The sequence below is a fragment of the Scardinius erythrophthalmus genome (assembly GCF_964197995.2).
Source record: "Scardinius erythrophthalmus genome assembly, chromosome: 3".
Classification (NCBI taxonomy): domain Eukaryota; kingdom Metazoa; phylum Chordata; class Actinopteri; order Cypriniformes; family Leuciscidae; genus Scardinius; species Scardinius erythrophthalmus.
The window spans coordinates 33,066,056-33,172,813 of NC_138223.1; the positions used below are offsets into that span (position 1 = coordinate 33,066,056).

The window sequence follows — 106,758 nt, forward strand, 5'->3', positions numbered from 1 at the left end:
GTTTTCTAAACACGCCTGAACTACAAGTAGTAAGTAGGAGGAGATCAAATGACATCATCAACTACTACATAACTTTATACGGGCTGCTCTGCAAAGTATCTGAACGCCTCCAAAGTTACTCGGAGCTCTATAAGCACGAGAAATAGTCCGTAAATAGACTGAAGTTGTTGTGATTGTCCCGTCGTCGCCGGAGTTTTCGGTTTCGACGAGTGTAGAAAGCACAGACGCCAGAGCGAAAGTTTAGCACTGCACTGGGTTCATTAAGCACCTCTAAAAGAAGAGTCACGCACACACAGTTACTACTCACCGCGATCAGAGTGTTGTTCCTCTGCTCGATGGTCGCGGTTGAATCGGGCTCTTGTTGCTTGCTCTGCTGTTTGCTGTTGCTGGATTTCTTGGCCCGCAGCTCTAAAGTCCGCTGGTGCAGATTCACCGTCTCCCGGCGCTCCAGCTCCAGCTGCTCGGCGTGCGCTTGCTGGTAGCGGCTCTCACAGTTAACGTGGTGCCGCCGGCAGCCCTCGATCCGCTGCCGGAGCCGCTCCACCACCGTGCTGTGCTTCGGTATGCCCACGTTACCGCCGCCGCCGCCGGTGCTGTTGTTGGTTGCATTAATGGCAGAGTTTAAGTTACTGTTATTAATGCAAATGCCGCCGCCGGTCGGTACGGCAGCGGGGCTGGCAAAATCCCCCATCATCTGTGATTCGGGAAGAACTTTGTCAAGCCCCCCTGACTCTCTCTCTCTCCCCTCTCCGAAGCGGAGCAGAAGTCCGCTTCGCCAGGGAGGCAGATACAGTGAAATTGGGAGGAAATAAGCGTTTAAATGAGTGTAAATCCCTCCTCCGGGAGGATCGCCGTGTCAACCATTCAATAGACAACAGTGCGGGACCGTGGAGGAGCGGGTCTGTTACTCTCTCGCCTCTACTGGAGCTCCATCAAACATCCGGATGTTACTCGCAACCATCACGCAGAAGCACCGCTGCTTCGAGCCCGTCGTTTTATTGTGCTGTCCTTTTGAAAAAAGTTTTGCCGTCTGCTGAGAACAGGCTCCAGAGTTGTTTCGTGAACTTGCATTGCATTAGTTTGGTCGGCGAAACCCTCCACGAGCGCGAACAAGGTGTGCAGTTTCTAAAAGTCCCGATGGCTGGAGAGGAAATCCTACAGTCGCCAATGTGTACAGCAGCTGCCACCATCACAATAATCAAGCGCTCCCCTCCTCCATGCTAGCGGAGTGATATCAGGACAACAGCCGAGCGAAGAGCAGCCACCAGCCTGCGAGCAGCACGTCAGCTCCGCGGAAAACACGGCGCGGAGTCTAGTGCGCTGGACGCGGAGTCAGTGTGTTGACTTCAGAGGAGGTGAACGATAGAGCGGTCGGTGTAATGCGTTACCGGCGGGTTGTGGTACTGCATCTGAATCATCTGATACTCAGAGTTCGTGAGAGTACAAAGCACTATACTAGGACTGTGATGTATTACGGGGTAGCCTATTATCATACCATACATATAAAATAAAATATATTACAAAATTAAAAACATATAAATGTAAATTTATTAATAATGATATATTTATAGCCTACATACCTATAGGCTACATGGTGTGTTCTAGAAGAGGAAAGGTCAAAAAAGAATACCTAAAAAATAAGGTTCTTCAGTATAGTTTTTAGGTTCAGCAACTATGTGGTTCTTCAGAGTTTAAAAGTTACATTGTACTTTCTTCTGATCAGTGTATTGGTTTCTGTGTTCTTTAAAGTCAGCATGAAATTGACCATTCTTGTTTTTTTTTATGGAATATTTCAGTATTTATTCTAAAAGATTTATCTGTGCACTTCATTATTATTTTTATTTCTACTGTCATAACATTTGATCAAAATAACTTTCTCTCCATCTTACAGCAACATCTCTTTTTTTCCTCTCTTATTAAATGTTTACTGGTGCAAGGGCTGGAAAACCTGTCACTTATGAGATCACAGCAACTGCAAACCACAACCACCCAGTCAATTCTCAAAATCAAGTGTCGTACATCTTTTTTTGTTCAAAAAGTCGTTTAGCTCGGATATACGTCACAATGGGGAAGAAAAACTATCACAATTTGATATGATGAATCCTTTTTCCTTTCTTAAACAATAAATAAAGTTCATGCTTGCTGATTCAGGAAATGTGTTTGTGAGGATCTTACACATGTGCTTGTTTGCAATAGCTTTATTTTCACGGATTGAGATACACACGGACAGAAATATATTTTATGTACTTCTCAGAAATATACTTAAAAATACGCGTAACTTGACTTATACTGACAAAAAAAAAGTATTTGGCCTATTCTTGTAGGCTACTCAATCTTTTGATCAAGATATACTTAAAAGTATTCTCTTATACTTAAATTGTTTGAAAATATAGATTTTCTGAAGAAAACAGATTATGTTCCTAATTCTCAGTTTGCGTATTTTTGTTTAGTCCACTGGTAGTGTACATAGGAATTTCCCCGCCATTGACGGAATTTTACTGTTATAGTACGGTAGTAGGGGGCGCTATTACACAAATCAAAAAATCTAAACAATTCAAAAATTGAAATATTGCATGTTCAGATAATCATACAACAAAATTCTGGGAGTTTTGTGAAAATTATCAAAACAATTATGCCACTGACTGGCAACTTTAAAAAAAAAAACGCTGGCGGGGAAAGAGTTAGAGTAATTAAAAGTATATTAAAAGTATAAAAAAAAATACCTAAATAGGAACATAACAATATACTTAAAGTGCAAAAATAATATATAACTAATAAACTATGGCATGGTTTCACAGACAGTGCTTAGATTAAGCCAGGTATAGGCCTTAGTTCAATTTTTAAAGGATTTTTTAAAAGAAAACATTAAAAGACAAAACAATGGCACTGACATCAAACATGCATTTTAGTCTGTCTGTGAAACCGGACAAAAGTATGATGTTAAGTTCTATTAAAAGAAAAGTAACAAGTCCTGCAGTATAAAACTATAACTATAGGTTACTGAGAGTATACTTCAAAGTGCACTTTCATAAACTAAAAAATGTACTACAAGTCTTTGACTAGTAAACTATACCTATAAGTTCACTTAGTTGTAAATTAGTTGTGTACTCAATGTTTACTACTGTTACACTTAAGCCTATACTTTTTTATACACTAAAACGTGGGCGAATTTAGTCGCAAATAGTACACTTCCAAGTATACTAGTACATGTCTATATACTTACGACATCAATATACTTGAAAAATATAGTGAGTGTGTTTGTGTGTGTGTGGTGTGTGTGTGGGGAGGGGTGAGTAATTGTGAAAAAGTGCTGCTGCCCAGTCTAGTTTGCTGAGTAGGGCTAAAACAAATTGTAAACACATTCATTCTCTCTCTCCCTCTCTCTGTCTCTGTCTCTCTCTCTCGCAGATATACAGATATAGTCAAGGCCAAAAGTTTGTGAACAACCTATATTTTAGTGGGACTATTCTGGACCTGTTTCTCTGGGCCATCAAGATCAGCCTTTCTCCTGTTTTAATTGTATATAATAAAGTGTGCCAGACAGGCTGTCTTTTTTAATTTTTTGCAATTATCTTTGATCAAATTAGCAGGTATGCTAAGATCTTCATATATTTTAAAAACTCAGTCTCAGACAAGAACAATGATCTGAGGATGTTTACTGAACATGTGAATTGGCTAAATATTGATGCATAATTTACCATGCAAGTTAAAGGGGTGGTATAATGCCCTTTTCACAAGATGTAAATAAGTCTCTGATGTCCCCAGAGTGTCTATGTGAAGTTTTAGCTCAAAATACCCCACAGATATTTTAATATGTTAAAATTGGCACTTTTTGAGGGTGAGCAAAAACGCTCCGTTCGTGTGTGTCCCTTTAAATGCAAATGAGCTGCTGCTCCCGACACAGAGGGAGGAGCTTCAACAGCTTGTGTCCTTTAACCTCACACAGACATGCACTGAATATTTCAAAAACTTTTAGCCTTTTATGTTCAAACCGAAGTCAGACAATGATGGAGAGACTCAAGAAGAAGTGACAACATGTAGAATGCAACAGGACGTTTCTGAATGGTTAGTTGAAGAATTTATGTAGTTTATGTGTAGTTATCTTCTAGTCATTGATTAGCATATTTTGTCATGATAATCTATAAATCACGTTCACGGGTACGGGGTTTATGTAAATTTTAGGGTTAGTGATGTCACTAACCCGGGAGGAATGTCGTGTAGTCCCTACCAGCCGTTTGTTGTAGTCCTTAAAAAGTAATTTCTTTAAAAGCAAACATCTCCCTCTGCTTTGAACTTTGAGCGTTGTAACTTTGCAGATGTTGTTTATGCTCAAACAGCAACATTACACACTAACTAAAGTTAGAAAAGTCAAATCATAATCAACCACCCCTTTAAGTTTTTTAATTGTTAGTCATTCTAAATATGGTATCACAATTAAGTAACAAGGTCTCACTCTTACTTGTTGGACAAACAACACAACACATTCTGAACAGTTTTGCTGTTGTAATGTTAAAGAAAAGCAAAGAGAATTGATACATTGTGCATTGAAAAAAATTCTAGACTAGAGGAACCGTGTTTATGTGTGTGGGTAGTTCTAAGATTTTGTGTACTTCTTGTTGGTGAAGAATAATATATGTGATAGCCCAGGAACCAAATGTTTATTCGCCCTCTTGTGTCGATCAAGGAAACGAGTGAGCGAAATGTTTTCAGTGTAAATCTCAACCTCACAGTGCAATTCTTGGAAAAAAAAAGCAGTAGGGCTATTATACTTCCCAAAGTTCTAGGAATATAAACAATACATCCACCCAGGTTTGGGACTCTCTGTACTTTCTTAATGGCTGATACTGACACTAGTTGTTGGAGTTAAACTGCACTTTAGTGTTTGAGATATTGGTTTGTTTTACGTCTGGTTCTTTCAGTTGGTTTAACAGCTACAGAACTCAATCAGATCTATAAACAAACAGGTGTGTCAAACAGTTCACGTTATCTGAAACGCACCGCGTGGAATGATAGTCAGAGGACCGTTTAACTTCATGCATTTTCCCTAAAGTTTGTAATTAAAGCAGGTTGTTACTTGTAGCACGTACAAACAATTCATTACCAACAATTACTTTTATGTAACATTTACAGAGTAACAAAGAGTTACAGTATGTACTGTAACTATTGAAGTAGAGAACTTTGCTTTGAATATAAACACTGAACGCAACAAAACAAAAGCGCAGTGATGTGATGTTTTTGTTTTAAGGCATATATGTTCAGAACCTCTATAGTGGAACATTTATGAATCACCCTAAAAACTTTCTTCTCCTGCAATAATTTTGTTCATCAGGAACTCCTTTTACTCTTAATCTATTTCTCTATTCTTGAATCTCTGTAGAATCTGAATTTGATTACTTTGACTACACTACCATTCAAAGTTTTGGGTTAATAAGTAAAATGAGTAAGATTTCTTTAAGGCGAGACACTACAGGCAAAAACACTGTTTATTCGTGCATCTATATTTTGAGATTTGGGGCTTTTTGCATGGCTTTTCATAAAAAGAAAACATCCAAAATACACTTTTAAGTGTATCTTTTATAGCACTTTATCTACTTGTGTCTGTATATTTCGATTACAGTACATATCTTTAAAGGTCGTTTTCTCAAAATGAGTCAGAAATCTCTATTTCCTTAGCACTTACACACCAAACTGTTTTATTCCAATCTACAGTACCAGTCGAAAGTTTGGAAACGTTACTATTTTTAATGTTTTTGAAAGAAGTCTCTTATGCTCATCAAGCCTGCAGTAAAAACAAAAAACAAAACAAAAAACTGTTATATTATGAAATATTATTACAATTTAAAATAATGGTTCTCTTTTTTAATATACTTTAAAATGTAATTTATTTTTGTGATGCAAAGCTGAATTTTCATCAGCAAGTACTCCAGTCTTTGGTGTCTTATGATCCTTCAGAAATCATTCTAATATGCTGATTTATGATCAATGTTGGAAACAGTTGTGCTGCTTAATATTTTTTTTATAACCTGAGATACTTTTTTCAGGATTATTTGATGAATAAAAAGTTAAAAAGAACTGTATTTATTTAGAATAGAAATCTTTTGTAACAATATACACTACCGTTCAAAGGTTTGGGAACAATAACTATTTTTTTTTTAAGAAATTAAAATCAAACAAATCAACTTTAATTCAACAAGGATGCGTTAAATTGATAAAAGGTGATGGTAACGATTTATATTGTTAGAAATGTTTTTATTTTGAATAAATGCTGTTTTTATGAATAAATGCTGTTAACGTTTTACTCATCAATGAATCCTGAAAAAAGTATTCCAAAAAAATATATTATCCATCATTGATAATAACTGAGTATCAAATCATCATATTAGAATGATTTCTGAAGGATCATAAGACACCAAAGACTGGAGTACTTGCTGATGAAAATTCAGCTTTGCATCACAAAAATAAGTTACATTTTAAAATATATTAAAAAAGAGAACCATTACTTTAAATTGTAATAATATTTCATAATATTACCGTTTTTTTTTTTTTTTTTTTTTTTTTTTAACTGCATGCAGGCTTGATGAGCATAAGAGACTTCTTTCAAAAACATTAAAAATAGTAATGTTTCCAAACTTTTGACTGGTACTGTGTATTCTGAAGATTTTTACAGAGGGGTTTGTTCATATAATTTGCCTGATTTTACACAACATTTTATTCTTTAAAGAATTGTGAAAATTTATTTATTTTGCTGACTGATGGCAGTATTTTCTAATTAATGTAGTGATAAAAAAAGAGAAATCCAAAATCCACTCTGTAAAAACCTTCAACACTAATATATCAACAAAACGAAACTAGCTTAATCCAATGTTCAGGTTTATGTTCAAGAAATTGTTTCAAATTAGAGCATGTTTAATTAGATCTGCCTGTTTTAACATAACATTTCAGTTGTAATAAATATTTTTTTTTTTTTTTTTTTTTTTTTTGCAATTCTTAATCAACTGGGGAAGTATGGTCATATCTATTATTTTTTACCCTATTAACCTGGGTAAATTAATTTTATTCAGCAGGGATGCATTAAATTACTCAAAAGTGACCGTAAAGACATTATAATGTCACAAAAATAGATTTCTTTCAAACATCTATTCGAAAAAATATAAACTGTTTTCAACATTGATAACAACATTAATATAATAATAATAAAATGTTAGAATGATTTCCGTAGGATCATGTGACACTTAAGTAATGAAATAATGAAAATTCAGCTTTGCCATCACAGGAGTAAATATTATTTTAAAATATATTTAAAACAGTTATTTACAGTAAAAAAAGATTGTTTTCTGGTACATTTCAAAAGACATTTAAATCGGAAGCAAAATGACATAAAATCTATGCTGTAATGAAATTTAATGAGGTATAAAAAACAATTTGCCAAGGGGGTGAAGAAAACATTCCCTTTTGTTGAGTCTGATTGTTTGATTGACCACAATCATTTTCTTATTTCAAGCATAAACCTCGGTAAATTTAATTTAGAAACAATTTTCAGAAAGCATAACGGAAATTATTCATTTTTTGCAGTGCATGTGGGACGAGCATTGAATCAGGAAAAGAAAGGAGTGGTATTGTCCACGTTTTCTGTGATGTTGGGAGACGTTGTAAATATTTAATGTGGTCACCCATCCATTAGAGTGCTGATAAACAGAATCAATGGAGCTGATAGATTGACTATCCATGGAGAGAGAAAACACAAGAGAGGATAAACGGGAGCATTTTAGCAGTTATGCTCTCTCGCTTTTTATAATCTACAGGAATAATAATACTAGATAATGTTATGAGTGAGGGGTTAAATGTTTAATTTCAGAGGGACTCTCTTGAATATGTTTAAGCGTTGGTGAGGAAAAGCCAGGGAGTTTAGAAAAACAGTGTGACACGAGATAGGTAAATCTGAACACATGACTCCACTGGTGTGTGTGTGTGCGTGTGCGTGTGTGTGTGTGTGTGTGTGTGTGTGATTTTTGCAGGCAGCTCTGTGCTGAATACGTGACTTCCTGTGTGTAGTAACTGACATTCGTGTGAGTGTGTCAGTGTGTGTGTTAGGAGTGAGGGGGATCTCTGACTCATTCCCTCGGTATTCAAAAAAAGAATCGGATCTCTCAAGAAGAAGAATTAATGAGAGTTTTTAGGACAAGAGGTTGGAGGACAAAAGGGAAAGGCATGTGCACAAGGGAGAAAAATGAGGAGAGGAATTATGAGAAGAAAGAGAGAAGAGAAGCCGTGGCAGGTGAGCTGGCAGTGTGTGGTGTGTGCCGTGGATCCGTGGAAATGCTCCCAGTCACGCATCGAACATGCAGTCACTTAACATACAGAGGGTGGGAGGTGTGTGGGTGTCCTAGTTTCTGCACAGTCATGACTGCGCGTTGTCTGCTCTGCCTTAAATCATGACACTTTACACAGGTCTTCAAATCCACAAAGATATGAGTGCTGTTTACATTTACAAAGGCTCACTCTGTCATTTTTTCTTTATGTTGCCAATGGCTGATATATCAGTTGTCTTGGACTTGGATACTGACACCTAGTGGTGTACGCATCATGCCATGAAGCATCATGCAAATCTATCTATCTATCTATCCATCCATCCATCCATCCATCCAGACAGCAACATAGTGTCGGCCCAGATCCGGCCCACATATGGTACATATGGAATTCACATGTTCCAGATGTGTCCCAGATCTGTGCAGACACTATGTTGCTGTCTGTCTATCTATCTATCTATCTATCTATCTGTCTATCTTATTTATATATGTCTTGTAAAACCACTATAATTATGATGTTATTGTAATTTAGCATAAAGTGCATATAAACCCATACATAGGCCTACATTGTCACTACCTCTAACCCTTGACTTACATTAATTATTTATAGTCATTTAAATCTTTGAAGGGACATTCAGAACTTTTAATAAATAAATAAATATTTTAAATTTTGAATATATTGTATGGTACACGTTTGAAAATTAGTGCAAAAATGTGCACAAAACCGTATCTTCTTACAGCATGTTAACCATAAAAAAAGAAGCATTGCCAACCAGAGCAGTTGTATCACTGTATATATGTATGTTTTTTTTTCTCATTTATTTCCTGCAGCTGGTGTTCCAGTAAATCTGTTTTACACTGTCGCTTTTTGCCACAGCCAAAGCATGTTTACAGCGAAGTAAAGACAACATGTGTTGCACATACACTCTCTGACCTGTGTGGAAATGCACATCGCTCCAGGATCTTGGCTGAAGAATCAATGGCAGAACAGCAGACTGCAGCAGACAGCAGAGGCGAGCAAACGTTTGGCCTGTGCTTTCAACCACGCTCTTGTTTGCTGCCTTTCTCCTCTTTTTTTAATTTCTATAGAAAAACAGAAAACAAAAAGACAAGTTTATTTCTCCAAAAATTTAAAAAATTATAATAATTCCTCCTGAAATCATGTTTAGACTCCACACCCATTGAAAAGTCACATGGATAGGCCATGGATTAAAAATCTTTTGAAAATATAAGGTCATACTGTTTAAATAGAATTAATCACATAACATTTATACTTACAAAAAGGCTTTCATAAGAAATGTTGCATTTACTCTTCCCAAACCCCCAAAACACAACACAAATACAGTGACTTACAATATTCGTCTGAAGCAGATATGGAGAGGAAACTATTTTTATATTCCTACTATAGCTCTTTAAGTATGGAAGCTTGTTTCCGCCACAAAAAAAAAAAAAAAAAAAGATAATTGCGACTTTTTATCTCACAATTGCGAGTTTACATCTCGCAATTCTGACTTTATTTCTCAGAATTGCGAGATATAAAGTCAAAATTGCGTGAAATAAAGTCGCAATTGCGTGTTTTAAAATCAGAATTGCAAGATATAAAGTCACAATTGCGTGTTATAAAGTCAGAATTCTGAGATATAAAGTCAGAATTGTGAGATATAAAGTCGCAATTGCGTCTTATAAAGTCAGAATTCTGACTTTTTTTCTCGCAATTGCGACTTTATATCACGCAATTCTGACTTTATATCTCAGAATTCTGACTTTATATCTCAGAATTCTGACTTTATATCTCAGAATTCTGACTTTATTTCACGCAATTCTGACTTTATATCTCGCAATTCTGAGAAATAAAGTCAGAATTGCGAGATGTAAACTCGCAATTGTGAGATAAAAAGTCGCAATTATCTTTTAAAATGTTATATTCAGTGGCGGAAACAAGCTTCCATATTTAAGCTCTCGTACAGTTGTCATCTACAGCAGGAAAAAGAGGTACAGCACAAGTGGCAACAACATAAGAACGACAGCTCACATGAGACTGAGCTCTGAGATCTGTCTAGTGTATTTGCCATGGTTTGATTACACTGGAAAGACAACCTTTCCCCGGAACACTCAAACAGAGACATTCCTTTTTCCCAAAAGAACAGATTTATGCATCTTTTGTCATCTTGACAAAAGAACTCAGGCGTGATTGTGCTAATTATTCTAATTAAAGAAAATGAGATGCATGGAACATTTCCCATGATTCAACTGTCCACATGCAAATTTAATTGCTGCAAACTCCTACATGCATTAAATGTCTCTTTAAAATTCTTTGACGGAATAGTCATAACAAGTTTAGATTACCAAAAAAAGCAAGTTCAGATCTGTGCCAAGTATGCTACCTACTGTATGCTCATAAATACCATTCGCACATTTCTTTCTTCCTTTTATGACGATCGTTTTGCATGCTTTTATGATAGTTTTGCATCATTTTTAAAGCTTGAAAGTTTTAGCCCCGCGTGAAAAAGAGTAACAGAGACAGAGACATTCCTTTTTCCCAAAAGAACAGATTTATGCATCTTTTGTCATCTTGACAAAAGAACTCAGGCGTGATTGTGCTAATTATTCTAATTAAAGAAAATGAGATGCATGGAACATTTCCCATGATTCAACTGTCCACATGCAAATTTAATTGCTGCAAACTCCTACATGCATTAAATGTCTCTTTAAAATTCTTTGACGGAATAGTCATAACAAGTTTAGATTACCAAAAAAAGCAAGTTCAGATCTGTGCCAAGTATGCTACCTACTGTATGCTCATAAATACCATTCGCACATTTCTTTCTTCCTTTTATGACGATCGTTTTGCATGCTTTTATGATAGTTTTGCATCATTTTTAAAGCTTGAAAGTTTTAGCCCCGCGTGAAAAAGAGTAACACCATTTTCTTCAATATGTCTACTTTATGTTCCATGGATGACAACATTTTCATTTTTTTTGGTGAACTATTCCTTTAATGGGGGTTACAGAAAACCTATTTTCGAAAACAAAATTTTGTTTTGACAACTTTGTTTTCACATACATACCACAGTCACGGCTGCAGTGATGACTGTCCAAACCACTAATAGCAGTTTGGTTGGTTTGGTGCAATTAGCATTGTTGTGTAGTGACCAGGTGTTCTCAGCACACTATAGGTGCTCACAGAGATAGTGGAACTGCTCTGTCTCTCTGTGTCTGAGTTGATGGCATTAGTTGATGACCTATGTGGCCAACAGTGTAAAATAAGAGCATGACCTCATTTTTTGTTTACCTGCTCAATCCTACAGATTAGTGTTTTCCACATTTGACTAGTCATGCTGAGATATGACTACTTGGACTCCTGGACTGTCTATGGGCTACCCAATGACTCCGCATATTTTAGTGAATACAAGACAAGGCCTGAATTCTTAATAAATGAACAGATGAGCAGTGAATGGAAGTGATTAACCTTCAGAAAATGGTGATGTATAACATAAGGAGGTCAAGCTAAATATTATATGAGATGTTTTAATCTCTATTTATGAAGTTATATGTATACTCCTAGCAAAATATGGGACTTAAATAAAGTTTAAACATGATTTGTGTGATTTTATAATTGATAAATATTAAAGTCAAATATATAAACTCTCATATAATTTTATTATGAAAAATTTACCTGAATTAAGATCAATGGGACTAGCAAATTTGTGACCAAATTGGCTTGCAGTTGATAAATACATTTCTGTTTGATTATTTATTCTTACAATAACATGGGTAACATATCTGAATGGTTGATTTAATTGTCTTCAAGGCATGAAATGGTTTAAATGATGACACATACAGTAGTTGCAGCTTTGAAAAATATACGTTTTTTTTATGGGGTGAAATCATGAAACTAAATGTATCAATTAAAATATAAAATATTAAATACAGCTGAATATAATTTCAAAAGATTATCAAAATTATGACTGGTGTATGGTTTAATTGTTCAGGGATGTCAAAATCACAATTTTAAACGTTGAGGGTTGACATAAAATTAGCAGCTTTTCATGCTAAGTTCCTTTTATGTGAGGTAATAGTTTATTTAAATATCTAATAATTCTCGCAAAAGTGGATTTTGTGCCTAATACGTGTAAAAAAGTCGTGTACTTTATTAATACACTCAGAAAATACAGAGGTCAGTTTATTAGACAAAGACGTTCATGTTGACAATGTAAATTCTATGATGGAGTGACAAAAGGGAAAGAGTGAGAGAAAGGTGACTTTTTGTGAAACTCATAATATAACACTGTAGCGCTTTTACAGTTCTTTCTAAAACATGAAATGGAGTCACAGCAGTTAAGTAGGACTCCCATTTTAACTCCTATACACATCAGATGTGTGTGTGTCTAGCCCAGGAGAGAAGCGTACAGCTTTAATAAACCGTATTCAAACTCAAGCACATCCACAGATCAAAATGTAACTGAACCCACAATAGATACACACATGCACAAACTTAGATTAAATGAGATTAGTAAAATGAATTGCACAGGAAGAATAAGAAAGACACACAAACATTCATGTATTCATGTACTCACACACAAACACACTAAAGTGAGTCTGTGCCAAGACAGACTACTGAATGGTAGGGAAAACCCTGGTGATTAGCTGATCATTTGAGGACATGAGAAGTTGCAGTCAGGACTCCACACATTCGCACACAGCTCAGATTAAAATTTAATCTGAGCTGTGTGCGCATGTGTGTCGGTGTCCCACTTAAAGTAGACTTGTTCACATTTAAAGTCACAATGAAATAATTAGTTAATGGTTTATTGAAGTGTTTAGACTACTAAATGGTTTGTCTGTGCATCTTTTATTTTATTATTCATGTGCCCTCATAATCTTAAAGGGGACATATCATGAAAATCTGATTTTTTTTTTTCCGTGTCTAAGTGCTATAATCGGGTCCCCGGTGCATCTACCAACCCAGAAAATGTGAAAAGTGATAACCCAGTAACTATGTTTTGGTCAGCCTTTCTCTGCAAGCATATAAAAAAATAGCAGATCAGACTTCGCTCCCCTTCTAACGTAGGAAGGGAATGTTATTATAATTTTACGTTACCACCCACGGCGCCGCCATTTTGATTTCGCAAGCAACAACAGTGTAACGTTAACCAGTTGTAATGCAATGGCAAAAGTTCGAGCAAAGCAAGCAAATTTATTTGTCTTTGGCTGCACAGACAAGCACAGAACACTACTTAGAGTCCCAGCCTCAGATGATACAAGAGAGCAGTGGATTCATTTTATTTTCAACGGAAATCCCCCAGAAACAGATTAATCAATGTAACTCCACAACACTAACCATTCAGAAACGTCCAGGTGATGTCTAAAAGTTGCAACCACTTCCTGGGTCTCTCCGTAAGGCTGCACTCCGGATTATTTCTGAGATTTTGGATGAGTGAAATTTCGCTTGTTTTGTTATTGCCGAATGTACCCGAAGCTCGTGTAAAGGATTGGCCCTCTTCTGAAGGAACAGCAGCTCATTTGCATTTAAAGGGACACTACACACACAAAAACAGCGTTTTTGCTCACACCCAAAAAGGGGCCTATTTGACAAGCTATAATAAATTATCTGGGGGATATTTTGTGCTGAAATTTCACAGACACATTCTGGGGACACCATAGATTTATATTACATCTTGTGAAAAGGGGCATAATATGTATTTCACCTTTAAATTAGTAATAACTTCACCTCCCTCTTACATCTCTTCTACAGTGGGACCAACTGTCACAACCATCCAATCAATTCCTGATGGACAAAATTGGACAAGTATGGTCTGTGCATGCATTCTGTATGGTCATTCAGTAAGTCACCTAAAAACCTATTAAATTACTGAACTGATGTATAAGATCAATACCACATTTGCAAACGTGCTGATATTCGGGAAAACAGCACTTTTACTCGTGTGATATTGCTTATATATTAAAAACAAAAACTTACATGGAGAGTTTTTTTGCACCATATCTTGATTTTTCTAAGCATTTTTATTAATTTTGATGGCATTTTTGCCCCACGCCCGGAAATGGGTTAATTTCCCACCCTGGTGTGTGTCCGCTTCTTGATGGTGGGGTGCTCTTTTTCGAGTACAAGCGGACATAGCTGAGGCCGCTACTGTTTGGATAATATAATGTTTTGCTGTCGTGACTGGCAATGATGCTTTTAGCTAACCATGAGTAATGCTAACCAGCCACATAAATGCATTTGCACATTTAAAATAAAGGATGGAATGAGAGACCGGGTCAGCTGGAGAAACTGCAGGGACTTTAAACAGAAATATGGTTGAACTTGAGCGTAAAGGTGAGCAGAATGATTACAGTTGTGTGAGCGAAACATGAAGAAGATTGAGTCGAGCTGAACTGTGGAATGTGAAACTACAGGTTGCAGATTGAGGAAAGGTAAACTTCCAAGAAGGTCATTTAGAGTGTTCACTGAAGCTTCCTTGACTAATTAGAGGGTGGGATGTTAAGAAAGTGGGTTGCTAAACTGCTCTCATATGTTGATCCTCTCTTAAAAATGTGGCGAGAGAACATAGAAGGGAGAATGACAATCAAAATGTTAATAGACCTGTTTCTGGTCATTTGAGCAGGGGTTCGTTCAAACTTCCCCTGTTCTACTAAACTCTGCTCAAAGAAGCATCCTGATTATTTTATTCTTTTTATTTGTAATTCTGTCAGAGTGTTTCTGTTGTATTTTTCTCCCCATTCTCTTCCATGCACTGTATGTGGAGGGTGTGAGCGAGGTTTCTCTGAAGCTATTTATATAGACTTATGGGATTATCAACTTTATCATTGGGTATTCTTTTTACTTTGTTTTTGTCATCTGGACACTCCTAAAACACTTCAACTGTAATTAATAAAGATTGATTAATTGTATTGTTACTTGTTATTAAAATAAATAAATTTTGAAATGTATGTTGTATTTGTAAGCCAGTTATGTTGTCCATGTAGGGTAAAAGATAGCCTGCAGGACCTTCACAGACCACTAGGGGTCCACAGGAGCAATCGGACAAAAAGTCAGACTTTAGAGCAGTGGTTCTTAAAGGGATAGTTCACCCAAAAATTTACTCATCGTACTCATAGTACATACCATCAACTCTTTGGTTACCAAAATCCTTTAAAATATTTTCTTTTGTGTTCAGCAGCAGAAATAAACTTATACAGGGTTGAAACAACTTGAGGGTGAGTAAATGATGACAGAATAAAAAATTTTGGGTGAACTATCCCTTTAAGCTTTTTGGTCCTCTATTGTCCACAACAATATTCAAAGGCCCTATCATTTTTCTAGTAATGTTTCCTATAGTGTTTCTTCATAATTTACTGGATGAGGATTAAAAAAAATGTTTTACTTGCAATTTTAGAGCCAGTAAACAGTATATTCATTATTAAAATGACTTGTGATATTTTAAGATTTTATAGGCTACATTTACACTACTTTTCCAGGTCTAAAAATCACACTTTTAATAACCTTCTTATATAAGTGTTCAAGACAGTGGGAACCCTGGTTCTTTAAACAAAAATATAAATAAACAGTTAAATCAAAATAAGAAATACCTTGATTTTTAGTTTTTTAAATGTTTGTTTTGTCTTATTTTAAATCATTTTAAAGTCCCCCTGTGGTGAAAATCAAGCTTTTAATGTTGTTAAATGTATTTGTGGTGTATTTAATATGATTTAAGACAAACCATGTGCAAATTCAAAGTCAACACCATTGCTGAGTATTTTCTCTTTAAAACTGCAGTCTCAAAGACGAATTCGAAATCGCTGGTGTTTCTGACGTCACAAACTACCTTGTAACCAGTCACGTCAACGTGGGGGCGAGCTTTAGCATATCATTAACTATATGACCGCTCTGAAGCAGTGAAGTGTCAAGAGAAGCCAGGTTATCCCGGTATATTTTTCTGTTGATGTGAAAAATCGTGTAGATTTAGCAATATATATGATGTATTATGATGTTATGATGAACTATATGCCTTTCTCCACTGCGTTCTGGGTTGTTCAATAAGGATACTGATTGTTAGAAGGCAGCGGTCTGACTCTGAGGTGGCGAACGGCAACATGGTCCATGTAACATTAGCAACACACTATTAGTTGTTTGATAACATAGTCAAACAAAAGGCTACTCATATTAATTATCGTTATGTGTCCGACATTGTAAAGAGCGATACCATTGTGTAGTGTTTACCTCAGTAAAGTTGAGCGAGTGGATCTCTGAGCTGGTGTGAATACGGTGGCCCAGTAGTGCACAACACAACGAAATTAAACATAAGTTCACAACACAACAAAATTAATCCACAACACAACGGAAATGAGCCACAATAGAACTTAATTTCGTTGTGTTGTGAACATATGTTTGCTTTTTAAATTTCATTGTGTTGTGCACAACTGGGCCACTGCATGTGAACGAGTGGAGACAGTGCTAATTAGTATATTCATAGATCCGCATCCGCGTATACTGAACGAAGCAAGGGTGTAGAGTTACATTCAAACTATTTTTAAGGCATGAATAATTTTTTGTCACAGGAAAAAAACGTTTAAATATGTAATTTTGGTGATCAAAGAATTATTGACTACAGGGGGACTATAAGTTATCTTGAGGCCCCTTGGAAGTTTGCTAATGCCCCCTAGTTGGTTCTGGCCCCCTGGTTGAGGACCACCTCGTTCTTGTCCAATTGCAGTGAGCCATATTGACCATAACAGAATAACCAAACCAACATGGGCCACACATGTTGGGTTTTCCATATGAGCAAAAGCTGCATTGCATTTAATAGTCTGTGATAGCCGATGTTTCAGAATGAGAATTTGAAAGTGCAAACTGTGGATAATAACATTGACCACGAGTCCACTGGATCTAAAAAAAAAAAAGAGTGTGTTATTTACTTGCATGTGAATTTATGGGTGGAGGTTCTGTCAGGAGAGGAAGATGACGGCATAATGTCATAGAGACCATCATTCTGCAGAGATGGCCCTGGCACTCCACCACGATAACAGCTTCTTCCTGTTGTGCCGCCGCAACAACGCCTCGTACTCCCCTTCCTGAAGCCTCTCCAGGACCAATCCTCCCAAACTCTCCATATCATATTCTCAGCATGAGCACGTAAACATGTTCAGACAACATCAGTACATTACTGGAAATTAGGTGATGCTTTCAGTGTCACGTGATACAGAAATGCTGATTTGGAGCTTAATTAAACCCTGAGCCATTTTTGGAGTTTTTTTGTCTGAGTGACACACAAAAAAGTAAAGACTCATAACTTCAAAACTATAACAAGGAGAGTCAAAAGGTAGGTATCGTTTGATAGAACTCTTTTCAAATTTTTTGAAAATATAAATTACATTACATTTGGATATTCTCCTGCCGAGAAACTGCTGATAAATACAAAAAAAAAAAACATAATTGTTTTATGATTTTGCATATCTCTCTTGTTTGACATGCAATAACTCGGGGAGGAAATATGGTAGCACAAATTTTCTTTTTTGGGGAAGTACCCCTAAATGTGAGCTGCATCTGAATCAAATTTTGTGGTGATCGCATAAAGTACTCAAAAGTTACAGCATTTGGAACAAAGGTAGCCTTTTTGTTTAGTCCTCACACATTTGGAAAGCAATAAAAAAAAGAGTTTTCTGAGTGACATACACAAAACTAAAGACTCATAACTTCAAAACTATAGCAAGGAGAGTCAAAAGGTAGGTATCGTTTAAAAGAACACTTTTCACATTTTTTGAAAATATAAATTAAATTACATTTGGACATTCTTCTGCCGAGAAACTGCTGATAAAAGACAAAAAATAAATATAATTTTTATAATGATAATGCATATCTTTCTTATTTGACATGGAATAACTCAGGAAGGAAATAAGGTAGGAGGAAAATTCTTTTTTGGAGAAGTCCCTCTAAATATGAGCTGCATCTGGATAAAATTTTGTGGTGATTTGATAAAGTAATCAAACGTTACAGCCTTTGGAACAAAGATAGCATTTTTGTTGAGACCTTGACGCCCCCTCATGGGCATTTTTTATAGTGTTTCACCATGAAGAATATCTTGTCATAAAAGCAATAGATAAAGTTAATTTTGGGCTCATTTTAATTGTATGAATATGCTGTAAAAAATGAAGTGCCATTTTCAACGATTTTTGAATGTTTCGTGAGATGTATGATGTTTTTGACACATTGCAGTACATAGTACAAAAAAGTATTTTATAGATTATGAATTTTTTTTTATATCTTTATCAGCAAATAACTCAGCAATACTTTGGAGTTTTTCAAATAGGCTACATTCACTGTAAAGTTCAGACTCTAAGGTTTCAAATGACACCAATTTTGTTTGAATCAAGGCAATATTTTTGAAAAATATGATAATGAATATTTTCGCAGCTAGGGGGCGCCATGGGTGGCGCACACGGGCGGTACACTCCGGTATAGAGAGACTAGTCAGCACTCGTTCAGAGTTGATCGAAGTGGTTAGATTCTTTAAAAAGCTGAGATTCTAAGCTTTAAAATGATACATATTTTGTGTTATTCCACGTTTGAAAACGAGCGCGGACGGTTCCGGGAAAATTGGAAAACACTTTGCTCCCCAGAAGGATGAGAGACTTGTTTTTTAGCCAAGTATGCATTACTTCGTGAGGAATATCTCGTGATCAAAGCAATGGATTCTGTTGTGTGTGGGCTCTTTGCAATCGTGAGAATCTGTTGTCAATAAAGATGTTCGATTTTTCACAATCTATGCAAGTTTCATTGAGTTATGAGCTGAAACGTCACATCAAAACAACATAGCATCACTGCTATTGCTACTTCATAGGTGCGCCTCTGGTATTTTTTTGTGTCAGAACGCTATAAGGAATATCTTTAGACCTGAGTGATGGATTATGGTTTGTTTGGGCTCTTTTTAATCGTAACATTCTGCTGTAAATAATGATGTGCCATTTTCCACAATTGATGCAGGCTTCATTGAGTTATGAGTTAGAACGCGACATAAGTGCTACATCTATAATAAAGATCTATGTGCGCATTTGTGTTACAACTCCACGAGGCATAACTTTAGATATGAGTGATGGATTATGCTGAGTTTGGGCTCTTTTTAATCGTGAGAGTCTGCTGAAAATAATGATGTGCATTTTTCTACGATATGTGCATGCTTCGTGAAGTTATAAGTAAAGACCAAACGCGAGTGCTTCATGAGTATATATTTGGCTAGGTACGTCTTTTGTATTTTCTGTGTTAGAGCGCCATGAAGAATATCTTTAGATCTGACTGATGAGTTTGGGCTCGTCTTAATCATGAGCTCCTGCTGTAAATAACGATGTGTCATTTTTCATGATCGATGTATGTTTCATGAAGATACGAGTAAAAAGGCCAAGTCTAAGCTACCTCGCTTGGCTACATGCGTTTGTGTATTTTTTGTGAATTAGAACTCCATGAGGAATATCTTTAGTTCTGAGTGATGGATTACGTTGAGTTTGGACTCATTTTAATTGTAAGCATCTGCTGTAAATAATGATGTGTCATTTTCCACAATCGGAGCATGTTTCATGAAGTTACAAGCGGAAATGTGTCTAAAATTCAGCATCCATATATGGTTTACCCATGGGTCTCTTGAGGGGCTTATTTTACAAAAACCTTGCTCAAGTTTAGTAAAAGCCTGAAACAATTATGCTTGTTGTATTCTACTCATTGAGACCTTTCAAATGACATATGACACATGACTATCTGAGCAGTATGATGTTTTTGACACATTGCAGTACATAATAATTTCCTCTTCCTCATAAATTATGTATTAAAAAAAATCATTTTATCAGCAAATAACTCAGCACTACTTTGGAGATAATCATAATGGCTACATTCATTGTAAAGTTTAGACTCTAAGCTTTCAAATGATGCCTATTTTGTGTTGATCAATGCAGTAGTTTTGAAAAATATGACAATTATTTTTTTCCATAGCTAGGGGGCGCCCTCCGGCGGTATAATCCGTTCTAAAGGAATAACTCAGCACCTTTTAGGAGTTGAATAAAATGTATAGGTGCATTGAAAAGCTGAGATTCTAAGCTTTAAAATGATACCTATTTTGTATCATATCATTCAGTGGTTGCTTAGTAATTTGATTATGAATTTTTTTCATGGGGTGCCGTCCCGCCGGGTTTAAGGGTTTAAGAAACATTTCTTAATTGTATCATGGTTGACATGTTCAAATCACATGTCCAGTCAAATATTATTAAATATCTCAGAATACCGCTATTATCATACACTTCTGCTCATGGAATTGCTGCTGACTGCTGCATTTCTACAGTGGAACTGGTAACTAAAAATAAGTCTTGCAATATTATTGTTTTTTCTGTACTTTTAATAAATCAAATTCAGCCTTGGTGAGCATTTCTTCCAATCTTTTGACTTTAGTAGTGCTTTTATAGGTTTGTTTTGTTTCATGTCTGTGTCATTGCATAAAAAGCAAGACCATTTTTGTCTTTCTTTAGGTCTTGTTAGGTATCTTGAGGGATTGTGTGCTCTACACAGAAGGGAATTGATTTGAAACATGCCTTCTGGGTCTGGGGTTCAGTTTTACTGCATTATTTTGCAGTGCAGGCAGATTGAACCTCGGCTGGATGTCACGCCTCAAAGCACTGGAGCCAGGTTCTGTGTCGCCTCCTCTTCCCCTGGCTTGGCTGACCAAAACGTGGGCACAGGGGCACCTTCACTCCCTGGTGTGTCCTATAAGGTCTGGACACATTATGTTAGCAAATCATCATTTGAATGGTGGACAGGAATGTGATTTTCATTGAGAGGACAGTTCTGCATGCCTAGTGAAAAAAGAGGAAGACAGAATTGGTTTGAAAAACAGAAAACTGTTACACCACATGCAGGTGTGTACTGGCTGTAGTGCATAATTTTAAAATAGCAAATAGGCCTAATACATTATACAGCTGTTATTTTTTAGTGTGGTTGGAGATAGTTTTAGTGACTTTTTTGCATGTGTACATTGTTCTGCCAGTAGGTGGCGACAAGTGACTGTTTTGAATTACACTCAATTTTTTTTGAAACACTGACTTCAGGTTTCAACTCAGCTTGAATCTCAACTCAACTCAACTCAACTCACTCAACTGACTGGATACATCTGATATTGCATGTTATCTGAGCAGGTGCTTCTTTTGAACAAGCTCTTACTTTGCCACAATTAAAAAAAGTATGTTTTATATTCATTTGTGTAATCTGGACGTACTACATTCGTCAAGTTGTCATTGTCATGTGATCTACCAGCCTCATTGCCATTCCCAAATCCTCTCCCGTGGCTTCATGGGAGAGTAAAGGGTCAATTTGATGTGCACTTTTGAGTTTTGCCGAAAGTAGTAGGTCATCTGGGTGTACTTTTTGTGAATTCAGACATACTACTCTTTTCACAAACTATTTTTAGCAAAGAATATAGGTAATTAGCCTACACATATTTGAATGCAGCTAAGTAACTGTCTGTATTAGTGAGTCATTGAATCATTCAAGCAACCGATTTGTTCAATACAGTGATTCAGGAATGAAAAACGACTTAAACGTACGGAATGTCGCCCAGCCTAACAAAGTAAAAGTACAGGGTTTTTTTTCCGAGTGAAAGTAAAAGTAACCACATTTTAATCTGCTCTTAAAAGTACAAATTCTCCAAAAAATACTAAAGTAAATGTAACAAATGTAATTCAGTACTACCCATCTATGCTTACCATCTTCTTGGAGACATTCTGCTATGGCTTCATTTGGAACTATTTTCAATAGCGGAGTTTGTAATATACAAACTAACGGGCAATTTTGTGTCAACATTGTAAGTTAGTCAATATTACCTTCTTGTTTACTGAACTGCTGTAAAAGCAATTTCACACTGTTGCTGTGTTCTAAATTGCATGGCTGTGATTACCTGATTTATTCTGAAATGTAACTTACTCGATATTAACTTCTTTTTTCATAGCATTACATTATTTCTGTCTGTGCAGGGAGAGATCCCGTCATAGCATGTGCTAGTAAGAAACATGGTTAATAACTGTTCTTGCACCAGTCAAAAGATAACATTAATTCTCATTGCTCTGCTTGTGTTCCTAAACCCAAAGCTGATTTGGGGTCTGTACAGGGTTGACTGTTGCTGGTGCTCATGCACAGTGCAGATGGGTTGAGCTTCCTTTACAAGCATCAAGAGAGCCACTGCCAGCCATGGGCATCTGTTAACTCTGCAGTCTGAGAGGAATGAGAGATAGAATGAGAGATTGCCTATACATCTCCATTAGTGTTTATTCTTCAGTCTGCCTCTGTGTCACATACTGTGCCATTGTCTATCTGTCAAACTCTTTATCTCCTGTCAATGTATCATTTTGTTCCTGCATCTCTCTGATTTTCCTATCTTCATCTCATCCTTCCCATCTCAACCTTCATCATCCATTCATTCCTTCCTTTTCATTCATTCATGTTCTACTTTTCGTCTGAAGAGACATTTATGCTATATGTTAACAGGTATCTCAAATTAAATTTGTTGACTTTGGTATGAATTGTTTTAGTTTTAAAAGTTCACCCAAAAAATGAAAATTACTCACCCTCATGTCATTCCAAACCCAAAAGACATTTGTTAATATTCTAAACAAATGAAGATATTTTTGATAAAATCTGAGAGCTTTCCATCCCCCGCTCATTTTCAGCCTATAGTAACTACTATAGTAACACTTTCAAGTTCCACTCTGTTTTTTTTTTTGTTTCTTTTTTCTCAAACAAAGGCTGCGTCCGAAATCGGTTACTCTCTTGTATTTATTTTAAATAGGTAATTAAAAAGGTCTGTTCTATATGAGTGTGTGTAGTATGAATCTAATAGTATGAATCCAGTCCATACATATTCCATTCACCATGTTGTCGATATTGTACTTCAGTACTACACAAATACATGTATATATATTTACCATATACGATATAATATATATATATATATATATATATATATATATATATATATATGCCATATTTATATTATATATATATATATATATATATATTTTTTATATATATATACCATATATACCATACATATACCATATTTACTTTTACCATCATTGCATATTTCTCTATTGAACATTTTTTATTTTGTTCAAGTAAAAGCATTATTTATTTTATAAAGGTATTTTTAAAAGTAAAAAATGCACTGGAAAAATCGATTTAAGGGGGCAAATATTGTCCCTTACTGAAAAAGGTGTGATTGCAGAGAAGGGGGTGCGTAGAAGGATGTTAAAAGCAATACACATACCAAGGGCAGAAAGTAATATACAGAGGTCACTTGCAAAGTTAGGTTAAAGATACAAACAAAGAGGGATTCAAGCAAATGGCATCAAAAACAAGGTTTAATTTACAGACTGTGAGCAGAAGAGTAAAATTCAAAGAAAAAATACATTTTTAAGAGGTTTTTGAAGGAGAGAAGGGTGGATGCTTGACGGATGTCTTGAGGAAGAGACAACGCTAAAAGACCTGATGGCTCCCATGGTTACCAAACTGTTGAAACTGACTGAATATGGCACAGCCCTATATTTTTCACCAGCCGCCACTGAACATTTTTGTTCCTTTAAATAAAATAAATGAACTGAAAAAAAAAACAGCAAAAAAAACGTATTTTATTTCAGCAAGTTGCCAGGGCAACATTTCTTATTTTTATTTAGTTTAACTTGGTGTTCTTAAATTACTCAAACTAAAATTGAAATATAACTTAATAATAAAAAAAAACTATATAACAAAAATGTATAAAAATGTCACAAAAAACACAACACAATTACTAAAACTTTAACTAAAATGAAATGGTAAAATATAATAATAAAAAAATCTAAATATTATTTAAGTTTAATATAACTATTATATAACTATAATATACACTCACCTAAAGGATTACTAGGAACACCTGTTCAATTTCTCATTAATGCAATTATCTAATCAAACAATCACATGGCAGTTGCTTCAATGCATTTAGGGGTGTGGTCCTGGTCAAGACGATCTCCTGAACTCCAAACTGAATGTCAGAATGGGAAAGAAAGGTGATTTAAGCAATTTTGAGCGTGGCATGGTTGTTGGTGCCAGACGGGCCGGTCTGAGTATTTCACAATCTGCTCAGTTACTGGGATTTTCACGCACAACCATTTCTAGGGTTTACAAAGAATGGTGTGAAAAGGGAAAAAAATCCCGTATGCGGCAGTCCTGTGGGCGAAAATGCCTTGTTGTTGCTAGAGGTCAGAGGAGAATGGGCCGACTGATTCAAGCTGATAGAAGAGCAACTTTGACTGAAATAACCACTCGTTACAACCGAGGTATGCAGCAAAGCATTTGTGAAGCCACAACACGCACAACCTTGAAGGCGGATGGGCTACAACAGCAGAAGACCCCACCGGGTACCACTCATCTCCACTACAAATAGGAAAAAGAGGCTACAATTTGCACGAGCTCACCAAAATTGGACAGTTGAAGACTGCAAAAATGTTGCCTGGTCTGATGAGTCTCGATTTCTGTTGAGACATTCAGATGGTAGAGCCAGAATTTGGCGTAAACAGAATGAGAACATGGATCCATCATGCCTTGTTACCACTGTGCAGGCTGGTGGTGGTGGTGTAATGGTGTGGGGGATGTTTTCTTGGCACACTTTAGGCCCCTTAGTGCCAATTGGGCATCGTTTAAATGCCACGGCCTACCTGAGCATTGTTTCTGACCATGTCCATCCCTTTATGACCACCATGTACCCATCCTCTGATGGCTACTTCCAGCAGGATAATGCACCATGTCACAAAGCTTGAATCATTTCAAATTGTTTTTTTTGAACATGACAATGAGTTCACTGTACTAAAATGGCCCCCACAGTCACCAGATCTCAACCCAATAGAGCATCTTTGGGATGTGGTGGAACGGGAGCTTCGTGCCCTGGATGTGCATCCCACAAATCTCCATCAACTGCAAGATGCTATCCTATCAATATGGGCCAACATTGGGGGTCAAACACTAGCCTGGGAAAACCCAGACAACTTCCGGCAAATTTAGATTTGCTCTGCAAGTAAGTCTGGCAAAGAGCTCATTCAAGTCCATTTCCCCATGACGAGAAATCAAGGCACCAATCAGAAACGTTGAGGCGGGCTTTACACATGACGATCGCTCTGATTGGTTTTAGGTATAGCCTATCCAGAGGCATTTGAGCGACGTCCACTCCGACGTCCGTTGGTGAAGCACATCAACTTTTAAATGCATTATTATATTCAAATTGCAAACACATGAGGACAGTCTCCATGAAAGACCCACTGGCAGATGAACGTGCTACCACATTTCTCTCCGAAACGGTAGGAAATTAAATAAGATTTAATAGAGGATTTTAACTGTGACAAGATGATTGACAGGGCAGTACATGACGGGATGCACGCGACAGATCCGTCCGATAAAGATGACTAAGTAGTATGTCCCAAAGTTGCCTACTTTTTTGCTACACATTCAAAAGTAAATACATTTTCTTCACAAAAAGAGTACATATGGCATAGTGTAACTAGAGCAGGGTTCACCAATCTCGGTCCTGGAGGGCCGCTGTCCTACAGAGTTTAGCTCCAACCCCAATTAAAACACACCTGAACCAGCTAATCAAGGTCTCATTAGGCATACTAGAAACTTTCAAACAGGTGTGTTGGAGCTGGTTGGAGCTAAACTCTGCAGGACAGCGGCCCTCCAGGACTGAGATTGGTGAACCCTGAACTAGAGTGTAACATAGGCGAATTGGGACGCAGCATATGGCTTTACACATGACGATCTCTGATTGGTTTTAGGAGTTTTAGGTCTATCCAATTGTGAGGCATTTGAGCGACGTCCGTTGGTGACGCCCCTTTGGAAATGAGTTATTAAAGGAGCTTTGCCAGACCATATCTCAGTTACTACTGAGAATGGTCTGGTTTTAACCAGGCTAGTCAAACACAGTATTAGTATGGTGTTCCTAATAATCCTTTAGGTGAGTGTAAGAATGATACTAAAATAACACTGCACATAGTCCAGTCATTATGACACAAATGTTTTTATTATGTTTAAAGCAATTCAATTTAAATAATTGAGTGAAAACGCTATACTTTAATTACAAACAGGTAAAGTGTACTTGCTAGTTTACTTAAATAGTACGGTTTGTAAGTAGACTAACATTAAGTTTTCAAAGTTATTGGGCAAAACGTTTTGGGAGTGTACTAAACTTTCAAAGAGAAAGACATGAAATTCCTACTTTACTCAAATACGATCACTTCTGTTCTGTTTAGTTTTATATGTTTAGCTATTTTAACTTGGTCTGTGCGTGTGTTTTGATTAGGCTCATTAATCTTGCATTAACTGTGTTTCTCTGCCATGTAATCACTATCTTGTGAATGCTTAGGCTTCCACGGAAGTGTGAACATCCCAAACCCCCAACCCCGAAAATACACTGCTTTATAGATCTTGCAATAAAAAAAGATTATTATATGAAATAGCACCATTTTAGGCTCGAATAAGTTAGGGGCATTTGCAGGAATGTCGTATTGTTCAATTACCGTGAATATAATCAAAGGCACAATCCAACTGAACCACAGTTAGTTTTGTATTCATAAAAATGATGCTGCAATCACTATAAAGGTCAGTCTATGGGAGTGATATTGTGTATTAATTGGTGTTGATGATTGTTTCAGCAATTACATGCTAGTATTTTTTTGTGAAGCTGCAAATTGTACTTCCAAGCTGATGATTTATTATAAAGTTGATGCAAATTATATTTATCTATTTATTAATATTACTACATTTAATAGCCAAAATTAATACATATTAAAAATAAAATATGACTATTATTTAATAGACATGATACAAACATTTCACCTAATTAATAGGTGATCGTCTAGCTGTGATGCATTAGTATGTTTGTTTATTTATTTATTGACAAGCATTACATCTGTGTTTCATGAGTACAGATGATGAAGAAACACAGTCAGTTCCTCCTTTATTTTAGGACAGGCTTTAACCACTAGGAGGCACTTCACACATACTTGTCATACTTGTTTTTTGGGGGACAAAAGACAGACTTTACCAACCCAGAAAAGGTGATTCTGCACAGATGATCCTTACCAAGAAATATTAATATTATAACATTCCACACTACACTTTCATCCATGTTTCTGCCCTATACTCTCAAATATATTTAGGCTAATAATTTATTAAACATTTATAAAGTTACCATCAAAAGAAAATATAGGTAAGCTAATTGAAGAGTGTTGTAGTATAGCATCAAAAATAAAATGAGCACACTTTGGACAATACAAAATTTTCTACTGACGTATATGGACGTGAGTTTTGGTTTATAAGTCTTTAATCTCATTATTTGGCACATTTACAGACAGGTGCACTGGGTGTGTGATTCATCTTATTTGCCCAGTCTGTAAGCACTTAAACTCATTTACATTCTCACTAAAGCTTATCCTCTTCAACATCTTTCAATGTCTTTTAGCTTTGTTTTATGCAGATATATAGTAAGGTATGTATCTTTGAATTTGTATACAAGTAAAAACTGTTTGGTCATGCTATTATAGAAATGCAGACTGTACATATGAAGTATTTTCTGCACTGAGAATCAGAAACTAGACTAACAATATTGATGATTCAATTTTTATGAATCATCATTTGAACAATCAGTGCATGATGGCACACCTTTTCAGTATAGCTTGAAGTAATACTCTGGGCTTTTTACAACACCGATCAAAGTGCAAAACAACAAGGCACTGCCATGTGGTTTTGTTTGTGTGAGGCCGGCCATCAGAAACTCACTTTGGTTAATGTGTCACACTATACTGTAGCACAGATAAAATAGGACAGAGGCATGAGAAAGTTAAAGGTGTGCGCCGTTGGGTGAGAAGGTTTGAGGGGCGTCTCACTGTAATCTGAGAAAGTGAACGAGTAAACTTTGGATCTTTCAGGCGTTGCCCTAAGTCTGCTTTAGTATAGTCACCTGAGTTGTCACACAGGTCTGGTTAGTAACCGTGGTGATGGTGAATAATTGAGAGGTACGACCAGACACACACATAGCGTTTCAGGAAGAGAGAGAGCTAGAGAGAGAGAATATACCTTTCCAGAGACATTGAACTAAATTGCTTAACATATTAAATTGTTGTTGGTCATTTCAGACACATTTGCGCACACATTAGGTCATGGAGGATGACGTAGATGAAGCGAATTGGACTTTTACTAACATTTCACTAGATGATGAATCAGGTAAGACTTTATGTCTTGTCTAAAAGCTGATCTGAAACCTTCTTTCCCTTTTCTTTGTTTCCCCCTTTTCTTTGAGGAACCAAATCAGTGATGGAAGTGGGAAATGTGCATGAAAAAAAGCACACAGGTGCACATTCAACTTGTTGTTCATTCTGCATCATGCATTGTCTGTGGAATGTTTATAGCCTACAAGTCAACCCATGGCAAAAACATACACTGTCAGAAATAGGGGTACAGTAGGAGTCCATTTCTGTCCCCCAAGGTACAATCTACACTAATGTACCCCATAGGGCTTGTTATTGGACCTCAGGGTACATATATGAGGGTCAAAAAGCATTAAAAGGTATTGTACCGTTTCTTTGAGGGTACAGCCCCATGCAGTGACAAGCCATTGTACCCCTAAAAGTACAATTATGTACTTTATTTTCTGAGAGTGTATGTAATTCCATCTGTAATTAATTTATGTAGTGACATCTATAATTACACTATTTATTCTACCCCTTAACCCACACTTAAACAAATGCATACCACCAAACCTGTCAGTTACCTTACCTGTATTCTATATCAGTAGCAGCAAAAGTGTTTTGCAATACAACATGAACACAATAAGTATATTGTACCTTACAATTTATATTTCTGATGTAAGTATACAGGCCTACATAGTGGTTAAAGACACTTATTATAAAGTGTGACCAGAATGATTTAACTTGTGGTTTTTAAGTAATACTTTATAAAGTATATTCTTGCAGCAGTAGGCTATAAGTTAGTATAATAACTCGGCGTCTAAATGCTTTTGTGCTGTGCAGCATGTAGTTTTCTTGTCCAAATACAGGAATGAATGGCTAGGCATTGAGTCAACACATGTCAGAAACCTCACTTGCTATAATGGGCAGTGTAAAGTGTGTACTGTGCACGTGAATAGAGACTGTGTAGAGATGGGCTAACACATACAGTGAGCATGTGTGAATGAAGCTACTGTCAGAGCAGTAAGTAGAACAAAGGCTGCATATTTCAGATGACTCATAATCTACCCTGAATGCTAATATGATGGTTCACCCCCCAAAATAAAATTCTGTCATTTAGGCCTTCTCACTCTCATGTTGTTCCAAACCTGTATGACTTCATTATTATTTTTCTGTAACACAAGGAGACATTTCCACTTGCCATTTTGTGACAACATGCCCCCAATAGCACATGATGTCAAACTGTATGGGGGTAAGTTGTCACAGTGGAATCTGACATTAAACAGACTATTATAGAGAGCAGTGGTTTTATTGTGTTCACTATAACTATTCTATTATTTAAAAAATAGAGGGCAATATGCAGTAAGTAGCATGCTAGCGTTGCACACTTAACAGAGAGCTTTTGTCTCCCTCTGTCGGTATTTATCTATGGTGAGTGAATGTAAAAGAGAGAAGTGATGAGGTAACGGACGGTCTGTACCATTACATTGACATCTGCCTTGGAGGCCTGCTTATTTTTGACCATCTTTAATAACGCTGAGAGGTTTAGTGTTATATCAGGTAGGACTGTGTGATTGTATATTTACTTAGGGGCTTCACTATTTCATGCGATCATGCTCATTTCGATTCAGCTTATATTATTTCCTAAAGGCCCTTTTACCTATTTTATTTGTGGCTAATCATTTCAAATTACTTGTTATCGGGGCCTTTTAAGCCGTCTTTCCTCTCGAGTCTAGGGTGCAGCGGACTGTAATGCATGAGAACGAGGGGAGACTTAGTTTTGGACGTGGCATGAGTTAAAACTTTATAAAACCAGAGTAGTAATGTTATGTCTCGAGTAACGTTACTAATAGCTATATAATTATACTTTAAGTGTGCTATGTTAATTACAGTGATCTTAGCTTTCTGTGAACTATATTTATTTATGGCAGGCGATGGATTGTTTTGTTAGCCAATAGCTAACTTAGCCAACTGTTTTGATGCGCTGGGACTTTGAAACGGCTAAGTTTGCATTATTCGCGAGGTAATTCAACGAATACCGTGAAATTACTATAGAACATGTCAAAAAATATCAGCACATGGTTTTATTTGTATTAGTATATTTTATTTCACATTGACAATTATCTCTTACAGCTGACGGAGAACCGACAGTGCAGCGCTTCAGACTGGAGGAACAGTACAGCATCATGAACTGCGAGATTGATGGTAAATATCACTCGCAATTTATTATAATTATTTTATATTGTGTTGTTAAAATGCATGTTTTCCGTTACAGTTTAAGTAGTTTCAGATGTTGGTGTATCTTTTCAGGAGATATGGAGAATCAGGTTGAGCAGGAGGAGAAGTCGAGACTCATAAACCAAGTGCTGGAGCTTCAACACACACTTGAAGGTATACATTTTTTTTTTTAAATGCATCTAGTCCCAGTAGTTTCTTGTCACTGTTTTGTTTTGTTACTCAACATACACCCTTCATGTTGCTGGTTTTCCAAGAACCAGACTCAACTGAGTCCGAGTCTGCACTCTTAATGGCTGCCAGTTAAGGCTAAGTGATGCACTCTAATGCTTTCTGTCTGTCTTCATTAGATCTCTCTGCGCGTGTGGATGCAGTAAAAGAGGAGAACCTTAAGCTCAAATCAGAGAACCAGGTTCTCGGGCAGTACATAGAGAACCTGATGTCAGCCTCCAGCGTGTTTCAGACCACCGACACCAAAAGCAAACGAAAATAAGTGACCGTGTGGATCACGTCAGCTTAATCCATCTCCTCTCTTCCCAACAGTCAAACAACTAGCCCGTACATAAGCCGTTGTTTGTTTTGTATTTATTTTGTTGTAAAATTATACTGATGCATCTTTCAGCATGGATTTGGTAATACTTGAATGGACTGAGCTGCTGCCTCTCCCTGTCAGCTAACTGTGTTACAAGACCTAAAAGGATGCATGATGCATTTTGTGATCAGATAAGTACAGACTGAGCTGGTGTAATAGCACCTCTTCTGTATAATTCACTTAGTACATAACCTATCTCAGACCCTCTCATTGACTTCACCTTTTCAAGTACTAGAAAGCCAAAGTCTGCTATTGAGTTCTTTTGAAAAGATTTTTTGAGCCATTTTAGCCTTTCACTACTAACATTTACATTTAATATGCATTATGTAAATTCAAAGCAAGCACAGACTGTACACAAATATGTTCCCTTGAAAGTGCATGACATCCCATAACTCAAAACTAAATTGCATGATTTAAAAGGCTAAGAATGGATATCCAAAACTAGTCCTCCCTCATTAAGTATGTCTTTTTGTTGAACCAAGGTCTACATTCCCCATACAATTTCCATGACAGTTGCTCAGTTGGCACAGAAAATATGCAATTGAATTCTGCCATACTTAAAATGTGGTCCCTGATCCATATTTAAGTACTTATACAAATATAAGGACTTCCCTTATTGGCCTCTTAATTTTAAGAGACCTTGAGTCACTGAATTGCATGGATTTATCTGAAAAGATCTGACTAGTGCACAAACCCGACCATCTTTTGAGTAGGATCAATATACCAGAGTGTAAACGGCAGCATTGTGTTGTAGAGTTCGCTCTTCATGGTCACACGTCCTTTGGATCAACTTAAAATGGATGAAATAGATGGATTTTAGCTTTTACTGCTTTCAAAGACTGAAGTGAGGTTGCTGAGTGATATTGATCTGATTGCCCCAAAGCGTCTGCTTGAGCGACATTTATGAATCTGGATGCTCTGCTCTTTTCTCAGAGTTTGCTTATGTGAAATTTTACTTTGTTTGAATTATTGAAATGACACTGAAGGATCTGCCACAACACTACATACTCTGTTCAGTATTTCTTTTGTGAAAATTTTCATTTATGTAATTTATACCTGCCTTTTCTGAAAGTACATTTTATTTTGTAACTATTATGCCTTTAATAAAATAATTTGCCTTTGCACAGACGAGTAAACTGTTCCTGGTTGAAGTCATGGCAACAGTGCACAGATGTTTATAGTAAATATTTATTTCCAAGAGCAATGAACAGTTTGCAAACATGTAAACAAAAGGCTGTCCTCGTAAGGCTGAACACATGACCTATAAAAAGCAGAGAAAAAAAAAAAAAAAACTGTTCATCACTTGAAAAACAACCTGTTTGTTTCCAAAGCTCTATGGTTTCAAAGATGGTGGTCAGTCTGATGTCAGTGGGAGTGTTTTCAGTGTGCTTATGACTGACTCTGCGGTTAGAGAGTGTCAGTGATGGAAAAACTGTGCGTAACGACTTTCTTCGATGGCGAAAAAGCAATACTGATCTGCGTTCCTAGCACTCCGCTGACCTAGATGTTTGGTGGAGACGGCCGCTGGTCTCACGGAGCTCTTCTCCGCAGCCAACTGTGGCAATAACGCAGTAGAATGCGAGATTAAAAAGTTCTATGCCTAAATTGCATCAATTTTCAAACAAGACACAAACAATAAATACGATCAAAGCTCATAACTTAAAAACTCACAAAAGAACTGACCTCTTTTTAATAACTTAACAAACTGAAACGTTGAGGTGATCATAAACTAGTTAATCTCTCGAAAATATCCATTGAATTCCCTTCACAGTATTCAGACTTTCATCACTAGTAGGAAAAGACTGGCCCAGTAAAACTTCTTGAACTCTAATCTAAAAAGAGAAAAAAGGAAAAAACGTGGAGATAAAACTCAGCAGGTCTGACTTTTGTATCTAAATCCAAATCCCAACTGTAACTGATAAGAACTAAGCGGAAGACTGAAAGAGTCGAGGCGAGGTTTAGTCGGATGAAGGATGACCTCTTCGGGAGAGCGGCTAGGTTTGCCGTTTTCTGCATGATGAAGGGCATAAGCCGAAAGCATGCAGCAAAAAGAGGCAAAGGACTGAGAGCAGGGAGGAGGAAACGAGGAAAATGTGCTTCTTCAGTCCTTCCGTACTCTTCTCTTTCTCACAGCTTTAGGTTCTTCTCCTGAGCCCTGAATTTCCTCAATGGCGTCCTTCATCTGCAAAGACCAAAAATGGTCAGTCTAACAACAATCAGTGGATCTAGATTATCAGTACAAACCAACTTAAATCAAAACAAAATGATTACTGATGTTAAAGCTGCAGTCTGTAACTTTTGCCGCTCATGCGGTTAATAAACATAACTTCTCTTTGTTTATGTCTATGACGAGTCGCACAGTTACTGGACTACTCTGCAGTGGTACGACCCGAACCAGTCTAAAATAGTCAGAATATAAACACTTATTATAGGTGGACCGTAGTGATTCAGGATAGGACAAAAACACGGTTTGGAAAATGGATTCATGATGTACTCGCTCACCAAAGTTTGAACACAATAAGTTACGGACTGCAACTTTAAGTTAGGACAGTGTTTCCATTTGTGACCATTTTCCAGCAGGTTCTTTCTAACTGGTCAAACTATTACCGATTTCTGATTTGCATGCTTCTTAATGTCACATAAAACATTATTATTATTATTTTACATTATCAGTCAAACAGTCTCTTCTCGTCCCACTATGATATTCGCGATGCAGAAAACGCAGACGAATCGCGGAATCCAGCCATATAAATGGAATTTCCAGTATAAAGCAGAATGTCACGAATTTAGCAAATTTTGGATGAATAAAGGCTGTACACTAAATCAAATTGTGATATGGATTAGCCAGTGTCTGAATATTAAAGCGTAAAAAGACAGCTATTTAAAATTTTTGTTAAAACTAATTAAAATGACACTAATAAAAATTAAAATGATACCCAACCCTAACAGTCATTACTGTTAAATTACCGGTAAAGCAGGTGGATGAAGAAAACGGCTCAGCGTTTAAAGGCCATTTCCAATGATTGACATCACAGAGTTTACTGGTATTTTGATACTGATATGTGAATAGTATCTTACCAGTAAAGATGTAAGATGGAAGAGCTGTTGCTTGTATGAACAGCACATTTTCATAGGACCCTACTCTTTTTGTCTAAATGGGCGGAGTAATCGACTTCATGTTGATCAAAAGTCTGGCTACAGAAGACTAAAAGCCAATGCAAACTTGCTTACTTCATCCTCTGAGGCTGAGCCATTTGGCTTACCGGCCTCTTCCTCCTCTTCATCTGTATCTCCTCCAATGTCCTTCTCCATCCCGTCCTCATTCTTATCCACTGGTGAGGGAATAACAAAAGAAGAAAATTATGATTAACAGCTACACTGGAAAATAACTTAAAATGGGAAAAAAGGATTCATTTTACAAACCATTAGCTTCATCTGCTTTAGCTTCATCGTCATCTTTCCCTTTCTCCTCCTCTTTTTCCTCCTCCTCCTCTTCCTCCTCCTCCTCCTCCTCGTCTTCTTCTACCTCCTCTGGTTCTGCTTTGGGCTGATCAATTTTCTTGTATACATAGTCATCATCTGACTTCTGCAATACACATATAAACGTGCAAGTTAAGAATATTCAAGAAGCAGTTGTCCAAGTCCACTTCACCATGAAAGGCACTATCACTGTGGTCACACTGAAGAAGGAGGAAGACGTGCACCATCCTGTCTGTCGTCACAGATATCGGTTCATATCTGGAGACAAACCTGAACGCTTCAGGGCAGGTCACTGATACTCTGTTGCTATGCTACCAATGATAAATACTCATTAAGAAGATTTTGTGCTTGCAAGCTAATCCTAAACACTGTCTATAATCTTTAGCAACATATCAATTGAGTTAACATAGTAAACCAGATTAATCAGCTGTATTGTTTATATTTCAAGCGTACCGTTCATGTGGATCTCGTCACATAGCAAACACACAACAAATACTGGATTTGAGCCAAGTTTCTCAGAATGACCTATACTTGAAGTACCTTTTTTCTAAAGCCTTGTTATATATATAAGCAAGGCTTTGGCTTGAGTCACGTGTCCTTCACAAAGGCTCAATCCCAATTCTATTTTATACCCCTTCGCCTACCTCTTACCCTTGCCCCTTGAAACAAGGCGTAGGGGTGAAAATATTCCCCTAAGAAATGGGACACCACTACTACACCGTTACATGTCATTATACATCGTCGCTAGCGCCTACGTCACAGGAGATGCGCCAATGTTTATCACAAACTTCCAAGATGCCGTCGTCAGCTGTAGTCTTGCGTGAGTTACAGCTATTTTTTTGCATTTTTCTTCTGAAGTTTGCAGAAAATAACGGAGATGATGATATCTTCGACGCCTCTGCGTTCACACCAAACACGAATAGAGCGTCTGGCGCGAGTGATTTCAATGTTAAGACGCGTTTACGCGCGTCTGGAGGTCTTGCGGCGCGAATGAGGCGTTTAGCGCGGCGCGGTGGACGCGAATTCGCCTCATTCGCGCGTCCACTTCGCTTCAAACTTTTTACACGCGTCATATTGTTAACGAACTTTAACGATTTTTTTGCAACCGTTTCTTTGAAGAACATGACCGTAAACACTAGATTGAATGTGACATAAAGAAAATGATTATTGGCAGTCATGTTGCCTCTGTAGCCGGTGTATGCAGGTATCTTTATCATACCCCTTCGTTTGAAGTGTGGTCCCGAAAAATCTTCATTTCAAGGGCTCCTCCAACCAAAAGAGAATCGAGACAGCCCTACCCCTTCACGGGAACGCGCAAAACGGAGGGGTAGGGCCAAGGGGTGAATTGGGATTGAGCCAAAGACAGATTTGCCTGATTCTGATCTTCTCTGATGAGTCCAGTTTTCAGCTGGTCCTCTAATGGTTAACAATTCTAGGCCTGGAGAGGCCTACAACCTATAGCTATATCAAATGTTTCCTTTTGCATTCAATGGGATCTCCTCTATGGGGTCAGGCCTTACCTTTGGCCAACAGAAGAGCACAGCCAGTCCAATAGGCAAACCAACGGTAAGGATGTAAACCACCCACAGCCAGGGCCTCTCTTCTGCAGCCAGAGCCAACTGACTCAACACTCCAGGCTACGACAGAAAAAGACAGTCAACACAGTGAGTACGTCAACCGGACTAAAGCCCAATGAGCAATAATTACCAGAGCAAAGCTTATGTAAGGCAGAGGCATACCTCATTGGCACTAGCCACCAGTTTTTTGAGTCCCCAGCTGTCTGCAGCCCAGCGGTCCGCCACTTCCTTCTCGGCGGTAACGATGAAATTGTCAAAGTAAATGTCAGAGGTCATAGACCACAGCTCCAGACCTACAGCTCTGAATGGTTCCATCCTAAACGGGTGAAGATCCTCAAAGTAATCAGGGTTTGCAACCTTCCGTGGACTCCACACACCCTGTTAACAAATACACAAACACGATAAATGAACATTTTCAGTGGTCACCGAGCGCAAAAGTGAACACCCACTTTTTCAGTGTATACTTTAGTGTACAGCTTAAGTGAGGGGAAATAACTAATAACATATATATTTTAGTAATTAGTAAGCAGTAATATGCAATAGTTTTAACCTAATTTTCAAGAACAGGCTTTGTGTCACATTTGTTTGTACTGAATAAAATCTGGGAGCTTCGGCAACATTTCCAGACTCCAGATGTCAGTACCTGGTAGTTAGGGTTGTCTATGAGAGGAGCTTTCCATTTGCCCTTATACTGAGGATTATTGACCATGGGTGGCTTCCATACACCACATCCAGGAGCAGCTGTACATGCTGGATTTGGCACCTGAGGAGCCTCCCATTCTCCATCCATTTCCTCATCCCTGAGAGAGAGAGAGAGAGAGAGAGAGAGAGAGAGAGAGAGAGAGAGAGGGAGGGGTTGCTGACAAGGTTCTATAAAAGGTAGAAATACAGCTAAAATGACTGCATTGCGTATTGCATAGTGTAATATTACTACAGATGATCGTCTGCCAATTCTATTAGACAAAGGGAGCATTTTTTGTGATTGTATAATAAAATGTGTGAAATAATTGCCTAATAATAATGTACTTGGGTGACACACAACACCAATACAGCAAGATAGTCGAAGACCGCTTGTCAATGACAATATGTGACATAAGAGTCTGAGATAAAGCGCATGTAGCTACGTGTCATATTTGACAAGTGTTACAATAGAAATGTTAAATGACCAACAGCAACATCCAGGGATGCAAACTTCTCAACATTGTCAAAATTGTCTATTTTGATTTGATTAATGTAATGTAATTTCTAACTGAATGTGACAAGAACCATTAACAGAGCCATTTTCAACATATTTGGCACAAGATTAAGAATGAATGTGTGCACATTGAAAATTTTCATATTGTTAATTGACCCTTCGCTAAGCCCCGCCTTCCTTAGTTACTGTTGCTACGCCTGTCAAGCTTTTGCGCCTGGCACGTCTATTACAGTATGTATGCACTGGTTTCAGACATTCCTAAGGAGATAATTAGTAATTTTTGGCGAACAGGTGAAAATCTGAGAGAGCAAGACTGCAGTATGCATTCGAGGGCTATATCCACGACATAATATGCAAACGATTAGAGAATAATTTCATCAAAATTGAAGCTAAAGCCTATAACGTTAGGTCCCAGAGCAAGCAGCAGCCGCCTCGTACGCTGATCATTCAAATGGGAAACACAAATTTGAGGAAAAGCTATGTGCATGCACAGCAGGGTAAGTGAAATTTGAAAATATTCTAATATTTATAAAACAAACAGCTTATCCATAAGTATTGTGGAATAAACACAAGACATTAGCCTGACCGATTTGCAATGATAACATTCTCCCGCTTATATTTTTAGCGCGCCAGGCTAACTTACTGCTCACACGTCGTGGGTCACATAAGTGACTAACTTACTGTTATGAACTTATTAAGTTTGCATACCAAACTTTTCCTTGGAGATCTCCGGCAAGCCCCCTGATGTTCCCTCCTTTTACTAACTACCTTTTACTTTTACTAGAACTAACATCGGGAGAGTCGAGATCGGATTCGTTACTGGTTTGGCCTTCGATTAAAAAAAATGCTGAAATATATTTTTAAGCAAGTTAACGTTAAGTTATGTCAGTGAGCCTCCGTCTCACTAAAAGGCATTTAATCACACTGCTTGATCCACGAGCTGGACAATAACTTATTCTAGAGCTGCTATAAAGCCAAAACACTTTACTTTTAATTTCCTATTATCATTGTAAAGCTGCTTTGGAACAATCTACATTGTTAAAAGCGCTATATAAATGAAGATGACGCCCGGCATTTCTCCCCTTGGGTTTTAGGTTTCGGGAAGGGAAGGGAACAAAATCCACCATCCCATCCAAACTTTTAGAATATCGGGTATCAGATTTGCATAATCCATACGCTCAACGCTTCGGCATGTCTCTCTCGCTCGAAAGCTTGCCAGACCTCCCGCGCGTAGTTACGGTTGCTAAGCCACGATTGGCCTGTGGCGGTTTTCGGGCGTGGCTTAGCGAAGGGTCAATTTTGTAAATAATTCACTTGTCAAAAAAAAAAGAAAAGAAAATCATAAAACTCAAAGTGGGAGAGTTACCGTCCTCAGACTTACGCTAGAACATGGAAAAATTTGTGGCTTTGACTCAAGTGTGTTTATAAGTTGTGGTTAGGACAGTCATTTAGCCTATTAAAATAAATATATTACTTGCAAATAGTTCAAAATCATTACTTTACAGAAAATTATAGTTCTTTTGCTATTTTTCTTCATCTATTTCTTTATTCATTTAATTTTCTCCTTTTGACAAGAAACTTTACTTTATAGAGGCAGAACATGAATTTCAGCACAACATTTCAAGTTTTAATAGTAAAAGAGTGAGGTAAAATGTAAGTATATAGCTAAACATGTAATAAATGACATTCAGCATTTTAAATAAAAAATATGATACATGTAATGTAATTTCAAAATGAATCTGACAAGACAAACATTAGCAAAGCATATTACACAAAAGATTAAGAATGTGTGCACATTGTAAATGTTCATTTTGTGAAAATTCTCTTGTCTAATAAAAACATGCATAAAAGTGTTGGGAGTTGGGAGAGTTAACGTTCTCAAACCTGCATTAGAATATGGTCAAATGTGTGCCATTGACTTAAACGTGTTAATAGGATGTGGTTTAGCCTATTAAAGTGCCCCTATCATGCTATTTTAAAGGTTCTTAATCTTAATTTAGTTTTGGAGTCTCCTACAATAGATTGACATGCATTAAAGGTAACACTTTAATTTACTCATGATGTACATTGCATATCACCTCATTTCTCAAAGATTCTGAAAATGGTTCAGTCTCTCTAAACCGCGTAAAAAGCGTAATAGGGGCACTTTAAATGTAAAATATTTTTGGAAAAGAGTTTAAATACATTACAATAAATTCTAGTTCTTTAAATATTTCTCTTTATTCCTTTAAGTTTCCCTTTTTGACAAGAAACCCCAAAGTTTGTATTTGTCCATGTAGATATCCCATGTCTGGTCTGTGCTCAAAACGTTAAAGGGATATTTTACATAAAAATGAAAATTCTGTTATCATTCACTCACCCTTATGCCATTCCATACCCAAATACTAATTTCCAAAAGACCGACATGGTTTTAAAGCTTTTGTTATCCAATTTTGCAAATGTGACACTAACTCTATACAACAGTTCAATAAACAAGAAGCTAATATTGTGAGCACAATTATAAACACAACATTGGCACTTATTTCACCCACAAAAAAGCCACAACAGAACTGTTGAGTGTCTCAGAGTAACACACAGTGGTGTTTCGTTACTGAATGAATCAGCCGATTGAACGAATTGGTTGAATGATTGATGACCCAATGGCTACGTTTACATGCACAACTTTTGTATCAATCGGACTGAATTCATTCCGATTGATGAATCCGAACGTAGTGTTTACATGAACGCTAAACGTGATCGGGTTGATGTGCGCATTTATATGTCACAAGATTCAAATCGAAATAGATTTTTTGATGTGCACACTGCACGAACATACAGTGTTTCCTGCTGTTTGCGCATAATAACTATTCTCTTACAAAAGTTCTTTATTTGTTTTAAACATCAGACTTAATATTTATCCATTTCTGGTCATAATTTGGAGACAATGAGCATATGAACCGTTGTGACGTGCTGCTCATATCATGCAGTACAAATGCCCAAAACCAGTCGTCTGTCGATGAAAATCCAAAACAAGCACTGGTTGGACGTCGTCCTGCTCCACTTCACAGACGCTGAGTGAAAGGAGAATTTTAGAATGACGGGACACTCATTTATACGACACTTTATTCAACAGGAAAAACAGCTCGTTCCGCACGCCATACGTCTTTACGCTATTTCAACATCATTCATTGCACATGCGCAGTCCTTTTCTGTTTCGGTTTTCAATCCGATCAAGCGTTTACATGTTCTCTCGATCGGATTAGAAAAGGAATAAACCACCCCTTTCAATCTGATCGAAATTTCGTTCGGATCGAGCTCAGTCGGATCGATTAAGGTGTTTACATGAAGGCTTTTCTACGGTGGCCGAGAAGTGCAAAGCAAACCACAATTCCAAAAACAATAAACGCTTTATAAACGCAATGGAAAGACTAAAAACAAATGAACAAGTTAGAAGTAAGGGTTAATGTAGAGTGAGGCGGTTGTTATAGCGAATACAACCCCGACAGGCTGATCAGGACCCCTTTCCGAAGCGGTAGACGCCTCGCTCTACATTATCCCGCTTATTACAAGGCTACCTACCAAATAAATCAATAATTTGACACAAAATATTGATTTAAAAAGGAGTTTATTGATTTAAAAACGACTGTATTGCTTCCGCTAAAGAAAATAGTCTGTTCCGTCTCTACGGTTAGAATCCTGCATCCAGGGCCGGATTAACCATTAGGGTAACTGGGCACTTGCCCAGGGGCCCATGACATCTAGGGGGCCCTGACAGGTAGGAAATACACAGAAATTTAATAAAGTTATCAAACTCTTTAAGATCTTCTTCACTGCATAAAGTGCATCTACGCAGGTTCACGCGACTTTCCTGCCTCCCCGCTGAACGCCAGAGATTACTAATTCGTGAAATGCACTCCCGCTGGTTGAGCGCGGTGAAGTTCGTTTCAGTTTCGATATTAGCCGGACATTTGTTCTATAGGGTCGGTAGTCTAACAAAGATATCAATAGCAAGATTAGTTTTAACATTATGTGACCATTGTATATCGACATGATGAAATATTCGTTCAAAATCATTCGTGCATTAATGCTGCATAATTATACCTGAGAATGCTTTGACGCGTTTCCACAGCGCACGATGCTTAAGGGAACGTCTGCCAATTCCACCAACTGCGTTAAACGTAGTCTATAATTTGTATTATTTAAAATTACTTTTAACATTTAAAAACAGACGTTTTCAAATCCCAAAGCTTGCAGAAGGTTCCTAATGTCAATACTGACTTTACAGCTATACAGCTTTCCTTGTAGCCTTGACTAAATTAACATGTCTAAGAAAATGATTCATAAAACGTATAAATATCAGATGAGCCTATGTTTATTTTCGTTACTGACACAGACGAAAATGAAAAGACTATCAGTCAAAGTTCAGCTTTAGGAGAGGTAGAAATAGGCCAGTATAAGAATACTGAGAGAATAAGAAATATGAAGATGAGGAGAGAGCAGACAAATAATCTAATGGCAAGGTTTTAAAGCTAGCCTATTTCTTATAATTTTTTGGCCTTCAAAAGTCCTAAATTGCACATATGTAGGTCAGAGAAATCCAAATTTTCTCGGGGGAGCATGCCCCCGAACCCCCCTAACTACGGGGGGCCTTGAGTCTTGTTGCCCAGGGCACAGGAAATTGTTAATCCGGCCCTGCCTGCATCCATAGCAACGCTCTGTTTTTCATGGCAACGGTGTGTTATCCTTAGCAGCGTAATCAAGAAATAACAGACCGCATTCTACATTAGAATTCAACCAAGCCATGTAATAAAACACATTATTAAAGCCACACTAGGTAGGAATTCCGTTTTGGACAAACAACGACCCCTAGAGTGACTGTGGACTACTTGTATTTAACGTTACTGTCGTAAATACCACTCACACAGAGCAGTCTCTTCACTCACGGCCTGATCCCCTCCCCCCTGTATACCGGTCCCTGTTCAGTCGGATAGAAGCTGTAACGAGTGGAAATAAGGTGTGGCCCCTTTAAGAGCTGCGCGCGCCCTGTTTAACTGTCGCAGTCTGTATTGTATGTGCGCCTCGAACACCCCGTAAGCGGGTTGTTTCTGTTTGATGCTCATTCTTGTCCTATTTTTGTCTATCAAGTAATGCTGTGGACGGTAAAACGTGTGACAGACAGTTACACGAGTTCGATTGGGGAATAAACACAACGCGTTTCAAATCGTCGGACATCGAACATCGAGCTAGCCTCCGAAGATCTAAGTTACTAATCCATCAACAAGAACGCCAGGTGCTTTTTAGCTCACACCAACGAGTGAAAGCTTGTCCGAGTGATATACAATATAAGCAATATACTTACAAGTCCATCAGCATGTGAGGACGTGTTGGGGGAAGTGAGGTAGCCTATGCCGTAAAGCAGTCGAATTTTGTAGTTCTTTTGGTGCGCGGGTGTTACTACCCGAACCCCGAAGTTTAAAAGTACGATTAAAAACGATACAGACCCCGTCAGGCTATGGCAGACATGTCATTCAACCTATTGTAAGACGATGTACCATCACAAGAGTCTTGGAAATATATTATGAAGGTTGAAAAGTTACCTAGTGCTGCTTTAATAAAACATATTATTAATAAAACACATTATTACATGGCTTGGTTGAATTCTAATGTAGAACCTCAGTGCAACCTCAAACAAAATTTAGTCGCACCAGCAGGAAAAAAGGTTGCAAAATGTCTGGAGCCCTGCTTACTGTGAAGCTCCTCATTGATATTGAGCACTGACATATCCACTAGATTAAACAAAATACTTCTGTTCTCACCAGTCCTCAGGCTTTTCTGCAGTGGGGTCAGACACAAACTCTGGCTCATCATCCAGCCAACCATCAGGCTTCACTGCATCAGGATCAGGCACCTTAGCAAGGGCATCCTCATCCCTAGATAGAGAGATGGATGGATACAAATAAAAGAAATAGTGTCTTGACATACCACTTCTGCTATTCTCTTGATGCAACACCATCATATGAGTACCATGTTTGTCACTATGACTTTTAAAATTTAAATAAAAAATGTGAAAGTAGTCACAACAATGTACTGTTAAGTTAACATTAAGTACGTAAGTGGCTTTGGCAAAAAAAAAACCCCACAAGCTTTAAAAAACACGCCAAAGACATTCTTTGCTTCATATTCATAGATCTCACCAGTCATCAGGTTTGACTGCTTCTGGGTCCGGGATTTTGGCTTTCTCATCCCAGTCCTCTGGCTTGGAGTCTTTGGGATCGTCAATCTCTTTTGGAGGGTTCACAGGTGGGACGACATCTGTCAACATGTTTCCCCTGCTAACACTGGACTGGTCAATAAAGACCTCATAACTATTGTCTGGATTTAAAACTGAGAAGAGGAAAAGAAGAGAGCAAAAATAATTACTAATGAATAATTTACCACTGATTAATGTAATATAAATCACTCAATGCATGCAAAATTACTTTAAATTGAAATTACAGAAAAATGTCACATTTCATTTGTAATATGGTGAAATACTTGTCAGATTTAATCTCCAATTACAATTGATTAATTCAATAATTTATTATAGCATTTATTATATCCATTAATGGTAATAATAATAATAATAATAAATATTTTTAAAAGGTTGTCAGAGCTTTCACAATCTTATCATTACAAGAACACAAGTGTGTGTACGCACCAAGTGTGTAGAGGTGAGTTTTTTTATCAGTGTAGATCTTTTTCAGATCGACGTCGGGCCGTTTGGCATGTTTTTCTTCTACATCTCCATTAAGGGGGTTTTTATGTCTGAAGATGAAGTGGAGTTTGTAGTCCTCTCCACATTTGTCCGGCCCAAACATGATGCTGTACGGTGTCCGGTCATGAAACTGTTCCTGTGAGACAAAAGACCCATACATCACTCTTAAAATATATATTATATATATATATTTTTTTTACATTGTAATTTTCCTTCAATTTTATATCATATTCGAATCCAGTGTCTTTTTAAAGTGTATATTTAATGACAATACAAAGGCATGTTTTTTTTAGGGTCACACTTGTAGTTTGGTTCACTTCACACTTGGTCTGGACCAAAAAAAAAGAAAAAAGAAATGACACATTTAGTCCTGGTTCGCTTAGTGTTCAGGTTCACACTGTCATCTTTAAGATCCAACATCTTTTTTACATGTGATGGTATTTTGACCAGCTGAGAACTCATGAATAGCTCATAAAATGTGTAAAGAAGTCAAAACAGCGGCAGGAATCCCTCCCTCCGTCACACACAAACAATCTGTTGCAAGGAGACTGCGTTTCCGATGCCTGCACCAAACTGCGATGGGCAACATCGTGACTATGTATGTTTGAGGTATGGTTTGAATTCTGTCCGTGATGTGGCATCACGTCCTGTTTTTGGTTAGTTTAGAAGTCTTTGGTCCGTGTTGCGTTCATATTTTATCCGACTTGCACCATCTTTTCAGGGGTCTCTGTCCGCTTGTTTGGTGCGCACCAGGGTTCAGATGATCAAACCAAACATGCCAAGTGTGAACACACCCTTAATTTATTCCAAACATATGAATCCGTTAATGAACATACCAGGTCTAAGTCTTCTGAGTCTGACAATAGCTTGATGTAAGCGCCGCCACAGTCAATCCCATCCTGAAAATTGACCTCATACCTGCATACATCAGATTTTGTTAGAACGCACATGCTTTATTTTACAAGGATCATAGAAATCCAGTATTCTGTGAGATGTCAGGTTGCAAGTAAGAACAGCACTCACTGGACAATGAGCGGCTTGTCCTCAAACACGAAGGGTTTGTTAAGCAGAGCCGCGATAGCATGATGCTTGGCACGAGATTTCAGCACCAAGCCCAAATCACCAGGCACCTTGTTTTCCTTAAGGGGCTCAACCTCCCATTTACCTACAGGCATAAGAGACATAATCATTTGGCAGGTGTTGTTTTTGGGCTAATGATAACATATATTATCAGTATTATTCATTAATACAAAATAATAAAGAGCGGCACTCAAAATCACAAATCCTCTCAGCTGGGAAACTAACCGTCATATTTCGCAATATCTTCATCAGCATCCTCCTTCATTGTTTTAGACACCTGCCAACTGCAGAAAATAATAACACATGAAAAAGCTAACACATAATTAAGCAATAAGTAACAAGAGGCCACGCTATTTGCATAGAGTTCTATTAAAACTTGATTTATTTTGTGAAATATTTTGATCATTATATCGTCATCGTTTTGACAATCTGTGGAGTGCAGAATTAGTTATCAATATTCTTAGTCAGTTCGCCCACAGAAAACATTTCAGTCAACATTTATGAGTATAGTTGAATAAAGATGATCTCAAAGCAAACATACATGGATTACAAGCCACAAAACTGTCATTTTGATTTCATTCTTTGTGCAATATCAAATTGATAAGCTTCACAAACCTGCCGAAAGATCCTTCATCAAATGTCTCAGTAAAGAACACATCTCCTGTTGGAACTGGGGTCTTGTAAGTTACCTGTGCAATTCATATAAGGGGTATTTACAAATAACTTGAAGAAGATTAGAGCCCAAGCAAAAAGTGTGAATCAGTGTTAACTGTTCTTATACACATTTTCTTAGATGAGCATTGTCCATTATGACGTGCATATGTTTTGATTTAGTAGTCGTATGATATCTTACCTGAAAAGACACATTGGCGTCTACTTCAATGCTTTCACCACTGTCTGTCTCCACGTCCACATCTCCATCTTCCACTTGAGCCTCCTCTTCATCCTCCAGGTCTTCTTCCTGGGCCCATGTTACCATGGAGATGGAGAGCAACAAGAGACACGTCCAGCCCCACCGCAACTTCATCTACAAAAACATGCAAAATAGAGCATGACCAAAGGAAAACAAAAAAACAATAATGATAAAAACCGCCTTGTTTTTTTTTTTTCCTTTGGGCGGAGCGTCTGATTCCATGACACTCTGACCCCTATATTAATCGACACATATGCCATCAGAAGAGATTTTTTTTTCCAATATTTGATGGAAGACTTCACTTTTTATAACAGAATAGAATAAAAAACGAATAAGATGAACAGGTAATCTTTAAAATACTTCAATGACATCTTTTACATACATAATAAATTTTTTCCCGCACTTTGGTGTTATGGATTTCTCAGAATAGTACAATAATACATTTGTTATTAATATTATTTATTATTTCTTTAATATTTATAACAATATTATAGTAACGTGCTCTGGCTAGCTGCGGTACCGTTAGCTGGGTGATGACGATGATGATGATGACGATGAAGAAGAAGATGATGATGATGATGCCTGTCTGCGTTAGTAGTGTTTAATAGAAAAATGTCTTTTTTCACTCACCTCCTCCAGCTGAATTAATATTCGCAATGTGTCGGATAACTGTAGCGCAAGCGGATGGGTTTGTCATCCAGTATTTCGGCGCGAAGAGTCCGCTATGAATGAGAGCGATAGCCAGTGTTATCAGAAGCGCAGGACGCCACTGACAACCGCTCCTCTGCGATAAAAACCCCTTCCGCAACACCTATCAAAATAAAAGTCCCATACATTAATTTGCCACTGCACTGTATGATAAAATCCACTTTTACGTCTCACGCCAAAATAAAAGTCCCGTCAATTTTCCCCCAGTCACCTATATGTTTATATGCTGTCACTTGGCTCCTCTGTAAATGTAAAAAAATAAAACTTCCGCATCACCTATAAAAATAAAGAACCAATTTATTTATCCAAAATGTTATATGCCACTCACCCACATAGCTGTCGCGAAATAAAACCAACACTGCTCTGTTTTACAAGAAGACGGTTTAGGATTCTGTTCCTAATTTATATGTAAGGAACTAAAATAAAAATGAGATAACATTGTCTGTTGAGGCTATATTATTAAAGGATTTATATACATGCTTTAGTAATGATGTTACAGAAATTATTAATTAAATGTTCCCAATAAAGATCGCCATGGAACTCAACACAAAACAACAGCGAAGTGGAAAAACATATATATTTTTAATCAATAACAAAATAAAAATGTTCGCAAAAAAAAATAATAAAAAAATAAAAAATAATAATAATATTTGTTTACATTTATTGGATGTGAATATATTCATGTGAGATCTGTGGTAACGACAAGAAAACGATTTAAAAATAAAATGGCAGAAATTATAATCTAGCAGCATTTTATTATCGAGTTTTCTTATTTGTTGTTTACATAATTTAGCCATTTATACTTTCAAAAAATTATGTTATTATATAATGTCAATTATGATTATCATTATTATTAACTTGCAAGAACTTATTGTTAACTTATTCATTTATTATTAAATTGCAAGAACCAGAACAGAACAAGAACAGACAAGCATATTAAAACAAGACAAATAAAATAAAGAATAGGTAATGGAAGAATAAATAAATAAATAAATAAATAAATAAATAAATAAATAAATAAATAAATAAATAAATAGGGGTTATCTGCTAGTTTAAATTCCTCTAAGTTACTGAAATTCTAGGCATTCTTCTTCTTCTTCCTTAATTTCAATGATAAGAAATAATGACACATTTCCTTGTGAAATATGTAGAGATTTGGATATTGTTTGTATTGTTTGTATTGATATTCATAGTAAAACATGTTTGACCTACAAATGATGCGCCCCCTGCTGTCCGTGAGGCGACTGGCAGTCGAGCAGCTTGACCCGGAGGAGAAGCGCCGCATCGGCCATTTTGGGCTCAAAGGGGGCTTTTCTGTCACCACGTGAGGGCTGGGTTAGTAAGTCTGACACGGGCACTAAATCGAGCCGAGCGAGGACTCAGAGAACAAGGGGGTAAAAAACGGGGAAGACGCTGCCTCTCACACACCCGCACTCATTTCACATGTGCTGATATAGAGAGTGTAAAGGATGCCGACAGTCACTCTGCCTCCCAAAGAAAACGCTCTGTTCAAGAGGATCCTGGTGAGTGCTAATGCTCCAGTACAAAAACATCCATCCGACAAATAAAGCCGGTGGGCAACCGTCACGAATGTGATTCTGCGCTAAAGCTAATTTTTACTACGCGCGAGAATGAACTATCAAAAGAGTCTCTTTCTGTCAAATGGAGGTTAGCTTTTAGCCTGTTAGCTGCTAGCTGTCAGTGTGCTAATGTAGCTTAACACACTGACACAATGCTGATGGAAAGAGGCTTGAATAAAAGCGTACGGGGAGTTTAGTCTTCATTTATTTGATTATAAATGGCAATATAACTACGTTTATACAGTCAAGTGCTCTGCTTTGAGGCTATGTCAGTGGCTGAAGTGAGTCTCGTGGCCTGTTCATCCAGCAAACCACTTTTAAAGATCCTCAGGATATTTCTATGAAAATGACATTTTTGGTGGAGTTTTGATTTTGCGAGCTTTGCAGAGTTGTTTGAGAAGATGGGATGAGCTCAACGTGTTTGCAGTGTTTTTCCGTTGTTTGGACATTGAAGGAAACCCTGAGAGTTAAGTGATGCTCAACTTCAGAGCTAACGTACAAACACTAAATACAACTCATATTCACTGTCATAGCGTGCATTAATATGTAATGGATTAAACTTAGATTTTAGCAGTCAGGCCTCTTGATAATGAATGTGTTTCTGTTAGCTGCATTTTGGCTGTTTTATCCATGTTTCATAACACTCATATTTAAACGGCTTTGCATGTTTTTTGTCACTGCAGACCTTTACATGTATTAGAGTTGAATGTGGGCATTCATTTTATATGGGGCAAGTAGACGGCTTGAGAATTGAAACTGACAGCATGATAGGCTTACATGCATGCATAACCTTAATTGAAACTCTCAGTGCTGCCACACTGTCATTCCACCCAAAAAACACCAGAACAATTGTATTTTGCATAGCATGCATATAACTTTTTCATTAGTATTCACTTGTATCCAAAACTATCGACTTTCAACTGCTATTTTGGTAAAACTGATAAGCAGTGTTTTTTTTTTAAACTTTATTCCTTCATGCAATAGTGCAGATTCTAGTGTTGTTGTTTTTTTGGCTTGGTCAGTCTAGATATAATATGCAGAGTCTGTTTCATGAAGATGTTCAACTGTAATCATTACAAGGCAAGTCTACTAAAACTTGGTTATCGCTCTGGTGTGTGATGCACTGATGTTTTAAAGTGCATTTTATGTAGCCTATTATTCTTAAATTATCTATCTGCGAAGCAAATCTGCAGAAGTAGTAGTTTTTCATGGGAACTTTTTATCTTGTAAAATACTATATTGGCTCTGTCGATCATGATTGATCACATTGTCATCATGAATCCACTGACTGATTTGGCCGAACTTGGTAGTGGTTGAACATTAAGGATTTTTTTATTTTTTTTTTGATGACCGATATGATTAGATATCACACTATTTAATTTAAAGATAATTACTGCATAACAATTCTGAAATATAATTTATATTTTATAATAATTACTTGAGTATTACTAAATAATTAGAAATGAACAGTTTCCAGAACTTGGACTACTAGTTAATTAATTCAACTTTAAAGCATTATTGAATCTTTAACCGTTATAGGACAATCAGTTATTTTTCCCCCATGACTGTATTCTTCGACCTCATGCGTGTAACTAGCTTTTACGCTGGCAGCTGCTCTCTGAAGTGTTGTATTGATTTGGTTTGGAGTCTGAGAAACTCTCTCACCATGTTGGCTGACAGTAAATACAGAATTTTGATGATGGTGAAGCCCGAGGAGGACAGACCCCACCTGGACGTTCTACCACCTTTGCTCATGGTTGGGCGCTCTGTTCTCCTGCCTGATTGTTTTAAGCCAATTGCTCAAATCACATTGATGGTCAATGTAAAATGATTCTTTTTACAGTCAAGTAATAAGGCTATGCTAAGCAACAAAACCTTGACCCCTCGGTTAGGACTGTCTGAGGGACTCGAGATCATCATCTGAACGTGGAGCCACAGATTTGCTTTCTACTGCCAGAGAATTAAAGGGACAGCCACATTAGATTGTGTGTTCTATGCACTTTAGGGATGTCAATTTTCACAAATTCCCATGATCGATCGTCGTTTAAATTAACGATCAATTAATCGATTAATCGTTAGCCTTAATACTGCGATATGCGTCAACTGCAGTGGCATATGGCCAACAGCATGACAGGGTCTGCAAATGCTAATGTTCCTCACCAAATCGATTAGAATGGTTTTAAATAAAAGGGCTAGTAGGATTGTAAAATGTTTCGATGTGATTGATAATTAAATTAATTATTTAATAATCAAATATAACTACTAATACAACGCGTCACCAGCGCCGCCTCATATGCGCTAGAATGTGTGACTGTTGTGGACGCGCTCTTCCTGGAACAACTGCACGCGCTGAATGAATCTGCAACCGTTAAACTGGAGCACTTTGCTAGCACGTTATTTATCTAAAAGAAACGCATCCTATATGAGATTAATCAGATATATTTAAAATAAACAATATTACAAATTATATCTGCACAAAATGACGCAAATTCATGCACAAGTGAACTTGAACTAAGTTACGTGCCATTCATTCAGAACTACTCCTTTTGTGGACGCGCTCTTCCTGAAGCAACGCGACACGGCAACTAAACCCAAATAATTCACAATTTTTTATTACAATATTGTTCTCTTTATAATGTTATGTAATATTACAGTCCCAATAGTCATTATTAGTCGTGCACTGCCGTTTGAGCTGCGCGCGCTGAAGCTGACGCTTTACTACAGAGTTCTTTACCAAATGCATCCAATATGAGATAAATCAGATATAGATAGGCATACACAAAATAAACAGTATTACAACTTACATTTGAACAAAACAAAAGGCTGCGAATGCACACGCAAACTTACATGATGATGAAGGTGTAAAATGGTCCCAAACATAACTCCGGCGCGCTCGCTTTACATGTTTCGCGGTTGAGCAGCACGCCGCGAACCCGCATGAAGACCTGCTTAATCGATGATCGATAAGTTCTATCGATTAAATGTATTATCGACAATTAATCGATCGTCGATTAATCGTTGACATCCCTAATGCACTTACATTTATACTTTTTGGCCCTCAGTTCTATTTAGGGCTGAGCGATATTGCCAAAAAAAATCATCACAATAACATTTTTCATATCACTCGATATTGATAATTATCACAATAAAAGTTTAAAGAGTTTTGCTCCTAAGTGAAAGTTGTAGAAACCACACCGTTAATTGTGGTTTTAAACTAGGCCTGATCTTTTTCAGAACATGAATTATTTACACTTTTCCAGTCATTTTTCCTTAACATAATAAATATTATAATTGAAAAATTAATTTCTTAGTTTCTGCATGTCCTAACGGGTGATATTGATTCAAGTCATGAAACAGGTTTGTGTCGCCTGACTTTGAAGTGTATGTTCAGCACAGTTTGCAGTGCAGGCTGTTGCAATATTAATAGTATTACACGTTTTGTCTCTTAGAAATGCACATTTCACAGTAGTTTGAGTTGGGATGCAGATGTAATTTTTTTTTTTTCATAAAAAAAGCAGTAACCCTATGTAAAAATTGTAACGACCTCAGTTTTATGTTAAAATTTCAATATTCTGACTCTGAGTTTAAAAAAATAAATATTATTAAAGGGATACTTCACCGATTAGCATTAAAGCTTTGTATCAGTAGAAACCTGGTAGTATTTTCGAATGACCGTGCTTCCCTCCCTCATGTCCCCTAGAGACGAGAGATTTCTGTATTTTGTCTGGAAAAAAAAATCGGAGGCTTTTTTGGCCAGAGGCTTGAGACTACAGCAGGTAGTAGGAGCTAATTCTGCATGTGTTCAACCCACCCATAGGGGGTGGGATCTCACGATAAAAGGTTGAGCGAGTGGATTAGGTATTCTGAGCTGGTGTGAGTGAGTGGAGGTGTGTACAAAATGAAGCAAGGCTGTAGAGTTACATTCAAGCTATTTTAAGGCATGAATAAAAAAAAATTCACAGGATAAAAACGTTTAAAAATGTCATTTTGGTAATCAGATCAAAGATGAGTTATAATGGATACAATTATTGACTGCAGGGAGACTTTAATAGCCTACATATTGTCTACATTAATAATATAATAAAATTCTATATGAATATCCCACATTTCTGCCACATTTGAATCTGCCAGATTGAAAAGCCTTAAGTTCTGACTGTATCGTTGCGTGCCGTGCAGTGTTTCTACTGTTTGTCAGCGCTGACTCATCTGGCTTTAAACTAGTTTAAATCACTGAGACATTTAAGTTCTTCCCTGAATCCAAGCGCTTAAGTTCTTCACTGGATCTCTCCGCACTGTTTAGTGGTCACGTGTCCGAGACCGGTCAGCGAGTAGGCTAAACGCATCTGCAATAGTAAGATTATGAAATGTACAATTAATATTGCCAGCCACATAAGAATCGTAACTAAATAATAAATAAATCAATTTAAATTATAATTTTTAATTTAAATAAAGCTGAACCTAAACACAAAAATGCAAACACAAATTAGAAATGTTGCCTTGGTTACTAAATTAAATTTAACAAGTTAAAGTTGAAGTGCTAAAATTATTAACTTTTTGAAATAAATATTAGAGATCCACCGATATTAGGGGTGTGACGAGATCTCGGAGTTGAGTTTGTGTCTTTTACTGCATATGATAATTCATTCATACTCAAAGTATTAGTAGACCGTTATCTAAGGCTGTACATACAATATATTAAAACCATTTAGAAATCATAATAAAACAGTGATATTGTGAAATCACAAATGCTGCGATTCAAATATATTATCATTTACACGTCTCAACAACTCCATCTCTGCATGTGCTGTGCATTTGGGTTGCTTATAACTTTCATCTGGGAACGCAACGTGCGTAATTTAATCAGATTTGTAATGTAATCGTTTATAAACATACGCCAACATAGGCTCTGAGTTTGCGTGTTTTGATGTCCTCTTGTTCAAGAAATCACAGTGACTGTAGCATTTCTATCGTAAAGAAGTGGCCAAATATTAAAGATTAAGTGGACATTTTTATTAAGTGCTGTTAGGCCAATATTAAACAAGGATTTGATCATGCTGTAAAGTGCCGTTGACGCCCTCTGTAGGCATTTATTAACTTATTATACAGAAGTTGATTATTGTGTATATATTACTTTATGTATTTTAAGTGTTGTTCAATAAAACCATATTTGCTTTTTGCCTCATTGTTATGTATTTTGAGTCATTTTAAAGGCTATTGTTCACTTAGGTCTGTTTTCATTAATACATTGTTTTGCTTTTTGTGACTTTCAGTCAAATAAAATATTCAATATTATAAAATATTACAAAAATATTTTGTTTTGCCATTAAAGATTTTCTTAAGTGTTAAAATATTGTCTTGTCTCGTTCTCGTAAACCCAATATTGTGTATCGTCTCGTGAGCTAAGTGTATCGTCACACCCCAACCAATATTGCTTTTTTTTAATAACGACAGTCCGACACCAATTTTACTTGTTTTTATTAAATTTTATATTCATATTACAATAATAAAACACATAGCAGTTTTTTTTTTTTTTTTTAAATGTAATTTTAACAATAGGCAAAATAAATTGACAGTCTAATGTTTTCAAATGGAGAACATGAATGACAAGGGTCTATTAACTTTTAGGTGTTGTTTATAGGTGTTGACATCTAAAGAGTAAAGACAACTATTTCACTGGAATAAAAGTTGTCAGGAAAGAACCATTAAAGATGCATTACATTTACTTATTACTTATTTTTCTCGTATTATTTTCATGAACAATATGGTTTAATAAAAAAAAATGTATTGTCCATTTTATTTATCCATGGCACATGCATTTTGATTCTTTGTACTTAAGTAATGTTGTCCAATTAATTGTTTGCATTTTTAGGTATTTTTTTATTTATTTCTTTGTAAGGCAATAGATTTTTATTTTTTTTATAAAGTTGGCCTAAGAGTGTAAAATTAATTTTCAAAGTTAAGGAATCTTACACTGGTTCAAATTAGGCTACTGTACTGTATAGGTTTGATTTATGTTGAAGTACTTGAAACATGGCTTTTAATGGTGAGCCGTTTGTTTTTGTAATCAGGCTCTCAATTTCTATTAGAATTTGGATTTACATGAATCGACCAATATATCTGTTATCAGCTTACAAATATAAAGATTTATGTTATCGGCATCGGCCAAATTTTTCATAAATCTTTATATTTGTAAGCCGACAACAGATATAGGCCTATGTTTTTTCCTCTCTATCACCTCGCTTTTAAATTGCTTATGAATGACCAGATTGGCGGCAATTCAGGGGTGGCACTTGCTTGAATGGTGGGTTCATTAATTTATTATTCTTAATGAAAAACATGACAACAAAACAGTACAATGACAAACTCGCTGATATTAAACATATAACTTTTAATTAACGAAACGAATAAGACGTCTTTATTCAAGTTTTTAATGTTATTTATATGTCTATGTGGTGTTTTTAATATGCTTTAAGTCTGACCATGTGCAAATTCACAAGTCAACACCAATGCTGAGTATTTTGTCCTTAAAACTGCAGTGAAAAAAAGACAGTCTAAAAAACACGCTTTGAAATCACTGGTGTTTCTTGCGCCACAAACTACCTTGTAACCAAAAATGTCAATGTGCGGGCGGGCTTTAGCATATCATTAACTGCTGCAAAGCAGTGGAGTCTCGAGAGAAGCCTGGTTATCTCGGTATATTTTTCTGTTGATATGAAAAATCATCTACATTTAGCAATATAGCAGGTGAATTATGTAGACGATGTATATTCCGATGTTATGATGAACTATATGCCTTACTCCACTGACGTTCTAAGTTGTTCAAAGCATTTCTAAGGATACTGATTTTTATAAGGCAGACTGAGATGACGAACGGGAACGTGGTTTGTGTAACATTAGCAGCACATTATTAGCTGTTTGATAACGTAGTCAAGCAAAAGGCTAATCATATTAATTACCTGAGAGCAATACATAAAACGCATGACCATTCGATACATCGACTTGAAAACGAGCCTGTATGAGTGAGTGGAGGTGGGGCTCATTTGCATATTCATGGTTCTGCACATACCATGGACTGTAAAAAAAAAAAATGGACGTAGTGTCCGTGACGTCACCTGTAGGTTTCTGAAGAGCATTTTTGTAGCCCAAAGTGGGCGGAGCCGGCCGTCGCCATCTTGCCAGCGCGTCACTCCCGGGTAACCGAAAATGGGCAAAGAGGCGGGATTAGCTGAGGTGACGTGACGGCTAAGCAGACAAACGGCTAGTAGTGACAGCAGCGGCAGTCCACCTGTCGCTCAAGTGGCCACGCCCTTAATTATGCTGAACTTTAACGCTTAATAAAATTTAAACAGATGAGTTATAAAAAAAAAAGTCCAATGCTGCGTTCCAGTCCAAAATTGTCATGCCCTTCACTTGCTAACTTCCCTCCGTCTCGTTCACTCGGATGTACGTCATTGAGAGTGCCCACTACTGGCGGAAACTGCAATGGGCTGAATTGGAACGTCCTAAGCCCTTGATCACTTGGAATCAGCTGTGTAGTTGATTTTATAATTTACATTTGTTTTCTCTTTAAGAATTTGTTTAATGCAGCATCCAAATGTATATATGGTGTTTGGGTTGTTTTCAATAAAAAAAAATTAGAATTAATATATTATAGAGTTGTTTGTTGTGGTGGTGATTAGACGAGATATGTGGTGACGTCACAATCGCACTGCGTTGTGGGACATATAGGTGCCTGAAGTGTGCATATGAAGTAGACTCGCTCCCTCGGTCAAAATCGAGGGAGCGAGGGTCTGTCCATATAAACTTCCCTCGTCCACTTCATGAAGTGGAAAGCACTTCAAAATGGCGGCGGGGATTCCCCCGAGGGGAAGTGCTTAGGGAAGTTCGCAAGTGCGTGTCTACAAGTGGACTGGAACGCAGCACCGAACCACTTTTTGCACCAGGCTGTAAACATATTTTTTTTCTGTGTTCTTGGTAACTAAACTAAATGATTTTTATTACTATTAAAAAAATCTAAACGACGGTGGGGGGCGGTGCCGCGGGTGGGCAAGTGATCTAATCGGTGTGCTGATAACAGCGCAGCAAGCCTAATATATATATCAAGCATTTATGTAATATCTCATTTGAGCATAAATGGCTGTTACATTTGAGTAAAGTTCATTCAGTAAAGCAAAGCAAATTTCTGTATCTGTATCAGATATTACAAAACCGATATTCGATTAGGAAAAACTCTTATTCTGAAAGATTAATCTTGTTTGTTTTTCTTCCAAATATAACAACTTGCTTTGCTTCTGAAATCTCCTTTTTGGTTTACTGCAGATTTTCTTTTTTTTCCAAATCAATCTCTGATGTGTCATGATTGCATCATGATTTGCAACTTTATAATAGTCCATATAATACAAGCTTTAAATAAAAACTTCAGTTGTGAAGAGAAACTAAAGGGATTGCAGTTTCATGGGAAAATGGAGTAGGTGGTGTACTTTAACATTTTGAATTTATTGTTCTATTGTACTTGCACAAAGTAATTAGCAACTCAAGTCCATATTGTGTTGTTAAAATCTACTGGGACTGCCCTTTTAATAGCTTTCAAGCCTCTATTTTTAATTTAGAAAGACTGTTGTATATAGGATGCTCTGAATTGATTTGAAACCATGCCAGTAGTCAGTAGTCCTGTATTGAATGTCGAAGAGCTGATTCCAGATTTGCTGACAGAATGAGGTGATGTTAGTGATCTCACCACCTATTAGCTGAGCAGGAGCCTGTGTAATAGAGGAAACAGAAGCTGCTCCAAATAGAACTACTCAAAGTAAATTACCATCATTTACAGTGTTTGCAGGGGACAGCGTAAGCATGTGCGTTTATCAAGCGCACCCTCACACAAGGTTAGCTATGGGTTGTCTTTAGAAAGCCTTAACCATAAGAGAAGATACAGATAGTACTGCCAAAGCTCTGCACTTGCAGTTTATTTAGGAGAACCCAGAGTTAAACTAAAAATTGTAACTGGGAGTACTAAGCTGCACTAAAGTAGCAATGCTGTTTAGAATGTCTTTATTTTAATTTGTTAGAATTATTTTTACATGTTTATGTTGCATGTTTGTTTACCTGATCAAAGCTTTTATTTAAAAGAGACACTTAAGCGACAGCGCACTTTATTTTTATTGTTTGCACTCTTTCAGACCCCTTTATTTATTGATGTAGAAGTATTTTTGGTATGTATGGAAGGAGGAAGTGAAATTACAGTATAGGAAAAAGTGTTAAAACTGTTTTGTTCAGTGCAGTGCTGTTATAACTATCAAAAACAGAAATAATATATTATTGTGCATATATAATAATATATCGTGTACAAAAACATGCAAATAATATGTAGGCTATCAGTTATACAAAGTCAATATCGGTCAATCTCTAATAATAAAGATCATGAAAATCATCTGTGGGGAAAAAACGTGTTTTCTTCAACTGAAGAGGACTGAATGAGTTTATATTTTTTGCATTAATGTTTTTTTTTTTTCTCATGTCATCAGCGATGTTATGAACACAAGCAGTACAGAAATGGACTGAAATTCTGCAAACAGATTCTCTCCAATCCCAAGTTCTCAGAACATGGAGGTAAGAACCATATTTAGCTTATACAGTTTAATGTGAATAACATGGACACAAATCTGATTGAAATTAGCATATTCTGAACAATATTAACTCAAACATGTCCATATGTATTGACAAAACAGTATATTTGGTGACTGGGCAGAATGACCAATCGGGCACTGTTATTGATAATCTCAAAATAGCCACATATCACTCTGGCTCATTATTACTGCATAAAACATACATATCTATATAGATTTAGACTGCAGCTGAGACATTTGTTACCAATCCCATTTAAGTTTACTAGGGCTTAATTAGTGAAAAGTTAAAGGTTATGATCTTTGCAGAGACACTGGCGATGAAAGGCCTGACCCTGAACTGCCTGGGAAAGAAAGAAGAAGCCTACGAACTTGTCCGCAGAGGTCTCCGAAATGACCTGAAGAGCCACGTCTGTATCCTTGAACCAAAACACACGTTTAAAAGATTTCAGTGTGACATTTGTATGCATCAACCTCCAGCATGCAGAGTGGAGTATGGTAATGGTCCATGTGTTGGAGCAGATGGAATGAGTTTGTTTCCTCATGTTCACAGCAGCAGAATTAACACTCCAGTATTTGTCTCAATTTGAAGCCTGTCGTCGCCGGTGGGGGGGGATTGGAGCACAGCCAAAATTCCTGCCCTGTGTCTGACAATGATGTGCAGTTACACCATGAACTGTTTGGAGAGCCAAACACATAGTGTGGTGTTTCCTCGTTGCCGGTCAAATGCTTCACATTCTAGAGGTTCATGTTTTACAGGAGACAGAAAATACATTTTGGAATATAATAACTTTTAATTTTTTTATTGGTTGTTTCTACATGAGATACAGTTACTACAAGTTTACCAAAATTGAATTAAAAATGTTTGATAGTGGATAGACAAAAGACACTGTCAGCTTAATACTACCAAGTAGTTTTTTGAAATTTTATTAAAGGGGGGGTGAAATGCTCATTTTCACTCAATCTCCTGTTAATCTTGAGTACCTATAAAGTAATATTGCATCCTTCATATCTCCAAAAAGTCTTTTGTTTTATTATATTTTTAATTGAAAGATAGACTGTACCGAGTCTTTCCGGAAAAAAACGAGCGGCTGGGGGCGGGCCGTGTGGGCGAAGCTTAGCTGTGCTTACCCGCCTAGCTAACAACACACAGAGACATTTGTTCAACAGTTTTACTCACCGTTCCAACGCACGACCGCGAACCTTTATCATGGTGACTGCTCGATCCTTAAGCATTAGACGATCTGCAAATCCGTCGATCTGGGCTTTGTTTATAAAACAATCATCGTCGAAATGTAGGGAACAAACAGTCTTACACAACTCCGTTTATGCTCAGGAAAACAAACTCCATCCACGGGTTCCTTAACGCTGGGTTCTTTGGGAATCTGTGCAGGGTTGTCTTGCCCTGGCAACCAAAAACACACTTCTTTGGTGACATTGACTTCCCAAAAGCCGGGCAGGGCGCTTTGATGGCGAACTGCTTTCGCTCTCTTGCTCTGGTTTACGAGTGCGCGCGCGCCCGCGATCTTACCGGAGAAGTGCCCTTAGGACCCATATAAGGAAATTCCACTCTATCTTACGTAAGACAGAGCCATACTCGAAAAAAACTTTCCGAAACTTGTGACAAACCGGAAGGAGTATTTTTGGAACAAAAATACTCCTTCAAACGTACAACTTAGTTTTTGAAACTTTGTCCATGTTTAGCATGGGAATCCAACTCTTTACCAGTGTAAAAAACTCAGTATGCATGAAATAGCATTTCACCCCCCCTTTAATGTTGAATGGCCTTGTTGAAAATATACAGTAAAAGCCATTATTTTGCAACTTGTCCATATAACTTTTTTGCCTACTATCTCTTTACCTTCTTACTCCCCACAAAATAAATGAAAACAAATAGACATCTTAATATTTTAGGAAAGGGGTCTCTTGCAAGGGGTTCATTATATTTGCGGATCATTTTTGTTGTCCCCGGTATAGCTGACTCATTGTGTCCGGGGGCGAATGTTTTGTCTTGGGCTTTGCGAATTTTTAGTGATCATTCTGGGCACAGCACTGACTGTCATCAGCTCTCTAGACTTGTTTCTCTTTGCAAACTAGTTGCTTTCCTTAATGTGACATTTTCAGGCTGGCACGTGTACGGTCTGCTCCAGAGGTCTGACAAGAAGTACGATGAGGCTATTAAGTGCTACAGAAACGCTCTGAAATGGGACAAAGACAACTTGCAGATTCTTCGAGATCTCTCCCTGCTGCAGATCCAGATGAGAGACCTGGAGGGTTACAGGGTGAGGATGTGTGTTCAATTACAGTACTGTTCAAAAGTTTGGGGTCATTATGATTTAAAAAAAAGAAAGAAATGAACTTTGAAATGACTTTTATTCAGCAAGGAAACTGTATGAAGTGAATCCAGTACTAAATCAATGAGTTTATTATTATTATTATTATGAAAATAGATATGACCAGCTTGTATATACAAGATGATGTCGAATTGGTCACACAAGACTCACTCATTCATATTTATTGAAATGAGAAGAGAAACCGGTTTGTGATTTTGTGTAATAATTTGAGTGTAAAACACATTTCAATAGAATGTCCATTTTTGTGATATTAGACAGGTTTTTATTCAAAAAATGTATTAATGGACGTTTTTAGAAAGGTTTCTCCTGAAAGAATTTCAGAATTTCTATTATATATTCAATTGAAAGATTCTATGTAATTGTGATTATTACTATTGTTTTTACTGGTGTATATTGATTGCTTTTAAGACAAAATTGTAAACAATATATTGACGTGATATTGTAATCATAATTATTTATAAAAATTGAAATACTATTGTTTGACATGAATATAGCCATTGCTGCTGATGTTAAATCATAAATAAATAAATAAATAAATAAATACATTTACTCAGCAAGGATGCATTAAATTGACCAAAAAAGACCGTAAAGACAATTACAAATGTACAAGTTTTCTGTCAAAATAATGCTGTTCTTTTAATTTTTCTATTCATCAAAATTAATCTTTGATCTTTATTTCTGCGAAATCTAGCATCAAATCAGCATTAGGCTGATTTCTGAAGGATCTTGTGACACCAAAGACTGGAGTAATTATGCTGAAAATTCAGCTTTGCCATCACTGTCAAGAGTTACTTTAAATTGTAATAATATTTCACAATATTTTATTATTTTAGTTTTTGCCATAATTTGATCAAATAAATCCAGCCTTGTTGAGCATAAGAGACTTCTTTCAAAAACAATTAAAAGTCTTAATGACCCCAAACCTTTGAACAGTAGTGTGTATTTAATTTTATTGTGGAATATGCACTGAAATATAATCTTAAAGGAAAATATGCTCTTTAATGTAATTAATTAAAAGGCCCGTATGTGTGCACAATGTTGAGGTGAAACACAAAAGATGCATGCGTGTGGCTAAATACAGGGGCCATGACTCAGCAATGTCCATTTCCTGTCTCTTGAGCCTGTTTTTCTCTGCTCTTCTCTTGTGTCTTTTTGTTTCTTTGTTTTCTGCGGTATGATAAAGTGGTTGTGTAATGTTTCGTAGCCTCAGGCTACTCTGATACCTGCTTTTACCACTGAAATGAAAGCCTCAGATGTGGGCTTTGTGCAATATTGCTCCACTGTTGCTTTCAGTAGTTTTAGATGGTACTTTGTTGCATTGTTTTGAAAGATCCAATTTCTCCTCTCCATTAAGCAAGAGCTTAAACCCTTTAAGCTTTTTAAAACCTAACACCTTTGTTCTGACTGTTTTGACTCTCTTATAGGAGACCCGGTATCAGCTGCTGCAGTTGCGGCCAGCCCAGCGAGCGTCATGGATTGGTTACGCCATTGCGTATCACCTCTTAGAGGACTACGAGATGGCCGCCAAAATCATTGAGGAGTTTAGAAAAACACAACAGGTAGATACAGACATGACAGGCAGATGCAGCATTTTTTATTGTGTAGGGTCACAATACCAAAATGCTAGTATACTAATGAACATAGTAATATATCAGTATGCGTTAAAACGACATGGATTGTGAAATGTTATTTAAAAAATTATTTGAAAAATTAAAATAATGGTATGTAGTAGGGGTGTCCCGACTAACGATTTTCATAGTTGAATCTGAATCGTCAAGTCTTGCCTATAGTCGACTAATAGTCAAATCGTGTGTGGGGTTGGGGAGGGGGCGGGGCTTTAACATTTTAAAGCCGTGATGTACAGAACATCACACAAAAATATAGAAGAAAATGTATAAAAACATTTTGGATCAAGAAAACTAAGAAATAACATAAGTAACTGCAGAAAGGCCACCCTGTAGATAGGATTTGCATTTCACATGCAAATCAAATGAAATCAGCTAAATTGCCTGTGCGAGCATGCTCTAGGCCTACAGCGCAACATCGATGCACTGAAAAATAATCAACAATTAATTTACAGAATTAAAGAACACAATATATATTTCTAATAAATAAAAATACAAAACGAAATAAGTCAGAATTAAGTCACAAGATGCAGAACAAATGTGTGCAAAATGCTTAAAGTGCAAAGGAACATATACAGTGGGGAGAACAAGTATTTGATACACTGCCAATTTTGCAGGTTTTCCCACTTACAAAGCATGTAGAAGTCTGTAATTTTTATCATAGGTACTCTTCAACTGTGAAATCATATTGTATGATTTTTAAGTAATTAATTTCCATTTTATTACATGACATAAGTATTTGATCACCTACCAACCAGTAAGAATTCCGGCTCTCACAGACCTGTTAGTTTTTATAATTCTTTAATTTTATTATAAAAAAATTATTTTTTTTTTTGTAGTTTTAGTGCTTCAACTTTAGCGTAAAAGGACATTTGAAATGTGGCTTTGGTTAGTAACTGTAATTTAAGTTTTTCATCTAATTTTTTTATTTATTTTATGTTAATTTATATCATTTCAATTAACAAAATAGAATTTTAATAGTTTTAGTTAAAAATAACAAGTTTTTCAAATAATTATTTAAGTACAGAGCCAGTAAATAAAACACAAATTTACAAGTTTTTTTTTCTTCATCATATTGTTGTTTGACTAATATCTTTTTTTTTTTTTTCTTCTTTTATTTTGTTTGTCATATGAGACAGTGGAAATTGGATTGGAAAGTAGAGGAAGATTTATGCAAACATCTGCATTGTATCAAAACATTCAAGCTCTTCTCAGACCATGCATGCATACATATTGAATGTTCAAAAACTGGTGCCTGTCAGTGAGACAAAGACCTTAAAAAAAAAAAAAATGTATATATATATATAGTATCAACATGCGTACCAAAGTACCTGTACTTTTCATATCCCTATTAACTTGGAATAGATTTGAAAGAACAGGGGCAGAGGTATTGTGAAAACTTCAACCTGCCACTACAGGTCAACAGGCAGCACAATAGCATACGATTATTGTGGCTTCCAAGATAAGACGCTTACTTCCTCTCATTGGTTTCTAGCCCAACAGGAAACTACAAGTTGGCAGGCTAAATAAATAATTCCTAACTGTTTTATATTATTTTAGAGGGATTAGTTAATGCAACAGATAATTTATCTGTGTATTTTTATTGTGTTTATGAATGTTTGTTTTTTTCTTTTTCTTTTCTTTTTTCTCAGACATCCCCTGACAAAGTGGATTACGAGTACAGTGAACTGCTGCTGTATCAGAATCAGGTCCTGAGGGAGGCGGGACTCTTTAGAGAAGCTCTGGAGCATCTCACCACCTACGAGAAACAGATCTGTGATAAACTGGCCGTGGAGGAAACCAAAGGTACATCAGTGCACCACTTTCTTCCCCATCTCCCACGGTTTTCCTTTGTTTCCTGTTTTATTCTCTGCGTTTTATGAAATTTTGTCCATTATGCAGTTTTCACATTTTGCTTGCTTGTCTAGCAGATTGACTTCCTGTTTGTGGTTTCCCTATGGAAAATGCTCTCTCATTTCATTCCTTCTGTTTGTGTTGTGGATGTGTAGGGGAGCTTCTGTTGAGTCTGGAACGGTTCGAGGAGGCGGCAGATGTATACAGACGACTGCAGGAGAGAAATCCTGAAAATTGGTCTTATTACCATGGCCTGGAGAAATCCCTCAAGCCTGGTACATACACGTAAACCGATTCGCCAGCATTGTTTTTATCTTACATCTTATAACAATATGCATGCACATGAGTAACAGTTTAACAAAACACAGCATTTCTGGTGTTTTTCAGTGAATGCAGAAGAGAAGCTAAAGATCTATGAGGAGGCCTGGGAGAAATACCCTAAAGGTCTCGTACCTCGCAGATTACCGCTCAGCTTTCTGTCTGGTAGGCAGCTCTTCTTCTAGTCTAATACATCAGCTTCTACCGTAGTTGTTGGATTTGTTGAATAAAATGCTTGTGTATTGTTCAGGGGACAAGTTTCGAGAGTGTTTGGATAGATATTTAAGAATGAACTTCAGTAAAGGCTGTCCTCCAGTCTACACCACACTCAGATCTCTCTATCAGGACAAAGAGAAGGTGAGGAAACACACTACACATACAGAACATTCATACTAGTGTTTACGTCCAGATGGGTTTTTCACACATTATTTTAATTGCAGGTGTCAATAATTGAAGAATTAGTTGTTGGTTTTGAAACGTCATTACGGAGCTGTCGAATGTTCAGCCCAGATGGTATGATTTTTTTCTTTATTTCTTATATTTACTTTTTATTTCATTTCATGATTAAATTATTTGGAATATAGGGATCATATCATGAGAAGTCAAATTTTGCTTGATCTTTTAAAAAGTCAGTCTGTATTGAAGCTTTCAGAACACAAAAACTTGCCATATCAAAATGGCGTTAAAGCAATTGCTATGTGAATACCCACAGCTATGTGAAAAAAGTGGATAAAAAGTGATAGTTCACCCAAAAATGAAAATTTGCTGTTAATTTGCTTGAGTCAAAAAACATACAGGCAAAACAAAATAATACCCGTGGCTTCTGACGATACATTGAGGTCTTACGAAGCGAAACAATCGGTTTGTGCAAGAAACTGAACATTATTTACAGCATTATTACCTGTAATCTAAAGCCTCTGGAAATGGTCCTGAGCGCGGGCTTCCTGTCACACAATGACACATCCCTTTAAGCCCAAAGTATACTTCTGCCGTCTGTTTCGCAACTGTCTGCGTGATGTAATTTTCATCATCAGGAGAGTCTGTGGATGTCTGTGCACACTGTCTGCATGCAGCCCAGTTTTTGTGTGCGCGTACAACAGTTCATGCGCAAGTGAATGTTGAGACAGAAGAGTCCACTAGGTGGCAGTACCCAGTCGTGATGTATTGTACAAACAGTAGTCCAATAAGAGTGCGGAAAAGAGCGATTTAAGAAAACAAAGCAGCATATCATTCTCCATCGTTTTTGTTCTTGTTTTAAACTTTATATGCAATGGTGGATCCACTACTACTACTATCCTTCTGAGCAAATGTCCTGTAAACGACACAACTCAGTGCTGCCCTCTGTCGTCTTGTAGAGTATAGAAAAGCAACTGTACTGCACATGTCGAACTCGTCCAGCAAGTGGAAATTATGGAGAAATGAAATGCTAAAAATGTATGATTCTTTTTATGCTGTGGTGAGCCTTCTGATTGGTATTGGTGGATAAGCATTTATCTGATTGGTTCTTTTGCTGGTCACATGTAGATGATGGCAAAGAGGAGCCGCCCACTACGTTACTTTGGGTGCAGTATTTTCTGGCTCAGCACTATGATCAGATCGGCCAGCACACCATGGCTCTCGAATACATCAACGCTGGCATCGAGAGCACGCCTACTCTGATAGAGCTCTTCCTCATTAAAGCCAAGATATACAAGGTAAGATACAAAACACATCGTACACCATTACCATTTTGAAGATGCTTTTCATTCAATTTGCAGTATGCTAATTGATGCAAGCTTCATTCTCTCATTGAAAGGTGCAACTAATCAAATGAAAATGAGAATAATTAGGTGGGTTCAGCGATTTGATTGTCAGATATCCCAGCTCCATTGTGTCTCTTTTGCATTTCCCCTCTCTCAGCATGCTGGGAACATCCGGGAAGCAGCTCGCTGGATGGATGAAGCTCAGGCCCTGGACACAGCAGACCGTTTTATCAACTCCAAATGCGCCAAGTACCTGCTTAAAGCAGGTCTGGTCAAAGAAGCTGAGGAAATGTGCGCCAAATTCACAAGGGTAAGAGGGGTGTGCGCTCGTGCTCATTTGTGTACACAAGCAGGCTTCTCTCTGGTAATTATGTTTGTATGTGTTTTGTGTGTCTTAGGAGGGAGCGTCTGCAGTAGAAAATCTGAATGAGATGCAGTGTATGTGGTTCCAGACTGAATGTGCTCTGGCCTATAAATCTATGAAGAAATGTGGAGAAGCACTCAAAAAATGCCATGAGATTGAAAGGGTTCGTTTTTTTTTCCTGCTTTATTTATATGATGATTTTTGTGTGCTGATTTTACCTCCTCATCTGATTGTTTACCTCATTTTTTTTGCTCTGTCACACATTCGTTCCTTACAGCACTTTGTAGAGATAACCGATGATCAATTTGACTTCCATACATACTGCATGCGGAAGATGACGCTACGTTCCTACGTGGACCTGCTTAAACTGGAGGACGTGTTACGTATGCACCCATTCTATTTTAAAGCCTCACACACCGCCATCCAAATCTACCTCAACCTGCACGACAACCCGCTAACGGATGACAGCAAGGAGCTACAGGCTGAAACTGGTAATATGACTGAATCAAGCCCTGCATATCGTGGCTGTCGGGTGGAAACCTTGTTATCTCCATATTTTGCCTTTTTTTCATAAATTAATACTATTGGTCACCCTTTTATGGAAGCTTGTTTCCGCCACAGAATAAAACATTTTAAGAGATAATTGCGACTTTTTATCTCACAATTGCAAGTTTACATCTCGCAATTCTGACTTTATTTCTCAGAATTTCGAGATATAAAGTCAGAATTGCGTGTTATAAAGTCAGAATTGCGAGATATAAAGTCATAATTGCGTGAAATAAAGTCGCAATTCGGTCTTATAAAGTCAGAATTCTGACTTTTTTTCTCGCAATTGCGACTTTATATCACGCAATTCTGACTTTATCTCTCGCAATTCTGACTTTTATAACACGCAATTGTGATTTTATTTCACACAATTCTGACTTTATATCTCGCAATTTTGACTTTATAACACGCAATTGCGACTTTATTTCACGCAATTCTGACTTTGTATCTCGCAATTCTGAGAAATAAAGTCAGAATTGCAAGATGTAAACTTGCAATTGTGAGATAAAAAGTCACAATTATCATTTAATTTTTTTTTATTTTGTGGCGGAAACAAGCTTCCATAGCCTACCCTTTACATATGTCTGTGGGTTTTACAAATATTTACTAGTGGTGGAACGGATCACAAAAATCACGGTTCGGATCATTTACAGTTTTTGAGCCACGGATTGGATAATTTTTTCGGGTCAGCAAAAAAATGTATTAAAAAAATATATATGGGGGGGGGGGTAACTTTGCTTTTCATTTATTACTAAAAGCTCACTTGAAGTTCTTCGATACTACATCAAAACCTTCTAGCCTAACTGGTCTAGTTTAAACATTATTAAAAACAAGTGAACAGTCAGTAATAAAATTAGAACAAATACACAAATTACAAGCAGAGATGAATACTAAATAACTAAGTTACAAAGTCTAACAGTACTGCCGTGCAAAGGCCGAAACTTCGTTTTTGGTCGAAAATGAGTTATTGATATTTTTGGCACATTCAAGACCTCCTTTATTATGTGGATAAGTATATTGGGTCAATGTCGTTGTTTTTAGGAGAAAATAAAGGGTTGTCTTAACAGTAACTTCCAAAAACCAAGGCAGAAGGCAAAACCTTTGGCTTTGTTTTGGTACGCTCAAATTGAGTTACGGTACTCTGCCTTTGTTTAGCCATGAGTCAATATGAAGTTACCGTGCCGGTGTTCTATCAAATAATATCTGATTTTACAGTGTTCTGCCTTTGTTTTTACTGTTCATTAAAATTTGCCCTATTTAAATTATGGTGTAACCTGTGTACAACTGCCATCAGTCCCTGTAACCTGAAATGTCCTCAGAGTGACAGCTTTGTCCTGATCAAACGCGGTCAGAACATTTAGTGCTGGCCGCGCTGTCTGAAACGCCCCCCTCTCTCTCTCTCTCTCTCTCTCTCTCTCTCTCTCTCTCTCTCTCTCTCGCTCGCACGCCTCTTCTGCGTTTAAAATTGTTTGAATGTGTAAATTGGCAAGACAAAACACGTTCAAATGATAAACTTTCACTCTATGATGGTTAAATTTAGCAGTTAATCCACTAATCACATGCCTGCCGAACCATGGGGCCTGGTCCGTACGGATCAACTTCGATCCGTTCCACCCCTAATATTTACCATCAAAAAATATTAAAAAGAGCTTGTTATATTAAAAAGATGACTTCAATGATCCTCAAACTCTCTGTAAAACCTCATACCTCACAAATACATAACCTCAAATGTCCGGTTAGGGAGGGGCGAAAAATCACGATTCACGATTTTATCACGATTCTTTTTCATGTGACTGAGCATAACAGCCAAACTAACGTCCCTATTTTAAAAACAAAGCCTTACAAGGTAACAACATATAAGAAAAAAGAATGGCAGACATTTAGGCCAAAGTGGCTCTAATAAGTTTATTTCTTATGTTGAAAATAAGTTATTTTGAAGAATGTGAGTAACCGAACAGTTCTGGTCCCCAGTGACTCCCATAGTATATTTTTCCTACTATGGAAGTCAATGGGGACCAGCAACTGTTTGGATACCCACATTCTTCAAAATATCTTATTTTGTGTTCAGCACAAGAAAGAAATTAATACAGATTTGGAACAACATTAGAGTGAGTAAATAAAGACAGAATTTTCATATTTTGGGTGAACTATCCCTTTAAGGACAAGCAGCAGCATGTTTACTATAGGCTACTGTCACTTCAAGACCGCACCTAATATAAACGCATATGACACGCACCTTATTTTCTCAAATGTTTGCTTTCACTTTAGACGTGACCAACTGTGTTTATGTAAACCTTGTGTGTATTTGACAGTATTAGCTCAATAATCCTCAAAATATAGCTTAGTCCAGTAATCAGGCGCTGTGTGACAGGCTTTTAATGCCTCTGCGCTTCAGGTGTACACTCTCAGAAAAGCGCATGTTAGAACAGCGTATCAGCCCGTGAATGAAATGTTTAACCGACTTAAAGCACAACTTTTGTGAATTGCAGTGTCCCGTGAGTGTAACTCTACCTCTGCGTTAACGTGATGTGAAGTACATCGTGTTTTACAGTAGGTTGGGACTGAGGAGCCAGAACTGCAACTGATAGAATGCACTCGAACACGATACTACGATATTTCTTCAAAAGAGGGTCGTGGAGACATTTTTATCGTCCATGATCAAAAATCGTTATATCACACACCCCATGTATGTTTTTTTTTCTTTACTCTGGAAACACTATGCATATGAAAGCTAATGAGCGGAGAAGAGTGTTTTAGTCTAGCATTTGTTATAAAGTCATAGCAATACTATCTTAAATAGCCTGTGCATATCATTTCGTCTTTAATAACATGAGATTTTGGCCAAATGACAGAAACTGAGCACCCACATAGCTACAATAAACTATATAACCTGTAAGTTGATTTACTTTTTTTTAATGTGATTCACTTACTGCCTCAGATGCGACCGTTCTAATGAAGGACAAAACATGCATGTCAAACCATTCGCTGGCCAAAAGCCTTGTAACTCCATTTGAGCTTGATTTTGGTAAAATGCTAATAACATAATGACACATGCAAGTGTCTGACTAAATATAAACCACAATATTAACTGACAACAGGCAAGTGTTTATTTACAAAAACAGTGTTTTTTCCATTTCCTGAAAAGCGGGGTTTCCTCCCGACAGCGATAATATTTTTCACGTGTTTTCTTAAAAGGAAGTATGCTTAATGCTGCTTGTTTGTCAATCAGGGAACCTGACTGACAAAGAACTGAAAAAGTTAAGGAATAAGCAACGGAGAGCACAGAAGAAAGCACAGCTGGAGGAGGAAAAAAAGAATGCAGAGAAAGAGAAACAGTTAAAGAACCAGAAGAAGAAAAAAGAGGATGATGACGAAGAGATCGGCGGACCTAAAGAGGAACTCATACCAGAGAAACTGGCCAGGGTGTGTGTTTGGTTTGAGAGAAATGTTTGTGAATGTGGGGAATTCTGATGAGAAAAGAAAAACACAATTCTTGTCTTTTGTAGGAACCCAAGGGGAAATTTGAAGGAAGTTAAAAGCTGTTATTGTGCTTGGACAGAAATAGTTCTTTTGTTTTCCCAGGTGGAGAACCCATTAGATGAAGCTGTAAAGTTTCTGACACCTTTGAAAAACCTGGTGAAGAATAAAATAGACACACACCTTCTGGCCTTTGAAATCTACTTTAGGAAAGGTATGTGCTTTACGTCTCTGAACCACAGTCTCCTCTTCATTTGAACAATCTAGTAGTCATAATATCTAAGTCGGCGCGAAATGAAAATTCCCCTTGTCTATTTTCTAAATGCACGTTATTGATCGTTTTGTGAACAATTTAACCATGCATACGTTTCTTTCTTTTTTTTATCCTAATATAATTGGTGAAACTTAACTTAGCGTATGCCGGACTTCTCCGGTTAACACCTTTCTTACAATCGACTGAAAGCTCGCTTTCAGATTTGCCTCCATCCAATCAACAACTACCTTTATTTTTCCAATTATATTTCACTTGGATGTACATCACAATGTGAAATAAATGATCTGTCGCTACTTCTGTTGCATTGTGAATTTAATAGTTGCATTTTTTTAACGTTCTTTGTCATCAATTTCCTCAGAAAAGTTCCTGTTAATGCTGCAGTCGGTGAAGAGGGCCTATGCAATAGACCCGGACCACCCTTGGCTTCACCAGTGTCTAGTGCGCTTCTTTAAAGGAGGTGAGTGAACCCAGAGTGTGCTCGTTTTCGTTGCATTTAATCAATTGGTCACTCTTCTGACTTATTTGTTGCTTCTGACACCATATTCACCTCCACGTTTGAAGTTTGGTCAGTAATGTGTTCATTTTGATTGGCTAATAGTGTCCGAAAGTAAAGACCTAGCAGAATCGGTCTGCATGGTGCTCAAGCAGGAAATCTCCAGGCTGTTTGGGGAAAGTAATGCCAAGAGCTTCAACCAGGCCTTCCTCACCAAGCACTCCCGTTCCATCCCTCACCGAGTAGCAGGTGCACATGCTCGACACTTTATATTCACACAGTTTTTTTTTTTTTCTACTTTTCCATAATGCATTTTCACCTATTTTCTTCCTTCACAGCTGCCAAAATGATGTTCTATTTAGACCCTTCAACACAGAAGAAAGCAATGGAGCTGGCTATAGCACTTGATGAATCACTGAACAACAGAGGTGTTCAGGTACATGGTAGACTACATGACCTAAAGAGGATTTTACTAGCTGGTTAATGTATAACAAGTGACAAGAATGGACACATTTGGGTAAATATTGTAAAACTACTTTTTAAAAGGATAGCGTTTAAGAGGATGAATTTATCCACACTGTCCCTTGTAGAGCATGCACATCTTTTTATTTCAGAGCGATTTCTTCACAATATTGAGTTGACTAGCTATCTGCTTTCTTTTTTAATTATTAAAGCTTATGTATTCAGCAAAACAAGGCAGTTGAAAGAAAACAGTTGGCTGCCTGACATACACTACATGACTTTTGCACAGATATTTTCCCTGATTTGCATGTTCATATTAGCTTTGATTCCGTCCAGTCTGAGGATATGTAACTTGTTTGATATTTTGAGCCGATTTTAAATATTGGGGTATTTATTTTCATTTGCCATGCATCTCCTAGCAGCATGTTTCTGCATGAATTTTAGTTTGGAAGTACTTGAAAATCGTCGTTTAGTTTTACTCTGTAACCATTTACATAGTCACTAAGTGTATGATGCTTAGTGTTTTAAAATCTCTTTAGATTTTAAAAGTCGTGTCGAGTATTCCAGCCTTTACTGTGGGCCTCTTTACTCCTGGTCACTTCATGCATTTTCTCTGATCGGATATCTCTTCAATCGTGAACAGACCAGGTGTAAATGCCCTCCGAAACGCTTTCGGATTTAAATCCGATCCCTCAAACCACTTCAGGAGCTGGTTTGAGACTCATTCCAAATGAAACTGGACTACTGTGTAAATGCATCTGGTTGATGAAACCACATAAATTTTACTCCCAGAATGTTAAAAAATAAATGTGAGAGCATGTTATAGCCAGATATGACAGCTCTACTGCAACACGCATTGCCGCAGCTGAGTTTCTCTTCAGCAAGCTGACGTGCAAGCTGCCACGAATGAAACTGAAAGTAAGTCGCAGACTCTCAGAACACAATCATCTTCATTAAAAGTAGTGTGACTAAATGATTTTACCAGTGCTGATGCCGCATTCTCTCCTATTACGGTCTTTGATCTTGAAATTAGCTGATGATAAATAAAATGCAACTTGTATCTGTTGCTTCCGTTGACGGGAATTGAAGATCGGGGTTATATCCGTTTTGCGGAGACCCATTTATGTGGCCGAGTGTAAATGGAACCGTTAGCTAGCTATCCGACCAGTAAAAACACATGAAGTGACCAGGTATAAACAGACCCTATATTATAGCCATACTACTTTATTTTTCTTGCAGATCTGTACAGATGTTTTGGAAAGCCTGCGTGATGGCAGCCTTGGAGAGGCTAAAGAAACGGCCGAGTTATACCGAGCGGAGTGTCATAAGATCTACCCCTATACGCTGGCCTTCATGCCTCCAGGCTATGAGGAAAACATGAAGATTGCGGTCAATGGAGACGTCTCCACGGAAACTGAGGAGCTGGCCAATGATATGTGAACATCCGAAGAGGGTGAAGGACTGAGGGAAGAGGTGAAGGAATGGGAAGCGGTGCGGCACCGCCACTGTCGAACACCCAAGACGGTAGCCATTGACTATTGCGGTTCTATGAGGAACTTCCTGCGATCTTCTACACCCCCAGAAATTGCAGTTAGGACTCAGACAGTGACTGTGTTTTGGAGTGGAGGAAGAAGAGGAGGGGTGTGGAGGGAGAGACGAGAATAAAATGCCCATTTTACTTTTTTAACCTTGCTGATGACTACTCTCTAACTGAAAACTAGTCAAACATGCATCCCGTTTTGAAATACAGTATGTCTGAATGCAAACTTTATGCAATGGCGAGAGCAAATCCCATAGTCAACAAACCAAGCAAGAGAAACACACTCAAACCCGTCTTTCCCCTGTTTTAAAGAGTAATTTATATGAAAAATAAAAGCTTAAAAAGGATATTGGCTTTTTGTGCAGAAGATCTGGTGTGAAAAGCTGGCTGAATCGTCTGAAGTTGGACATGGTTTTGGGGGAAGAATGGGTGGACAGGAAGTGATGTCCCAATGGGGAAGCAGCATGTGTAGATGTTCCTTATTGCATTTCTTGGAGGTGTCAAAAAAAAAAAAAGGCTTGATAATGACAGTAAACGGTTATTAAGAGCCCTTTTCCCCTGCTCTCTGTTCCAGCTTACCTCATTTTATCACTCTGTCTGATCCAATTGGGTTACAGTGTTCAAAGAAGAGTTTGTTGTATGATATAGATTTTTTTTTTTTTTATAATAAAAAAAATCTAAATGTAAGAGCACACATTTGGCACCAGCCCATCTACTGTTCCTTCTCATTGACATTGGTAGGGTCTTTAAAAATCATTGAAGTATTTAAAATGTTTTGGCCAAAAACATCTGAAGTATATTTTGTCACACACACACACACACACACACACACACACACACACACACACACACACACACACAAAACTATACTGCAAGGGATATGAAATAACTGTGGGCTGTTTTTGGTTTCTGTCCAAGCTGGATGTCAGACTTCCCTTTTAACAACGGTTCCTACCCCTTTTATGCATAATTACATTCATGAATAAAAGGAATAATCATATGTATTATATTGCAAAAAGGCAGAATTTTCTTTAATTACCTGATTTGATGTCTTATGGAAGTGGGGCTTAAAAAACGAGTCCAAGTTTCTCTTTTATTTAAGGGGAAGTAATCAGTCAGCATCAGTCATTGACATGTGAGGAGTGCTCACTGGAGCACTCTGAACTTTTAGCTTCCTTTTAACATTAATTCAGGTTTAGTTTTCGCCACTGGAACGGTAAATGGATTCGTCCTTGGAGAGCTCCAGCTCGTCGAACGGTATCCCGGTGCGCTGCCGTCGTACCTGTAAGATCATTGTGATCGGAGATGCCGGAGTCGGTAAGACCTGTCTGACACACCGCTTCTGCACCGGACAGTTTCCCAGCAGAACGGAGGCGACAATCGGGGTGGACTTTCGTGAGAAACTTCTTGACATAGAAGGCGAGAGAGTCAGAGTAAGAATTCATTTATTTAAGTTGTATGCTACTGTATTTTGTATTGCGTAATCTCAACATCTTTTGATGGTTTTAGCGAAATGTAATTTTGTATCACGATCAATGATAGCCCTATTGTTTATTGTCAAGTCATAAACTACGTTTTATTTGTATCATTATTTGCTTATAAGTTTTTTAACCCTTTTAACTGTTCACCCCCTAAATCGAATGCTCAGTACTGAACATACCGGTTTTGGAACTGATTCATTGAAGAGATCCGAATCAAAGAAATATATATATATATATATTTTTATGCAACAATAAATACAGAAACAAGACAGTAATGAACAATAATTAAGGTTACGAAAACCACAAAGAATATTAAACTAGTTTAAATGTTTTACACCATAACAGCAGAGTTTTTATGGTTCCTCAAAGAGATTTGATGTAGGCTATATCAAATATTTGTAATAATTTGTGTACTGACTAATTTGGATTTACCTGATCTGTTTATCGGATTCAATAACCAAGATGTGAATTCTTTATTACATTGTTTTTTATTTTTGCTTGTGAATGCCATGGAGGAACAACGGAACGCTGGATTTTACCGTGTTGTTGAGATCTTAATTAGCTTTGAAATGAGGAATTGGTCTTTACATTTGAGTAGAGAAGCTTTAGTCCTACACCACAAACATTAAATAACAATTGCTTTAAAGATGAACATTTAGGCTACATTACTACCCCATTTCAACCAAGGCTCTATTTTCTGTCCAATTCAAGCACTTAATGTGTTGAGGCTATATATTAAAAAAAAAAAAAAAACTAATGAACTTCATAAATACCATCAGGTCAGGCCCAATGGAGACTCAAGTTTCAATCTTCAATGTTTCTGTAGCTCATGTTTGTCATGCATGGCAGCAGCAATGCCAAGGCATGTGTATAATGTGCTATAATATGTATATGTGAACAAAAATATAAATCTTGTCCTCTTCCATCTCGCTTCAGGTACAGATGTGGGACACTGCTGGTCAGGAACGTTTTCGTAAAAGCATGGTTCAGCACTACTATCGCAATGTGCACGGGATTGTCTTCGTGTTTGATGTCACCAACCCCATTAGTTTCCGCAATCTGCCTCTGTGGATGGACGAGTGCCGTCAGCACTCTCTCGGTCCAGATATTCCCCGGGCCCTCGTTTGCAACAAGGCCGATCTAGCCACTCCGATTACATGTGTGGTAATCGAGCAGGCTCGTCATTTGGCCGAAGTCCATGGAATGTCTTTTTATCTTACTTCAGCCAAAGGTCACAAAGGGGACCAGGTGGACAGCATCTTTGTGACATTGGCAAAGAGTTTGAAGAGCCAGAGAAGCCAGAGTGTGAACGAATGTGTGTTAGGGTGCAGATCTGAGAGCTTCAAAATCCCAGCAAAAGTCCCAACAGCACAGGAGAACAAGAATAAATGGGGCTGCATCTGCTACTGACAGATAGAGTGGCGTGATTATTTCAGTATGTCCACTGACAGGGACAAGACGTAAATAGCAAGTGTATCCTTTGAGAATCACAAGCCAATGGTCAGAGAGAGAAAAAAAGTATTTAAACTTTTTGCAGTCATTGCAACTTTTCAAGAATTATGGTGGCCATTATGCAAAGGAGGATTCATGAAGTTATTTCTCCGGCATGGAACCTTCTACAGACAAGTGTAACACTGCTAGACTAAATGACTAAATGAAAAACTGCTTAATGGAGCTGGTTAGTTGTCACTGGTTAAAAAGGATAGCTTTGTCTGCATAAAAGTTGGCGTAGTGAATCTTCGCTTACTTGTTCTTGCTGCTCTTTGTGCTGTCCCATATATGTGTGTCTAAGGCTAACTGACTTACCGGTACTGACTGTACATGTAACCGTATATTACTCAATTGAAATATATTTAACAACAAAGTTGTTTTTATGATTCAATAAACAAGAAGAAAAAATACTTTTTCTCATACTTTTTTCAGCATTTTAAAAGTTTACATTTCCTACTTGGATCCGTTGACATCTGGAATTGAAGCAGGAACACAATATTCATCGACACCCTCATGTGGCTGTTAGAGGAATTGCATAAATTCAAAAAAAGAAAAAGATTTAATTGACTTTTTTTGGCTATCACAGTTTGGTTTGATTGTTATCGGACTATGGACATTAGCTTTGCTACAGCTGTCAATTAGTCATTTAGTTTTTGTACACTGTATAGATCACACATAATGTTTGTACACTGTAAAAAGTTTAACTATTATTTACTCAATTTTATTGGTGAAACATTTTTACACTCAAAAAAATTGAGTAAATTTTAAAGCTGTGAAATCAATGAAATATACTGTATGAATTGAGTAAATGCAAGTAAAAAAAATAAAGTAAATCTGAGTAACTGCATCTGGTACATTAACAAATAAAATTGAGTAGAAATAATTTAACATTTAAACATTAAAAAACAATATTTATGAGTAATATTAACTGTTTTTATTAATGAGTAATATTAACTTTTTTATTTTCTCTAAACCTTTGTAAAATAGTACTCCAGACAACCACCATTATACATTGCATTGGCCTTTATTTTCAATGAGTACAGCAATACAGCACATTTTAGACTGTTTTTTCATGTATACAATATTGCCTGCATTTAAACTTATTTAACAAGTAAAAATGAAATATTTAAACATTCAGGTAGCCTAATTCAAGTGTAATCAACCACTCTGTTATCCAATATCCACCGAATCTGCGCTGGTCCTCGTGCCGGAGACAGACTCGCGCTCTGCGGGTGAACTTTGAACTTCATACCGCCGTCCTGCGTTTCACTCACAGTCACTGGGTGTTTCTCAAAACCAAGAATGCAAAGAACGGACTTGTGTTCTTGAGGAGAACGCTCTTGCTAGTTGTTCTTGGAAGAATGAACTCACAAGGTGACGAGCACACAGAACGCTGCTGACACTTTGAGACGATGTGTTCTTGCTGGTATTGCGCAATAATACCTCCGCACAGACGCCGTCTGCAGTACCCAAACATAACGAGAATTATTGACGATAACAGCCAGGCTTTATCGCCCAAGCCTACCCTCAGCTCAAGGGATTACTCTACAACTGTACACTATGTATATTCATAACAATAAAGCTACCTACGCTGGAGATTCTCACTTCCGAAAACGTTTGAGCGCATTTTCGAAAAATGCCAATATTTGAAATCTAACGTACACAGTTGATTTCTCGCATCAAATGTTCTCAGAAGTGAATTTAGTGATGAAATGGCGTACGAAATTGTAGAAAAACGACTTGCTGTATTGACCTCTCATTCCTCGAATGCAGAAATGAATGCTGGGATATTTCTGCCGTCAAGTTCACTCAAGTTACCAACCTATGCATCCTCGGTAAAATGGGCGTGTCAAGAACACTTCCGGGATTTTTAACCGTTCTTGCCAAATTGCAAACTTGTGTATTGGGACGGTACTTGGGCAGCGACTGATGACGTTTCACAAGTCCACAAGAACGCAAGTACAGACAAGAACGCATATTGAGAAACGGCCACTGTCTGAGGCACAGCCGAAATATACTGCGAGCGACTGACATAACCTGCCAATAAACAAAAAGTGATAGTTCTGAGGACATTTTATCATCCAAATGATAATAATTATATTCATTATCATTATGAAAGTCATGTGTTTATGCAAAGCGTTTCAATCACGCAAAAAGACAAACGCGGCTCTCGTCTCGTTTAGGTGTCGAATTACGCCTCTGTATGTTGTTTTGCATTAAATATGATTTAAAGCACAGTAATGATTTTATAGATAAAATAAAACATACACCAACCTGAATTTCACAGTGAAAATGCACCAAATCTGCGACGCTGAGAAGAGAGCTGTTGTTCTGGAGACTGGAGAGTTCAAACAGCCACGCTCACTCCAACCGTCGAGTTTTCGTCACGTCAGAGGGTGGGGGAGGGGGGCATTGTTTTAATTGAGTAAACTTACTCAATTTTAAGAGCGTGTTAAATATATTAATAATATTGATTTGAATTAAGTAATTTTTTTGTTTCTTGAAACAGATCAGTTTAATTAAACATTCTCAAATATTTTGATAGAAATTTCACATATATATTAAGTATATTATAAAGAAATAATTGGTTAGTCAAATACTAAATTATTTTATTGAAAAAAACTTAAATATATCTGTAAATTTTAGATAAAATTAACTGTTGGATTTTTACTCAATTATTTTGGTATGTTTAACTCAAACAATCAAGTAAACGATATACAGAGATTTTATTAAGTTAATAAAGTTAAAAATTTCTGTAATATTTACTAAGCCACAGAATTATTTTTTACAGTGTATGTTCATGGCCTGGTTTCACAGACGCCGCTTAGATTAAGCCAGGATTAGACCTTAGTTCAATTAGGACATTTAAGTAGCTTTTTAAAAGATATGTTGTTGCTTAAAGACGATATACGTTTCAGTAAAAACAGCTCAAACATGCATTTTAGTCTGGGACTAAGCCTTGTCTGTGAAGCACTCCAAGAAATAGCTGCTGTACAAGATTTGAAATTCTAAAATGTGTGTTTAAGTTTTTACTTTTAAGAATGTTGCCTACCTTGTGCATTTGTTTTTATTTGCTGTTTAGACATAGGCCGGCCCGTACTGTCTAAATAATGTTTAAGTTTAAGATCATGGCATCAGACGTGGTGAAAAGAAGAGCATCATTTCTCAACCAGTATAAAACAAAACTTTAGATGAAACTTTATTTATTTGCTATTTCAACAATAAGAGTAGGTCATAAATTGCAGTGATATTATTCTCTCTCTAAATGGTGCTTGTACAGAAAAAATGGGTTATTTCTATAATATCAAACTGTTCTAATACTTTGTTGTCTTAATTGAAGACATTCTGGTAAACACTTCATAGCACACAACACGCAGAAATCTGCCCATAACCAAATCTCACATGCATGCTGTGTACAATAAAAGCCCTCAGTGAAGCAAAATCTAGATCACTAATGCGAGTTATGTATTCAGATTACTTTTTTCAAGTAATTAGTAAAGTAGCGATTACTTTTAAATTTACAGCAAAATATCTGAGTTACTTTTTCAAATAAGTAACTTTGCATGTTACTTATTATAGTTCTGCACTAAATGTGAACAAACAAATCTCACTTGCACAAAAACAGATTCAGTATTCCTTAAAATGAATGAAAAACAGTAAACTGCAAACTCAGAATATTACGTAAACCTGCAATAATTATTAAATTACACAAATACTCTATGTATTTAATCTCATTTTATTTACCATTGAATTTGCTGTTGACCTTTAATGATCCAATTCAACCATACTTAAGCAAAAATACTTAAGAAACATCACATTTGTAAATGGCAGCACAGCTTAAAGGTTTGTCTTTTGGTAGCTAACAAGCAATCCCAGTCTAGACTCCAGGGGCCTTATTTATAAACGTTGCGTACGCACAAAAGAAGGCGTACGCCGCTTTCTACGCAATAATTGGAATTTATAAAAAGTAAACTTGACGGGAAAACGTGCGGTCCTTCACGCAAACTCTGACCCAGGAGTTTGAAAGTGTGTGAAACTGTAGACCGTTGTGTAAAAGAACTGGCAACACTGCCTCTCATAAATAACACGAAGACTTCACAAAGCAAGTCTTACAATTAACAGCCTACACGAACACCAGGATGTGCGTGCGCACGGTTTTATAAATCCGAATATTTCTGTGCCTACGCACGTCCTATGTTTCATCCGTACGCCACTTCTGACGCAAATCCTACGCAAAGTTTTATAAATGAGGCCCCAGACCAAGTGAGAAAAAAAATATGCAAAAGTAACGCATTGCTTTTCAACCAAGTAACGCAATTAGTTACTTTTTGGGAGTAATGCAATGTTGTAATTGATTACTTTTAAAAGTAACTTTCCCCAACACTGGTCATAATTAAGTTTAAGTATGCAAAATGTTTAGCATGTTTCTGTATACGCCACAGGGAGGCATGATAGCAGTAAAGAAGAAAGCGGTGAGCTGAGAGAAGCTCTCGGATATGTTGTAAAACTGTGAAATAGGCTATATTAGGCTACAGAAAAGACATCAGCAATGCTGTAGAGTTAAAGACATTTTTTCCAAACGTTTGTTTTTCTATTACGGTGGGGAGTTTCTGTTCATTTTTATTGTTTATATCATGATATTTTCTAGCCTGATCCTTTTTAATAGTATAAGCTTGAAAGCATTTTACATCCACTTCTTGAAATGTAGATATTTCCACAGAATGTGATAATAAATTTGCTCTTTAATGCATTGTTTTGTAATGACACTGTCCTACCTATTTCACCATAGCCTACCTCACACTGAGTGTGTAAGATATACAAAAGCATTGAAGTGGAGGGAGTGAGTGTGGCCACATGTCCGGGAAGTCTGAGAGATTTATCCAGCACTGTATTTTCAACGGCATAGCACAAGGAACATAAGAACGAGACTGAACTTTAAACTAGGGAATGCAACTGTACATTTCATGTTAAACGCCGCTACAATCATCGTGTGACGTTCTCGGAAAAGTCAGAGGAGCTCTTTGCTGTATTTTGGACATCATAGGCCACGAATGAATATCACAAAGAATTAAAATAGCTAACTGGACAGACTAAATACACTGACTGAATTTCTCACTAAGTGTAGGCTACCTGAAAACTGAAAAGGGAATGCTGGTCATTCTGTTTGCAGCAACAATGCTCTTTGCGCAGGACCTCGCCGGTGCCGAGCCGAGGACAAAATGTTCATCCAGGTGTGATGTGAGTAAATGTCCGAGCCCGAGCTGTCCGAGCGGGTATGTGCCCGACCACTGCAACTGCTGTCTTGTGTGCAGCCTGAGCGAGGGCACATCGTGCGGTCGGAAGGATGATGCTCCGTGTGGCGACGGGCTTGAATGTAAATTTCCAGCCGGTAAGCGACTTTCCAAAGGCGTTTGCCAGTGTAAGACAACTCACAGAGTGTGTGGCAGCGACGGAAAGACCTACGGTAATGTGTGCAAGATGAGGGCAGCCGCGCGTAAAGCGCAACAGCGAGGGCTCTCCGTGATTACCCAAACGCACAAGGGTTCATGCGCATCATCAAGCTCAGGTCAGTCACTGATAAGTTCAACTACTTATTTTTCTTCTTGATTTTTCTATTTCTGTTCAGTTATAGCCTCCTATCAAAATTGGTTCTGTTCCGTGAGTCTGGAATAGTAACTAGTAATTATGTTTACTACTATTTTGTTGACTATCAGCGCTATTGCCATTTTGCGCATGACACTTAAGCGTGCTATTTGTCTATTAAATAGGCCTAAGTCTATTTGAATGAAAGTGTCAGTTAAACGGCAGCTTGAATTTTATAAATGCATTGCATTTGACAGTATTTCCTGTCTTGCAGTTGCAATAGTTTCCAAAGGTTTGGCAAATATGTTTAATGTCACATTAAAGGAAGTGGCACACTTTTTAATCTGGGGTAATATACAACAATTGGTGACAAATGCTCCTGCAAATACGATCACAATGGCGTCAGTAACTGTCAAATTTTGACTGCTGCTTCATCCATGTGAATAAGACCACTGTTGTATTGACTGGGGGGAGAAAAAAAATGACAGTGCAAGTGTTTGTGTGTGTGAAGCATAGGCTAATACTCAGTCAGCTGTAGGACTGTTGCTATATCTTCACTAATTTTGGCTTCATGTGTGATGTCTGAATTTGTCTGATTGAGACGTCTTGGAATGCCAACTAAGTGGAAACATCAGTGTGATTTTGGATGTTTAGTGAGATGTAGTGTCAACAGCTCTTAGTTCCTTCCTCTTACTATTCCAGTGTGGTCTGTAGTTATTTCACTAAGAGCCAGTGAACATAAATCTAAAAGCAGCTTTTAATCCTTTTATACTGAAGCGTGAATCAAAACATGCAACTATTTTTATTCTAAAGCTTTGGAAAAGAGGACACAGTCTAGGCCGAAAACCATCTGTGTCCAGCCCACAGAATGTGAGGGAAGTTAAATGCGACACACCTAGTCACAGATGAGCAGTGATCCAAATTATTACAATGGATGTCCTATATCTGTTCTGTTATGTGCTCTATGGGATATCTATAGAACATTTGGTCACTGTGATTTTGCCAAGACAAGTTCCTGGATCAACATATTCTGTCTAAAAAATGTATCCTAATCCTATCCTTACCCCTAAACCTAACCTTACCCATAACCTATTCCTTAAACCAGAGGGAAATAATAGGTGAATTACAATGTAGAAGCATCTAACCCTGGTTGTAAGTCTAAACTTGATGTACAGTTTTCTCTCAAATCTGATTAGTTGTTTGGAATGTTGTTCCAGGATCAACAAAGAACTTGATCCAGGAACAAGTTATACTTGGTTTAGTTAAGATTTAGTTCTAAGCAGCACATCGGAGGCTGCTGATATTGGGAGATTAAGTTAATGATATGTTTGAATTTCATAGATCTTGGCATATATTCAGAGGAAATTCCTCTGTCAGTGATTTCTCACTTAAAATCACAATACCGGTCAAAAGTTTGGAATAATTAAGTTATATTATTAAATATATTATTAATAAGTTATATTATTTACTCTATTAAAAATAAAGTAAAACAGTACTATAAGTATTAATAAAAAGAGTATTATTAAAATACAGTAAAACAATCTTTATATAATAATTATTATTAATTTTAATTAGTAAAACAGTTATGCCCTTGTAATTTTGTGGAAACTGTGATACACTACTATTCAAAAGTTTGGGGTAAAAAAATAAAATAAAATACTTTTATTCAGCAAGGATGCATTAAATTAATCAAAAAATGACAGTAAAGACATTTACATTTCAATGAAATGCTGTTCTTTTTAACTTATTAAAACAATTATCACATTTTCCTGAATTTTTTTTTAAATTAGTTTCCACAAAAATATTAAGCATCAAAAACTCTTTTCAACATGGATAATAAGAAGAACCATTATTAATAACTGAGAACCAATAATAACTGAATTGAGCGCCAAATCAGTGAATTTGATCATGTAACAATGAAGACTGTAATAATGGCTGCTGAATATTTAGCTTTACCATCACCGTAACAAATAACATTTTACAATATAGAAAACAGTTATTTAAAATGACTTAATATTTCACAATATTACTCTTTTAATTGTATTTTTGATCAAATAAATGTACACTTGGTGAGCATACGAGACTTCTTTAAAAAACATACTTTTGATGGGTAGTGTATTACACCTTAAAATTTGGTTGCCACTTATTCTGCTAATACAATATAAATTATGTGAGAAAGATTTGCTTAAATATTAATTTAGTGCACATTTACACTTGTATACCTAGGTCAGGGGCAGTTCGGTCCTAGTCCTAGTACTGCATTGTCCTGTAGAGTAGCTCTAGCCCTGAAAAAAACTCTTACCTTGCCTACAAGTGTTACCTGAAGCCTTAGTGATCCTGAAGACATCAATTAGCTTGTTCAGCTGTGTTTGATTACGGTTGGAGCTAAACTCTGCAGGACAGCAGCCTTAAAGGACCAAACATGCCTATCCCTGACCTATGCTATTTACCAAAAAACAAACTGTTAAGTATTGCTTATATAGTCATTAGTATTCATATCTGGCTAACATGTCATTGACGTGAATGATTCTTCCTGCTAGTATAGGTCCTGCACATCTGAACAGCCCAAGGTATAAGTTTAACTTCATCGCTGATGTTGTGGAGAAGATTGCCCCTGCTGTGGTACACGTCGAGCTCTTCCTCAAGTAAATTCTTCTCTTCTTTATACCTATAACTGTAAAAGATGATGTTTTGGTAATGTTTTTACTGGTGATAGCTATATTTATTTGTCATGTTTGCACTCGATTGAAGAGAAGGAGTTTTTATATAATTCAATACTGTAGTAATCTAAATTAATCTAACTATTATGCATTTAGCAAGTTGTATTGTTATATTAACTTTTATTTTCATGCAATACTAGAATATAATTGTAATATTTTCACCCTTTCAGTAATGCGATAACCACTGTTTTGAATGTTTGTGTCCAGCCATCCGCTCTTTGGCCGCCATGTACCTTTGTCAAGCGGTTCTGGATTCATAATGACTCAGGCTGGTCTGATTGTGACCAATGCTCATGTGGTAGCTAGTAGTGCAACAGTAACGGGCCGCCAGCATCTACGAGTGCAGCTGCACGATGGCCAGACGTATGACGCCTCCATCAGAGACATCGACAAGAAGTCTGACATTGCCACTATCAAAATTAATCCAAAGGTGGGAATCATTTCACAAGCATCATGACCCATAACTGTCAGTTTACCGCTCTTTTTTTATTGCCTTGTTTTCCTATCACACATTTTTAGTAATAATCATTTATTATCATTCGAAAGCTTAAAAACTAAAAAATCATCCTGTGATTTACCATGGAAATGGTAGCCTACTTTGGAAATCCTCTCCCTATTGGGAGGTGTCATGTTTCATTAACAAAATTTACTTTAAAGGGTTAGCTCACCCAAAAATGAAAATTCCGTCATTAATCACTCACCCTCATGGGGTTCCAACCCCGTAAGACCTTCGTTCATCTTCGGAACACAAATGAAGATATTTTTGATTAAATCCGAGAGCTTTCAGTCTTGCATTGGGAGCAACGCAATTTATAATATTCAAGGTCCAGAACGGTAGGAAATACATCATTAAAGTAATCCATGTGACTCCAGTGGTTTAACCTCAATTAGGTTAAATTGAAAATATCTTCATTTGTGTTCAGAAGATGAATGAAAGTCTTGAGGGTGTGGAACTACATAAGGGTGCAGAATTTTCATTTTTGGCTGAACTAACCCTTTAACTACTTTATACTTTACACTAACCATTTACCTACCAAATTTGATAACAGTTTTGTAATAGAAGTTTTATTGTGATTGAAATTTAGTAATTTGTTAGAGGAGAAAACATCAAAAAAATTCAATGGAATGTGGGTGTCACCAGGTGGCTATTTTTGGTACAGTGCCTTACCAATTTTTGTGATATCAACTTCAAATTTGGAACACAGCTTGGTACATATGGCCTTGACTTTTTTGTCGTTGCAATTTAATCAAATTAAATAAAAAAAAAGTTTAGAACATTTGTTTTACAGTGCTTCAGCAATAACCTGCTGAGTGTCTTCTTTCACGAATTACAACCATTTAAGTTTGGATAGTGCATTTTCACATCTATGCTCAAAATGGGGGGTTGCATTTAAGGGACAATAGAATAATAGGACCATTATTTATAGTGTTTTCCCCTCATTTTTAATATTTATGTTTCCCTTGTCTCCATTATTTCCTGTTGTAAATGTGAAACAAGGCCTTGAGGCTGAAAAAGTTGAATCCTCAACCTTTCTTGCTGTCAGTGTCACCACATTTTTCTTTACAGTGGAGTTTCCAGACACAAAGCCTATTAGCCAGTAGTCCAGAGTTCATCTTTCATAAACATTCAAAGTATAAAAACTCAGCACAAATCATCCAAAAATGGCAACACCTTTGACTCTTAAATCTCATGTTTATGACTCTGAAGGCAGATGGTTTATATCACACATTCCGCCTCATCTAGACACACTGGGACATGTTAACTGTAGCCTTATTTTAAGCACATGCTGACCTACATTTGTGTGTGGGAATTTAGGAGGTGTTATAAGAGGTGTTTTGTTTCCAGATGCATGTGGATCTGATTATGGAGATGTGTAAACCGTCTAGTGCAATATTTCTGTAGCCCATTTCTGAATTAAACTATTCAGAGTAGACATGGCTTTGGAAACCAAAAATGAAGAATGTTCCCATGTCAGAGAGTCTGGAATGCTTGCAGATATTTTGATTCTGTTTATAGTAGTTGATGTCATTTCCCCATCTCTTGCTCTGCAGCCTTAGACTTTCTCCACACTGCGCCCAATTTCGGATTTGTTTTTTACATTTGGTGTTCAAATGTTTTTTGCAAGGATTGAAATCAGACCAGTTTGTTCAGGTAGGGTTAGCAATTAAGCAATATTACATGAGCGTTAGCGTTGTTGTTCAAATCACCATCCCAGCCAGCCGTTGTTCTGAGTAAGTGTGTAAAATAAGTGTGTAAAAAAATATAAACACATAAAAAAGTAGCACATCTTTACTTGAGGAAATAACATTTATTTCAACATTGAATGTCAGTCACACGCTGGCCGGGATAGCTGTGATTCGGCCACAGGCACGAGGCTGCACTTTTTAGACTAACAGGATGATTGAAAACATATGGACTGAATCACATTTCAGTTGATTTAATTTGCATGAAATGTTCTGTTTATCTCCAGAAAAAATTACCAGTGTTATCTCTGGGTCAGTCTGCTGATCTGAGGCCTGGGGAGTTTGTGGTTGCCATTGGCAGTCCATTCGCCCTTCAGAACACAGTCACAACAGGCATCGTCAGCACAACACAGAGAGATGGAAAAGAGCTCGGCATCCAAGACTCTGACATGGACTACATCCAGACCGATGCTATCATCAATGTAAGACAAGCAAGAATGGTGTTTTCAGGCTACAGCAACTGTTTGATAGATATTTTACCTGAATTTGATTGTCTATTACTCTCTCTTTCACCATCAATGGGAAGTATGGAAACTCAGGAGGTCCACTTGTCAATTTGGTGAGTGGGAATGGAGTTTTACATTAAGAGGACACTGGGTAGATGCATTTAATATTGCTAGCTTTTTACATAACATTTCTGTCATGTTAGGATGGTGAGGTGATCGGAATAAACACACTAAAAGTTACCGCGGGGATTTCTTTTGCCATTCCATCCGACCGAATCATTAAGTTCCTTGATGAATCCAATGATAAACAGCAGAAAGGTAAGCATCATGCACAGAGGTAATGCAATTAATTCAGTAATTCCAAAAATGAATTCATCAACAGAAATTTTAGCTCACAGAAATCTGAATTTACAAATTAGGTGTTTGTGTGTCCCACCTATTAAATTATGTTCTGCCAACTGTGACAAAATGGCTACAAAACATGAATACACTATGCATGAAACAGCCTGTCCATTACATCCTTGGTGTCATTTACTTTGATTTCAGTCAAACAAATGGTAGGCAGGACAAACTTCACGCAGTCTCAAGTTGTGAAGACTGCCTCAGGTGAGGTAATTGCTAGCAAATGTCACTTTGCTAGCTAGCTGCTAGTCGTCTTGCTGGCCTCAAACATGCAAGCTATAGCAGAATCAACTGAAATTGAACTGGTCATTCATACCATTAAATTACTTTGTGAGAGGAGGCAAAGTAAAGGTGCAGCATTGATGTTTAGGCCACAATGCTGAATTAGGTTGTTAACTGTTTATCCTGTTATACCGTAAAACTGCAATGCATGAATTTGTCCCAGTAACCTGCTACTAGCTAACTGCAAGTCAATATAACTCTTTGCTTTGGTGTTTAACAAAAATCGCTACCAAACAAAAAGGCAGTAATTATTTTGTTCAGTTCAGTTTTGTGCAGTGCTAAACTCATGGTTGTGAATAACACTCTGTATGGGGTACTACAGTTATCTGATGGTGCTTTCAAGTCCTCCTGGGAAGTTTGTATTTATGAGCTGGGAATGTGTACCAATGTACCAATTCTACAAAAAATTCAACAAGATTTTGATGAACAAAGAATGCGCATCAGGTTTAATTTTTTTTGCTTTCAATTGAATTATTGAAGGTGCTGTAAACGGTATCATTATATATAGTATTGCAATAGTACAATGTCATATTTTGTACATGCAATTATAGTTTTATTGTAAATGTAAAAGAAATATTTCAATAATTTCCACAAATTGACTGTCAATACCATCCCTGGCATTCGCCCTGTTTTCTCACTGACATGCCCCCAACTCAGAAACTCTAAAGAAAATCCTGAATTTCCCAATCATATTTACTTTGTGGTGCAATTCATGGGCTTTTTACTCGTAAAAACAATCTTTCAGGCATGACTTGAATTCACATTGAAATTGTACAAATATCTAAAACTAATCATTTCTCTTTCAGGTATAAAAGGCCCCAAGAAAAGGTTTATTGGAATCAAAATGGTCACTTTAACAGAAAAGTATGTTATGTCAATCAACAACATTGCTTAAAAAACAAACAAAAAACCCCAGAATCCTTCATATTTATTAGTGTCAGGTGTAATCAGAAAGCTTTCCGAAAGGAGAAATGTCTTTCTGCATCCCTTTTCCCTCAGATCTCATCCATTTTCTTGTATTTCTCTTTTTTTCCTCAGCATTGTCCAGGAGTTAAAATGGCACAATCCAGACTTTCCAGATATCGGCAATGGAATTCTTGTCCATGAAGTTGTCCCGGATTCCCCGGCTCAGAAGTATGTCTAAAGGCCAATTCACACCACACCAACAGACGGCAACAGACACTTCGTTGGTTTTTGCGATGTGTTGTAATCCGTTGACTGTCGGTGTTGATCTGCATCTGTTGGTGCAGTGTAAATTGGCCTGAAGCCAAACTTTATATTTATTTTCACCCTAGATTCTTTTCAAAATGCTTTTGAGCATATATTAAGCATGCTTTTACATACAGTATATGTTGTTGCAACATCAATCAACTGCATTTTTACTTATCCCAAACTAATCACGTGACATTCTCCTTTCATTGGTTCCTCTTCACAGGGGTGGGCTTGAAACAGGTGATATTATAGTGAAGCTAAACGGCCATCCATTGGTCAACACTGGAGAACTACAGGAGGCGATTCAGGGAGACATGCCCCTCCTTCTGGAAGTTCGGCGTGGTAATGATGATCTACTATTTAACATTGAACCTCATATCCTGATGCAGTGACAATGACAGAGATGTGGAACCAGAGGAGTGATTTGAAGAACAAGACAAGTGGAACAGATTGGTTGAGACTGGAGTGTTCTTGAGTTTCTACAGCTGGATGAAAATGTGAAGAAAGTAAAACACAATTAACATTGCATCTGGGCTTCAAAGGACAAATGCAGTAAAAACAATTGCCTAGTACGCGCACTGGATCTTCAGACCATTTTCATAATTTTTAATAAATAAATACATTTTTATTAATGTCATTCTAACTCCAAAGTAATACAGTGTCTTTCTGTATGGATTGTCTTGGTCTTCACAATAAAGATAAATTATCATTTAAAGAAAAAAAAAAAAAAAAAGGCATTTTGCCAATTATACACTTTATATTTACACTACTGAATGCTTTTGGCACCTGATGAAGTGTATCATTTTCATTTGATTTGATATTATTGCTTGCAGGAAAAACACCAGTCAGAGTCTTAGTACACAGGTTTTGTAAAGGCAAATGCTGATATTGTTTATTAGTTTTTAAATGCAAAATATTTGCACAATGAATATGTATTTTGATAAATGACTGTTAATTAAATAACTATTATTTTTCAAAGCTGATTTAAAGTGTCTAGCACTGTTTTAACATTTACAATGACTTTTGGAATGTCATCTAATAAACTGAATTATATCAGTCATTTTACTCAATCATTTGTATCACACACTGTGTATCCAGGTCTCCTGTAGCTGGAAAGGCAGAATGAACTTTGTGAGAGTAGCTAGTGGTACAGTAAACAAAAATATGGATGAGTTGATGTTAGAGTATGACTGTAATTTACAGTAGCCTATATATTAATAATATATCCAATTTTTATATATGAATGGGCACCCCCCTACCATCTAATATCTACTCACATAGAGGAATAAATAAAAAGAGATAAATGTATGTTTTTATATTTACTTATTATATTTTTTATTGTAGCCTATATTGTTTGTGTTGGCGCGTTGAAGACTATTGTTATTCTGGTGGGGATTGACTCTTATAGATCGTTTCGTCAGTAGTTAACGACAAGTGAAGTCTGAGCAGGGCCGTTTCTAGCCTTTTTGGCACCCTAGGCAAGATTCCTATATTGACCCCCCCCCCCCCCGTTCCTCTAGGGGGGTTCGGGGGCATGCTCCCCCGCAAGAATTTTTTTTTACATTTTAAGGTTAAATTAATGCATCAATCTGGTTCTTTGAGAGCTTAAAATTAAGAGCTTCAACCCATGAACTGTTCACACTGAACAAAGAAAAACCATCGACTTGTACCTGGACACTAAAGAGGGCTCAAACATCTTATTAGTTATCATGATTTAGAGTCTCAGACTCAGTCTACATTACATTTTCACTGGTGTTTATTATTTATATAAGTATTCCTATGACGTAAAATCCATATAGCCAATAATATGTAGGCTACTTTATAAATTAAAATGAATATTTCAAAAGCATATTTTACATTACACTATAGTATCGGAAAATTACAATACTTTTGTTTTCTTCTTTTCTTCACTTGCAAGAAATAAACCCTTGAGCTTTTATTTTGGAGAAAAACACCAGATCACCATGCTGATCGCATGAGCAAAGTGCGCACTTTTCTCTAAATCACGCAGCACAAACAGAATGTCTAGGCTACTTAATTAAAGTCTTATTTCGATTTTAATTCGTTGACAAAATATAATGCTAGAGACCTTTATGTTAGGCTATATATTTTACATCTCAAGTGTTGGGAAAAGGGAGAAGAGCGATTTCGGCAAAAGGCGGATTCGAACTCGGGTCGAACGCATCTAAAGCTACTTTCAGGCACCTCACACCCTTACGACCTATGCCACTGTAGATATATAGTAGTGGGCGTATTTTTGCTAAAAAGACAGGCACTTAGTGCAAATATACGCTCCATTATCGGAAATGTAAAAAAAGAAGGATTTTTCTTCCACTCGCTTGGGCAAAAATCTCTTGGTGTGCTGGGGGCTCTCACTGGCGCCCCCCAGCTGTTTGCGCCCTAGGCGACCGCCTAGTTTGCCTATGCCTAGAAACGGCCCTGAGTCTGAGTAACTAATTTGAATCATTCACATTCGTTAAAAACTCTCGATGTGTTCAAAAACACTGAATCATGAAAGAAGGAACAAAAGACCACTGTGTTTGGTCAGTGTCGTCACAACGGTAAGCAAAGCAAAAATAGACTGGCCATAATATTGTCTAAAACGTAAGTTAGGCTACTCGATTTTAACTTGTTTATTGAACTGTTGTATAAATGCCAAACAAAGAAGAGCTCCGTGTGGGGCCTAGAACTCATTTTTGCATTCCACTGCGATCCTTTTTCATTTTATTTTTCATTGTTTTGCTGTAAACATGCGTCAGACGAACGTTGACCGTTGCTCTTGAATCACGAATTTTGAATCTTAAATCGCGCACGAATTGAGAATTTAAATGAAAAAGTCGAGACTTTTTCATTTAAATTCTCAATTCGTGCGTTTTTATACAAATAAACGTTTTGTGTAAATTTGGCTAGAAGATTAGGGGAGAGCGGGGCACAAAGTAGGCAACCTGATCTCACAGAATTACGTGAAATGAACACGACCCCTTAACCCCGATTTGCGTGGTGGTGGCACGTATTGTGTTACAATTACGTGTCGGCACCACGAAAACAACACCCATACAAAGTCAATGAGGCTCATTTGTCGTGGTGGACACACGGATTCCCTGGTTAGACAACGTCACAGTGGGCAGCGGTAAATGTTGTTTTCTAGTTTACGAAACGTCCTCCTTTTATAATTTATTGTAGTGTATTACTTCCGATTTTTGTTGTCTAAATAACAGTAAATTATTTGTGATATAACTATCCATTTATAGATGGAGTAGTTTTAAAGAATGGCCCGAGGCTGTGTTAAATAGATTGTTCCCTTTACTTTATTAAACCATTTACGATATTTTATTCTTTTCAAATGTATTGTCTGTCATAGCAGCGAATATTATTAATTATTATTATTATGAATCAGAAGACTTTCAGTCGTTACCACGGCAACGATACGTCACGTTACGCACGCTTCTTACCCATAATCACTGCGCTTTTACCACTCATTTCTCCCGCCACATGACTACAGTAAGTATCTCAACCCCTCGGGGTGTTTGTTTGTTAAAAAGTACGTAAAACCTTTGCTGTTATTTCTTTAGTTGTAGCTGGATTTAATCATCCATGGAGTTTAGGTTGAATTTGTTAGTGTTGCATTATCATTTACACGGCTACCCACCGAAGTAGTTACGTTAGCTAGCCGGCCAAATGACAGCTGTCCCGATCCCGGCACAGTAGGAATGTGGCATTTCCACAACAAAAATCAGTTTAAACTCATGTATTTGTCCATGTGTTGTGAGGACAACAATTAACAACGTGTTGTTGCAGTGGTTAAAGTTTTATTCAAAGTGCAAAGTAAATGTCAGAAGTGTAACTAAGGAGAATTACCGAATTACTATAAAAAAGTGGACCGGGAGTCTTTCCAGAGGATTTGACTGCTCAGTGCGACTCAATGTCAATGACCGTTCATACCTGATATAATTAATGCATAATTAACTTCTAATTAACATAATTATCCTGTAAAACTTTCGTGCCATACTTTTGTAAGACTTTGCCATTTTAGAAGACACTGAATCATAATTGTTACTTTAGTTATGTGTGACATTGAGAAGAGAGAGCAGTAGATATTATGAGAAGCGTTTTATGCAACAGGACAGTAGAAGACCACCTTTTCCATTATTTGTAGGCCTAAATAAAAATAGATTTGTGTTGGTACTTGCTCGTGTCAAGTGAATGTGGTACAAATCTGATATTTGCACAGTAAGGATTGATTTGTATTGTACGTAGTGGTTGTGATTGATACATAGTCAATTAATAAGTACAATTACTCTGTCCTAACAATTAAGAAATGATCATTTACTACAAATGCTATTCTAATAATCTTTTGCTTTTTTCTTGTTTTACAGCTATATTGCAACACTTTGACTCCACCAACACACACACATATACACACACGCACACAAATCAAACCAACGGCACTTTTAAGAGCCACTCTCTCTCGTTCTCACTTGTCTCTTTCGATCTCTCTCTTTCTGTTATTGTCTCTCTTTTAATCACTCTTTCAATCTATCTATCTCTCTCTCTTCCATCTATTTCTGTTCAGAAATGGCTGGAGGGTCACAAAAAAATACCTGCCCAAACTGCGGGGAAAAAATATATTGTGGACTTAAAATTAGTTCATTTTGCAACCATCCACAACCCCAAAATGTAAGACTCCAAAAAAAGATGGAAAAATTTAAAAGTCAGCAGAAGCAGTGGTTGGCATCTATGAAAAAAAATAAAAATAAGTCCCACGTTCTTGATGATGCTGCCATTCTGGTATGTAGTTTTCCGATCATCTCATTCACCAAAAGTGTTTTATTATTTTGACATAAGCAAATAAATTGACTAGTTTAATAAATTGCCTCACATCCACACTATTAATAAGAATATAATTCATGTTTACTGTTTTTTCCTACTATTATATCTAGGGAGTTGAAACTCATACAAATCCTCACATTTATCTATCCAAAAATTATGTAAAAATTGTTTGTAGATGTTTCCTAGCTTTGATGTAACTTCACACATGCACCGACAGCGGTGTCAGCCATGCAAGGCGCCATCCAGCTCGTCGGGAGCAGCTGGGGTTAGGTGTCTTGCTCATGGACACCTCGACACTTGATTCAGTGGAACCGGGGATTGAACCACCAGTCTTCCGAATTTGTAGACAACCTACATGAACCACTGAGCCACTGCCGTCCCAGTGTAAACTGTAAAATTCAGCTGTAAACTACAGTTTTGTGTATCTAATTGATCTCTCTACCTCTCTGTTCCAGCTTGAGAAGTTGTATGCCCTTGGCATGAAGCCCCTGCTGCTAATTGCCCATCCTCCTAAGGTGGTGACAGGGACGTGCCATACTAAAACAAAACTAATGCTGCCAATGCATGCCCACCTTAGCACATCCGCTAAGAAATGCCTTGATAATGTGGATGCCATCTATAAATTGATGGTTGAAGGTGAGATTGCATTTATTTAACCTTGAAATGCATACGCATGCATGTATTCACTATCCGTTGTACAATTGTTGGTGTTGTCCTGTACATTTCCAAACAGCAAAGACTAGAAATTCTGATCTGGCTGTAGCCTAGCTGCAACCTAGAGTCATTTTAAAGAGCCTAAACACTCAGCTGGGAAGCTAGCGCAAATGGGAAACAGGACTTCCTGTGGTTTCTCATAAAATAAAAGCCAGGGCCCGTATTCATAAAAAATCTTAATGCAAAGAGTAGCTCCTAGTGACAAAATTCTAGAAAAATTCTTAGAAATGTGGGCGTTTACAGCCGAAAGTGGCAGAAAGATGAAGAGGGAGAAGAAATGTGTTGCAGACAATGGACAGTGAGTTAGCCTATAAGACGCTATAGATTAGATAATGCAGAGATCATGTTTAGTGACCGATCTTATTAAAGACACGCTAACATCTCCGTTACAGCACATAAATGCTATAGCTCCAGATTACGCATGTAATTTCAATGTGAAGGCTTAGAATAGACCCTATACATAAAAATTGTTTTCCTTCGTGGACAACCAACCAATCACAGTCTTCAAAAGATTTTGTCACACATAGCAACGGGGTCAGCCCCGCCTCCTCACTAAGATAAAAGTTTTTGTTTTTTCCTTGCTCAAGAGTTGCTCTCAGAATCACTCTTAAGCTAAGACTCCTATGTAAAAGTTTTTAAGCTAAATTAGGAGTTTTCTGAGAGGATTCTTAGAATCTTTAAGAATACGGGCCCAGGACTCTGACTCTATACTAACGTAGCAATCAGGTTACATTGCTGTCTCCATCTCTTTCCTCTGTGTTCTCTCTCCATCATACAGGTCTGTGTGTCTGAGCTACACACACACTTATAGCAGACATATATTAAAGGCTGACGGTGGCTTCGGCTGTATTCACACAAAATCCGCCAAAGTCGCTCTTTCCAACAGGGTTCTGTGGAGGTGGGGTCATGTTTATTTGTGCTTTAGAATGTAACCGAAATGAAACAATCAGAAGACCTTTTATTTCTCTGATTCACTGCTTTGTTCTTGCTAACACTGCTCACTCTCTTTTGGAGCTCGCTCAATCGCCGCTCTCTCTGCATGGGCCAACTTTGAATCATGTGTTTACAAACAGCAAGAGACAATCCTACTAATTTTGCGAATAGAGATTGGATGTGCAAAAAAGTACCTAACGGCATGAAAGTCACTGAGACCACAACCGGTGTTGGGTAAGTTACTCAGGGAATTGTTACTCCTTCTGTAAAAGTTATAATATTACTTATTACAGGGAATTAAAAGTTACTAGTTACATTACTTGTCATGTTACTATATTACTTTTACAATCCCGCGCCCTGCCCCTTTCTAAAAAGTGACAGATAACCTGTTTAGTCCACTTATTTTAGAAATGAATCCACTTTACTGGAACAACAATAATTAACATTAGGAGTCAACAATCAGCCAAACTTTACACATTGCTGCCTCTCCGACCAGGTGATGCTATACAGAGAAGCAATGTGCATATTTAAAAAATAATAAACAGTTTCTCCCAACATCGGTAATAGCTATCTAATGCTATTTAACTAATAGCATATTGATAAGAGCAGGGTGGAGTATGTTTTTTTTACAAAACATATAAAAAGTTAAAATCCGATGCTGCACAAAAACTAACAATGCATCAAAACCAATGTTGTTTCTAATCTTTGACATGTCCAAGACTGTGATAAAAGGTAAAAAAAAATCCAGTCCACAATCACATTTTATATTGAAAATGAGTCATTTTGTGTTTTTTTTTTCCCAAATCAGTGACATCATTTACGAATTTGGCAATTAAAGAGTTAAAATCCTGATTTTTTTTAAACATTTAGTATTTTTGAGCAGGACTGAGGTTGATTAATAGATTTATGCAAAAAAAATTGAAAAAAATATTTATCTGATACATTTTTACAGCAGTTTAAAGTAGTGGCTGTTTTCAGCCACAAACATAACGAAAGGGTAGTAAATTTAAACAATGCACAAGGGTTAAGCCTACCATTTATTATTTTTTAAGTCAAAACAAGCTTTCAATAGCCTAAAAGACACATTTCCAGGACGTGTGAGAATTTTGTGGTAAGTTTTCAGCATTCAGAGCAAGTGTTCCGTCTGTCATTTGGCTAATTAGCACAAACAGTTTGAAAAGAAAAATGTGCAGTTTCATATTTTTGATTGATGAAATAGAACAAAAATCATATGTAATAAGGGGTAAGTAATACTTTTATCTTAGGTGTGAGGATGAGTGGAGACTCCACTTCCTAGAACTGTTTCTCTGTGGTCATCATCCTAAATCGTCACAGACAGATGTTATGAAATAGCAGGCTGCTATCCAGTACTTCCTCTGTTTCCAAAAATTCACAGTTTATAGTTTCTCAAAATATATTTTAAAGAATGTTGCTGGATAAGATGTTCTCAAGAAACATTGTAACCTACTTTCCTTTTAAGGTGATCTCAGGCAGCCAACAACAGTTCCGCACTCTAATTTCGTCGAGGCACAATCCAAAACAGCTAGCAAAGCCTGTGACTCCATCACTGTCCTGAAGACAGGTAGGTGTCATTGGCACAGTGGTGGAATGTGACATGTCTGTGTAAATCAACACATCTCATCTACACAAACAGTACAAACAAAATATAATGCATTCGACATATTATTAGTGGTTGTAAAAAAAAACAATGTTAGGTGCACATTGTTGCTGTGTAATATGTAATCTGTGTAATAATATAATCTGAAAAAAGTGGACAAATGTCAATTACAAACTCTCTGTATTCATAAAATTGTTCATTGTCTGGAAGGATGCCTGTGATGAATCCTGACTTGACTAGATGATTCATATGTAAGTTCAAGTCCACAGGCAACCTTTTTCTGGAAGGAGGTCACTTTTGAACACGTGTCCAAACCCTGACTCACATGCCAGTTCCTCTCTACTCTGTTTTGAGGCCGTTTAGAAGCGAAGTATTTGTGTATCTTGGTCAATATGCTGTTTACTAGATAGAAAACAGAGACAAATATTTGTATACTTTATTGCAAACCTTTATGGTTATGTTTATAGAGTAATTTTAACACATTTGCACTTGTGACATTGGCTGTCACAGCAATAATTTAATTTATACAGTGAGGAAAATAAGTATTTGAACACCCTGCTATTTTGCAAGTTCTCCCACTTAGAAATCATGGACGGGTCTGAAATTGTCATCGTAGGTGCATATGTACTGTGAGAGACATAATCTAAAAAAAAAAAATCCAGAAATCACAATGTATGATTTTTTAACTATTTATTTGTATGATACAGCTGCAAATAAGTATTTGAACACCTGAGAAAATCAATGTTAATATTTGGTACAGTAGCCTTTGTTTGCAATTACAGAGGTCAAACGTTTCCTGTAGTTTTTCCACCAGGTTTGCACACACTGCAGGAGGGATTTTGGCCCACTCCTCCACACAGATCTTCTCTAGATCAGTCAGGTTTCTGGGCTGTCGCTGAGAAACACGGAGTTTGAGCTCCCTCCAAAGATTCTCTATTGGGTTTAGGTCTGGAGACTGGCTATGCCAGAACCTTGATATGCTTCTTACAGAGCCACTCCTTGGTTATCTTGGCTGTGTGCTTCGGGTCATTGTCATGTTGGAAGACCAAGCCTCGACCCATCTTCAATGCTCTAACTGAGGGAAGGAGGTTGTTCCCCAAAATCTCGCAATACATGGCCCCGGTCATCCTCTCCTTAATACAGTGCAGTCGCCCTGTCCCATGTGCAGAAAAACACCCCTAAAGCATGATGCTACCACCCCCATGCTTCACAGTAGGGATGGTGTTCTTGGGATGGTACTCATCATTCTTCTTCCTCCAAACACGTTTAGTGGAATTATGACCAAAAAGTTCTATTTTGGTCTCATCTGACCACATGACTTTCTCCCATGACTCCTCTGGATCATCCAAATGGTCATTGGCAAACTTAAGACGGGCCTTGACATGTGCTGGTTTAAGCAGGGGAACCTTCCGTGCCATGCACGATTTCAAACCATGACGTCTTAGTGTATTATCAACAGTAACCTTGGAAACGGTGGTCCCAGCTCTTTTCAGGTCATTGACCAGCTCCTCCCGTGTAGTTCTGGGCTGATTTCTCACCTTTCTTAGGATCATTGAGACCCCACGAGGTGAGATCTTGCCTGGAGCCCCAGTCCGAGGGAGAATGACAGTCATGTTTAGCTTCTTCCATTTTCTAATGATTGCTCCAACGTTGAACCTTTTTTCACTAAGCTGCTTGGCAATTTCCCCGTAGCCCTTTCCAGCCTTGTGGAGGTGTACAATTTTGTCTCTAGAGTCTTTGGACAGCTCTTTGGTCTTGGCCATGTTAGTAGTTGGATTCTTACTGATTGTATGGGGTGGACAGGTGTCTTTATGCAGCTAACAACTTCAAACAGGTGCATCTAATTTAGGATAATAAATGGAGTGGAGGTGGACATTTTAAAGGCAGACTAACAGGTCTTTGAGGGTCAGAATTCTAGCTGATAGACAGGTGTTCAACTACTTATTTGCAGCTGTATCATACAAATAAATAGTTAAAAAATCATATATTGTGATTTCTGGATTTTTTTTTTTTTTTTGATTATGTCTCTCACAGTGGACATGCACCTACGATGACAATTTCAGACCCCTCCATGATTTCCAAGTGGGAGAACTTGCAAAATAGCAGGGTGTTCAAATACTTATTTTCCTCACTGTAATTGCTAAGATGATGTGGCAAATGGCTTATAAATGGACAAGACGACATGACTAAAAGTGTCTGAACTTCAGGAAGTGACAAGGCTGAACGTTTACAAATATTAGATTTGGCAACACTGATTGGCAACCTTATAATTTAGTTTTTTAATGTTTTTCCAATTACACTTTTTAAAGATACCCTATGTAACAGTTTTTGTTCAAAATTGAATAAATGAGTCAATACATCATCAATCCTTCTTCCAAAACGTGTTTTTGTCTTACCCTAATTATATGGTAAGCCTATAAGTTTTCATATTTTAGACCTGACTGGATGGTTTTCATGGGAAATTGCACACAGAGCTTGTAATAAAACCAGAATCAACATGGCTTGGCTTTTTGGCGAGAGCTGAGGGATTTGAATTGTTGCAAAAGTAGAGATGGCATTTTTATTACTCAACAGGTGAGTAAGGTATTTTACTGAACAGATAAATTGTCATATGTAGCTCTCTAACATGGGAATAATGGGATGGAAATTAACATTGTGTTAAATCTGGCGTATTTACGTCAATTTATATTGTACGTTCATCAATATGCATTGTCCCATCCAAACAAATGAATAACAGAGTTCATTGTAAAGCATTATCTATTGTGAAGGGTCATTTAATCATGGTTGGTGTAGCGCTGTGCTGGAATGTATTTTCAAGGAAGTAACGTGTCTTTTAATGGGTATAGCTAATGTCTTCAGCTAGTCAGTTTGAGATCCTTCTTAGTTTTCCATCTTTATTTATGAGAAAGAACCATATTCTGCACAGTCACACAGTGGCGAAGAACAACTAAAAACGATGTTCTTCCACAAAATGCATGCAGTTTCGTTTTTTAACTGCAAGAGGGACAAAAGTTACAAAGTGATGTTAGTGAGAAAGAGTTGAATCAAATAAAATCAAAACCTGAATAGTTAGAAGGATGATGCAGTATTCTTTTTGACTGCCAACACACTTTCTCATGTACGTGTCCTAGCTTATTTTGGAGAAAGTAAAACCAAAGCTGTGACAAAGCAGTCTGAAACCTCAAGACCTTCACTGTAGACTTGATCTGATTCTGAACTTCAGCAAACTTTTATTTTGGTTCATGTTGTGGTAGAGCTGTGGGATTGAGACATTATTGTGGATTTGGAAGACTTCAAGAATAGTCATTCCAAGGTTTTAGGAGTGGTTATTGTTATGCTGTATCTAAAATATAGTGGACTGATTTTGACCTTCTGAGGTTAACACCAGAGCCATAGCACAGCAGTAGCACACGTGCTTATGACACATAAGGTTTTTAGTGCTCCAGTGAAGACACAAGTCTGAGGCCAAACCGCATCATTTCCCAATCCCACACACCCCTCCTCCCTCCTACTCTTTCCTGTCATCATTCTTTAATAAAAGGTATAAACTTTTCTTGGCAAAAGTTAAAATTAGGTCGTTTGACATGTCCATTTCCTACAGTTTCCAATCTTGGATGAAGCTTATGGTGATGAAGGAAGGCAGAGTCATGTTTAATTTTCTGTATAGAGCAGTTTGTGAGCACCCTCTGGAGGAACAGACCATCAGAATAAAATGAAAAATAATAATAATAAAGAAAAGCAGCTCATGCCAGATGCATATGTAACTGCTAAGGAGAACATTGCAGATGTTTTGACCCTTATTGACCCTATCACATTGAGTGCTAATTCATATAGGCTATTTACATTCAGTATATCTGTCTTTTGTAACTGCACTGTATATTGAGCTTGAGTACACTTGTTTGATGTTACTACTTATTTTAACAATTAATTCTTTGAGAGATTTCAGTAATGTTTATATTTTATAGTTTAGATTTATTCAAGCTGCCAATCCCTATACATATTTTCACTTCGACATGTTGTTTTCTTAGTTTTTGAAGTCAGTACTCGCAGTCAGTTTTTAACCGGCCACTAGATGATGCTGTTTGTTTAGACATCAGGCAAGTCCTGCTCTTTGAGAGACGTGGCATAGTCCTGCATCTACTTTCTTGTGTTTATTCTAGTGTACTTGTCCTTCTCAGGCTCTTGAGTTGCTCTTTCATCAGAGGTTTGCTGCACCCTGCAAAAGTCGTTTTCTTAATCAATAGTTTTTGTCTATTTTAGTTAAATTATTCTCAGACAAGAAAAAAATTAATTAGCAAATTTGTGTATAATGTTAAGACTTGAAAGTTGTTTTGTATTAAGCTGCCTATATACATATATACTGTATGTGTGTATGTATATATATATATATATATATATATACACACACTGTGTATATATATATATATATATATATATATATGTATATATGTATGGAGATATATATATATATATATATATGTAAGTGTTAACCTCGCCTCACTAAATTTGAAATCAAGCCTTATCAAATGAAGTTTTGATCATGTGAACTTGTTTAGAATTTTTTAGTGGAAAACAAGACACAAAATTATTATGAAAAATATGTATATATTTGTGTTAAATTATAAAGTAAATAAACAGATGCTTAATTTTATCTATGGTAAAATATCCATGGGATACAGCATTGTAAATATTAACACTGCATGCCAGATCTCCTTTAAATGTTTGTCCATTTTTCATAATGACATTTCTCTGTCACACTAATGGCATAACAGAGCATTATAATAGGAAGGCAAGCCAGAATCACCTACATGTTCCTGTCCTTTTTTTTGTTTTGTTTTTTTATCCAGTGATTTAGGTCTCTTTTTGTCTTTTTTCTTCCTCCATTTCTTAAATTTCACCATTGGACATCATCCAAAGAAACTCACAAATACACATTGGGGCCCTCCTGCATAGAGACTCTTTAGCATGGACTTTAAAAGAGCAGTGGGGGATTCATACCTCTGGAACACACAGTAGACAAAAGCAGTTAAACACGGGTCACAGACAAACTGGCATCTGCTCCACTGTCTCTGCGCTAGTACAGATTATCTGTTTCCTGCACACGCTGTGCTAATTCTCATGTTATGACATCTGGATATGACATTTTTGGATAATAATTAAACATAGTTGAGCTCATAGTAAAATATTTCATTTTATTACAGCTAATGATGTTGCATACATTTAAAACCTCCAACCTCAAATGCACACATACATACTGTATGCCATCCTCTGAACCTCTGAGTTTCAATATGTCCTGCAGAGTCAATGTCCTGAGAGCCAGCATACATATTTCATTACATCTAGCTCATCTACTATAGCATTTGGAGATTTGTGTGTGTGTGTGTGTGTGTGTGTGTGTGTGTGTGTGTGTGTGTGTGTGTGTGTGTGTGTGTGTGTGTGTGTGTGTGTGTGTGTGTGTGTGTGTGTGTGTGTGTTATTTCAGTTGATGACTTGCCAGTGTTTATTTAATGGAAGCAATTCTCTTCGGGATGTTTTGTCTTGATGTGAAACAAAAAAGATAAACATTGCAACATGCTCACCAAGTTTGCCAGTTAAAATGTTTTGTGATTAGTCAGCTCTTATTAGCTGGAAAAGGTCAGACAAGGAGATAATACGGGATCTTATTGGGTCAAACCTAAACAGAACAATTCCGAGATAATCTACAAATCAGAACAGATAATAATGATCCTGATCTCGAGCATTTAGAGTTGAGCGATTATAGTTAAAGCTGTTGCAAAGCAGCATCAGAATGGGAAGACTAACTACAGTATATGCTAATTTAATGGTTTTATCTCTAATTATACTGCATGGGCTGAGCTACAGTATGTACATGAGTTTGTTTTTGTTTTGTAGTAGTGATGACACTGGTTACAAACGACAACTAATGTATGATTTTGAGTTAGATCTGCTTATTTTAGTTTCTAGATTTAATGTAAATTTTACATTTTTAACATTGACATGCTTCTTTCAGTTTTAAAAGAGACATTTATCTATGACAATTTACCATGTTTGACTGATGCAGGCTTGTTGGCTTCAGTTTACATTTGTGTTTTAGGCCTGTAATAAACCATTTAGAAAATGATATGTTGGGCTACTGTTTGACATTAACATTAAAGGAGAAACCAAAATGCAGGAAGTGAAACCTGATTTGAGGGCCAGATTTAAGGATAAACTAAACACTTGTGGGATGTAAGTATCATGCATATCAAATGTTTGAGCCCCCCTGGCTGATCTAAACTGACAATATCTCGCTTAATCTTTGGCTTATTCCTTTTACAGCTGATGCCTACAGGTTTTTATTTGTTTTTCCTTTTTAGTCAAAATCACCCATTATTTCCAGATGTTATTTGTTTTCAACATGTGAGGCCACCCAGTGGTGTTCTGATGAAATTTTAGACAATGGGTCTCATTCGCTGTTAATTTCGCATGAATACACAGCAGGTGTTTACGGTACATACTGTGTATTTGTTCTTATGCTCATTGTAATGTTGATGATTCTGAACTATTCAAATAGACAGAGCTAGTAATTTGCATAAAAAACACAAACCATGTCTAAGTGCTTTTGGTATAACTTAACCTCTCTCTCTCCTAATCGTTCATGCTCTCTCTTTCATGTAGTACTCTTGCCTGAGCATACAGAAAGAGCTTTGAGCAAAGCAATTCCCAAAACCAGTTAAAACACAGTAAACGGTTTTTATGTGCACACAATAGTGTTTTGAACCTCTCATTTGCGGGCCGTGCATACAGGCTACATTTAGTCATTTTTCTTTTATTTATTGTTATACATAAAACAGTTATACTTTTGTATAGTTACTCAGTACTCAGACGAAACAGACATGGTACTTGGCAATGAAAGAGGCATTATGCTGATCTTTACTTACTCCTCAATAATGGAGTTCAACATTAGCACACTCACATCATCCTTGGTACTTTGGGCCGAGCTCCACACATGTCCTCGTACTCTATAAGAACCCCCACAGAAACGGACATAGGGACTGGCCCACACTCCTGGTCAGACTCCTCTTCTGGCTCAGGCCCGGGGACAAACTTGGCCTTTGGGGTATGCTCCGTAGTGGAAATGATGGCTGGTTCACGCACCTGGTTAGACTAGGCTATCCTTAGCATTGGGTCTCCTGTGGACTTGCTTCACCTCCTGTTTGGGATTTGGCTTTTGTATAGTGGTGAGTTTGTGCTCTAAGTCTGTGGTGGGCTCGTCATGAGGTCCGCTGATGGTTTGGCTGATGGCGCGATGTGTAATGCAATCGCTAGCAGGTTTTGATCATCCTCACTCTCACCATTGTAGATGAGGGTAGTAGTAAAATCTACTCAACATACTTGTGGAATGTCCTTCGAGGGGCGTCTCAGGGTGTCTCAGAGCAGGGGCGCGCCTTGGTCTAGATAATTAACTAGACACAGGTGAGACATGGGGGGCTGATGGATGAGACATAGGAAACTGAACTGGGAACTGTGTAAAACTAACAGGCTACTGGCGCTTTTCCATTACCAGTACCAGCTCAACTCGACTCGGCTCGGCTCGCTTTTCGCTCCGTTTTCCATTGCAGATAGTACCTCCAATAGTACCTGGTCGTCATAGCGACGCCGCAGGAAACTGCCGTGACTTAATCTTTTACGCGAGACACACCCGCTACCCACACACGCAGGACAATGGAGCAAATCGAGTGTATGCTGTTTTTGGATGTTTTTGTTTTTGTTTTTGCTGATTTTTATTCAGGATACTCCGTCTGGCACGTGCAATGATGACACAGTGAATAGTGACGATTCTCTCTGACCAATCAGCAGTCTGACGTGTTTTCACGTCACATTTTAGTATCGCCTCAGCTCGCTTAGAACCTCGCCGGAGGTTGTACGAAAAAAAGTACCTGGAAGCAGGTACAGGTACAACTTTTACACAGTGGAAAACCAAACAGAGCCGAGGCGAGGCGAGGCGAGGCGAGCTGGTAGCCTACTGTGTAGTGGAAAAGCGCCATAACAACTCAAAGAGTGCGTCTCAATCAGCTAGGTTTTCAATGAATATATTGTGAACATGAATTTGGGCACTGATAAGCACAGTAAGGACCCTGGCTCACTACACATTGGGGCACTGATGACTCTATTTCCGGCTACATGACAATGTCCTCATTTAAAAAAAAAAACATCTATCGCGTGTCATTATGTCTAGTGTGTTGGCTCACATGATTTATGTTTCGCGCTTCAGAAATTCTGTTAAGGGAGCATAGTGAGCATCGATGCGCTCTGATTTTCACAGTGTGTTTTGGGACTTGTTAGGGAGCGAATTTTTCAGTGCACTGGAAGGATTTTGTGTTTCAGACGGCCCTTAAAAAAGGCCGACTCCCTGAACAGTGCCCTGACTACTAAACTAGGGAGCTGATTAAGATGCACACAAACATAACTCAAACCCAGAAACAGACATTGCACATACATGATTTTTGTGTACATGTGGTTTCAGTTTAAATTTACAGTACATTTTAGTGTGAACTTGATGAATAATGATTTCTGTGTTGACAAAATATATGAAAAATGATATGCATACAGGTATATACAATTTATATGCATATTTTACACAAAAAATGCGAAGATGGTTAGTGAATAAGACTGTTGAATTTTTCTCATAACCCAGAGGAACAGACTTTTAATTACTCACTCCTTCAGAGGTCTATTCCTGGAGGCTGAAGTTAGCACATGGTGCCATAAATGCAGCCCGCCTCAGATGAGAGTTTGCACACAGACTGATAGGGGAGAAGGAACAAGCTGAGAGTGCTTTTGATCATTGTAGTCTGCCAATTACTTACCGAATTCAAGCTCCACAGGCACACACACTAAAGCACTATTACAAATGGAGCATCTAAGCCATGGTAAATAACCTCTTTTTTTTTTTGCGAATCTGGACACATTATATATAAAACCACTGTGAGGAATGAAATAGCAAAGGTGATGGAGATGAAAAGGGTGTGTTTTATTTTCCCGGCTAAAAATTGGCAGTGTTTGAAGAATTCAGACACATTTTCTCTAATAGCACTCACCAAGATTAAAGGCCATCCAGAAAGCTTATTACACTGTTTTTTTCTTTTTTTTTTCCACATACTTTATCTCTAATGCTCTTTATTGATGTACTTTTCTCTGTCTTTCTCTATTTCTTTTTCTTTTTTCTTTTTTCTCATTCTTCATGATCTCCTCTCCAAGAATGTTTTTCCAACCACGTTCTTCACATTCATTTAATAAATGTTACCCTTTCTGCCAGAGGTTGGAAAGAGGAACAGAACATTTGCTTTGTTTTCTATTTATGTCACTCCAGTGGTAACAGACACACCGTCTCTCAGAGCAGCAGGTGCTTGTGGATGATAAGAAGTACCTGTCAAATGGTACAGCACTCTCACCTGTCACATTCAGACTCCCGTGAAGTGCTAAATATAGTCAGACCACTGCAGTGTATGTGTGTGTGG

At 37.3% G+C, this 106,758-nt stretch overlaps 6 protein-coding genes across 11 annotated transcripts in view; 4 read left to right on the plus strand and 2 right to left on the minus strand.

Annotated features, from left to right (window-relative positions):
• The window catches only part of maml3 (mastermind-like transcriptional coactivator 3), a 116,137-nt gene extending 114,922 nt beyond the window's left edge, over positions 1-1,215 (minus strand). Inside the window, exon 1 of the mRNA XM_081362209.1 lies at positions 308-1,215. Within this exon, the coding sequence (XP_081218335.1) occupies positions 308-694 (387 nt within the window). The 5' untranslated portion in view covers positions 695-1,215. The remainder of the gene's footprint in view (positions 1-307) is intronic.
• Positions 1,216-29,961: 28,746 nt separating this feature from the next.
• scoca (short coiled-coil protein a) lies at positions 29,962-32,643 on the plus strand. 4 transcript variants are annotated; one of them, XM_081360670.1, is made up of 5 exons: positions 29,997-30,100; positions 30,472-30,563; positions 30,674-30,745; positions 30,851-30,931; positions 31,126-32,643. In XM_081360670.1, the coding sequence occupies exons 3-5, from the start codon at positions 30,727-30,729 to the stop codon at positions 31,266-31,268; spliced, it is 243 nt and encodes an 80-aa protein (XP_081216796.1). In that variant the 5' UTR covers positions 29,997-30,100; positions 30,472-30,563; positions 30,674-30,726; the 3' UTR covers positions 31,269-32,643. The 4 variants fall into 4 exon arrangements, with proteins under 4 accessions (XP_081216795.1, XP_081216797.1, XP_081216796.1 ...); XM_081360672.1 differs by having other exon boundaries at positions 30,081-30,100; positions 30,854-30,931; positions 31,126-32,637; XM_081360669.1 differs by lacking the exon at positions 30,472-30,563 and having other exon boundaries at positions 29,962-30,100.
• On the minus strand, positions 32,512-47,192 carry clgn (calmegin). Of its 2 annotated transcripts, none has more exons than XM_081360667.1 (15): positions 46,976-47,192; positions 46,286-46,459; positions 46,048-46,121; positions 45,658-45,716; positions 45,376-45,517; positions 45,189-45,270; positions 44,296-44,488; positions 43,793-43,982; positions 43,415-43,528; positions 37,068-37,224; positions 36,587-36,802; positions 36,368-36,484; positions 34,791-34,953; positions 34,599-34,699; positions 32,512-33,549 (listed from the first exon to the last, which is right to left on the minus strand). In XM_081360667.1, exons 2-15 carry the CDS (start codon positions 46,457-46,459, stop codon positions 33,469-33,471), a joined length of 1,863 nt encoding a protein of 620 aa, XP_081216793.1. In that variant the 5' UTR covers positions 46,976-47,192; the 3' UTR covers positions 32,512-33,468. The 2 variants fall into 2 exon arrangements, with proteins under 2 accessions (XP_081216793.1, XP_081216794.1); XM_081360668.1 differs by having other exon boundaries at positions 46,866-47,175.
• A 1,098-nt stretch (positions 47,193-48,290) lies between these two features.
• Positions 48,291-73,454, plus strand: naa15b (N-alpha-acetyltransferase 15, NatA auxiliary subunit b). The gene is made up of 20 exons (XM_081361993.1): positions 48,291-48,576; positions 58,155-58,239; positions 58,563-58,667; positions 60,378-60,535; positions 62,032-62,166; positions 63,885-64,038; positions 64,242-64,361; positions 64,474-64,569; positions 64,655-64,761; positions 64,845-64,917; positions 65,929-66,098; positions 66,304-66,456; positions 66,545-66,673; positions 66,788-67,001; positions 70,286-70,479; positions 70,639-70,747; positions 71,166-71,264; positions 71,406-71,549; positions 71,639-71,736; positions 73,002-73,454. The coding sequence occupies exons 1-20, from the start codon at positions 48,523-48,525 to the stop codon at positions 73,200-73,202; spliced, it is 2,598 nt and encodes an 865-aa protein (XP_081218119.1). The 5' UTR covers positions 48,291-48,522; the 3' UTR covers positions 73,203-73,454.
• A 299-nt stretch (positions 73,455-73,753) lies between these two features.
• On the plus strand, positions 73,754-77,090 carry rab33bb (RAB33B, member RAS oncogene family b). The gene is made up of 2 exons (XM_081361994.1): positions 73,754-74,735; positions 75,720-77,090. The coding sequence occupies exons 1-2, from the start codon at positions 74,523-74,525 to the stop codon at positions 76,191-76,193; spliced, it is 687 nt and encodes a 228-aa protein (XP_081218120.1). The 5' UTR covers positions 73,754-74,522; the 3' UTR covers positions 76,194-77,090.
• Positions 77,091-81,097: 4,007 nt separating this feature from the next.
• Positions 81,098-90,222, plus strand: htra3a (HtrA serine peptidase 3a). 2 transcript variants are annotated; one of them, XM_081361043.1, is made up of 10 exons: positions 81,100-81,840; positions 84,403-84,502; positions 84,785-85,007; positions 87,049-87,243; positions 87,348-87,380; positions 87,471-87,585; positions 87,814-87,873; positions 88,758-88,815; positions 88,990-89,085; positions 89,387-90,222. In XM_081361043.1, exons 1-10 carry the CDS (start codon positions 81,423-81,425, stop codon positions 89,553-89,555), a joined length of 1,467 nt encoding a protein of 488 aa, XP_081217169.1. In that variant the 5' UTR covers positions 81,100-81,422; the 3' UTR covers positions 89,556-90,222. The 2 variants fall into 2 exon arrangements, with proteins under 2 accessions (XP_081217170.1, XP_081217169.1); XM_081361044.1 differs by lacking the exon at positions 87,814-87,873 and having other exon boundaries at positions 81,098-81,840.
• The last annotated feature ends 16,536 nt before the right edge of the window (positions 90,223-106,758 follow it).

What these genes read in the sequence shown, in the direction of transcription:
- scoca (XM_081360669.1), top strand. An exon ending in GCTTCAACACACACTTGAAG is followed by an intron (nt 30,932 to 31,125) that starts GTATACATTTTT and finishes TGTCTTCATTAG; the next exon opens with ATCTCTCTGCGCGTGTGGAT.
- clgn (XM_081360667.1), bottom strand. Translation starts at nt 46,459, where the DNA reads ATGAAGTTGCGGTGGGGCTGGACGTGTCTCTTGTTGCTCTCCATCTCC. An exon ending in AGATATTGCGAAATATGACG is followed by an intron (nt 45,518 to 45,657) that starts GTTAGTTTCCCA and finishes TTATGCCTGTAG; the next exon opens with GTAAATGGGAGGTTGAGCCC. An exon ending in TGCTCTTCTGTTGGCCAAAG is followed by an intron (nt 34,954 to 36,367) that starts GTAAGGCCTGAC and finishes TGTGTATTGCAG; the next exon opens with AAGTCAGATGATGACTATGT.
- naa15b (XM_081361993.1), top strand. Translation starts at nt 48,523, where the DNA reads ATGCCGACAGTCACTCTGCCTCCCAAAGAAAACGCTCTGTTCAAGAGG. An exon ending in AGTTTAGAAAAACACAACAG is followed by an intron (nt 62,167 to 63,884) that starts GTAGATACAGAC and finishes CTTTTTTCTCAG; the next exon opens with ACATCCCCTGACAAAGTGGA. An exon ending in GGAGAAATCCCTCAAGCCTG is followed by an intron (nt 64,362 to 64,473) that starts GTACATACACGT and finishes GGTGTTTTTCAG; the next exon opens with TGAATGCAGAAGAGAAGCTA.
- rab33bb (XM_081361994.1), top strand. Translation starts at nt 74,523, where the DNA reads ATGGATTCGTCCTTGGAGAGCTCCAGCTCGTCGAACGGTATCCCGGTG. An exon ending in TAGAAGGCGAGAGAGTCAGA is followed by an intron (nt 74,736 to 75,719) that starts GTAAGAATTCAT and finishes ATCTCGCTTCAG; the next exon opens with GTACAGATGTGGGACACTGC.
- htra3a (XM_081361043.1), top strand. Translation starts at nt 81,423, where the DNA reads ATGCTGGTCATTCTGTTTGCAGCAACAATGCTCTTTGCGCAGGACCTC. An exon ending in CTATCAAAATTAATCCAAAG is followed by an intron (nt 85,008 to 87,048) that starts GTGGGAATCATT and finishes GTTTATCTCCAG; the next exon opens with AAAAAATTACCAGTGTTATC. An exon ending in CCGGATTCCCCGGCTCAGAA is followed by an intron (nt 89,086 to 89,386) that starts GTATGTCTAAAG and finishes TCCTCTTCACAG; the next exon opens with GGGTGGGCTTGAAACAGGTG.